Source organism: Sparassis crispa (genome assembly GCF_003851025.1).
Source record: "Sparassis crispa DNA, contig_000002F, whole genome shotgun sequence".
NCBI lineage: Eukaryota > Fungi > Basidiomycota > Agaricomycetes > Polyporales > Sparassidaceae > Sparassis > Sparassis crispa.
In genome coordinates this window covers 1-116531 of record NW_020939749.1, presented here as the reverse complement: position 1 = coordinate 116531, position 116531 = coordinate 1, and the positions used below count along the sequence as shown (strand labels likewise).

Here is a 116531-nt window from a genome sequence, read left to right as displayed (position 1 = left end):
CGGTAGAGCGTAATCGGGTACGATTGGTGCAAGAGTTGGTTGGAGTATGGGATCCTGGACAGGGAGGTTCCAAGGGGCATCTGGTCTTTCTCCTGGATAAGAGATAGGTATGCCACTGTCTGCGATGTGTGATAGTACGAGCCCTCCAACGTTATGGGGTAGGGCTGCTTCGTAGTCACCACTTGGGTGATCAATGTGTTGATCTGGTCTGATGAGTAAAGGTCGTCCGTTTAAAATGTGTACGTTCCTCTGTGCATCCCACTCTGCCTGAGATAAAAGGAGATCGATGTACTGCCTGGGAAGAGCAGTCGGTTTGATGTAGTTCAAAGCCAGCGTGGATAAATTCTTCTGTGTGGCCTATGTCTACATGTTGACTGCACACCATCCTCAACTAAGTGGGTTCGTTCGTCGTTGGCTAACAAGCCCGTAGAGTGTCTTCTATCTTCAAACTGATACACCTATTTGCTGATTGCTCGAGTGATTACCTCAGCCTCCTCGGCCTATTGGTCTCTCGGACAGACCTCTCTCCGAAGATGAGTGATCAGTCTATCCCTTCAGCTGCCTCGATTACAAAGTAATCTCAAACGGTGCTTTAGCAATCGAATCGGGTGTATCATTTAGTCTTCAAGGTTCGGTCCGGTCAGTAGTTCGTTGTTAGACTTTGGGAAGTCACAGAGAGTAATGAGATCTCGACCTAATGTTACGCGGCAGTGAAACACAAGCGTCAAGTCAAGTCGTCACGAGACAAGGTCTTAGTCTAAGACACAAGTCCGTTCAAGAGACACTTCTGGCAATGTCCTCGCACTGAAGGTCGATCAGAGTTTGTTCTTATGACTCGCAGTAGCTGTCTGCTACTAACGGTCAATCTCAGTCAAAGGCAAGTGAAAAACTGGTTTAATGGTAACCAGGTCGAGATGGGGACCCAGCTCGATGAGGTCGTCTACTTATACAAAAGGTATCCACAGTACGACACAGTAATACGAGATCGTTCATTGGCTAGATAAGATGAAACGATGTCTGGGCAAGGTAACAGCGAGGAAGTAATATGTATGGGAAAGCTGAGTAAGATCATGAGAGATAATCAGTACTAATGGGAATAACAAGTTGTGTGTCAGAATAAGGTAAAAATGAGGCATGCATGCACATCTTGCATGTGTGATAAGAAGAAGGTCCGGAGTTGGATCCGGTGTAATCCTAGACTAGGGGTTCTGGTTATCTGGATAGAGAATCAGAGGTTGTGCTCTGATGAGTCACGTGTTAGATCACGTGGTCTGGTAATGTAAAGGGAACAAAGAAAAGTAAAGGAAAAGACATGCCATAGTTAAGGAGCGTTGTAACAGGCTAAGGATGCAGCTGGTGTGAAGGGTAAACACCATAAGGCTAGCCCCAAACATGTGTCATCCGATGAGGATGTCATGCCTCCTCGCAAATTGATCTCAAGCCAGCACTGTTCATAAGGGAAAGAGTTCTCACTCGGCGCCACTGAAACGGTGTCGCAAAGAGTTCTCTTCCAGCAATAATATTGAGGTGATCGATGACAGCCCAGACAATATGCCACTAAAGGCTCAGCGTGGTACCAAATAGCTTGCTGCTGTGCCAACCTCTCATGATCATGCTGTTCATTGTACTGCTGCACCACGCAGTGGCAGATGTGATACTGATTGTTACAATGACTGAGGTACGAAGTAATCGTTCTAGTTGGACTCTGGATGTGACGAGAAATTGCCCCAAGAAGCTGTGAGAACAAAATTTCAATACAAAATTTGTATGGAACACCTAGAGTTAGGGTCCACTCTGGTAACAAAGTTACTTACTGCTCTGCTTACTTGTCTACAATTTGCATTCAGTCGGACTGTGAAATTTTTGTATTAAAAACCAGCGCGACTTGCCCCAACATTGCCCAATATAGCTGATAAGATCTTTATCTTATCTGTTCGCCCTCACTACTTACTCTTCTGACACTTTTCTTCACTTTATAGTCATCTGTAAATTTTCACTCTATACTTTATATAATAGTTTACATCATAATATAGCAGAGGCCCTCCGGGCAGACCTGACCACGAGAGCATGAATTGATGAGAATAATTGGCAACTGAAATTTCTTTAAAAGGGTGGTTAAAAGCACACCTGCAACTGAGTGCTACAACTTTGCTGTGATGACTGTATCCAGTTGAAATCCCAATAAGAAATCAAAAATTGTGATGAAACTCAAGACCTCTCAAACAACTTAATGGTGTGCATGCAGTCTCATATGCATAGGTCTTGTTCACTCTTCTGCTGTCAACCTGCAGTTGACAGCTTCTGGGCTTGCATGAAACTCTGAGACAATACTTAGGTGGAATGCCTGATAGTTGAGCAGTGAACACCCACCACTACAAGGTAATAGCCCATCTAGCAAGGTACTCAAGTATATGTACTGAGATAATGGATGTGCAAAAGTCTTTTGTGAACTTACTGTGGGCTCTGGAATGCATTGTGTCAACCAGGACTGAATAATTTCCATAACAGGAGACTCTAACATGGCTAAACTGGTTTCAAGACCTGTACCACTTCATGGTCAGGAATTCATGATCAGGAATACCAAGTCAAAGGAAATAAAGGAAAAACACCATATTGAAAGTTGAAAGTACCATCTAGAGGTCTCGGAAGCAAAGCCAAACATCGCTTACCATAAAAGGTGATTTTTACACAGTTAAACGGGAATACTGGTTACAAGACCTATACCACTTCGTGGCCAGGAATATTTTGCTTCTGCTATTTAGCTATTGAATTATCTTTGATCCTCTGAGTTTATACGCACTTCAGGCATGTAGTTACAGTATTCTAGTCACTGTTTGTATAATCAAAGCTTGGACGATATGATAGTAAAATAAAGCATAAAAAACTACACATATAATAGCCTGAAAACACATCTTTTACTAATAGCAAGACATTCCTACATACCCTTGGCACCATGGGACAACTAGTAATACTGGGATATAAATATCAATACCCTATTACTATAGGATATCCCATATAGTAATTTCATATAATGCCCTTGGACAGGCTCTTAGCTATAACACACTATAGATTATGTTAAAGCTAAGAGCTAGATCAGAAGGGTACTCTAAAGTGTTTATAAGTGCTACATGCCTTTGCATAATACTTACTACTGGACAAGCATGTGCAGGAATCTTGAGGAATGTCACATTCTCTCGTATTGAATGTCAATAAAACAAGTTTTGCACAATAAAGGCTGCTAGTCCTCTTCACCTCCTGCCAGGCTCTGATGAATAGGACATATCAGTAGCCTTGAATTTGATCAGGCTGCTGCCAGAAGATGAAGGGTATGATTATATTCTCTTTATCACTGATCACATTCACTCTGATGTGTGCATTCTGTCAAATTGCATGAACATCACTGCCTCAGAGCTCTCTGTATTATCCTTTAACTAGTGAGACTATGTCAATGGCATGTTATTCAACATCATCTCTGATCATAACAAATTGTTCACTTTCTGCATCTGGACCAAGGTGCATAAGCTCACTGGGTAAAAACTGAAGCTATCTACTTATCATTATCATATCAACAGTCTTAGTGAATATACAAACAAAACTGTTAATCAGGCTTTACGCTATCATATCCATTGAACCCAGTGTGACTGGGTTCTGTGTGCTATTTTACAAACACTTTGACATAATGAATTTGCTTAACAGATTTACTGATTTCTTTAATTTCTAACTTAAGACTTGAGTGATCTCCCTGCCTCATTATCCTGTCATATCAAATGCACTCTCTGACATCTTTTCAGAATCACTTGTGCACCTTGCTATCAACATAATGGTATCCATTGAGCTTGACATGGGTGAGGTATGAGATAATATGATGCAGGGCAAAATATGTTAGGTGCGCTTCACCAATGTCACATGTGGGCCCAATAATATTTTTACAGTGAGCAACAAGATTTGACTCTTTATCTTCCATCACTAAACTACCTTCAAAAAGAAGAGATTCTATCAGGCAGCAAAGTTCTCACAGTGAGACAGTCCCTTCACAGTGAGACAGTCCCTTCACAGTGACAGTTACATGCCCTGAAACTTCAAACTGTACTCTGCTGCTTCCTAACAGTCTCCACACTTTCTTCACCTTCCACGCATCTGAACTGAAGTGACATAAATATAATGATCCCCTCTTATTCTCCAGCAGCAAACTTAAACATCCAGGCCCTGTACTCTCTGCAGAAGATTTGAAAGAATGCACAGTCAACAAGATCCTCGACTCCTACTTGGCTGTAAATGGCAATTCCTTATTAGATGAGCTGAGTATGACTCCAAAGACAATTATTGGCTACTATGTCATGACTGCAAAGACTGCACAGCATTGGATGTTTAGTTGACTTAGAGTGGTAATGGTCTCACTCAATAGCTTTTTCTCACAGGGTTTTGATGCACCAATTTGCAGGCTGTTCCCTTGGTGCTACAAAGTACTTTCTCTTACTTTCCTTTTTATCTTATTCCTTGCTCACATTCATTCTCTTTACCTCACCCCATGCTCCTTCTTTAATTACACAGAGGATGTAAGGATGTAAGCCTGCTGCTTATGACACATGGTTACTCATCATATTGTACCTTATTTGTACTACATTGAAGCCACATTGACTTTATCCTGTGGATCTTTCATCATTATCTGCTCTCACTCTCTTATTATTTCTTATACCTAAATCTAGCCATCTCCTTCTACCTTGCTTATTTAATACATGCTCATCTAGTTCAGTTTAGTGTGATCCTCATCTCTGAGTTTTCACTGTCTGGTCACAACTCTGGGCAGTGTTTCAATTTGTCAGCTAATCTAACTCTAATTAAATAAAAATTAATGAGATATCACACTGTCTTTAGAAGTTGTACAACCACTATTAATAAGTTTTGTCACTGCTTTCTTTTCAGACAGATGTACTAAAGGTGGATAGAGTTCAAAATATGTGATCATATTACAAAATACACAACATTTAGAATCTTTCATGTGATGTCTAATTGGACACAGTATGAATATTTGCTAAACTTGAGAAGATTTAAGTATCTCAAAAATTAGTAAATTACTGTAGTTTAGCCCAGCTCAACAGAAATAACTATTAGCCTTGTGAATAGTGCAGATGCTAATAAATTTATACAAAGTATATTCAGAGCTAATTCCTCTTGAGTGCATAACTATGATTTTTAATTAACTACAATTTCTTCAGCATTCATGCTAAGATCATATCCAGTTACTTCATTTTTAAGATTAATTTACTTTAGCTTATTACTGATGCCATAAGTAGCTCATGTCAGAATTATTATTACAAGAGTGAAGTAATCTTATTTTATTTTCTGGTCTGTAGCAGCTTAATTTTTTCAAAAGTATGAGTCTTATACATACTATTTAAATTAATGTTCCCTTCTTATTTTCAGCACTCTGTGACAACTGTCTCATATTTTATTGTAATAAAATTCAAATAATAATCAAAGCTTTAGTACCCTGCTAATACTATACTATTTTGACCAACTGTTTACACACTGTGACATGTGACCCTCAGTTTGGCCAGTTCAACAGCTCAGAGATTACTAAGACTGGGAACAAATGTCTCTTACTATAAATAATAACACAAATAATTATACATCATTTAAATGAAGTAGCATTGACACTTAAAAGACAATAGAGTAAAGATTATTTTGTAGCAAGAAGCTAGACATCAAAACTGCTCTGAAGTCAATATAAGAGCAAAATCAATAAAAACTCCGAGTCACATTCAAGAAAAATTATAAGTTAGGTTTATCAGAAAATAGTAGGAGCTAGGCCCAATAGAAATAATATAATCCAGATGGACTGAAAAAGATGTCAGGCAAGCTCAATAGAAAAACTTTGAGTTAGGCTCAAAAGAGATGAATTATCTTAGTATAACACTCAAATACTCACAAAGTGAACAAATAAAATCTATGTATATTTAAATTTAATGAGTCTGGCTCATATAGTTATTAGCTCAATATAAACTTATAGTGAGTGCAGCTTTATATATATACGTCTCAGGGACATGATGTTTATTTTATGCTGATATATTTACCCAGGAGATCTACTACATTTTACAAAGATTGAGACTAGCTCAACATATTTATCTTGATAATATGATGTTTATTTTATGTGAATATATTTAGCCAAATTATATAATATATTTTATAAAATGAGTTAGTAATTATAGACTCCTATTGTCTATCTTAGGAGCTGGGCTCAATAAAAATATATAAGCTCAGCTCAACAGGAATATATAAGCTAAGCTTATCAGAAATATAGGAGTCAAGAAGCTTAGCTCTGATTACATGATTGGCTCATACAATCTAATAACTTGCTGAAAGTAGGCTTTACTCAAACTATCACAAACTGAACAAATAAAATTTACTCATATTTAAATTCAATGCTCATGCTGTTATTTTTATAAGTTTAGCTCATGCTGTTAATTTTAAAGAACTTATTTTCTCTTGTATTTGGTGTTTGATATTAGCCTCTACTAATACATTCTTTAGACATTGAAAATATATCCTAGACTCTTTTACAGTTTTTTGACCAAGCTCAAATTCGTATAAAGTAAATTTCTAATGCTAAACTCAAGCCTAATCATGTGGACCCCTGACTGACCAATGGTTGTCCGCCCAGACCGAGGATGGCCGTCGCCGTCCCTGCCGCATGGTGAGTGTAAACTGCCAGCCAACGTCACGCAAATGAGCATACACACTGCGCCCTTCCTCGAAGGAGACCGACGGAACGACCCGGTGCGGTCTGATGATGGCACTCGTTGCCTCCGCGCACTGTAGAGCTCTCCGTGTCTGGTCGGCAGGCTGCTTGTTGTTTGACGTTGGTTGACGGTTTGCGCTTGCCTTGCGGTTGTCCTCAAGAGGAGACGGATTCGCCGGAGGATACCTTGTGGCCCTATACTAAGGTGTGTCATCTTAGTTCTGGCTAACGGTTGGTATAGTTGGGACGTTGTGAGCGTAGGTGCTGGCTGGGCGGGGTGAGTACTTGTCTCTCTTGTCCGGGCTACACTTGTTCTGGCGACTGCGTCCACCGGTTCGGCGTTCTCTGGCGACACGATACTGCGGCCCCTTGCGTGTACTGGTTCTGGTTTATGGGCAGGTAAGTTGACGATGGCTGGTATCGACTGTGGCGGCGCCGCTTTGTGTAAAGGTGAGTCAACGATGGCCGGGTCAAATCTACTCTGGCGACACGGCTCTTGAGCGCCGACGCTCGAGTCTTCGGCAAATGGTCTGCGGCCATTCTTAGGCGACCGTTCACTGCGACCGTTCACTGCTTTTCTGCTCTTCTGTTAATAATCTTTAAAGTCTGGCTCGTTTACTACTTGTGCTTGGCTCTCTGGCGACTGTCATATGTCGGTGAGCGCTGTAGCATGATATAATATTTGCTTCATTTGATTTCTCTCAGAACGAACTCACGAGTCAGACGTAGGATGCGACGTCACAGCGATTAAACGATCTATTTCCACTGAGGTGAGCACTCCCTTCACTTCAGTTCGGCGAGTGTGCCGCGTTCCTCTGCTTTGACGATGTGTTAATTGAACGTAGACGCAACGACATTTTGCGCCTGAATGCCGTTGTCAATCGACTGCATTTTCATTTTATTTGGTGAGAGCTCTGTTGTCTTGAGTTGGGTGGCATGCTGTGCTCGTTCTCTTTCACACTGGTTAAAGATGAAACCGCGACAAGACCGCTACACGCAGTAAAGGTGGGTGTTTCTTTTCCCGAGGGCGGGCAGCGCTTGCGATGCAGGCGTCGTCCGGGCGCGGACCTTTACGTGGTCCTCGGGATAAGTACCTCGTTGCCTCCTGGCAGCGGGGGAAACCAACTCGCGCCGAACTCCAGGTATGATTTCTTTCTCATATCCGCTTACATGATTCCCCCTTGCCACTGCAGTAGGAGCACGAACGCATTTCTACAGCTACATTGGATGCCATCTTTGCGCCGCCAATACTGTTCGACGGCGTCGGACAAAGATGGTATTGGTAAGTCTCATTCGTTGTTGCCATCTTTTATTTCTGCCTGATTAATTACTCCTGAGAGTAGGTAATCAATGCCCCTCTGCTTCCCGAAGATCGTGATATTGGTTTTGACGTTCCCTTTCTCGAGGTCGACGACCTACTGGGCGATGCCATCTCGACCACTTTCGAATTTTGTTCTGGGGACTTGCGCTGTCGTGCTTGTTTGTGCTCTGCTTCGGAGCTAGTGGCAACATTTTACGGCGACGAATGAACTGGCTGGTTTACCGCGGCAACCCCTCCTCTTCTGCTTGTGACTGTCGTAACCACGGCAGTTCTCTTTCGGCTCGTTTCTTTGTCGCGTCACCAGCTCTGGACTCTCTGGCGACGGCCGACTGCACTGATTCCGCTCTTCTACGGTGAAACACTGGGGTTTCTAAGTCATCTTGTGTGGTGCGATTGTCTCTGGCAATGTTATCTCGAGTGCGACTTCGACGACTTCTATCGGTCAACGACGGTCTGGCAGCATGGTTTGGCCTTTCTCACTCTCGGAAGTCTTGTCTATGTTTTTATCCTTTTTTGTTTTCTCTGCTTTGTTTTCTTTTTTATATTAGTCTCGTCCGACAATCATGTTGTATGCCCCCTCCTGTACCCGAGGACGGGTGGCACCTGCTTTGTGGGTGCTATCCGGGCGCGGACCTCTACGTGGTCCTCGGGACGAGTACCTTGTCGCTTCGGCGCAGGGGAAACTAACTCGCGCCGAAGTCCAACATACATTCGTTCGTTTCATCCGCTGTCATTCACTGATCTACAATTGGTTTTGAAGCTAAAAAAACTCACATCTTAAGACGACTTCCTCACTATGCTAAGCTCGACGACTCTGGTTGCTGTCGACTTCTGCTGCTTCGTCTGGGCGGCACACCACTCTTCTGGTCGGGCTCGCTTGCGTCTTGAATGCTAGGACATGGCGCGTCTGTGGCGGCGACGTCTTTACCTATGGCCAACTCGGTACCATTCTGGCGGCACGACATCAAAATATATACGCTATGCTTCGGGCTCCATGTGCTGTCATTTCCGGGTTGCTATACTTGCCGGTTAAGAACTCGGGCGCGGCATGCTATCTTCTATGAGGTAACCACTGCTCAGGTTGGCTCTCACCCGCCACCCGCCAGGTACATGATATGTTATTGACAGCAATGAAAGCCCAAGGCCAGTGCTTGACGAAAGGAACGAAACTCCGTACCTCCTACTCAGCTCATCTTAGCCATATTCTACGTACTTCGAGCTGCGAATGGACATGCGGATGGCGATCGCTCTATGTTCAACGTGACGACGATCTTACGACTCTACATAATACTCTATACACTAACACTGTGAGTCGACTACGGTCACATACCTATCTCGCACTTCGTTCAGCGAGGAACTTTCTGCAATGCAAGTCAAATATTTCTTGGCGTGTTCATTCGATGCTTATTCCCTCGATGTGGTCCTTGTGCACTTGGGCTTGTACGGACCGCTCTTTACAGATGACTCCCCTCAGAGTTCGTACCCTGTTGTTCAACGTTAAATAGAACAGAGCTAGAAGCCGATGGAAGACGGCGGAAGTCGCTTGTTAGCCATATAGGCAGCAGCAGGACACAAGAGTTCGGTGCAGGTCCGCGAATGCTAATTGAAAGGCCTGAGCCTAAAACGAAAAAAATAGTTTAGTCGCACAACATGCGTTCTAAACTTGGGTTAGCCTGTATTTCCCGTATTCCTAATTGCGCCATACTTTGCAAGACCATCCCACGGAATCCGGGTATGCATGCGTCCCGCCCGCGAGAACCAGGCATTGGGTAACGTCGAAGCCGAGGCATTCTGAATTGGGAGCTGCAGATCCTTAGTTTGAACGTCTCGAACCCGAACCTACACAGCGGAGAGCGGCATTGTCCAGCATTGGTTCGCGACGCCGCGGCTTGGAGCAAGATTGACCCTGAAGCCTATTATCCTAAACATAGGAGAGAGGGTGTGAGGCCGTCCAGTGGCACTGCATTCTGATAGACTTGGCCGCGCATAAAGGGACAACCATAGGATCCTCGTTAGCTCAAAGCAGAAATTGAGCCCATGATGATTGACTTGGCGTGTAACCCGAGATCGCTTGCTCGCACCAATGTCACGAAAGGGCTGTAGAATTCTGGCCTGAGACTGGGAATTTTGCAGCTGACAGGTATCGTGGTTGTTAGAAGATATGTCCCAATAGGTGCAGAGGATCAGGATCGCACCACTCGTTAATGAACGATGCCGATGGTAACCATAGAACACCAAGAGGCACGGCGTTTCAACAGAAATCGAAAGAAAGGCACCTGCGGGATGGCTTTGGTGGCCTGTAGAAAGAGCTGATTCAACTGGCAGCCGGCTATACTCCCTCGGATCGGCATACCTTGGATAATAATAATATGCAGTAGAGGGCGGAAGTTGGACAATACGCCTCGCTAAATCACGGTAGTGATGTGATTGGGGTGCCAGAGAGCAGCAAGGAATTTTGGATGGAGAAGTATCCGACTTCGAGTAACATAGCCCATGGACATGACGAACGAATCCGCGAAAGAGCCGAAGAAGTGACTAAAGCGCTCGCATGACGATTACCATCCGCACGATTCGTCATGAACGGGCGTCCTTGAGCTAAGGTGCCGTTGTCGCTCGACTGTCGAAGGACACGCCACGCAGCATGGCCAACATCCCAGGGCTTCCCAGGGCCTCAGGAAGAAGGATTGTCCGAGCAGTACGTGAAGAAAAAGGAGATGACGTTTCATCGGGCCACGGAGTGTCATGCGTACAGCTTGACGTCTTCAGCTAAGATAAGTATCATCACAATGTCTTTGCAAACTTACCTGACGAACATTGTAAGCAGCAAGCCCGCATCAAAAAAATTCTTCCTGTTGCAGCTCAAACAACTTGCACAGCGGATCGGCTGGGTCAGTTGACATGATGAGCTGGCGCTTGTGTTACGTACGGGTTGTATACTCTTCGGAGGACAGAGAACATACTGTGGGTCATGAGAGCACCTCGAGAGGATTGATGCATTGATGAGTCCGATGAGACATATACGCCGCACTGACCTCGGAACGTCAACGTCATTGACATTCAGACGATGACGCACCATGGCCAGTGAAAATAGCAGCTGAAAGTCGGAAAGGGTTATACATGATCTCCGACCTGCGACTTCTTGCACAGCGGGCATACTGCATTCGGTTTCATCATGAGACTTCTCAACTTGCCCAAGACATTTCTGCAGTGCGCGTATATACTGCAACGTTCATGAGCCCACAAGGCGCTGTAACATAAACAACAGACCCGGCTGTGTTCAGGTCACTGCGGTCAGGTCATATCACCTGTGCGTCGTCGCTGATCTAATGCAGCACGTTCGATGGCGCTGCAGCATTCCTCCCACACGTGCAAAGCGAGCATCTGTAATGCTATGGATCTGCAAGGGGCTGCCAAGAATGACGTACCTCCGTGCGAAGCTCATTACGGCCTGTGGCTGGCAGAGAACGTCGCACCAAGGAACAGTGCGCAATAAATGCCGTAGGAGGCTTCGCTCGCACACGTGAGGACGAAGGTTGAAGGTTCCGAAGACACGCACACACGTGAGGACCCATTATAATACGAAGGTTTCGAAGACACGCACCTGCATCACCACGCGAAGCGCGCGTCGTCACAGGACAGTTCGTCCACCAGCTCCGATCGCGAGTCTACAGTCCAGACCATGCAGTACGAACGAGCTTCCACGCTTGAGCGAAACGCCATCCAATCCACATATCCAGTCCCACAGCGACGTCTGCTGGTCAGTGGAGCGGAGTAAGCGCGAATTGCGCTGTTCCAATAACGATGAAGGGAACGTAGGCCTCTCACGCACTTCAATGGTCGAGCCACCTTCGCGCAATCATCAAATCTCATGACCAGGGCCAGCCAGTGGAATAAGCAGGTCTCGCACCTAAAGTGGGGTCCAGCACACGAGGGGGGCCCTTTTTGCAGGCCACACTAACTGCATCGTCTACGAAACGACGATGTGTTTCGCTTCGCCGTGCGATTGGAGGGCGATAGGGCGATAACTCAACTTGCACCTGCAGCATCGGGCGTCCGGCGGATGGCATTCGCTGAGATTGCCTCGACCGCTCTGTTCTGCGCAGCGCACCCTTCTGCCGAGACTCCTCTATTCAATTTCATCACTTCGGGTGAGGATGAGTGGGGTATGATCTCTCACCGCGGCCAGTAAACGCCAAATCATGAGAAGCAGAGTCCAGTGGCGTTCCAGCGTGTCTCTTGTGCAGAAGATGAGAGGGACGCTAGAGCCCACCAGCCTTGTCATCGGCGCGTCTGGGATGCGAGATCGAGACTACTACACGCTAGAACACGCTCTGAAGGTACGATGTACTCACGATCGGTGCGGTGGTTAAATTTTGAAGCAGTCCTGAGTCGTGTTAAGGATATTGGGAAAGTCGGACGAATATGAATGCGAGTAGAGCGCATATAGTCAGGTACGGAGGCTGCCCGCCAGGGCCTGCGAGCGACAGTGAGGAGGGGGAGGGTGTGCTGCCGGAGGTACGGTGCAGACTTACCGTCGGGGCCGAGTTGTTGCACCATTCACTCTTAAATTCGGCCTGCCTCTGGAGATGAGCTGGTCGGCGATCCGGCGGTGACAGTCTCTGGGAGTACGTCTCTCGTCTTTTGGTCTTCCTCACGACACTGCTCAGTTAGCGACAAACCCATCCCGAACGCGTAGATCGCGAGACGTGTATCGCATTGCAAGCCGCGTCTTCGCAGGGTGCATATACGCCCCGGCTGGAATGAAATGACACATTCTGGCATGCGAGAGAATCAGACCGAGCAGAAACCGGCCTGGGAGCTGTACTATCACTTCTGACCTCACGTCTTCGCAGCCTCCACAGACTAAAGCGAAAGTTTCTGGCATGCGTGCGCTGAATCGACCAGGAATATATTCTGTGCGGGCACACGAATTCGATACTGTTCGGCAGAGACGAAGCGCGAGGTCAACCAGCTGACCAGCCCGTGTGCAGGCTGCAGGGCGCTCACCACAGCGATGCCAGATCGGCTGAGTGGTAGCGGACCTGAGAATATTGATATCCATGCGAGCCAGGGGACCGCTGCAGTGCGAGAAGCTTGAGCGATTCCTCCTTAGCACAGGTGTGTCGGAAGGCCTCTCAGTCAAGAACCTTCCTATGTGGGAACTGCTGCAGGCGACGATCTCATCCAATTCCAACCATCCGAAGACACTACAAACCGACTTACGAGAGTGCGGTGGCCAACGGAACTTCTCTTCGACAACCGTCTGCACTGTAAAATTGAAATGTTTCACAGCCAGGATGCGCCCCTTGGCAGTACTCTGGCGCCGCCTCAGCGCCGGAAACACGCCTCGGTGGGAGGGCTCGATTTTCTGAGGATAGCTTGCAAAAGCTGCAACGCTTCACAACCGGGGACCGGCTCCCTGAGAGTATTCTCGCGCCTCCTCAGCGCTGGAAACGCGTCTCTGCGAGAGAAAGACGCGCCGTAATCGCACTCGAGAAATGAATCATGATCAAATCTCAGATGCCACGGGTCGATGCACGACCGTCCGCGCAGGCTGCGAACAACGAACCCTCGGAATATCTTCCCATGTAAACCACGAGAAGGCGAAAACGCACGTCTCAGACGAACGACAAGCGCACGATGCAACGCGCGTTAAGTGAAGCGTGGCTTGGGAACAGCACACTGCAAGCCAAGAGTGAAATTTTCGTCAGCCACCAACGTTCAAGACGAGACTCAGGCTGGGAGGCGGTGAAGCCGTTCCTCCCTGCCACGGATGCCGAAGGGCATCTCGGATCCTACGTGGGGGCTGCAAGCGACGATCTCATCAAATACCAATCATCCAAAGACACAGCACATCGACTCACGAAAGCGCAGTACCCGACGGAGCGTCTCTTCGACAACCCGACAACCGTCTGCGCTGTAAAAACACTGACCCAGCTGTAAATTTGAGGACGCTCGGCGACTTGCACGCTTCTCAAGAGACCAAAGCTCGCAAAAATTGAAATGTTTCACATCCAGGACCCGCCTCCTGCCAGCATGCTCGCGCCTCCTCAGTGCTGGAAACGCGCCTCAGCGAGAGAGACGCGCCGTAATCGCAATCGAGAAATGAATTATGATTCTATCTCATGTATACCACGAGAGGGCGAAAACGCACATCTCAGTGGAACAAGGAGCACACGATGCAACACGCGTTAAGTGAGGCGTGGCCTGGGAAGAGCGCACAGCAAGCCAAGAGTGAAATCTGCCTCAGCGACGAACGGTCAAGACGAGACTCACGCCGATAGGCGGTGAAGCTGTTCCTCCCTACTATATACAGATATCGGAGGGCTTCTCAGTGAAGGGTCTTCCTACGGGGCGCCCGCGCCAAGCTGCGATCTCAACAAATACCAACCATCCGAAGAGACTACAAATCGACTCACGAAAGCGCGCAACTCGACGGAACTTCGTATTGGTCTGCGCTGTAAAACGCCGACCCGGCTATCAATTTGAGGACGCTCCAGAGCTGGCGCAGTCCTCTGAAGACCAAAATCGCAAAAATGAGATGTTTCACAACCACGATACGATATTCTCGCGCCCCCCGAGCGGAAACGCGCCGCTGCGAGAGAGACGCGCGGATATCGAGAAATGAATTGTGATCGAATCTCGGAAGCCGTGCGGGTCGATGCACGACGCTCGCACTTCGAGCGAACAACGAACCCTCACGTAACCCACGAGAAGGCGAAGGCAGAAATGCACATCTCAGATGAACGAGAAGCACACGATGCAACAGGCGTGTAGTGAAGCGCAGCCTGAGAAAAACAGAGCGAAAGTTTCATCAACCACGAACGTTCAATACGAGACTCACGCTAGGAGGCGGCTGATAAGAGTTGGTCACCCCTCAGCGCGACCGCGCGCCGTGCGAGAATATCACTGTCCATAGAACGTGTTATCCAGCACAGTGCGAGCTGGGACTCTCCAACGACCGAGCATACATCCATGCTCGAAATCTGCATCGTGCGTTAGCTGTTGAATTCCGTTGCGGCGGGGTGGCACCGCAGCCCGATCGAACGAATATTCTCCGCAAAGCCGCTGGACGATCGGACGGAAAGATGCAGGATGACCGCGGCGTACGAGAAAACGCCTCTGCATATATGCAAAGCCGTTTTCTCATGGGCCGCGATCAGCTGCATCGCGCAGCGCTCCGAAGTCGCACTTCCAGAGATATACATGTGAGGCGGGCTGCGTGGCTGCAACGTGCAGTGAGTTGCTGGATGCGGCGGTGCTGCTGATGGGCGCCGGGCGGGTGTCCGTGGGTGGCGTGTGATAATAGGCGTATAATGAATTGTCCACCCAATGGGATCGTTGCAGGAGCGCAATCGGCAGATGCGGCGGAGAGACGCGTATAATTTTTGAGGTAGCTGCTGCACCAGGTTGGAGGGAGGTGGAGCATGGGAGCTGCGTCATGGGACGGTGCACCCCGCAGCGTTGTTTTTGCTATGAGTCGCTGCTTGAGAAGCGCATACATCCGAGTGGACAGACGTCAGACCACTGCACAACAACAGTACGCAAGGGACTCACAAAATCGAGACATGTCTGAGGTAAACCGACGCGTGGCGAAGCTCGCATCAAGGCACGTCGAGTTAAACCGACGGGCGGCGAAGCTCAAGCTTCAAGCTCTGCGCGAGCCACCTTGTGAGCTGCACAGCCGATCGCCACCGTCACACGATGCGTCATGCGCGTGCACCGACAGCCTGCGGCGTGTCGGGTCTGCACGCGTCTGCGCGGTTATTGCTAGATGGAGGTGCAGAACTTCGAGCAGGTGCGCATCGATCTGGCTTCGACGACTGATCCGCATCGCGAAACCGGACACGGAGGTCGCTCGCCCGTCGGACCTTAATCCCGGAGGTCAAAGACGAGAAACCAGACGACCTGTCTGATTCGGTTAACGATGTCAGGTGTGCGATATCTGGACAACTCACGAAGCTGGATCAGGCTCGTCGCCCCACGCATCAACGACGGACACTATTCTGGATCGCCGGTGTTTCTGGACACGGTAGTTGGTCCAGCTGCAGGAGTACTGCTGTACATCACCTGTTGAAGCTGTACACTTGTGCACTTGTACGTACCAATTCCCGGGCCAGGGTTGAGACATAGATGCGCGCGAGACTGTCGGCGAGACGCCACGATGATTTGTGGTCGATGGACAGGCAGTGCCAGCGAAGAGTCGGGATGTCGGCGAGGGCCGAGCGCCGCTGAGATCCAGGCCCCACTATTGGCCAGGAATACGGCAAGTCCCGGATGCTCCTGCCGAGGTGGCGCGGCAACTGCATTTCTGGGGTACCAATTTGCCGCGGCCCCGGGTCGCGGCCGGGTGTTGTGGCTGCATCGTGGCTGCGATTTTTGGACGGAAAAAGAGCCAAAGTGGAACCCGCAAGCTGAAGTAAATTTTCGAGCACAGCTGGCGGTCGAGCGCGATGATGGAGTGTGGAGTCGGCTGAGAGAAGTGTGGGGTGTCCAAATTAAGCGTCGGGCGAGGAAAGGATATTCGACGAAAGCCTGTCACAAAAATGTCACAGATGACGCACTGCCACAAGAAAATGGGGTATCGAAATTGAGCAACCGACACTACGGCCGTCGCCCTGTCTGCGACGCTCCTTTCCCGACGTCCACCAAGCTCCCGACGACCGACTCGACCGCAAGCTCGACTGCCACAACGCAGGCCGCGTTTCGCTCCCGCCAAAGTTCGACCAAATCAATCGCGCACACCTATTTGGACAGGTCGTCGCGTTCTGCCGGCTTCGAACCCAGCGAGCCTCGAGCTAGCCGTCCTGGGCGATGTCCACCTTCTCTTCGCTGTCCTCCATCTCTGCTGCATCACCGCCCCCATCTCTCTATTCGCGTCTCCCGGGCGGGAAACAGGCGCAGGCACGCGGGTCGCGCGTTGAGAGCGCGTCTCGCGCGCGACACGCTCGCACGACCAGTAGCAGAGGGTCTTCGGAGGGTTGGCAGTCGCCCAAGTCGAGCTCGTCCAGCCTATGGTTCGCGCACGCTCTGCCGCGCTACGATGCGCGATTTGAAGGGTCAGATTCAAATCATGGCGAAACTCGAGATGTCCTTGAGTCCAAGTCCGTGACTAAAGTCCGAGCATTCGCACCATGCAACGAGGCTGCCCGGCTCTTCCGCGGCTCGGGTAAGCTGCAGGCTGCAGGAACCCAGGCCCATCAGGTCCACCACGCATCCTCCGGCTGGCTTCCCCCACGGGCCTCTCCTTCTCTTCCCCGTGACGGTGCAATCTCTGTTAATACCACCGCACCCTCTTCCTCTCGCCACCTTTACACCAACACTCTTCCCGCCTCCCCGCACCGACACCGTGCCCCCCGGAGAACATTTGGAAATAGTCAATACGCCTATCTTCCCCCATCGGCCTCTATCGCTTCCTTCGCCGTCTCTGAGCCTTCCCCAGCATCCTTTGAGCCTTCGACGCCGTCGCCGTCCCCACGCGTCCAACGGTCGCGTCCCCAAAGGTGAGATGTCGTATATTTCTTTTTCTTTTTTGAAGGCGCTGCTGCACGCCCGTCATGTGCTTTCAGCGTTCGTGATCGCATCCCCTTGTCTTGGTTATGACTTTCACAAGTAGCTCGGGTGAACCTTATCCTCGTCGAAGTTCATCTGTTCTGGACTTCGCAATTCGTGGCCGGTCTCTGACCCGGTCCACGTTGGGCCAGCACTGAATTGACACATTCACTCTCTTTGGCGCGCTTCTCAGCTTTCCCCTGTATAATCACTGTTCCCACTCACCTCTGATTTCATGACCCCTCTTCTACCCTTTATGAGCGTGCCCCCCCTAACTCCTCCTCCAGATCACCCTCCACGCCCCCACGTACTTTCCTCCTCAGTCGCGGCTTCGCTCCGACGTGCGGCCGCCCCACCCTCGCCATGTCCATGCAAATACACGCACCCTCCCCCGTCCTCTCCTCCTCCCGCGTCTTCTCACCAGCTCCACCAGCAAACCGCGGACGGTCGCCCTCGCGCCCCTCCAGCAGTCGACCAACGTCCCCTCAGGTTCTGCCAACACAACTGCCGGGTCTGCGACCGCCGATGCCGAGACCGCCGAGCCGTTCCGAACGCCTCCTGCGCGACACGCTCCGCCGTGCCGAAGAGCACGACCGCATGTTGAGCCCGCCGCTGCCTCCCCTGAGCCCAGGTCTCTACCCCGCCGGCCCCCTTGGTGTGGGCGCGCGGAGCCACCCCTCGACGCCCAGGAGCCAGCGCCATCGCCGCAGCACGTCCTCGAGCGACTCGTTCGACTATCCCGCGGAGCGGGCCGAGGAGGTGGATACGGACGACGGGGACGCGCGCGACTATCTGTGGCGCACGGCCTCTGCGAGCAGCGAGTCCTCGTGCAACCACGCGCAGCACGCGCAGGCGCAGTACGCCCACCAGCTGCATGGGCGGGCGCTCGTGCGTAACAGGAGCATGACGAGTGCGGACAGTCCCAAGAATGCGCATGCGATAAAGACCCGGGCCCAGGCAAGTCCGAAGCGTGTGCCCCTGCAGCGCTCGCTGACGTACGCGGCGCACGGCCCCCGCCAGCCCCAGATACAGCAGTCGCCCGTGTCCAAGCGGGCGTCGCTCGATGCGGAGCGTCCGCATTCACACCAGCACCAACATCAGTATGCGATGACCCCGCACGAGGCGGTGTTACGCAGCCGGCTAGAAGGCGTGCTGCGCGGTGCGAAGGAGCAAGAGCGCAGAACGCAGAGCGTTGAGCGACGGGACGGAGGTAGCGGTAGTGGAAGTGGGAGCGGGAACTCGATGGCGAGCAGCCGGAATTTGAGTGCGGAGGGCGACCTGTTCTTTGGGGCAGTCGAAGACGTGAGTGCCGCGCTGCCCCCAGCGGTTTGCGTGCGTGCTGACAAGGTCGTACAGTCGAGCGTCGCCTCGCTCGGCTCGGCGGACGCCAAGTACCCCAAGAATCGCACGGGCTTCTCCCCGCGCTCGCCACGCGTGGGCGGTGCGCTACCGCAGCCGTCGGTCTCGCCATCGTCGACGTCGGGCAGCCCGCGCACGCCACCGGACTCGCCGCCGTTCGACGCGCACACCGCTGCGGCGCTCTGTCGCGCGATGGATGGGTACGTGAGCTTCGCGAACATCGAGGGGCTCGGCGTGCCCGGGGGCGAGGAGGAGGACGAGGAGAGCGTGAAGGAGCACGGGCGGTGGTGGGGGTGGTTGACTATTCCCAAGCGGAGGGAGCGCAGTGATAGTGCGAGCAGCTTTGCGTCGGGATGAGCTTGCGTCTCATGTCCTGTCTGACTCGACTCGACGGCGCTCTGGATCGTCGTCCCCCGACTGGTTCTTCTCACTTCTCCCACCGTCCGTCGTTGCTGCTTGTTCGTCTCGACCTCGGATTCCTGCTCGTGCTCATTTGATCTTACTTACATGGTTCACCATTCGCACTTCTACCGGTACTCACGCATTGTCTCCTTCTCGCCGCATTCCACTCATTCCCTCCTTCATTGTTCGCATCTTCTCATCCTCGAATATCGCGATATCGGCCGGCCGACCCCAACCCACTTCCCGCCCGCACCCGTCCTCGCATGCGGGGCTGTGTCTGCGTCTGTGCGCAGTGCAATGCTATCTCCGAATGCCCGAACGAAGTGCGGACGCCCGTCCGTGTCCACTCGTTCATATCAATCCCACCACTGACCGTCTCACGACCCGCGCGATCAAGATCGTATTTACGCCTTTCCCCACGACCTCCACGCTCGAAAGGCAGGGGCTGCGTGCTCCGCCTTCGCCAGGCGGCTCGGTTCGCTTGTCTGCTGTCGCGTCTGTCCGCTTCTGGGAAGGCATGTATGCTTGTGCTAGTGCTGTACGACTGACTGACTGAGTTGACTTTGTAACGCATACGCTCGTACGGTACGATTTTCTCACGTTTGTTTATGATTTATGTGCGGCTCGACGATGGTCGTTGGTCGTTCTGCTTACCATGCTTGGATGGATGTGCGCTTCCGGTCGATGGTTACGATACGCGCTTGGTCTTGTTGCTTGCAATAGATCGCATCGTATACTGAATTTTCGAATTTCTGCGAGCAACTTCCTATGAATTCGAGCGCTGCGCAACTTCAGCGTGTCCCTGGGAAGATACGTTTTCGAGTGCGGAGCGGCACGTATCAGCCACTATCGCTCGAGCGACTAATCGAATAGCGATTACGGCCTTGTATGAGAACGACGAGAAGGCCTTTGCATAATCGTGCGGACCTGAGGCGGTTCTGCGGGCGGTGTTCTGTCCAAATACGAGATAGAGCCGGATCTCAGCCTCCTGGTTTGCACACGGTGCGTACTTCGTGTTCGGGGAACCCATGCAGGCCCTCAGGGAAGAGATTCGAGGTAGTAAGGTGCCCGATTCTCAGGCTTCCCGACGTGTTAACGCTGAAAATTTGTGTATTTGTATTCCTGTGCCTTGAGCTCGCGCGACTACCTCTCAGTGAGCAGCGTTTACATGATAGTGCGCGTTGGGGTTTCCTTCGTGGACGCCGGTGGTGAAGGCTGGGACGATCCAGCCACAGGCATCTTGAACGGCGGATGCCCGGACTTTATATTTCGCGCCCCCGAAGCTAGTGGTATTATTCGTATTGTGGGCGCTGACGAAGCGCGGCCTTATAAGCATGCAGCGCCACGATCGATAGCGCGAGTGCGCGGTGAGAGGACCTGGACGAAATGCGGTTAGTGCGTCCAGGTCTATCACCGTCAGGTTTTAATACGTACGTGTTGCGTGGAAGGCCCTACAAATCATCGTGATCTGCAGGATGCCGTGGAGATGAGCAAAATGCGCGATGGAGCAAGAACGATGATGAGTGGGTGACCACGGCTGCCATCTCGCAAACTTGAAGGCCTGTCAGGACTGGTAGCATACGATTGGGTGGGTTTTCAAGCCATGAGCTGCACCTGTGGATAAGGAGAAGAGGGTGATAGAGTGTGATGCAGTAAATGAATATACTTTTACGGCAACGACGATCATGGTATGCTCGCCGCACTGGATGATCTGCGGATGGGCCGATTCGCCAGAGTGCATCATTCGGAACCCGGATCGGTGAAGGAACCGTACGGAAAGTGACACAAATACAGTATCGGAAGTGAAAGGGCATGGCCAGATGACGAGCGCGGGTCCTATTACTGCAGCAAGCCGAAGAGGAGGCCATTAGACTGACACTGAGCAATAAAATTGAGCCTTTGCACTAGGCATCCTCTAGAAATGACCCTGCGCTAGAATACACCATACATCTCGGAGGTTCAGGTGCGATATGCGGCCACAGGACCCGTAATTTTTACATCGTATTGGGCACGCATGCCAGGTCGGGTGATCACTAAGGCTAACGGGAGTATCTCAGTGCCAATGATCAGGGACTCAGCGTGTACCAGGTGCGAATTCCTATGTAAAGGACTGAACCAACGCACCGGAGTCTGCGCAATCGACACAGAGGTCCGCAGTGCCGATGTGTCGTACTGGTATGTGTGATAAAATGGGCGAAGTGGGCGGCATGTTTCTCGGCTGGCCATTACTGCATTAGCCGCAGGAGCCAAAATGTGGCATAGAGAGGAACAATTGCTTCTCCTATCTACCTGAGGCTGTTAACGAGTCTGGTAAAGGGATAGGCTTCCATTTACGTGCTGAAAGTGGAGAAGAGATTTTCATGAGCGCAATATCTCATTTTGTAGCTTCCATCCGAAGAGTTAAATACGCACTACATGTTTAATTCTTCTTAGTCTTTCGTTGCGCATACAGATCATTGAGCTCCTCAATAGTCAAAAACCGAAGAGAATGCAGGAAATCCGGCTTTGGCGCGTCATTACTCCTTGACCGGACAGATCTCAAGAGCAGTCATTGTCGGAGAATCAGGACAAATGAAGACAGATAATCATCCCGTCAAACCGGGCTGCCTGAGACATCAGTAAAGTCCAGCAAAGGATAAAGGATGGGACACTAGACAAAGGTAAGCCTTTACAGCTCTTTTCGAAACTTGAACAATGATGCGGAGTCGCAAAATAGCTGTCCTGGCATAGTACTCACTAGATGATTCTCCTGGAAGTTGTTGACGTACCGTAGCCTTCATTATGGTGGCAATTAGAGAAGAGTCTGTTGTATGTTATTCACGAATGTTCGTCCTCTGTGTTCGGTGGGTGTATGGGTTCAAATGCGACGCATGCCTTTTTAGGCAATCTGTCTCCATCCCCAGCCACGTACCGTACAGACGGGATCATTACACAGCGGTCTAGAGGGCATAGATAGACACCAGTAGCCTGAGGGTATGTTACTGCAAGCGCTGTCAACGGAACTGCTGGAGATGATCCTGGGCTATCTCAGCGTGCCGAGCATGCTCACCTCTAAGCAGGAAAGTGATGATCGTGATACATTGCCTATCCAACTAACATAGAATCTCAGGTCAACCGCTTTTTCTACGGACTCATAGAGGATTCTGTTCGACTACAGTACAAAACCGAGCTGTACGCTGCTGGGATGATCAATGGCCCTCCAGGAAGAATGGCCATCGTTGAGAGGTTACAGAGATTGAAAGAGTACCAACGTGCCTGGCGAGCTCTCGATTTTTCCGCTGAAGTGACAATTCCCGAAGGTGTCAGCTTTCTCTCCATCTCTCCCAGCGCGCTTGCTCAGCCTGAGGCTTCCCGTAGCGGGATCGAGATAGTGCATCTCCCATCTCGCCTTAGGGGACTCGAAGAGAAGCGTTGGCAGTGTTTGATTCAGGACGAGAAGATTGACATGTCCACGGTCCTGATCGAGGTGGATATTGACCAGGACCTCCTAGTTTTGATTCAAGAGCTCGAGGACGAGCATGCGTCAGTATCCTTCATGATCACTGCACGACACACGCCCATTGGTCATTCACAGATTTCCGCCTACGAAAACGGCAAGGATCCAGTTTCGGTCTCTGGCTACAGGTGACCCACATCCATTAGCCCGTGTCTCGGCTCTGTCTCCTGTAGAAATGTTCTATGATCCTGATCACGCCTTGTCGCTTCAAGCTGACGTTCTGGCCTGGTTGGAACTGGAGGGCGATATCTATGAGGACGACGGGAGGTCTGTCCTGCGGTTGTGGAATTGGAAAACCGGAAACCTGATCTGGGTGAGCAGACTTCTCGTTCCCGTTGTATCTATACCTTTCGTGATACTGAGGACATAAATGGCTAGAAAATGTCTTCCGAATACTCTGCAAGATGCCCGCGCTCATTTGCATTCCTCAATTGCGATCATTTCCTGGTCTGCCTTGGTGATCAACTTGTTGTGTATTCTGTTGATGTCGACTGCGAAGAAATGACATGCGTTCCCAGCGGTGACGGGGACTACGTGTGCGCATTCAATCTACCGGAACGCTCCTCGAACGCACTTCGCGGGCTGACTATTGCGATGCAAGCCATCCCATTCTCCGAACAGCGCCAGCTCTCACCTGCACCTTTCCACGCCGACGCTTCTGAACGGTTATTTCTCATTACAATCATATTGCTCCCAACTGGCGTCGATGACGGAGACAGACATGATGTGTTCATACTCTTCGTGCCCTCCAGCACATTTCTCTCTAGCCTAGCCAAGGTAGAGGCGGGACGTGCACGACGCAATCTCCCTTGGGACGCATGGGGGCCGACGGGGTCGAGGATGATAGAGGTGCTTGCAGATGGCCTGCACCAAATCTTCCCGGCTCCGGATGACTGGCACCTTTTTGTCGACGACGTTTGCACCTCATCGGGTCTGAGGGGCTTGGTCACGTATGCCAGCTGGATCATCACTGAAGAGCAACCAATAATGCTGGAAGTGTATGACTTTACGCCCGGTGCAGTCAGGCAACTGACGCCTCTGACGTCTCTCCCGACTCGGACGATACGGCCGACTGAAACATCGACAACATACGTAACTGGCCCGTCCACGATCCGTAAACCGAGTAGTTTCGTCCGTGACGTTGTGACCTCCCTGCCGTATTGCCTCAGCAGGACGAGGATCTCATTATCCTCGGAGGAGAACCGCTTGGAGAAAGCTGTGCTAATGGCTGACGGTGTCATGGTTCAGGTATATCATTCTCTGCTCTGCCTTTGCTCGCATTCACATCATAATTCGGATCAGGACTCTGGACCACAATTCAGAGTGCTTACAATTTGAAGTGAGACGCAGCCATGCCTGTCAATGTCATTTAATGGGCTCTCTTTGTTTGCTTGCACGCTATCTCTCATCTGATGTTGGCCAGGTGCTGCCAACTGTCCCTTTCTTCAGAATACCTTGATTACTAGCTGGTCACCATATCGGTGATCCTGCTGTACGCCGATTCTTCGATGGCGTCGTCGCCACACTTTCTGTAGTAGCCTCCGCGACTTTGCGCATTGGTAGCTTAATACCATGGGCTGTACTATTGTGAGTCCCGCGATTACGTTGGAGCTAAAATTGTCGGGGTAGCCACTCAAAACTCATACCAGTGAACAGTATTCTAGATCATTTAGAGTCTACTCCTGCTGATAAGTAGGTTGTAGCGCCTAATAGATGGGTCGTTCTTCGCAGAGCATGCGGAGACAAACTCTACGAATGGTGGAGCGTATGTAGGAAGGGCAACATGACCGTCCCCTCGAGAGGTATGAGAGGCCTCGCTGCATGCTGCACCAGATGAAGAACCAAAGATGGGTCAAATTTCCTTGTGCTTGCTCGATTTCACTCCTGGAGCTGTCAAACCAACATTTCTGTGTCGACTTGGGAGAACACACCCGAGATGACATCGGCTGTTGTCTCGGGTGCCTGCTCAATTGTAGCGTTGTCATCACGCCGTACCGTTTCGTCGAGACCGACAGGATAAGCAACCATTATAACGGTCTTTAGTGAATGATGATCTCGTTTGATGGTCTGTCCTTAGCAATCACGTTCCTGCATAACGCAGGAAGTCTTCCGGTGCTGATTAATCGAGATACTGATCCTCCTTGTTCAGTATCCATTTAAGAGAGCATCCACTCACCGTGTACAGCGCATCTTAAGTATTCAAGTTTCACACGGCGAAAATCCTCGTTGTGTACGATGCATCAGAGATTAATGACGCACCCCAAAAATCGTATCGTATGGAAAGTACTTACCCATGTTACAACACCGTTGGACATAAGGAGAACGGACTCTTCCAGTCACGTAACCCCCTTTTCGGTACGGCAGGCTCGTTGTGATCTCTTCCCGGAAGCCGGTGTGAATCTGCTTGAATGTGCTTGGCTCGTTAACGACCGTAGTTGAGGTTGCAAACCGTCGCTTGGCAGAGACTTCGGATGATGATACGCGACGATAGCCTTCGACCCCAGCACGGGCATGAGCTTTACATTATACTTGTCAGTACCCATTCGACGGGACGAAGAAGCAGTCGTGATGAGCTCAAGTGTCTTTCCTGTGTTCCATTTTGTGACTGCGTATTTTAAGAAAAGTTTGTTTTTTGGTGGAAGCTGGAAGGGCACGGCTTCACTTGGTGAAGATGAGGGATACGATGTGGAGTGCGTCGCGAGACTATTGATCACAAGGAAATTCTCAGCGTCTGCGAACTCCAGTAGACGGAACACGCAGTGACTGCCGACACCGATACCGACAAGACATGGTCTTGTGACAGCTCCACGGTTAATTCATACGAAAAATCAAAGTTCTTACATGGTACTGTTTCAGTCTAGTAAGTCGCTGTCCTGTTAAAAGTCTTCCAGTGGGCTCGTCTATCAGGCCAGCAGCAAACAGCTCAATCTCGTACTGCAGGCGCGTGGAATCCTAGATGAAACCACACAAGTCGCGACGTACCTACCCAACGCGTTACATATTGTTAGAATTCAGTAACACGCAAAGACGAGAAGATCATATATATCTCGCCCGCTTGCATGTCAGGGTCTTGCGCACTGAGCTCCAACGAGACCAATATCAGCAACCCACCTGGCAACCCAAGACACTTTGAGGAAGTTGTAGGGAATGCAGAGCTCTGCATCCTGATTAGAAAAGAATATAGTGCGAGAAAACACCCTTACAGGTGCTTACATAGAACCGCAGGTTCAGCGTCGGAAAATGCCGAAATACTCAGCCACCGACGCGTTCTCAGCCAACATTCCCTTGCGACTCGAGGTTTAATTCTGTTGTTCACTGTCAACTGTATCTGTATTCACCCCCCGTCACTTCATCAGTAGAATTGTTGTCAGGCATTTACCATGGAGAATCCGCATGCTGAACGTCAAAACGTTCTTCTTCAACGCATCATCAAGAATGCTGTGAGTTTACTCGTACTTTCTGCGTCATGTAGTTGTGAGTATCGGATAAATTTTCAGGATAAGTGCACGGAAACCATCGTCGAGCTGAATCATTGTCTTGAGGTATGTCGACCAGACTTCTCTGTTACCTTGACTCATGTAGCACAGGAGATTACTCGCGCCAATGCGCACGTACAGATAGCAGCCGACCTCTTCACCAAGTACCGGAAGAACGTGCAATATAACCTCGAAGCGACCCCGTGCAGCTGATTGGTAATTTTGTCGCTCTATGCGGCTACTATTCCTTCCTTACAGTCATCATTCGATTTATCTCACAGGTCTGCCATGGACAGCTAGGAACAGTCGTACGCATTGCCTCAGTGCGTCCCCTGAAAATTCTCTTGTGATCGTTCTGACTGTCACCGACCAGTTTTCTCCCGACTTGTAACCTACATTTTTTTTCCGATCCGTCAGGCTAGTGCAGCAGCTGTTCTGAGGCTCGTTGTTTAGTGTTATGTCTACTTTCGTAGCAGGACTAGACTACGGATGTCTGGATATCGTCCGGACACTACGGTCGTGAGGGACACGATCAAAGTCGAGACGGACACAAGGATCTCTGATGATGCTCATGAGTGACTGAGGGAAATATATTGCTGAGTGTATGAATCTCTCTCAACCACCCTCTCAAACCCAACTATTGCGATGCGGTGACGCTAAATCTGACAGTTGTTCTGCGGTGCTTGGACTGGTACCATGATCAAATTGTGGGATACATAATTGGAGAATAGCGCAAGACAGCACAGTGTAATACAGGAGGCAGATGAATAACACAAACCCAGAAACGACAGCACACGGAGCCCGACAGCACAGCATATACATTTTGATGTCGTGCCGCCAGAGTTCGCCATAGGTGAAGACGTCGCCGCCACAGACGTGCCATGTTCTAGCATTCAAGACGCAAGCGAGCCAGACCAGAAGAGTGGTGTGCCGCCCAGACGAAGCAGCAGAAGTCGACAGCAACCAGAGTCGTCGAGCTTAGCATAGTGAGGAAGTCGTCTTAAGATGTGAGTTTTTTTAGCTTCAAAACCAATGGTAGATCAGTGAATGACAGCGGATGAAACGAACGAATGTATGTTGGACTTCGGCGCGAGTTAGTTTCCCCTGCGCCGAAGCGACAAGGTACTCGTCCCGAGGACCACGTAGAGGTCCGCGCCCGGATAGCACCCACAAAGCAGGTGCCACCCGTCCTCGGGTACAGGAGGGGACATACAACATGATTGTCAGACGAGACTTATATAGAAAAGAGGGGAAAAACATAGACAAGACTTCCGAGAGCGAGAAATGCCAAGCCATGCCGCCAGACAGCCGTTGACCGATAGAAGTCGTCGAAGTCGCACTCGAGATAACATTGCCAGAGACAATCGCACCACACAAGCTGACTTTCAGACCTCAGTGTTTCACCGTAGAAGAGCGGAATCAGTGCAGTCGGCCGTCGCCAGAGAGTCCAGAGCTGGTGACGCGACAAAGAAACGAGCCGAAAGAGAACTGCCGTGGTTACGACAGTCACAAGCAGAAGAGGAGGGGTTGCCGCGGTAAACTAGCCAGTTCATTCGTCGCCGTAAAATGTTGCCACTAGTTCCGAAGCAGAGCACAAACAAGCACGACAGCCCAAGTCGCCAGAATAAAATTCGAAAATGGTCGAATGGCATCGCCCAGTAGGTCGTCGAGCTCGAGAAAGGGAACATCAGAACCAATATCACGATCTTCGGGAAGCAGAGGGGCATTGATTACCTACTCTCAGGAGTAATTAATCAGGCAGAAATAAAAGATGGCAACAACAAATGAGACTTACCAATACCATCTTTGTCCGACGCCGTCGAACAGTATTGGCGGCACAAAGATGGCATCCAATGTAGCTGTAGAAATGCGTTCGTGCTCGTACTGCAGCGGCAAAGGGGAATCATGTAAGCGGATATGAGAAAGAAATCATACCTGGAGTTCGGCGCGAGTTGGTTTCCCCCGCTGCCAGGAGGCACCGAGGTACTTATCCCGAGGACCACGTAAAGGTCCGCGCCCGGACAATGCCTGCATCGCAAGCGCTGCCCGCCCTCGGGAAAAGAAACACCCACCTTTACTGGATATAGCGGTCTTGTCGCGATTCTACCTTTAACCAGGGTGAAAGCGAACGAGAATAGCATGTCACCCAACTCAGGACAAGAGAGCTCTCACCAAATAAAAAACATGCAGTCGACTGACAACGGCATTCAGGCGCAAAATGCTGTTGCGTCTACGTTCAATTAACACGTCGTCAAAGCAGACGAACGCGGCACACTCGCCGAACTGAAGTGAAGGGAGTGCTCACCACACAGTGAAATAGATCGTTTAATCGCTGTGACGTCGCATCGTCTGACTCGTGAATTCGTTCTGAGAGAAATCAAACGAAACAAATATTATATCATGCTACAGCGCTCACCGACATATGACAGTCACCAGTGAGCCAAGCACTAGTAGCAAAGGAGCCACATTTTGCAGATTATTGACGGACAAGCAGAAAAGCAATGAATAGTCGCCTAAGAATGGCCGCAGACCATTTGCCGAAGACTCGAGCGGGCGGCGCTCAAGAGCCGTGTCGCCAGAAAACGCCGAACAGGTGGACGCAGTCGCCAGAGCAAGTGTAGCCCAGACAAGAGAGACAAGTACTCACCGGGGCCAGCCAGCACTCACAGCGTCGCAGATATACCAACCGTTAGCCAGAACTAAGATAACACACCTTAATATAAAGCCACAAGGTATCCTCCGGCGAATCCGTCTCCTCTTGAGGACAACCGCAAGGCAAGCGCAAACCGTCAACCAACGTCGAGCAACAAGCAACCTGCCGACCGGACACGGAGAGCTCTACAGTGCGCGGAGGCAACAAGTGCCGTCATCGGACCGCACCGGGTCGTTCCGTCGGTCTCCTTCGAGGAAGGGCGCAGTGTGTATGCTCCTTGCGCGACGTTGGCTGGCAGTTTACACTCACCATGCGGCAGGGACGGCGACGGCCATCCTCGGTCTGGGCGGACGACCATTGGTCAGTGAACGAGATAACACAATGAAGAGCGCACCTTCATTTCGAGCCAGACATCCGTGATCAAAAGTAGACATCTGGAAGGCCGGAGAATGGTCAGCCAAAAGTAATGCATAGAACTAGAGGCAAACCACGATTCGGCGCGAGTTGGTTTCCCCCGCCACCCGGAGGCAACGGGGTACTTATCCCGAGGACCACGTAAAGGTCCGCGCCCGGACAGCAGCTGCATCGCAAGTGCTGCCCGTCCTCGGGACGCACCTGATGTGATTGAGGGTATTTCAACGCGCTTATCTGGCGACCCTGCACAACGACATTGTCAGTAAAAGTGCCGACAGAATGAACTTGCTGCAAATCTCACCTTCTCTTGCATTGATGACAACCGCACCGCAAGGCTAGCACAAACTGCAACCAACACCGAACGAAAAGCGACCTGCCGACCAGTCACAGAGAGCCATTGTTGTGTGCAGAGGGCAAAAAACGCCCGCATCATTGCACACCGGCTCTCCGTCGATCTCGCCCTTCAGAAGAGTTTACAGTGTCCAACCCCTCGCCGATGCCGACCCGTCGACAGCGAGCACTAGACTGCAGTCAACAAAACCCACGAAGCGATCACTGTTGACCAGTCACGGAAACCGTTGTGCATCGTCATCGATGCACTCCGGTACATCGTCGGTCTCACCCTTGGGGAGGCTTTACAGGATACGCTCGTCGCCGATTCTGATCAACAGCTTGTGCTCGCCTGCAGTCGACATAGAACGAAAGATGACCTGCCGACCACTCACAGGGTGCAGAGGGCAGAAAAATGCCCAGATCATTGCACACTGGTCTGTGATGATCTCGCCCTTCCGAAGGGTTTACAGGGTCCATGCGCTAATCGCCGATGTTGAGGAACAGCTTGTGCTAGCCTTGCAGACGGAATGGCGATAATCCACGGGCACCTACAAAGAGTCGTTAGTGTAAGTGCACGTCGGGGCCATCGACGGCCGTCCTGGAATGTAACAGTCAAACATTAGTCACAAACGAGAGAGAAATAAATCAAATGACGCACCTTGAATTTCGGGTGAGGCTTGAGGTTGGCGCGAGTTGGTTTCGCCCGTCGCACAGGGGCGACGGGGTACTCGTCCCGGGGACCACGAAGAGGTCCGCGCCAGCCCCCGGGGGGTTCGGTCCACGCGATTGTCGACAAGAGTCATGAACACAAAAGGAATAGAAAAAAAAGCGGGAGAATGGGAAATGGAAAGAAGAAGAACCAAGTCCCACAGAAGAGAACCGTCGTAAAGAGGCAAGTTTGTCGTCCGACGGAGGAAGTCGTCAGAGGGCATGAATGAAGCTAAGGCCCACCCAACCATCCACCCATCGCCAGAAAAAGACACAGTGTTGATGTGGCCACATTGGTGACCACCGTCGCCAGAACTGACATTCAGCCGGATCAACGACGAAGAGGTCGCGCCGTTGTGTTGCCATGCCAGGAGATACAGTTCGTCGACAAGGACGGGGCCCAGTCCAACTTACCAACGAGGTGCCGAGGAGGATGTTGGAGTGGCTACGACGTGGACGGGGGTAGGTTCGTTGAGCATATGTCGCGAACAACGACGTCGGAGAAGTCTTACCTTTGTTCAACCCTCCTTGAGGTCATACAACACCTTCAGCTTGAGCAAGGTGGTTTGAGGATGTGGAAGACGTTGAGGTTGAGGTTGACGATAGATGATGGAAGACAGAGGGAAAGAGCGATGGGAGAAAGCGCGGTAGACACCAGATTATATACCCAGAAGCCCAACTGTCCACGTGGAGGAGAGCAGAATGCAGAGGCGATGGGGGAAAGAGGGGAGGAACAACTTGGGGGTATTTATACGCTGGAAGCCAAACCGCAGCAGACCAACCCGTGAATTCGATCAAAGCGTAGATCTATTGCTGAGATCGGCCAGATGCATGAGTCAGAGCCCAAGCTGAGCAACAAGCAAAAGCGATGTACGACACGAGGCAAGACACAATGGGATTCGAAGCCAAATAGGGTTCGGTTCCCATCAGATGGCAACGCTTGCAATTGCTCCGTTTCCATAATTTGGGGCACAATGGTACTTCCATATAAGGATGAATCCAGCGACTTCCCTTGTTGACGACAACTTTATGGCAGGCCGCCACTCGGACCAGTATCCCCGAGCTGACGTAGTTGCTCTGGTTCACCTCCATGATATCTCTTAGGTGAACATGAGTAGACTTCTTCCGCGAAGTCCAGAAGACAAGTGGGATATTCGATGCGCTGAGTCCCAGGTTGATCGTTGGCGTTGAGTAACTTCTGGCTGAGAACGGAAGTGGCCCGCGGAACTCCGAGGGTGCCGCTACCGGCTACTACTCGGCGAATTGCTGTTCAGAACTTGAGCTTGACGCTTCAACGTTTCAACGTTGAATTATAATATCTAAGTACGTGCCATTCAGAACGACGGCGACTCCCTGGACACTACTGTTACTAGTTCTTCTCCGTTCGTAGTATAAGCAGCTATGCCTCCACTTGCTCTGCCGAACCAAGGACCTCTCCCGCTTCCCGCACCACCTTCCCAACCTCCTACTGACGATGACTATTTCAATGCATTTGATTATCGCAGACTAATAGAGCAGGGAAAATGTGCGTACCGGCCTGCTGCACTTCAGCTGATGACTGAAGCTACCAAAGTATCGCGCGATGCCCGTGTAACGTCAACTCACCTTGTTGAGGCGCGTCTCTAAGAGGAGAAGGTGTTGATGGTGCGCTCCACTGACGATCGGCATTCATTTCCTATATCTCCGTCCATGTAAGCTGAGGTGTGTACTGGTGCTCCTGAAGTGGCGCCTCCACGTGATCAAAGTCGAGATGAACACAAGGATCTCTGAGGATGCTTATGAGTGACTAAGGAAATATGTTGCTGATTGTATGAATCTTTCTCAACCACCCTCTCTCAACCCCAACGATTGCGATGCGGTGACGCTAAATCTAACAGTGTTTCTGCGGTACTTGCACTGGTACCATGATGAAATTGCGGGATGCATAACTGGATAGTAGCGCAAGACAGCACAGTGTAGTACAGGAGGTAGATGAAAAACAGATGGACATGGGGAGCGTGGTGTACCGAAGGAGCCAGTCCCGAATGACTGCCAGAAGCGATCGACTGATTCAGAGATCTGCACAATGTTTCCAGCACATAACAATGAGATAGAAACAACGTAGCATTTGCCTTCTGTCCCTGATTGCTGGACGTACGTTGAGGCTTGAATTCTATGCATCAGTAGAGCATGACCAGAGACAGTAGTAATCAAATGCCTTCAGCTGCACTGTTGTACGCAAGTCTGCCATCACCTGGGACATCCTGAACATGAAGCCTATAAAAGAAGAATCAACGTCGAAGAACGTTAGACATTATCTCGGTGAACCTGTGTTGAGGAATACGATCGTGTTTGTTTGTCGTGAATCCCGCTTCGACGACGGACGAAGGCCACATATCGACAGTTCGGTAGACGTTATTTGTGTGAGAATTCCACATCGCCGAAGAAAATGCTTGAGGCCCACAGGTGACCGTAATTATCCGCGAAGTCACTCTAGACCCACACCAGAGCCAGTAGATCCGTACGAGCAGAGGAAGCGGAAGGAGCACAAGCAGTGGAGGTCGTGCTGGAGTGGCCATATGAACCGCAAAAGACAATGTCGTCTGTGGCGACCCATGGAGTGTGATAGTCCACGCTCAGACTCCTTGACGACAAATATCCGGAAAATTGTGCTGGATATGCTGCTATCTCGGCCTTCGGAGCGAGGGATGAGCTCTAAACTCCGATGGTGGTGGATACACGTCGATAAGTTCTAGCCGTCCATAACATTGAACAAAGGAGATTCTCGCCCAGATTATACGCTTTGAGGTGGACCATATAATGACAGAAGCACTGTTCGAGTGAAGACAAGTATGAGAGTACGAAAGAACGGGCCGCGGCTCCTAGGCCACGAGTGGATTTGAAGTCCGTCCGATTGAGCGTGCGACAAACAGCCATGCACCTGTTGGCCACAATGAATACCAAACGTAAAATGCTGATACAGCGCAGTGTATCTGTCATAGATTCTGAAGACTCAAACATGAACTACTTACCGATTTCGACAAACACAATGACATCAACCCCGAATATCCAGCAGAGGCACGGTTATCAGTCATCCTCCTAGGCGCGTATCCATTTGTACTTGATGTATATCCAAAGATAATTGCACGCCACCAAAGATAGATCGAAACTAAGGATATCAACTGCAGGTGCTCGGTGGAAACTCAACGACATGGATCAACATTCAAACAAGGGCTTCTTGCCATCCAGGATATCCTACGTCGATCCTCTGTGGACCCCTTCAGCCCCAAATGTCGGAGGATCTGTTATAAGTAGCGATGGACGAAATGCTCACTGTTCCAACTGAAAACTTTCTGATCATTCCGTGCTTCAACTCATCCTCTCCTAGATGCTTCGAACAACGTTGTCGCAAAGTCTTGACCGAGCAGCGCGGTTTGTTTACACTAACCGCATCCTTCTTAACTGGTCCGCAAATGGTATCCCACGTTTGGACACATTCCCTAACGACAAGAACACTTGCAAACCGAGTCCTGAAGAATTCCGAGAACAATGGGAGACCTTCGTGGCTAGATTAATAGGAGAACGGGATTCAACGAGAATGCAGTGTGGCCTATGGTTAACGTGAGTTCTTCCTTCCGAGTAGTTGAAGATGATCGCAAACCTATTGTGGCCACTGCAGGACCGCAATCACCATCATGCAACTTTCCAGTGTTGCGAATGCTCCGATCTGTTGCATGTTTGGGGCACTCACCATCATCGCCTCTCTCTTCGCGTGTATATTCGGACATGAGTATCATGCTCGCATGTCCAAACTCAAGGACGCCCACCAAGGAATGCTATGGGTTCAGGTGAGCTCTATCGCGAGTTTATTACTGGATACACGTAGCATTAACGTTGTGCGTGGTGGACGGTCCGTGTAGGCTATCTCGCAAACTGCAGATACTTGGCCTAACACTGTCGCGTTGCTAGCGGCTCCTGCCGCATGGGTCAACTGGTCAGTTAGTTGTGACATCACTGAAGGGATCTAAAACTGAAGCCGTCTTACTGTGTATGCAGGGGGGCCATCTTCCTGATCAAGCTGGCACTCTCGACTGCGTGGCTCCTGATGAGCGGCGGCGAGCCGAGGGTGCTACAGAACCCGCCTACGGGTTATATTTGCCTGGCAGTAGTTGTGTTAGTGACATTGTGCGGGATTGCGCACTTCGCATGCGCTATGCGCGCGTTCCGACAGTTGGAAGCGCAAATGGCTGTCGACGGTTCCGTATAAGTGTTTGCAAGTCCTGGTTAATATCTTCGCATGTGATTGGGTTGTCTACGATAGTTGAGATCCTTTGTTATGCAAGAATAAATCAATCTTCTAGCGGATTGATCGGACGCACATAGCTCGAAGTCGTGGGCAAGCTGTCATTCGTCGATAGAGGACCTGCAACAAACCTGCCGCCTCAACTGTTAGCCTTCGTCAGTGTACAGTTCTGTGGGTGTATATCGCTTCCATCGCGGTAGCCAATCACCCGAGCGGCGGACTAGCCAAAACTACATTGACATGAATGGACGAAATGTCAGATCCGACAATGAGATCGGTGGTAATTACGCAAAATTAGCATTGGATGGACTCACCCTGCGAATGAGCACCACACTCTATCTGCTCAGTGACCTCCTAAACAGAATTTCCTTGTGTGTTCCATTTCCAGAAGGCTATCGCAGGAATATCTCAGATTAGATCGGAAGTCACCCCCCGAAAAAAGCATTCTCCTTCAAGTTTAGTGCACCAAACGATGTAGATACGTCAGACTGGTCGCACTTGCGTTGCGCGGCGCGCAATGACAGCCCCCGCGATGAAATTCTTGCCCATGAATCTTGATGCTGCGAATGAGAACACTGGTGAAGGTACCATCATTACGGTATGTTTCAAGCTGTCAACGTGCATGAAAAAAGAGAGCAGCTACTCAACAGCCAGTCCACCCCGAACGGTTAGGAAATACACAAATTCGTCAATTTCATGGGCTAAACCGGAGCCCTTCAGCGCTCAGCGCCTAGGAGCTGTAGTTTGAGTTTGATTCCGCGAAGGCGGATCAAGATGGGTGGTCGATCGTCCCAAACTTGGTCTTTGAGAAAGATCAATTAGAGAGAAAGTCAGAGAGAGGAGTTCAAGAAAGGCTGGGGAACAACATGAGCAAGCGGGTCCTCAGGAACTCCTGTGTTTGAGCTCGAGAGGTGATGAATGCACAGGCTATACGATAGCAGTAGGCCAAGAAATTTGGAAAACTTTAATAAAGGAGCCCCACAGGGCACACTTTTAAGAAGAGCGATTCACTTGCAACTAGGCTCACTTCTGTAAGTAGGTCTGACGAAGAGTTCTCGGACGCGTCGCGTCCGTCACGAGTGTCTGCTGACCTTCGCCGGGAAGGACGGCCCTTCTCTCCAAACAAGCATTATTCGCATAGCTGCACACCATGTACCACGCACTTAAAGACTATCGACAGAATCTTTTTTGAGACGTCGTCCCCTTGTGGTCTGTCCTCGTGAGTCTCATCTTTGCTATACACGCAGTCGCTCACATTAGATGTCCAGCTCAATGTCGGTATTAGAAATGAGTTACATCTTACTTGAGTTGTGACGACGCCGTGCGTCCATATTCCACTAATTATCGCTTGTAGCCCGATTCGACAGCGACTCATCCATTGTCGCAATCTCGACTTTAACAAATCGCTTCCAGAATCACGGCCTGAAAATATCCACTTCAATGGGGGCGTCAGGTATTGACCATCCTCGGCGAAAGCGTTCTTTCACATCCGTCGGCGTTCGCTTGTTCTGCGACGGTGATATTTCTAGGCTCTCCTGCTGGAGGTTTGGACTCTTAGGTGAGCGCTGTCACCTCCGTACCCCCCACGGAAGTAAATGCAGGAACCACATGGGTGCACCAGCTGTGTCCTTCCTTTACCGGGATCGGTGATCTTACTCTTTCGGGGTCGAAAAACGGACCCAGGGCTTCGAAGACAAGGTTCATTTGGGCGAGACGATTTTCCCAGTTGAGCGTCGCCAGTTGAGGGAGCGCCGAAGTCGTTGGCTACGACTTTTGAGGATGTTCGCCTCGGGGTTTGTGTGTACAGAGACTAAAGTGGACCCCAGATGGAGTGTTTTCAGACGAAGGGATAGATGACACAGATAATATTGGGGATGCAAACACGGAGGAAGAACCAATGCTGGACCATGGAGCACCTGAAACTGAAGAAATAGATGTCTCGGATTGCACTGGCGGTATGCTCACAGAGGACGACTTCGTAACGAATGATCGCTTGTTACAGTCGAAGTGGATGGCGGTGAATTCTCGCTTTGGCCCGAGCAAACGAAGACGAAGCGGTGGAAAGCTCGTGGTGTGCAGACAACATCATGCATCGGGAAAAACCTCCCAGCGCAATTGCGAAGAATTATATGATAATTGTGGATAATCCATGAGAATGAAAAAATTTGGAGTGCATTGTGAGGAAAGTCACTTAATTTCTCAACTTCAATGACATCAGGAAAAACCACCCAGCACAATTGTGAAGAAATGTATGATAATTGTGGATAATTCACAAGAACGAGAAAATTTGAAGTGCATTGTGCACTGAGGAAAGTCACTCAATATCTCGACTTCAATGATAATCTGATTTGAAAACCTCATAATTACATGTAAATTGTACGCTAATCAGAAACTCTACTGGGATCTTGGAAAACAGTTCCTCCAGAACACTCTTGAAGAGAGTCATCAGCTGAACCAGTGCTTACCATGATCACACAGCAAAAGCAGAAACAGCACCGGCTCGACACTCAGCAAAGATGGCTGTAAATGCAGCAGCCGGTTCGAAGCGATCCGAATGGCGTATTAGATGTTGCCGATGTGTCCAACTGAGCAGCATGGGTAAGAACGCGAGGCAGGTGAGAATGCGGGACAGCAGATGCAAGGTGTACAAAGACGTGAGGCGAGAGAGGTGGAGGAGGCAAGATGCAAGGGCAAGATGACATGTGGAGGCTGGACAGATGCAGTCAGCGAGGCAGGTAAGGTGGGGAGATGCCAGGCAAGGCAGGAGATATGAGCTGCGAGATAAGTGCGGGATATGGGGTATAGGTGATCAACCAGTGACGATGCAACTTGCAAGGGTGAGTTGAAGTCATCGCCCAGGAATTGCTAAGTCCAACGGCACGTGATGACGTTGATTGGACCAAACAAGAGCAAGCACTGGTTCACTGCAGCGTCCGTCTTCTCTGCTTCATATTCACGTCTTTGTTGACCCGCAACACTTATTCTATGGTACGTGCTTTCTCTGTCACCCCTCACGGATGCATTTAACAAAGCTGATATTGGCACGCAATGCTAGGCATAGTATTGTGTAGTAGCACAAGGGCAACACTCGAGGCGCGTCACTACGTTCTATGTGCCTCGCTGAAAGACTAACTCGGTTACTAGTAAAATGAAAATGCAGGGCATCTATGGATGCTCCGACTCCGGCCCCCCTCAACACATCAAATTTAGTCGGACGCTGGAGTCGACCCACACCACCCCATAAACCCCCGCAGCGGTTACCACCCCCTTGCGTACAATGACCCCGAGCCGTCATCTGCGCACGAACAATCCACACCAGGAATATATGACCTCGAAGCCGTTGACTATGACTACGCACACCCGCCCCCTGGCTCCCCTCCTGGTCCATCAGATCGTGCACTGCCAAATGAGTACGGCAATTCCAATGATCTCGTCTCTGCCGGTACAGATGATGCACGGAGAAGGGGCGGCTGGCTCAGGAGGTCCGCGGCTGCGATTTTGCCGAGCTATTATGTCGAGAAGTTCGAGCTTTCCCCGCATGCGCCCGCTGGTACGATCGGAGGGGGCACCTCCAACGACCGTGTCTTTGTGAACGTGACTGCGAAACCCTCACGGCCTCTTAGGATACGGGATGGTATGCTGGCGATTTTTCTCCCTTATTTGCCCAGGTGGTATGCAAGTGCCCTTTCGATGACTAACATATCTCTTTAAGTATTATACTTTGTACTGTCTAATAACATGCTCATTTTCCTACTGTATTATTGAGTAAATGAGGCCTGATTCGTTGTCACAACATGTATAATAGCAAGAATTGAAGAGAAAACCCTGTAACAAATGTGTGTAATGTTAAGAAATGTTGAGAATTAATAAGTGAAATCGGCAGGGGCCGTCTATTTCATGTAATTCTCAACAATCTTGATAATCGCTGGAACACGTAGAATCTCGACTATTCTTGACAATTAACATATAATTTTGACCAATTTGCGCGGGAGGTTTTCCCTGATGTGCTATGTGCAGTTCAGTAGATTGGCACTGAAGATTGTCTCCTAGGCTCTCAATTCGACAGCATTTACCCTCTACCTCAGCTACGGACTGCCATACACTTTCGTAACAGGCGGTTGAATACATGACATCGTTATAAAAGTGTTACATCAACTGAAGCTCGACGACATGACATCGCCGAGTACCAGGTGCTCTTCACGGGCTCATCGTAGTGCACAAAGCAGACACGGATCTGGACGTCGCTGGTGACCGTGAATAATTGCAGCCTTATAGAACATCAAGCAACCCACTTGATATACAGCCTTCAGAAACCACGACGCGTCCTCGGGGGTGGTAGGCCATCATATTTGCTCGTGCTCAGTACCAATCTCAAGGTCCGATACTAATTATCGATGAATTCCACCAACCTTGACATCCAGCAATCTCGAATATAACCTCACGTAGCACTAAGCTACTGCACACCGCTACTTCCCCACTGCTTCGTCTTCATTTGCCGCTGCCCAACACCAGATTTCATAACCATTTTCCTCGAATGCGAATGCCCCATCGTTCGGCATGAAGTCGTTCTCCATGACAGTATCCTCGGGAAGTGCCCAATATTCTGCAAATCCTCCGTCGTCCGGTGTGAAATCATCCTCTATGAATGTATCCCTTGCACTACTAGCGCCCTGTTCGTCATCAGACTCCCCATCGGCAGGCGGAGAGTCGGTCACGAGTATGCGCCTGATCTTGTGATAAGGGGTGCGCACAGCAGGCTGCAGACGCACGTCCTCAAACTCGTAGCCGAAGAGGAACTTTCTGAAATTCTTCAGTTGACGATACTCGATCGCGAAAATCGTCTCGGCCACTGAGGTGAACGTCGTCTTTAAAGTGCTGTGTCCGCTGCTCAAACCCGAAAGAGTGCCATCAGCAGCACCGGCGAAGGCGAGGGCGACTCCAGTGGCCGCTGTGACTACGTCTGTGACGGGAATGGTAGCGCTGACACTCGTTTCCACGTCCGAAGCTCTCCGCGTAGAGACTTGCGCATCCACGAAGAGCTTGATGCCAGTGGTAAGATACAGCTTCATGTTTCCCTGACGTTTGATCCAATCCCTAATCACCTTCCCCTCCAGCAGCCCAGGGAGAACATCCTCCGCGTTGCGCAGAACGACCGTGCGTGAGAGCGCAGAGTCGATGGTGGTACGTTCGCGCTCAGAGTTGTCGTACTTTGCGTGAAACAGCTTGGTAAGCGCGGAACGGAATTCAACCTTGGCAATGGACTCGAGTAGGCTGTGCACGGAGCGCTGGGACATTTCGTGGATCAGGCCGTCCGGGATGAATGGTGAGGGGTCTTCGGGGATATAGGATTCCCTGGGTAACAATGGATTGGCAACGATGCGGCCAATCTTGGCATCATCGGACGTGAGGCCTGACGGGAACAGGATAAAGGTAGGATGCATATTGCTTTGATATCACCTGCGTCAACTCACAATAGTGGATTTTGCTTGCCCATGAGAGCAGAAACGTACCTCTGGGAGATGATGATAATACTGCTTTGAGCTACGCGTACAGAGCAGAAATTCGCTTCTTCAGGACACAGTTCAAGTAGGCGATGGCAGAACTCGATGGAAGAAGCAGCCTCACCGTGCGCAAAGTTTGCTTCTGGCGCCGAGATCGTGCCGCTCATATTGGGGCGACCATGGCAGTGTTTCGCACATACGTGCGAACCTTCTCGAAAACGAGCTTACGGAGAAAACGAGGCTAGATACGATGGTAGCCGCCCAGTATGGATCCAGCGAAGATCGATAGCCATGATCACCACCCGTTTCTCAGCAGCTGTGAACAGCTCCACAGCGCACAGTCTAATCTCTAGAGCGTCGTGCGTCGCGGGGAGACGTCCGCCAGTTCGAAGCTCGTGTGCCCACGGTTAAGCGCTAATCCTTCGAGATAGGGCACCTCGCGGGCGCAGGAACATATTCTGCACGTCATCGCAGAGCTACTGCACCGCCGGCAGGAGCAAAGAGCTCTTGCCGTCATTGAACGCCTCCGCGAGCTGCACAGAATTCAAGCGGCAGGTTCGCGAACGTGGAAGCGGCGCGACGTGCATGAGCAAGGATAACGCAGGCAGATCCCTCGTCAGGTTCTTGGAACCCGGCGTGAACATGGCGCCCATGGGAGGGCGCGGACTAGGCGCGGACGAGGAGGCGCTGTATGCGCGTCGCAGGAGTGTTTGGGTGATGGGCGCCTGAGTCCTGCCAGCCGCGGGCACGTCGCTCAACGCGACCGACAAAAGTCCTTTATCGATATCACCATTAGAAGGACTGTTTGACGGCACGCCTGCAGGTGAGTCCATCTTCCCACTCAATTGATTTGAGGCCAAGCCGTGTATGCATATGGTCGTGTGCCTGCGTCAGTGTCTTATTTTCGCAATTTCCTTCAATGCCTCCCAAATGTTTGGTTTTTATCCGACCTGAAGCTACTCACTAGACTAGGGCTCTGATTGCTGATCGGTTTGCTCTTCAGTTACGTTGATCTTGGAACCATGTCGCAGGCGTTCGATCGATTCTATCATCGTGATCGTGAACAGTCCTTCCGCGATTGACACCCCTGACCTCTGAAGCGCTCGTATTGTGGTCGTTTTCTGTCGACGAGGAACCAGAGACAGGAATCCTTGATACAGGTGCACCGTCGTTCTCGTGTCTGGAACCCCTACAATTCTCTGAATATGCGATGCGACTCACTGATAAGTTTTTACGTTTCCCTCAGGGCCTCAGCAGGAATGGAATCTATCATCTCGATTTCTACTTGTCGTGAAAATTTAAACAGAACATCACAATTGTGGTGTTCTGCTCTAAAAACTTCTTCGCCTACAAATTCTATCTCGCAGAATTTCATTAATCAAAATACATCACTGCTTGACAAAGGTACGGAGACAAAGCATCTGTGTTCTACAGAGTTTGACCCAGTTGTTACCTTTCTTGCAGAGTGCTTTTGGTGTGAATCTCTTTTGCGTCACCAGAAATAAGATTGGTGCATCCACCGCAGTACCGTTAAAGCTTGTGCCTGTGGCGGTAGAAATCTCACACACCCGTCGATGTCGGCTCCGTTCGCCGCTGAATCGTATTTGCACAAAGGATCGACTGACAGATGTAGAGGGATAGGATGCAGAATCCGGGATCTGGTCAATCTGCTGGAGCATAAATGCAACCTCGCTTGTTGAAGTGTCCTAACTAATGTAGGTCATCAAAGTGTTGCCAATAAGGTAACTGATGTAGCTGCAGGAATTACGCCGCGGAGTCCTGGACAACCATGCGTGCTTCCAGCCGAAAGAAGGCGCACATCGCGCAAGCAAAGTGTGCGATCCCGTACAATGCAACAAACATGACCGTCGCTCGCGAACATTTACAGGTGAGCGGCTTGTCTGACACATCCGGCTCCTCGATACTCATTAGGGGCCACGTAGATGAGACCACCAACGAAAACAGAAAGATTCCCGCCCTGTGCACGTATGAGCGAGATAGGTATAGACAGCGTCCAGGGACTACTCGCCAATTCATCCATGCAGCCGGAGCCGCTAGCAGCGCGGTTGCATCAGACCGATCAGTTGTGGTTCGTGAAATGGTCTACCGTACAGGAGGTCAACATGAATCAACAGCGGGGATGCATTGACACTTGCCTGGAACCACAGCAGTCCACGCTGTGTGTCCTTTAACTTAAGCATGCGAGTGCGATATACATAGTTGAATATGTGGCTGAGGAGAGTGGCGACAACGGTGAGTTCCCCAAACATCGTGCATACTGGGACTTCCGTAACATGGGATAATTGCATGATGCTAATTGCGATCCTGACATCATTAGTACGGGCAATTCGTTGTTTTCAATTTATCGCGGAAGGATGGTACTAACGTTGACCACAGATTGCATAGAACTCCTGCAGAGTCCCACTCCTCCTTCAGTATATCGATGAATGTCACCCATTGGTGCGAGTTCTGACAAGGGTCGTTCGAATTGGGAAGAGCATCAAGATGCGGTATGTAACTCGGAGACCAGTTAAGAAGGATGGCATTTGCATACACCAATCGCACCACTGTGTCAAGAATCGGTGACAATGCCGGAAGCATCTCTGTGAGTACTTGTTAGGCCGGCTGAAGAAGACTGAGGAACTAATACCATCAACAATGCAGCATCGTTGTTTTTAAACAGTACAACATGACGCTCAGGTATCGTACTGTGCCAATATTTGAGTTGGATATCTGGCTACCAGGGCGCATTGCGCATAGTCAAGATGCAGCCAGCTGGTGCGCCCCTTTCACGAATCTGCTACGAAGTGGTACCCCATGCCCCGCAGTCGGCATGAGTTGCAGTCGAGTGATTGGATCAGTGGAGCGCCTCGACAGATATCCTCCTCTGGGGCGTCAGGTTGGAGCCTGGAGTACCAATTCAGAAGCTTATTTTTCTCGATGGATATGTGAACCACGGTTCAGATGATCCGATGCAATTTGTACCGTGCCTCTGAGAGGCACAAGACCGAAAATTGTGGTCTGCACGGTGGACAATGACCGACAATTAACTCCCACCTCAGCCGCACGAGCGTCAGTCCGAATAGACAATGGTGTCGAAGACATTGAATAGTATGTGTTTACGCGTATGAACAAGCACAGGTCTGTGGTTACATAGGCTGTGGAGAGGCTCCGTGCCGGCCGAACCACGCACGTTCACTGAACTGGAAAATCTACATGTGTACTCGCCATTCCGAGTTGAGCATCATGAAGGGCGCGAAACAGCCTTAGATATGGCCCAGGCCATCACCATGCTTGCATATCTGGAAAAGGCATATCCTATGTACACGATACCGGATATTATGCTTGGCAAGCGCCAGTTCCACGGAAGGACTATACCATCGCACTACTGGGTACGTGGCTAATGTGCGTTCAAAATCTATGAATATTAAAATCAAGTCCGAGCAATATAGACGGGGCTTCGGCTGCACAGCGGTTTCGCTCCAAAACATCCACCATACGCAGCGTTCCATCTCCCACAACTCGGACCCCACGAACAGCTAGAGCCTCGTCCGGCGCTTTCCCGTGATATCCACCAAGACGTTACACTTGCATACTGCCAGGTTCTGCTCAGGCGTCCTCTGCGGGCACAGTCGTCCTGAACTTGAATGTACTGACACGTCTTCTTTCTCGTAAGCCCAATAAGGTTGTCATCATTGCCCACATTCCTGGTGTTCCACGTGGCATCCAGCGATGATAATCGCATATTCGCGAAGGTGGGTAGTACGTGCTGCGTTTGGGAGCGAAATCCGCGCTAATGCGCTGTCTCTCGACAACAGTTTGGGTTGGCTGCGTGAAGTTAACAATATGGATATTGGGAGGTCTTACTACGACGGAGTCCAGGATAACGAGCTCGATGACGTGTGGAGACAGATCGAGTATATTGGTCTCACATTTGTCTAGATCTCCTGTCGCGCATGTCGAGAGGCACTTCAGCCCTATGCCATGCCGTTGCAGAAGCGGCAGAGCGTTAGAATGCGGGTTGGGGTGAGTGGTCTGTAATGCAGATACTTCATCCCAGTGAACAGCTGAATCAAGGAAGGTCTACAGTCGAACATCTTCAGTGTCTCGAGTCTGGGCAATTCATCATATGGCACGTCGTCGGGCGAGAAAATCGTTCGAGCCCCAAAAAGAGGAGATGCGAGAAAGGCTCAAAGCTGCGAGGGGGCACAAGCACTTCTGAGACAATGATGCAAGTGGGAATACTCGCTGTCTGCAAAATACCCGGCGAGCTGGGGGAGGACACGCACCAATTGAAGTACTCCGCGTGCGTGAGTGCCATGAATGGCGCTGTGGACGCAAGTCATGGCGCGATCATGCAGGCTGTACGCACAATGCAAGGGAAGTACGTGAACAAGCTGCACGAGATGGGGCTCTTCCCAGATGCGTGCAGAATAATCTCATGGCTGCCAAACTTGAGAAGGTGGGAATGGAGTAGAGAAACAATTTTCCGAGGCGTTGTCGATTACGAATCAGCATCCAAAGTGGAGACGAGTAAAGGTCAACCCTGGGTAAGCCGTCAAGTATTCAACCAGAATTGTACGTATTCCATCGTAGCTCAGACGTATATCGCAGAACGCCGTATCAACAGCCTACATGTAGATAAATTTCAGTCAATGTAACCACGCACAGCACTGCATTGTCTGCATACCGTTCTTTCACACTGCTTGGCCTTTGTCGGCTCCCAAAAACCAGATTTCATGACCTTTTCCCTCCACTGCATACACTCCTCCGATGTTCGGCCCGAAGTCGTCCACCGCGAGCGTAAGCAGGTTATCTACCTCTTCAAGCACTTCATTATCTTCCACCTTGAACCCGTTTCTAGCGACGTCCGTGAAATTTATCCCTTTACCCACAGACACTCCAATTTCTGACATTAATTCTTCCCCTGTGATCGCAACAGCGGCGCTTGCTGCCTCTCCTATTCTTCTGCCAGCTCTTCCTGCCTCGTCTTTGTCTACAGGCAAGGGGGTCACCGCACACTGGAACGTCCGCCCAGACCCGAGGCGACTACCCTCAAAGTCGTATCCTAAGAACCGCCGTCTGTAATTCTTCAGCTGGCGATACTCGACTGCGAAAATAGTCTCGCCCATTGCAGTGAACTTCGTCTTCGAAAATGCGTGTCCGCGGCGTGATCCTGCAATAGCGATATCACCAGCCCCGGTAGAGGGGAGGCTAGCTGGCGCGGCCGCCGCGATTATTTCCACGACCGGAATGGTAGCGGCGGCGCTCGCATCCATATCCGAACCCTCCCCGGTAGAGACGTAAGCGTCCACGAAGAGCTTGATGCCAGTGGGGAGATATAGCTTCGTGCTCCCTTGACGTGTGATCCAGGCCCTAATAGCTTCGTCCTTGAGCAATTCGGGGAGAACATTCTCGGCATTGCGGAGAACGACCGTGCGTGAGAGCGCAGAGTCGATGGTAGTATGTTCGCGCCCAGACTTGCTGTACTTTGCATGAAACAGCTTGCTGAGCGCGGAACGGAATTCCACCTTCTTAACGGACTCTAGTAGGCTATGTACGGATCGCTGGGACGTTTCGTGGACCAGGTCGTCCGGGATGAATGGTGAGGGATCTTCGGGAACATAGGACTCCCTGGGTAGCAATGGATTGGCAACGATGCGGCCAATCTTGGCATCCTCTGATTTAAGGCCCGACGGGAACAGGAAAAAGGTAGGAAGAGCCATGACAGGTTGGTCTCTAGGTACCTGAATCAGTTATGTTGTTAAGAGTCGGTATGTCCACGAGAGCAGAAACGTACCTGTCGAAAATGGGGGTAATATCACTTGAGCTGCACTGACACAAGGACATCCAACTTTCTGAGATTTATCTTGCTCAGAACACAGCAAGAATATCACCGAACTTGATGGGAGTGGCAGTTCGACAGATAGAAAGGCAGCATGACAGAGGAAAAGAAGTGTTGAACAAGGTGCAAAACCAGCGCACTTATACTTTTGGCGCCATGATATTATCGCTGACGTCAGGGCGAGCGACCTTCGAACTATAACATTCCATGCAAATAATGGGCAAACTTTTGTCAACATTGAGCTTGAAGGTAAAGTGAGGCCCCATGCATACTACCGGGATTTTGAGAGATTACCGAACGTGCAGGATGTTTGAGGTAACGACGTTGGGGCGTCTTGTAGTGCCAGGCTGTGCTGACGCCGTTACAGATATCGACATGTTTAGGCCTCATAGACGAGCGGTAAAGAGTCAAAGAACAGCTAGATATCCCACGAGCGGGGGCCGCAAGGGAGTAACTTTGACTGGCCCGGCCTGCGATCCTAGTGACTAAGCCCCTATCGCAGTCTAGGACCAGATGAAACAGGTTACCAGTGCGCGTAGGGACCGAGAGAGGTAATAACAGACAAAAAGCGGTGAGTGAAGAAGCTCGTTCGATTGGTCGAAGAGCTCAAAGATACTCAGCTCGCACAGCTTGGGATGACGAAACGATGAAGTTGACAGACTCGCCCAAGCAACCTCCAGTCCCAATCTGCGGATGAACTCTCCAAGAAGAGGGATAACGCAACGCCCGTTCGAGCGCATAAGCTTGGTGGGAGGTCCGGATGATGATGGCTTCGTGTAGCGAAGCGGTTCCGATGTGCAACTAGTTCAGGGACACCAGAAGGAAATTGGAAAGAGATAAGTACTCGTAGTGAGAAAATCGTACGTCATTGTTCGTGCAGAAAGTTAGGAAGGTGAGTGAATGGAGGATGAGAATTGACTGAAGATCTTCTCCAGAAGTTCATCCGAGAGGCAGCATTCTTGGCCCCACAAGCCGACACCAGGATTGAAGCTGGAAGAAGAAAGTGTTTGGCAACGCAACGTGTTTGGAAGACGGGAAAGTTATTTGTTCGCATGGCATACGGCATGTGCAGAAATGCCTCGAGGGCAACACACGATCGTGGGGTAGACTCCACACTAGGTCGCGTTATCGCGAGATTCTAGAAGTCGGCGGAAGAATATCCAGCATGGTCGTAGGCATTGAAGTTAAGCTGTACGGTGCTACCAAACTACGGTCAGCTCTCAGAAGAGAAATCGCGCGAGTATACTCAAAGGTCTGAGACATACATACATATTGCTTCTATCCGATTCACCGCCTTACTTCGTGGTGTTGATCCCATGGTGAGTGCATCAATCAACCCTCTCCAAAGATTTGAAAAGTCGCCTCACAAACCTAGTGCAGCAGACTTCACGCGAGTACTCACGTGTCAATATGCAATGTCACTGCCTTTTCGTTAAGATCAAAACTACTCACCGAGAGAGGGTGTGACCTCAAGGTCATTCTCCCGACCTCTAAAAATATGCTGGGATCCTTTTCCTCTTAACAAGACGCGATCGTACGAATATTCAAGCCGATGCCTAAGCCTGAAACAAGTACGTTGAGCTTGCGCATAAAAGGACGAACAAAAGGACGACGGGATGGATCGATATGGGCGCAGCTAGTTATGATGCACGCCGAGGAGGCGAGGCTGGTCGAGTCGTTAAGGCGTAGAATGATATACAGGAATGCTCTGAGGGTACGGCAGGTCCGAGGTGAGTGGCGCAGGATTAGGACGTGCAAGTGAACCGACGCGAGGACGAGACATGAGTGCCGCGAGAGATGGCCTTGCCAGACTCGACCCACCAGTGAACGGCCGTGTTGCGCGACGCACTGCCAGCAGAGACTCAGAGGGTGTCGCTGGAGCCAGATACAAGACGGGCAGAGGGCAGAACAGCGCACCTTTCAGCTTTGGAGATATCGGAAGGAGTGGAAACGCGCTATAGCCACGATCGTCTCTCCAGTGCGAAGTTCGACGGCTCCTCGTCGTCCTTCGCAGTCACTTCAAGACGGGGAGGGAAGGGTAGGATTGACTTGAACAGAGACTTGCGCCAGCGGCCGCAGTCTGCACATCGGTGAGATCGAGCACGTAGTTATAGGAATGAGTGCTCGTGCTAGCCGCAGTAGCTGTTTGGGAATTAGTACTTGAGGGTCAAGGGCTAGTAAGGGCGGGATAGTAACGCGAAGTGCATACGTAGACACATCATCAAACCCAAGGGCAAGAAATATGAGATACATTTCCGTGTATATGATCCATTTCAAGTGCTTTCACCTCTTAGCACGCGTGTACATGTCAGATCATGTGCCGTCGCTCCTTCGCCGCTCATAATGCATAAACTTTGGTGGATTTTAGTAGGAGCCCTGAGGCCCAAAGTCTCTGTCAGATCACTAGATCTTGGTATGAGTACCGAGGGTAAGAATTTAAATTTGTAGCAACCTTTCCTTTACAAGCTTATTGACAGCCATCTACTACAGTGTCGACCTGGGCGCTTGAAAATATATGTTTAGCGCTCCTACTCTCGCATCTTTCCGCAGTGCGCGCCCAAGGATAACTAAAGGTGAACTATTCGAGGTACGGTTCGTCCCATCGTTTCGTCCCCCCTTCATCTACAGGATGCCGCAACGCGGGATGCCTCTCGAGCTGGTCAGGGAAATACTCAAATATGTCCTCATCATTCCAGATGCGACGTTTTCTGCCTTCCGTACAGACATGACCTTCGTCTCTCGCGGATGCGCATCAACCGTCAATGTCCTATTGGTGTCCAGAGACTGGAAGGATCTCGTGCGATGGCTCTACGAGTCTATTATTCTGCGCACTTCGGCACAAGTGGATGCTCTCTATGAGACCTTGAGCAAAAACCCTACTCTTCGTGCGCACATCCGCAGACTCCGCGTGGAGGTCTTTTTCAGCGACCGCATCAACTCCATCATCGCCTGGGCTGGCGGCAACTTACACACGCTCTACTTGTCCGTGGACTCTCGTTATGCTGGTCGTAGTCGTGGCATTTATCCCCCACATCCGGCTCGCTCTGGCTTCATGAATTCTTTACAGGCCATCAATCCAAAGCGACTGCTGCTCGACCTCTTGGACCACATTAACATAGATGTAGACACTCAACATGCTGTTGTCGAGTCTATTTTACAATGGTCAAATCTTGTGAGACACTCCCTTGGATGCTCTTTGACACTGCTCATAGTGTACTACTAGGAGCGGGTTGATTTCAGTGATGCGCTCACAAGGATGTCCTCTCGAGTACTTGCACCTGTGATACGGGGTGCACCATCCCTTAGAATAATATCTATCGGCCCATCTTTCGCCGGGCAAGACGCATCCGAAGCTCTGAGTGCCATCACAGCGAAACACGATCTCCGAGTTGTGCTTTTACGAGCGAAGGCCGATTGCAAAGTCGGCGAAGATATCCTTAGTGCATTGCGTGATATTCTGTACTTCACCGATGGTGACAGGTAATGTCTGAAACCTCATGTATAATGTTGATCTGACAGAAAAACCTAGTACTGTCACTCTACGAAATCATGCCGGTGTGCGACCGTTAACTGGGCTCAATGTTCCAGATCTCCCAGACGAGATATGGTCACGAATTCTAGCGTTCGCAACACATGTGCATCACCCCGATGATCTAGAATTCACCGAGGACCTGCTATGGCAGTCCCTAGATGAACGCGTCAATGAAACAAGACGCAACATTATTCTCGTGTCCAAGAGGTTCTATGTGCGTTCTTTTTTTTCCAATCCAACATTATCCGCTTATCGTGTTGATGTAGAACCTCGGCGTGTCTTTCCTGTACTCCGTTCCCATTATACGGGATAGGTCGATCGCTGAAATGTTTGCCGAACACTTAGGGTTGAACCCCAACTTCGTGCCTCTTGTTCGTGTCCTGCGCACACGGTCCCTGTGGCGCGAACGCCCAGTGACGTTCTCCGAGCCGCTGAGTTCGGTCACTCATGTCATGTCGACTTTCCGCGTGTTTCCAGAGCTCGCGAACAATCTGAAGAGCGTCTCGCCTCTAGTATCGCTCTCACAGAGGCTGCAGGAAGACTGGCAGGACATCCTGGTACCTCCACGTAGCTTCGAGCGGTTTCCAAACCTGCGCACCCTGTCACTGAGCAGGGGCTGGACGAAGCTCACGCCCAACAACATACCATATGACGCCTTGCCTAGGCTCAAGACACTGAAGGTGATAGACTTTGATACTCCTCCTGACGGATCGTCTCTGATTGATCTGTTTACTGAGATGCGGTAAGTCCACGAGATCTCCACCGCTGCATGTATATGGCTTCTTAAGTCCTATTCCACTTAGGCTCCCAGAGCTGAAGGAGGTCCATGTCCACGGCTTCGAGGTTGAAAATGCGTGTCTCTTCCTGCAGCGTCACGGTGTAAAGCTTGAACGCCTTACGACCGAAGCGACGCACAAATTTGACACAGTCGAAGCGAATGTGCTCGATCTGTGTCCTAACATTGCGGAGCTCTACATCATCGATCTTGTTATCGTACGTAGTATCCATTCCGCATCTCATTCGGACAGTGACCGTTCAATTATTGAACAGCCCCCGCCGCTCAAGTTTCTGTCCAATGCGGCACAACACACCACGTTGAAGCGTATAGTACTTCCCTGCGCCGCCGTGTAGTACGCCATTCTTTGCTGATGACATGATATCCTCCAACACGATTGCCGCAGCCCACATAGAGACTTCACCAGCAGGGACTGGATAGACTTCTTCGACGCGCTCGATGTCTCCCCACTCGTTGCGCTCTCTGACATTTGTTTGCCACCGAAGTTTCGCTGGCCTCATGACGAGTGAGCATCCCCAGCATCTTCAGTGCTCAATCCAAGGTGTTTAATGTTTCCTTCTACCTTGGGACGATTATTTCAGAGCCGCATTGCGACATAACCCTCTCAGGAAGAATGCGGAGCGGTTACTGCAGCATGGAGTGGCATTCACGAACAGCGAAGGAAAGAAGAGATGGACCAGAGTCTGAACACTGGCATCGTGGTGCGTTCAGCACCGAGCCAGGAACTCTAGGCAGGCTGGAACATTCCTTGGATGTGAATCATACACTTGCCGTGCCGTGCTTCCTCCCTGCCACTTCTATTTCCTACGGTCGGTGTGTGCTTTGGTCTGCTTGATAGCATGAGCCTTGTAAGTTATCATCGATTCACCATATGTCGCTAGGTGACCGAATTTGTCTTTACTTCTCGGTATATGACCAAGATTTACTCTTATCTCTCATACTGGTCAGTCATACTATTTATTTGTTTTCGCCAGGCATGCAAATTGTAATTCATTTAGAGTATCTTTCTGGCAGTTTACGCATCTCTTTAAATGCTCGCAACATGTTGATTTAGAGTTGACCACCTCATCCGTGTAGATGCAAACATTTTTACTCAATGTTGAGTCGTTCTGGCACGAGCAACAGAACAGACGTATAAGGTTCTTTCGAACATACGTAGTCGTCATTGCTTACACATTTTATTCGGCCTGTATAACATGCACCAGCAAACGTAGCGCACAAACAACTAATCTGTAGGTACGTCAAAACATTTAACATATAATGATCTTCATCCCTACTCTGAGCGGCATCTGGATGATTCACACTTGTAGGTGATATATTCTAGAAAGCCTGAAAACATGAGCAGATAAGTGCCCAGGTAGAAACACCAAAGGAACTTAGACAAGGAGTTGGGCTACGGCGTACGGGAGGATTGAACGTGGAAGCACTGTTCACTGAAGGAGATGCCGAATAAATTCGTTATGCCACATCTTGATCCTGTTCTCAGCCAGACGATGCACATCTTCAGCGGTAAGTGGCTTCTCTTCTGACATGTAGAGGGAGTGTCGAGGCACGCACCGCGTTGGCGACATCTCCTAGCTGCTAAAATGATGGTACCTTCCGGCAAGGAGTTTCAGGCCTGCTGTTGCAGTTTGCCCCAATTGCGTCGTATCAGTTGAAGGTATGAGTTTCGCTTGAACTTGTGCTGCCATCAAGGACAAACGCTTGTTGAAAAGTCGCCTCGCAAACCTTGTGGAGCAGACTTCATGCGAGTATTCACGTGTCAATACGCAATGTTACTGCTTGCTGAAATCCTTTCCTCCTGACAAGACGCGATCGTAATATTCAAGCTGATGCCTAAGCCTGAAATAAGTACTTCGAGCTTGTGCATTCACAGTAAAAGAACGAACAAAAGTACGACGGAATGGATCGGTATTTGACGATATGGGCGCGGCAGGTTATGATGCACGCCGAGGAGGCGAGGCTCGTCGAGTCGTTAAGGCGCAGAGCGATGGGCAGGGATGCTCTAAGGGTACGGCGGGTCCGAGGTGAGCGGCACAGCGTTGGGACGTGCGAGTGAATCGACGTGAGGACGGGACATGAGTGCCATGAGAGATGGCACTGCCAGACTCGACCCGCCAGCGACCGGCCATCTTGTGCGACGTACTAGTACTGCCAGCGGAGACTTGGAGGGTGCCAGATGTGAGACGGGCAGAGCGCAGAATAGCATTCCTTTCAGGTTAGGAGAGATCGGAGGGCTTTCAGCACGAAACTCGACGGCTCCTCGTCTAAATACTTCGCAGTCGCTTCAAGATGGGAAGGGATGGGTAGGACTGACTTGAACAGACTTGCACCAGCGGCCGCTGTTTGCATATCGGTGTGATCGAACACGCAGTTATAACGTGTGCTCGTGCTGGCTGCAGTGGTTGGTTGGGAATCAGTGAGCGTCATGGAGCGACAAGAGCTAGTAACGGCGGATAAAGTGCATACCAACATCGACCGACGCGCACGCCAGAGTCTGTTCACCTCTACTCGAAAATTTGCCGCGCTGGCACGCTCCAAGCACAGCACTCTCGAAGTAGGAGGGTCGCAGCAGATGTCAAACGAGCGAGAGGTATAAGAGGCCTGAAGGATTCGCCCTCTCCAGAAAGCGCTCGCAGGGTATCGGAGGTGAGCCAACTGAGATACCTCGCGGGCGTGCACTGGCGGGCGGGTCGGGGCGAAGGCATCGCATGGGTTGATCGATGAGCGTGAGCGGGGATTGACGATATTAATCTCGAGCGGCGAGGTGCGAGGTGCGAGGAGTGCAAGATTGAAGTGGGTGGTGTGAGCACGATAGATCCATGCTCGGTGCTGGGATCGCGGTAAGTCCTACGTACTCTTCCTCTCGCCGCCCGCCGCAGTCCTCACCAGCACTCATTCCTACCAGGCCATCCGTCGTTCCTTCCCGCACCGTGCCAACATCACATCCCTCCCACCACGGCACCGTGACGTTCATCAAGATATCACACCCCGTGCTCTGTTCTTTATTTGCATCTGTTGTCCGAAAGCTTCATTCCTGACTACTGCATGTGCGCACGCCACCAAGATGATACGAAATGAATCATTTTCACTCGGTGTAGTAAGTAGTAAGCACCGAGTATCACAGAAGGGGTGTATATACTATGAAAGCATACACAACATACCATACAACAACAATCTACTAATAAATAACAATTTGAGGCGAAGTTCCGTCACGATCCCGCCAACCTGTGATTACCATGGTAGTCCCCTCGATAGAACCGGACACGTCTTGGGACATAACCTGCATCGTTCGCGGTGTGAAGCTCACAATTACCTCAGCTTCGCCGAAAGGTACGTGCGAGAACGGGAGAACGGGCATGACGGGTGAGGTTTCGATAGCAAGGTCCTGAGTTGGGGATGAGGAGATGGCGAGGAAGTCCAAAGAGCGTGAAGAGGACGATGAAGGGGGTGTTGAGCCGGTCAACGCTTGAGCACCGGCAGAGGATGCATGGGAGAATGGAATGTCCGGCAGGATGAGTGACGTTGTGACCACGAGATCCCGAGGGAGCGACGAGGAAGTGGCAGACAAACGCGAAGATGAGGACGAGTAGGAGAAGGAAGGCAAGGAGGAGGCCGACGAGGTGAGGGAGAAGGACAGCAAAGGGGAGGATGATGAGCACAAATATGCCGTGGGGGAAATCCGTATGACATATCCGCCGCCGCATGGACGGTGTCATTTGCTCACTTTGTACAAATGCCGACATCGAGTGGAGAGGAGCGTTGGCCATTGGAAAGGGACGACAGACATTTCCAGATTCAAGGTGTCGAGTAGTGAGCCATCGCATTGAGAAGATGGCCCCGCGATACGCATAGATGGAAAGGCGCCCTCAGGAGATGGGAAGGCACTTCGTCCGAACCTGGGTAAAGGAGTGACGTAGCTGGAGGTGAGTATAGCATCCCTGCTCAAATGTCAGGGCTTGTCATGCAGCTGTGGAAGATACACTCACTTGTACTCGGGCTCAGATCACTCCCTCCCCGTTGCAAACGGGCCCGCGAGCTCCTTCTTCGTAGTATCCTAGAGACAGGAAATTATGCCACTTTCGATGCAGGCACAACAGAAAGAATAACACAGAACTGACCTCGAAGAACTGCTTGTAATGATTTGCAATGCACGTCGCGAGCGTCCAGCGCGATACGGGGAGGTTTACTGAAACGAGGCGCTGGGCTTCGTAGGCCGGCCACTACAGACAATCAGCGGATCAGTCACATCACACTGTTACAAAAGGAATTAAAAATAAAATACCTGCACTATCAGCTGAATTTCAGTAAGTCCTACATTTGCCAGGATGAGATCGTCCGGTCTCTGGAGGGCGTTGTAGAGAAGCCATAAGGACACATGTTCCGCCCAGACATAATGGCGAAGGAGAGTTTGGCTCTGCCGGCAATGGATACACGGCACTCTGGCCGAAGTCGGGGTAAAAACCACAACTCGAGAGGGTGACATCGCTACGGAGATGTCAGCATATGCTGCGAGGAATACACGTATGACAAAGCACGCACCGATGAAGCCTGAAAGCGAACATGACTGCCAGCCAACGAGCCCTAGTTGTCCAATAATAAACTCGGTGTTCTCCATCGCTCATCGACAAACTATCGATGAACGAATAGGCGTCGATGAGTGCATCTGGGTGGGCCCATTTGATCACATCCCACGCATCCTTCCTATGCAAAGACCGCCTTAATCTTAGCCAGTAGTTCCTGGAAGTGAACCTCGGGGACGGGTCGCGCCTCTGCACTCTGTGCTTCTCCAGGTGTCGTAACGTACACTCTGCGGGTATGTAACGCAGTTAGGCGCGGAAACATATAAATCAATTGGTCCACCTTTTGCAGATCATCAAAGAGGCAGTCCGCTAGCCACAGTGTCTTTTCGTTCCGATAACCTTTCACCATTTTAATCAGCAATGGCAGGCATGACCATTCTGACCGTTTCCCTCGGAGGAGAACGCCGCCACACTGCGCTTGTCATCATGAATCGCTTGTATCGTGGCTCCATGAATCGGTTCGGCATTGAGTGCCGCGACAACGAGCCTATTGCTCTTGTGGTCACCGTTCAGACCCCTGCTAATATGTGAGTATATGAATCGGTGAGGTGATGGAAGACGCACATCAAGGTCAATGAATATGGAGTCAATCGAGAGTAGTAAGTGGACAGAGTGTAAATGGAATGTGGTAAGGACGCGTAAAGCCGCGGTACAATTCTGTTCGTCATGGCTGAGCCAAGGGATGCGTAGCAAGGATGATGAGTACGTGGAAGTTGGGGGGAAAGCTGAAGGCAGAACACCGCAGGGAGTGCCTCCTTTATACGCAGACGGTGTCGCCAGAGGACAAAGCGACTTCCCGTTTTGTCTAGATCGAAGCAATGGTCAAAAATTTCACGCAACGTTGAGATGCGCAGCACAGCACAATAGCGAGAGATCCAGATCTTCTTCTTCCCAACCAAACAAAGCGTCATGACTGATCTGACTTCACTCACCGGTGGCCGTACGGAAGACCTTATGGAGTTTAACATCTATTGCTGTATAGCAAGGATTCCTGGTTAGTTCTCGTTTGTTCGGCTAGACCGTTGGTGAGTCGAGAGTTATACAACCTGTATCTACGCCCACAGTGTGAGGCACTCTGAAAAGTAAAATTGTGTCACTCCGTACCAGTAGAACAGCTTCAGAGTGCATTGCGCTACAATCGCGTTGGCAGAGTGGCCTACTAGTGAAGAGGATTTTGTTTGGCTCTATTTTGTAACGGCTTGGTGGCGGTTGTATGAGGACCCACAAGAATAAACAAGAATATCCTGAGGAACGGCGACGAAGGATGGAGCAGATCTGCCTTCTCGGTGATTACACAAGGACCTAATGGCCCCTACGCTTTGACTACGCTCCTTCGGAACATCGGTTCACGCACGCATTTACATGCGCTGAGGTCGATTCGCAACGCTCCTCGCTCATTTGTATCGGCTTGAGCCTTGGTCGACGTCACTTTATGCAGGGAATCTTTACGCACGTCGACCGCAGGCACGCGACAACTCTACAGAGACAGTTGTCACCTTGAGAAGAACTGCATCGCGTACGACATCCAAAGTAGGTATGGTTTCACGCCCGTTAAACACGGCGACTTGGCCGGTCCCGAGGGAGCGACGCCTCCGCCCCCGCTGCGCTAGTCTGGCATCCTGCCGCAGTTCTGGATCGGAGGCGGGATAGAAACGAGGGACGCAGATGGGGCCGTGAGACAGCGATATGTGTGGGTCTGATGCCATGCAGCTGGCCGAAGGCTGCCCTCCGGTTCACAGTGCACAAGGAGAGTGCTGCTCAGGCCTGACCATGTGCCATCCAAAGCGCGGCAGCGATCGGCTGATAAGCAGGGTCATGGGCCATGAACGACACGTACAGCGAAATATCAGCACCGAGCGTGTAACGTAGAATTAGGAAACTGATGCAGAGCACCGTATTCGCCTTCATTTCATTCCGCCGTGCATCGACTCGGAACCATCCCATCCAGCCAGCGAGAAGAGAACTGCGCGACCACGGTCGCAGATTGAAGTCCCAGAACCCTCCGCGCCCATCTGTCCCACCACTCCGCTGAGTCTTCCCCGCGCCGTGCTCCGAGGAGCGAGGAGTCGTCCGATTCTGAATCACGGACGCAGAACGCAGAATGCAGAACGCACGCCTCGGGCCCTGAGACCGCTCGGTCTATCGTCCGCGCTGCATCTGCGCCTCCGTGTGGGGGTCGTCCAGCAGGTGGGCGGAGCCATGACGCCCTGACGGGAAAACGCGTGTGGAGTGCAGCTCTTGATAGCGGCTGACACCGCGAGAAGGCGTGAGGGTGAGTAAGAAGGCAGCTGTCGTTTGATATATAAGCTGCGACGTGAAGAGACGCGAGCATTCGGTCGCCCCGCCAGCACGAAATCGGCTTTCACGACGTAGAATACGGTAAACACCACGCAAGGCAAGATCGAGACGTGCGCATCAGAGTTGCCGTGGTTCCATCCGAGTCTGCCAAGGAAGCCTCCATATTCCCGCAGCGCAACGGGGAAGATTTTCAAATGGTCATCCGCGGTGAGATGCACTTGTGCTTCACGCAAGGAAGATTCCGTGCGAGCGTGGCGGGTTCGTGTCGCTCCTGTAGCAGTGGGCGTCAGATAAGAAGGGAGAAGCTAGTCGAACTGCGCCAAACGAATGGATGGCAGCAAAGAGAGGCAGAGCAGAGACCTTTCTCGCAGTGTGCAGAAGACCGAGCCAAACAAGCTTGTGGCCGTGGAAAAGCAGGTTGAGAGCGTAAGCGCCGCAGGAATCAGAAAGGTTTAACTGTAACACTGACGGCGCTAAATCGTCGCAACCGAGGGGACTCATCGATCCTGCCGCCGTTGGTGCATGTTGTTTTATTCTAGACAGCGGGGCTATAAGATCGGTGCGCACAGTGAGGTATTCAACCCTCGTACGACCAGAATCCGGAGGTGGTGGAGCTACATGTCGACGGGTCACACCTTCAAGCTTAGGATCCACCAGCTAGCATGTCCTAACTTCTTGTTAGATGAGTACTTGAGTACTCGTCTTCGAGAACGTTTGAACAAATGATCGAGAGGTAAAATGGAGACGGAGGAAACGAGGAAACGAGTAATATTAGCTGACTACGCTATATGACTAGCTCAGGTACGTAAGAGGCACCTCGTCAGCCACAACGAAAAGGATGTAAATACGGAGAAACATGGGATGGGTTTTAGGAAGAAGGGAGAAGGTGAGCAAGATGTAGTGGAAGGGATAGTTGAGGAGGAGAGAAGGTACGTCGTGTGTGGGGGTGAGTGCGCCGCTTATATTCTCCCCAAATACGGCCGGCTAGCCGAATGCCAATAGTGTGCCAAGTTTGCATGAGGCGGACACACAGGCGTCGGTGCGTGGACGTGGCAGGAGCACCCTGAGTGGGAGTGGGGGGTAGTATGCCCAAGAAATAGTGCGAGGTGTACAATGGCCAGACATCACTGTCGATAAACAGTGAACGCGCGACGAGTAGGATGTCCTCCATGAGTGAGGGTGTGGTTTCAGCTCCGAGTAAGAGCTTGGACGACTCCGTTATGACGTCGCGACGGGCATTTTCTCGCAGGGGTGCAAACATTGGGCATTCCACGAAGAGATGATGGGGTGTCTCGAGCGCATAGCAACCGAATTGGCACCACAATGACGAGTCGCCAAATCGCGCAAAGCGTGTGTATGCTGTATCCAATTGTCCGCAGCGCGCATAGAGCTGCACTAGAGCGGAATAAGCGGATGACGCGCGAGTGTACGGGTAGTCTGGCGGTGGGAGGTCATTGTAGAAAGGCAAGGCAAGCGTGCGCAAGGGAGTGAACGAGCGGTCATCGACCACAGCAGCGACGAGGGCGTGGGATAGATAAGTAGATGGGTCAGATTCAATATAGCCATCGGAGGAGGAGAAAAGAACGTAGTCATCCATGGTAAAGGTAGGAATGGGAGGTGTAGGTAAAGGAAGCTGGTGAGATTGAGAAGCGATCCGGTCAACAAAGGCATTCAAACGTGATGGAAGAGAGTCGGAGGAGGTGTGTGCAGGTGTGTAGTTGACTTGAACAGGGTGATGAGTGGGAGAGGTGAGGATGAGTTGTATCCACCGATAGAGAGAACGCGCGGGGAGCCGGGACCACTGATAAGAGGGGGGGGAGAGGATGTTGATATGGAGTCGTTGATGAGGCGTACAGAATTGAGATGATCTGTATATAAAGGGAGGAGGGAAGAAGGTGGAGAGGGAGACGGAGCGGAACAGGCAGAGAGGGAGGAAACGACTATCCCATAGACTTCGGCATGAAGAATGGATGCGGAGAGACCAAAGGAGGAGAGGGAACAGGCGAGAGAAGCAGTTGGGGTGGAGACAGCGAATGTTACCGATCGGAATTGACGAAAAAGAGCAGCTGCGGGTGTCATGGAGCCATCGGAGGCGCAAGTCGGCGAGGTGGAAGGGAATAGAGGAAGATGAGAGGAGTGAAGGAGAGTGAGGATAACTTGCTCTGCGAGGGTTCGACGCAGATCACGAGGCAATGCTAGTGTCCAATCACGAGTGACGCTAAGGTCACCAGTACTTCCATTGCTATCACGGGTGCTGCGGGAAACAGCACCAGAACTTCCTTGGCCGGCAACGAGGTATGGTAGTGAGAGAGACTGGAGCCAGCCGCTAACGGCGGGCCAGTCAGAAGCTGCTGCGGTGAAGCGTAGCATGTTGGATACGCTTGCAGTAGGGTGAAGAGACCATGAAGGCGGTGCGAGAGGGTCATTGGATGGGAACCAAGTCACAAGGTGGTGAAGATGAGTAAAACCTGCACGCTCAAGGTTAGTAATCATCTGCGGGGAAGGCATGGGGTGATCAGGGAGAGGTGGTAACGACCGAAGAAGGTGACACAGAGAAACATCCCCCGAAAATAAGTAAGAGAGATCGGTTTGACGGATGGAGAGACGGAGGGTAGATAATACTGTATGTGCAGTAATCCAAGATGGAGGAAGGTGGTGTGTCTGGCATGCATAGGATTCCTGGGAGATGGGGTGAAGAGGAAAGACACAGTGATTGATGGAGCAGGTCCAATCGGCGAGCGTGATATGGGCCATATCATGGAAGGCTGGGTTGTGGTGGTTGAGATCACGCCAAAGCCCGGATACCACGGCACAATCATTGAGTCGATTTATAGAGGGAAAGTCAAAGCCGTATACGTAATGCTGAATTGGGAGAGAAAGAAGGATTGCGTTAAAGCGAAAGGGAAACGAAAAATATTGGTGAACTCGAAGGGCAAGAAGATGGTCGAGTTCCATCGCATGTGAACGGGAAATAGGCTGGAAAGCGAGATGAGGACGTAGGCGGGAAATAAGGCATTGGGCAAAAATGCGGCGGAGCACTGTAAGCGGAAGGCGAAGGGAGAGGTTAGGCAGATCGAAGGATAAGATAATATCACGGAGCTTCTCAAACTGATGCTGCGGATTGTTAATAGAGACACGAAGGAATTCAATATGGGAAGTGGTCACCTGCACGTCATGCCAGATGAGAGTGCTAGAAGCGGGATCATCCGGAGAGATAGAGGGCATACGCATCAATGGGGGAGCATTCAAAATATTAAGCAGAATGAGAAGAGACTTAACCCAATTAGTAAACCAACCGTACGCTGCTTGAAAGCGCTCCATGAAGAGGCAAGAACGTTCAAGGGATCCCTGAGTAGTGGTGATAATCGCAGAGTCATCCATCGCCTCCACCATGTTTACTGGGAGCGTTAAACGATCATCCGGAAGATAAGGCCGGTGAGCAAGCTGTTGAAGAGAGGCAATGAGGAGACCATCTCCGTGTTGTGCAAAAATGTCTTTAAGCCAGTGATTACCGAGACTTGTCATAAGAGTGGACTTCATCGGGGAGATTGGGCCCCCTTGCTTGGTGACGTCAGAAATTATGAGGGGCTCTGTAAATCCATGTGCTGTCTTGACCTGGTAAGGCACATCAGATTGGGCGGAGATGTCGAATTGAATGAGGGTGATGGGGAGTCCATAAGCAGTCACAGCATCATAGAAACCCTGTGGCTCAAGATGATCGAAGCCTTTCTGTTGATCCCGGCAAAGAATGTACAGCGGTGTATGCATGCGATTCAACCAAGCCTCGAGTTGAGCTAAAAATGAAGTAAGATCACGACCTTGGATGCCCGGCTGAGTGGCGACCTGACCGGGAGGGAGAATGTGGTGTTTAGCCAGATAAGGTCCGAGGAGGAGGTTGAGCCAGGTGAAGGGCATGTTGAGGAGAAGGTTACTGCAGCAAACTTCGCGATAATTGGAGAGCATTGTGCGAGGACCACGCTTGTAAATGGTGGAGAGTGTGCAGGGCTTGACTGTATCCGGAAAATGTGAGTGGGAGATTTCGAAATTGAGAAGGTCGAGAACAAGCTGAAGAGAGAAATCATGTAAGGCTTTAACCCACCATTTCTCCCAACCATCTGGACCAGGTGCGGGCCGGGGTTTGCCATGTCGAAGTAGTAATCGTAAATCATCCAGGGACATGGGCTGCGGCCAGTGGAAGGGGTCATGGCTGGTTTGTGTGCGGATTTGAACAATGGAAGGAGTGGTCAACCAGGGTTTTGGCATAGGAGGGCGGTCTTGCTGTGCAAACAGGGTGGTGAAATAAGCACGTGTATGAGATTTAATCTCATCAGGGCCAGTGATAAAGTTAGTAGGGTCATGTTCAGATGCCAGGGCAAGCGGGGGGCCGAAGGAGTCATAAGAGGAGTGGTAGAGCTTCTTGCATGACCCGCCAAGAAGAACAGCATTAATCTGACCTTTCGCAGCTTGGGTTGCTCGTCGTTGCAATTCTTTATGCTCTTCGCGATAACGCAGTTTATTCAGCGTGCATCGGGTGGCTATCAGGAATTCAAGGAAGGAGGGGTGAGAGTGCATGGGAGAAAAGGCGTGAATATAGGATGCGACCCAAGGTGCCCGCAAAGCCAGGATGGGAACATTATTGGTACGTGCTGCAAAAATGAGGCGATTAATACGACGGATCTCAGTTACAATTAGTCGTATAGAGGGGCTTGAAGGTTTAGATATGGGACAGTGGGATTGTCGGGGCAGTTCAAAGGCTTCTTCTGCTGCACGTTGGAAAATGAGTGTGAGTGCGTTATATCGAGTGTTGAAGGATGTATCATCGGTGACTTGGGAGGAGTGGAGAGAGTCGTTTTGAACCAGGGAGTCAACTGCATTTGCAAAGGTGGCAAAACGGTGCGTCTCATGTCACCGAGGGTAGTAGAAACGTTTCGGCTGATCAAATGGCGGGGGTTCACAAAAACGCACTGAAGTTGCGTGGGGAAGAGGCGGGGTTAGAATAAGAGAAGCCCAAATGGCCCGGTGATCTGTAGCAGGGATAAAAGTGTCAGCAATTTCGATGGTTCCCATGAGGATTTCCTGTGTAGAATAGGCTACATGATCAATGATGGATCAGCCAACATGGCTGGAGAAAGTATAGTTAGTGTTAGCATCAGCGTCACCTTGAAGAGTCCATAGATCAATCGCCTGGGCCGTATGTAGGAAATCTGTGTAGTGGCGCTGGGCGGCTGAGATAGAGGGAGTAGAGAAAAGTGTCTCCGTCATTGAGACAGAGGCATTGCAATCGCCTATAACACACCAAGAGTACCGCACCTGATTGCAGAGTTCCGATATGGCAGGCCAGAAGGAGGAAAGTTGCTGTTCATTTTTGCCAGGGTCCCACGGAGCATACAGCCCGATGATTCAGTGAGGGAACCCATGCCCATCCTCGGTGAGAATGATAGCATCAAGGATGACTGCACGACCGTGAAGTTGTGGGGGAGTTGGGATATGCTGTGTGTGAATGGAGCGTTTGATACCAAGAATAACCCCCCACTTTCTGGAACGTCCAGTGGACAGCGGAAGACCTGGTTCCTCAAAAGTATTGTATCCATTGACACGAATACGAGAAGCTTGAGGTTGAGGTAACTTGGTTTCGTTAATGATCCACGCATGAGGCTGCCGTAAAGTAATGGCATTAGCTATGGCGGCCATTTTAGAGACATTAGCCAGCCCGTTCGCGTTAATAGCATAAGCTTGAAAAGTATTAGAGGCATGTACCGTAGGAAGGAGAAGAGAGATAAGAAACATCAAAAGAAGCAAATGAGTAGGTGAAAAGGTGAAGGGAAAGTGAGCCGTTGACATGAAAGAAGTTAAGTAGGACATAAACTGGGTGCAAGAGTGAAGAAGGGATCCACTATGCACTTCCGTACTTTGCCTGCTTCGCTCCCCTGTACACTGCATTTGTCATTCACTAGGGAATGATGTAACGAGGTCAGGAAAACAGTGAGGTTTTTCAGGAGGAGACACTGCGTGGCTTACCATTTCTGTCTGCATTCCGTCAGGCTGAGGGCCAGGTGGGGATGGAGTCATGCGAGGCCTCGGTTGATAACGCTGCTGCTCATCGGAATCGATTTCAGGGCGTAGGTGGCCAGATGACGATTGGGACAAGGACTGAGCGGTAGAGTGTTCTGCAGCAGGGGTTGGCAGTAATCGGAGAGTGGTGTCAATGTGCGAAGCGAGCGCCTGTAATCCTCGGCGAAGGTGAGCTGCTCGGTCATTTAACTCGTGGGTTTCCTCATCAATGGAGTGGATGCGAGACTGTATATACTGATGTGCATTGGGTTCGGGCGCCAGAATGAGCTTATCCTCGAGTTGCGCCCGACGGTCATGCAAGCGACCCAGCTGATTCTCAACGGAGGAAAGCTGGGCCGAGGTAGAGACAGAGGACGCTACCATGGAAACTGCTGACATGACGTGATTGCCCTGTGAGCGTAGCTCCATTATCATGGCATGCTGCTGCTTTACCACATCAGAGAAGGTATGCACAGTCTCTAACCCTTGTTGGCACAGTGCATCAATTTGTGCCTGAATACTGCGCTGGTCGGGAGAGGTGGAGGGAGAGGAGTGAGACAAGAATGCTGGATTGAGAGGAACATCGGCACTGTTGAGGAGATAGAGAAGGATAGGCTGAGAGATGGAGATAAAATGAGGTATGGAAGTGTCAGAGAAGAATTTGAAGGGATCCGAAACCAGGCGGGAAGTCGTCGCCCAGTCTTTAAGGACAACAGTGTAGACCTCGCCCTCCAGCACCATCCTGCTGTACGCGATAGCATCATTGCCATAACGGCGGTGAATGTAGGTGTTAAGGCGCCCTTCGATGCCTTGAAATTCTCCGCAGCCCGCAACAGCCACTTGCAGACTGTAGATAGGAGGTATGAACTGAGATTGGACGACAGGGTAGGTGCGCCGGTCAAACATGGGAGGCTGTTGACGGAGTTGAGCAACATGAGTGGGATCAAGTATATCGAAGGTAATGCGGAAGGATCCAGCAGAAGGCTTGCTGAGGAAGCACCCCTGAAAAGTCATACCGTGGTCGTTCATCCATTTTTCCAGCCTGGGCTGCATGGTGCGGGCATGCTGTTCACTGTCCATGATGAACATCACACGCCGCGACTGATCTGTGCCACTTCCAGTTCTCCAACCTGCGCGCAATCCACTGCGGCCATCGAACACCTTGCGGACCTGCTCAAGTATGTCAGGTCGCAGTTCAGGGGTTAGATCAGGGTGCAAGGAAATGAAGACATAATCAACGGAATTTCGGGGGTCACCGGGGTGAACCTGGAAGGGCGGAAGATGCTGAGTGGGATTAGTGTTGTTGAAGTCTGACACGAGTTGGGAGAATTGTGTGTGCGCGGACTGCACGGATGAGTGGTCCAGTTCGGCTATAATCAATTCCACACCTGTTATGACTGCGTCATCTGAATCAGTTTGCAGGGATGGAGAGCCTGCACGAGAATAGGGGATATTGGGACGAGAAGGTAAAGGGAGCGAGAACGAAGACATGAGGGATAGGGGCTATAGTGGGACCGAGACAGGCGGTTCGAGAGAGTATTTGCTGGAGTTACTAAGGATGAAGAGTAGCGATGCAGGAGTTACTAAGGACGAAGAGTAGCGAGTTTTTAAATGCAACAACGGTGATGGTGGTGGTGGTGGTGGTGGTGGTGGAGGAAACGCGGTGCCAGTGGATGCGTGCATGTGGACCTTTGACTCCTCGAGCTTTCATCCAAGCTGCTCTGCGTCGAGTGCTCCAAACGATTCGGGCGTTGTCCATTATTTCCGCCGTTTCCAGGTAAATACTCCAGCGAGACGACTTATAAGTTGCTTGCTAACAGACACTATCAAATCCGAGGAGATCTGAGTCAAGAATGCTGATGCACTGATGTCTTAATTATTGCCTCCGACTCCCCATTGGTTGTATCGGCCTTTGGCCATAAGGTAATGACGCGAGGGAAACTCCCTGAGACTGGAGGCCTAAGGATTGATGAACGCTTTGAGGAGTTGCATTGGCGAGAGCGCTTCAAAGATAAGTGCATGGCGGTCAACTTCAAATATGCTTGTCGACATGGATTGGATCATGAGCGCCAGTAGATTCATGTTAATTGAAAGCTCATAGCATGAGACTTTATCCCATTCACGATGCATCAGGAAAAAATGGCTTGACTACATGGCCCGACGTAGCCTAGGTAGCAGTGGTAGCCCGGTAGACAAGTCCCCGGTTATATTGTACCGGTAGATGCTGCAGCACCTCTATAGTGCCCTGTAGCCCAGTAGGCATCCTATGTAGCTATAAGTAATCCATTGTAATTGGCGGTAAAGTGGTAGCCCCTGGCCAAATTTCATAGCTAGAAGCTGAATAGCCATCGAATCACACCAATAGACACAGTGCAAGAAATATATTCAGAATATATTAGCTATATTACACTAAACCGAAGTGCTGAAGCAGGGAAGCACCAGCAGATCAGAGCAGCGGGAAACAACAAACAGTGCCTGGCCGTTCATGTGTCGGCTGCCTGCACAAACGAGGAGGTCGGGGTTAGCGATGATGACGCACACCGTGATAGGGTGATAGAATGGCATGGGCATCGGGAATGCCATGTCGTGCGCCCGCCTGTGCTCGAACGCATTCGCGTCCATGCGCCCGGTGCGAACGCGTTCCGCATCACACTGCCGTCGCCATGTGAGCTTCTCCATGTGCGCACGCACTGGTCGATGTAACGTTTTACATACCGTGCACACTCGTTGGCGTACCGACTGCCCATGAGCTGATGCGAGTGCCACACGAGATCGATGTCGAGCATTGGCACGAAAAACGACATCAGCGATGAGCTCATTAGGTCCAAGAATCTGTAAAGTAAAGCCGGACCCGAGGCATCAGCATGTCGGTTTCACTCGCAGTAGAGTGGGCAGTACACACGCATGATAGCGGGCCATAGCATGCATGAGAACGAGCTCGTCCTCCTTGTCGTTGAAGTAGCCCAGCTCGGTCCACCCAAATGCATACATCTTGTCAATGAACGAGCCTTGCCGAACAACCTGCTCGCAGGCCCGTGTCAGTCATGAGTCCGCAACAGGTGAGGGTGGAGAACATACTGCGCCAACCAAATCGATGTAATGATACTGTATGTTGCTTATTACGGCATCTTGTTTTTGAATTTGGCAGACGGAGGGGCGAAGGGCGAGGGGAGTGCAAAGCGGTGGTGTAAGGGTGGGACCGTTGACCTCGTGCAGCCACGTGGTGTCTCCTCGCAGTCCGCGTGTCAGCTCCTCACGTGAATGAGAAGGCTGGAGGATGGAGGGGCGAAGGGCGAGGGGAGTGCGAGGTCGTTGACCTTGCGCAGCCATGCAGTGTCACCTGGCTGTCCGCGTGTCGGCTCCCCATGTGAATGAGGAGGGCGGAGGAAGATGGGGGACCAAGGTGCGAGGAGAGTGTGGGAGTGCAGGGCCGGAGTGGCATCGTCGCACTGCGGTAGCCGGTGCAACGACAAGGAGGCTGCAAAGAGTTAGCACTGTATTGTAGGGATATGAAAAATCTTTCTTTAACTCACCTGGGGGTGCCCTTCGACCTCCGAAAACAAACATGCTGCCGAACATTTGCATTCGACGACATGGGGGAGCGCGAACTGGAGGTTGGAGGTGTTTCCAAAAGTCTGCATCATGCATCGTGAGTACCACCAGTACAGAAATATTTAGGACATCTGCATGCGAATGATAGGAAGGCAGAAATGGCATAGATAAACTGAGAGGACGAGTAGCAGTGAGATGCGACACTGCAGCGAACTGAATTTGATGAGAGACACACCAGTGAGAGGCCAAGAGACAAGAAGAAAGACAGTGATGCCAACAGAGGATGCGCAAGAGATGGGATGACCCACAAATTTTACCAAGTTTCACGAAGCACGTGATCGATGGTGCCATAGTTCGTAACAACTGCCCGATGCTTCCCGCCCTTCCCGACCTGCTCTGGAACTACAGTGAAGTGCGAGGTGAAGTAGGTTGCTATTGGTTCTGTAACTATATAGCTAGCAGACAAACACAGAAAATATGCCAACACTACATTCCATAGTTCATTTACTGTCTAAAGTTCACAGTGCTCCCAAGCCACTGAAGAGCCAGCTTAGCCAAGAAATCCCTTTGCAGATGCCCACATTTACGCTTGTATGCACCGGGAATTGGGCACGTTTGAGATCTCAATGCACGGTAGCATATGAACCAACACAATTTTTAAGATGCTTTTAAGCTCCGCTTGATAGGCATAACCTCTCTATGGTGCTATGGAAATGTGAGTGGTGGCTACACAGCCCTACAGAGGTGTACATTGACCGATGCATGGCTACATGCCCTACACGTGTCTACATAATCATGGCGGCAGCTACCTCACTTGGGGCTTTTTCCTGATGTGTGTGCCATTCCCTTGTTACTGCTTTGACGTATATCCCCGCTTCTCTTTATATCATGCCAAGCACTAGACTTCAAGCTTCAAGCTTCAAGCTTCAGTAGCGGTGCACATCTCTGCTCAACGCCGGAGAACTACAGGTTACCCGTTCCTATATCACTTCACAATTCTCGACCATTGAGGCTTAAAGCGTGGCGCAGGGCCACTTCGGCTATTTTATGCATCCCGCTTTGCCATTGTCTCCCGATGCTGTGCTTTTCTGCACGAAGTGGCGCAGGCGGCGAGGTATACGAGCACCGGGTATGCAGCTGCCCTCATCTTCTCTCATAGTTTGCTTCGATGCATCTCCATCTTGCTGAATACTTTCTCCACAGTAAGTAGACTTATGTGCCCATCTCCTGCATTCCATGCAGCACTCTGACAATGCTCATCTTGCTTGTTTCAGATACGGTGAATAAGGATGTCCCAAGAACTCGCCGTGCAAGCTCTCATCCTCACTGAAGGACAGTCTGAAGTGCAGCTAATCCAGACGGGCAGTAAGCCAGGTCAGTATCTGTTTTCTTAGAGGGCGAGCTCACCCTCTGGTACCACTGCAGGGTTGCCCCAACTCCATGAGTCACAATCCACTGTCATGTACGACATGCTCTACCTCCCCAATGCCAAGGATTGCACAGTTCTGGTCATCAGTGGGATAGACTGGACAGCGGACAAACAGCGTCCGCGACTATTTTTGGGAAATGTAGCCTCTAGGTTCAAGAGCATCATCAAGCTGCAGCTTATTGACTGCAAATTCCAAGGGCCCGGAGGACAGGAGGCATTCGTTCGCTCTTTCCCTAAGCTTCAGACATTCAGCAAACCTTGCGAGGACACCTTTGAAGCCGTTGCCTCGGAGGAAAACTCGGCGCATTAGAAGATGGATGTGGCCTTGGCCCGAGGGTGGTGGATGTGGAGGATCGATGTTTCTGTTGGCCGTACTGATTGAAATGTCTGAATATAACACAAATTTAATTGTGCACGTCTACGTCCCCTTTGACAGCTTCTACGGCCTTTATTCAGAAGAGTATAGATTCGAGCCTCACCGCGCCACATTCTCTGTTCATAGACCATACTGCGGTTCAACTTACAATTAGATATCTGCTGCCACCGATCTCTAACCACACTTGTCCTCATCTGTATGCTCCTCTAGTCCTCTATGACTATCTTACTCGGCGTTACATGTCGGTATCGTATTCTTGCAGTCTGTGATGGGACGTATAGCACGGTGACGGTCCACGAGCTGTGAATGCACTTCAATGGGAGACTTGCCCGTGTCCGTACACATCCATTTACCATGCCTGATACACAGTGGGCTTGCGATTCCAGAAGGCGTTGGTGATGATAACTGAGCGCTGAGCATGAGCACGGACCAGAAGATCTCAATCTAAAGCAAGCTTTGGGCCTTGCTCTTCCTCGCAAGATTATTCTCTACACCTACCGATCCACAGCGTCGCCCTGCTCTCTCCAAATACGATGCCATGATACTACTCCTGCGTGTATGAATACCGCATCCTTCAGCTGGATGCCTGCTATCATCTGTCCTTCAGTTTCTGAGTGTACTCGAGGCGCTAATGTACTCCTCCGCCATACCGGAGTCAGCATCACTTTATCAGTCCGAGTCCGCCTGTATTCCGGTAAGTACACTCTCATTACACTCAGAGCACCCCTCATCAAAATTTATAATATATGTTTCACGCAGGCCATACGATGCCCCTACTCGGACTCGGTGGCAGAGAACTTGAACTGCACGACCGCTTGTATTGCTCGCTGAAGCACGGTTACAGGTGCTGCTCTCTGCGCGATTTATTTTCAATTTATTACACTTATGGCTCTCCAGACTCGGACACCTCAACTCCGCGCGATTCTATGCCAATGAAGCTGAGGTCGGCAATGCTGTCCGAGAGAGTGGTTTTCTCCGTGAAGAGATCTTCATCAGTGCATTCGTTGCCTCACCTCTTGATTCATATGTCCCTGCTACTTTCTAACCCGTGCTTGTCCTATATAGCGATAAAGGTCATGTCCGATGAACATGGCTATGCCAACATGCTGAAGGCAGTCGACAACTCACTCAAGTGGTTCAGCTCTGGTGCACATCCAATTCTCTATGCATAGCATGAATTCACTTATACCGTGTCCTGCAGATTCCCTGGATCTGTTCTTAAGCTTGACCACAGCCCTCTTTCTGAAACAATAAAGCTGCCCTGTATGATTTCGAGATCTCACCGGGAGACATGGCGAAGCTCGATGCACTCAACCGGGGCGAGGCGGGTGCTATCAGCTGGAACCCGGTTGATGGACCATGATTGTCTGTGCTGCCACGACTGGAGGATACCGTGGATTCTGGAGCTGTATTAGTGTCGTTGGGGCGTACAGCATACCTGCGCGAGCTTCCTGTGCAGGAGCAAATATATTCTGCGGGCCCCGCATACATTCTCTCCAGTAAGGTATAACCTACACCGCTGTTTGGGCCAAAGCTCGGGTAGATAGTCTATTTCTGAGATCAGAAGACAGTTTACAAAAAGATCAGATTGGCATCATATGGACATTTTTGGGACATTACGAGCGGGATATCTGCCGGATAACTCACTGCTCTCAGCCTGATATCCTCTGTTCACACTCCTGCTGAGCTTTGCCCTCCATGAAGACTTCGATGGGATTTACCCCAAAATCTGCCTGGCGGCGTCAACCGTGGGAATCACTGGAACGCCACGTCTTTTCCCGGCATAGTCTGATGTTGTCAAAGTCCGCTTCTCTCTTTGACTCCAAACCTCCAACTTCTCTTTCATCCTGGTCGCGCCCCATGTTCCAGCGCAGTCCTTGTTCTGTTCTACTGCCCATTGCACATTTTTAAGCTCAAGTGCCTTCCTTCTGCAGTGTTTTCTCTGCTGGACTTCTTGGTCTCTGGCAAGTTCGGCTGTGGCCCACTGCATCCGTCTGGCCTTGGCTGTAGTGCCAGCTCCTGCACCAATGTCATCTCTGCCCAACTGTGCAAGTACCCTGTACAAGGTGCCTTTCAGTGCGTACCCCACCTCTGTGCCCTGCTGACTACCCCATGAAGGGTGCCTATCGCCGAGGTGTGCACTTCTACTCTTCCTCGAGTTTAGCACACTTGCTCACTAGGTGATGGGATCACCATCTCACAGAATTTGATGGGCCTCGGAGAGTGCTCCACAGTGTGGCATGGTGAATGCCCATGCTGCACCGTACACAAGCATAGTACTGTAGTAGCTCCTGTTACGCGGCAGCGAAACACGAGCATCTAGTTGAGTCGTCACGAGACAAGGTCTTAGTCTAAGACATAAGTCCGTTCAAGTGACACTTCTGGCGATGTCCTCGCACTGAAGGTCGATCAGAGTTCGTTCTTATGACTCGTAGTAGCTGTCTGCTACTGACGGTCGATCTCAGTCAAAGGCAAGTGAAAAACTGGTTTAATGGTAACCAGGTCGAGATGGGGATCCAGCTCGATGAGGTCGTCTACTTATACAAAAAGTATCCGCAGTACTACGCAGTAATACGGGATCGTTCATTGGCTAGATAAGGTGAAACGATGTCTGGGCAAAGTAACAGCGAGGAAGTAATATGTGTGAGAAAGCTGAGTAAGATCATGAGATATAATTAGTACTAATGGGAATTACGAGTCGTGTATCAGAACGAGGTAAAGATGCGGCATACATGCACGTCTTGCATGTTATGATAAGAAGAAGGTCCGGAGTTGGATCCGGTGTAACCCTAGACTAGGGGTTCTGGACATCTGAGTAGAGAATTGGAGGTTACACTCCGATGAGTCATGTGTTAGATCACGTGGTCTGGTAAAGTAAGGGGAACGAAGAAAGGAAAAAGAAAAGACGCGCCATAACGGAGGGAGCATTGTAACAGCTCCTACAATAGTGTCCTGGAGTGTCCTGTAGCATACAGAAAACTAATATATTTGTTATTTACACCCTTATCTGCAATATAACAAGCCGCGAACAGCTATTATGGAAACAAATGACAATGAGGAGCATGCCCTGCATGTTCCCGAGCTCAGCAGGAGATCACTTGGTGAGGTCTCACAGCTCTCGCTCTCCCCGGAGTCTCCCGGGATATGATGATTTCTATCTGGGTGATATCCGTGCCAGATCCGGAAAGAGTCAAGGGATCATCATGTGATATATGGACCCGGATCTCAGCCTGGACTCTGGCCGAAATGGCGGTGTAGCCAGCCTTGAACTGTCTGTAAGTGACTATGTACACCGCCATTTCGGCCAGAGTCCAGGCTGAGATCCGGGTCCATATATCACATGATGATCCCTTGACTCTTTCCGGATCTGGCACGGATATCACCCAGATAGAAATCATCATATCCCGGGAGACTCCGGGGAGAGCGAGAGCTGTGAGACCTCACCAAGTGATCTCCTGCTGAGCTCGGGAACATGCAGGGCATGCTCCTCATTGTCATTTGTTTCCATAATAGCTGTTCGCGGCTTGTTATATTGCAGATAAGGGTGTAAATAACAAATATATTAGTTTTCTGTATGCTACAGGACACTCCAGGACACTATTGTAGGAGCTGTTACAATGCTCCCTCCGTTATGGCGCGTCTTTTCTTTTTCCTTTCTTCGTTCCCCTTACTTTACCAGACCACGTGATCTAACACATGACTCATCGGAGTGTAACCTCCAATTCTCTACTCAGATGTCCAGAACCCCTAGTCTAGGGTTACACCGGATCCAACTCCGGACCTTCTTCTTATCATAACATGCAAGACGTGCATGTATGCCGCATCTTTACCTCGTTCTGATACACGACTCGTAATTCCCATTAGTACTAATTATATCTCATGATCTTACTCAGCTTTCTCACACATATTACTTCCTCGCTGTTACTTTGCCCAGACATCGTTTCACCTTATCTAGCCAATGAACGATCCCGTATTACTGCGTAGTACTGCGGATACTTTTTGTATAAGTAGACGACCTCATCGAGCTGGATCCCCATCTCGACCTGGTTACCATTAAACCAGTTTTTCACTTGCCTTTGACTGAGATCGACCGTCAGTAGCAGACAGCTACTACGAGTCATAAGAACGAACTCTGATCGACCTTCAGTGCGAGGACATCGCCAGAAGTGTCACTTGAACGGACTTGTGTGTTAGACTAAGACCTTGTCTCGTGACGACTCGACTAGATGCTCGTGTTTCGCTGCCGCGTAACATTAGGTCGAGATCTTATTACTCTCTGTGACTTCCCAAAAGTCTAACAATGAACTACCGACTGGACTGAACCTTAAAGACTAAACGATACACCCGATTCGATTGCTAAAGCACCGTTTGAGATTACTCTGTAATCGAGGTAGCTGAAGGGATAGACTGATCACTTATCTTCGGAGAGGGGTCTGTCCGAGAGACCAATAGGCCAAGGAGGCTGAGGTAATCACTCGAGCAATCAGCAAATAGGTGTATCAGTTTGAAGACAGAAGACACTCTACGGGCTTGTTAGCCGATAACGAACGAACCCACTTAGTTAAGGACGGTGTGCAGTCTACATGTAGATGTAGGTCACACGGGAGAATTTATCCACACTGGATTTGAACTTTATCAACCCGACTGCTCCTCCCAAGCAATACATCGATTTCCTCCCATCTCAGGCAGAGTGGGACGCGCAGAGGAATGTACACGTTTTAAATGGATGACCCTTATTCATCAGACCAGACCAGCACATCGATCACCCAGGTGATGACTACGAAGCAAATCTACCCCATAACGTTAGAGAGCTTGTACTGCTACATATCGCAGACAGCGCTATACCGATCTCTTATTGAGGAGAAAGACCAGATGCCCCTTGGAACCCCCCTGCCCAGGATCCCATACCACAATCGACTCTTGCACCAATCGTAACCATTGACATTCCACCAGTGGCTACAATTACCATGGATGAAGGTCGTCACCATGTTAGCCAAAAGGAACTTGGTTTTAGGAAACCTGAGATCTTCAACGGTTCAGACCGTTCGAAGCTCAGGGAATTTATAAACCAATGCAAGAATTACATGGCTGGAAATAGCCGTGTCTATCAAGAGGACAATCAGAAGATTGCATTCGTGCTGTCGCACATGCAAGGAGGGACAGCAGGATCATGGGCACAGAGCTTCATAGAAACGGAACTCACCAATGACGACTTCCTTTCTTATAGGAGTTGGAAAGAGTTCATTATGAGTGTGAACAAAGCATTTGGCGATGAAAATATTGAAGAAACTGCTCGTACCTTGCTACATAACATCAAGCAAGGGACTCGTACCGCGAATGATTACATTGCCGAATTCCGATCGCTTGAATCCAAGGCGAAATTAGAAGATGCCGGAAATATTGAGTATTTCAAATGGGGACTTAACGACCCACTCCGACAAAAGATATATGGGATGGAAAGCATGCCCAAGACACTTGACAAGTGGTACGAATATGCCTCGCAGTTTGATAACCAATGGAGATCTGCTCAGATCTTCAAGCGAGGAGCCACTACGACGACACGAGGAAAGGGCCGATCTGTCCATCGTCCCTACTACTCGACTTCTGCAAAGGATCCAAATGCGATGGATGTTGATTGTATCAATATCTCACGCTTGTCCCCGGACGAGTGACAAAAGAGAATGAAAGAAGGATTATGTTTCCTATGCGAACAGAAGGGCCATATAGCCAACGACAGACAATTTCACCCCTAATCTGGAAGTTTCACCCGTGCTAGAACAATACAGCCCGGGTTGGACACAGACACGATTACATGGATCAAGAAAATGCGAGAAGATCTCGCACAGAAGAAGGAGATACCGAAGGAAGAAACCAGAGAGGAACAGATTGCCTATGTGCGAAACGTCTTCAACAACATGACTGATGAAGAATGAACCCAGTTGGGTTTTTGAAACGACGGCCACTAGTAATGCATGGACCGTCGTATCTTACTGTATCTCCCCTCGTTATTTGTAACACTAGCGGAAATTCAATCACTGTGAATATTTCATTGGGAGAGAAGGAAGATGTTGCAACAGAAGCCTTGATCGATTCCGGTGCGGCCGAAACATTCATGCATATTCGATTTGCGGAAGAAAATGATTTCCTTAAATGGAAATTACTGAAACCGATTAAAGTCGTAAATGCAGACGGCACACCGAATCAGATGGGTACCATTACCCACTGTACCTGGAAGATGATGAAGATTGGAGGAAGGAAGACACTTACTCGCTTTCTCTTAACCGGTATTGGCAAAGAGAATATACTTCTCGGCATGCCGTGGCTTAAACGCCTTAATCCGATGATTAATTGGGAAACCGGTGACTTTTGGTTTGGCAAGGATGCCAAATGGCCGCCGAAAGCCACCGTTGAAGATGTACCAGACGGAGAAGTTTCAATTTTCAAGGAAGATGACCTCCCGGAGTTAATCACCACCGAAACTTCTCTGACCTCATTTGGACATTCAGAATCTATCAGAGAAATCATAGCCGATAACATTGAGCGTGGCGAGTTACCCGCAGTATGGAATGATACCGAATCAGATGAACCACCATTAGAACCCTCTATGGATCAATTGGATGACGACGATCTAGTTATTTCCTATATCACAGGAGAACCAGTTATTGGAATATTTGAACCCATCAAGAAGGAGTCACCTTTAACGAATGAAGAGACTGGAATCACGGTCTTCACTATAAGAAGAGGCCCCACCATCGGAAGAATTACACACAGTACTCGATCCCCATTATTCTGTAATGCACAGAACACAGTTTTTTATAAACCATCTGGTAAATCACAGGAATTGGCACAACAAGCACACAAGGAAGCATCAGCTGTAGACAAACCCAAAACTGTTGAAGAGTTGGTCCCCAACTACCTCCACGATTTGAAGTCAGTCTTTGAAAAAAAAGCAGCCGAATGCTTCCCAGAAACCAGGCCCTGGGACCATGCCATTGACTTGAAACCTGATTTTATTCCACGAGACTGTAAAGTCTATTCGTTATCGCTCAAGGAACAAGGAGCGATGGATGACTTCTTGGAAGAAAATCTGCAAAAAGGATACATTCAACCATCGAAATCCTCCATGGCCTTGCCATTCTTCTTTGTTGGAAAGAAAGATGGAGCACTGCATCTCTGTCAGAACTACCGATACTTAAATGAAGGAACGGTGAAAAATGCCTACCCCCTTCTGCTCATTTCTGAGCTCATGGATCAACTCAAAGGTGCATCAATCTTTACGAAAATGGATTTACGCTCCGGATATAACAATGTCAGAGTCAAAGATGGTGACCAATGGAAGGGCGCGTTTAAGACAAATCGCGGACTTTTCGAACCTATGGTCATGTTCTTTGGACTCTGCAACTCCCCGGCGACTTTCCAAATGATGATGAACGCACTCTTCGAGGACATGATCGATAAAGGATGGATAGTCATTTACATGGATGATATCCTCATCTTCTTGAACAATTTGGAAGAACATCACATTCGAACACGACGTGTACTCTAATAACTCAAAGACAACGACCTATTCCTTAAACTGGAAAAGTGTTTCTTTGACATTAAGGAAGTCAAATTCCTAGGCATGATCATTCGAGAAAACTACATCGGCATGGACCCTATCAAACTTAAAGGAATTGCAGAATGGCCTGAACCAAGCACGGTAAAAGGTGTTCACTCTTTCCTCAGATTTGGAAACTTTTATCGGAAATTCATTGTCAACTTCTCGGATATTGCTAAACCATTGACGAACCTTACGCGTACCGCTGCTGGATCTCCACCTTTTGAATGGACAACAGAATGTCAGACAGCTTTTGATACATTGAAACAACGATTCAGTACTGCCCCAGTGTTGTTGCTGCCCAACAAAGCAAAACCCTTCATTGTTGAATCTGATGCTTCCAAGTTTGCTACGGGTGCAGTTTTATGACAAGCTGATATCAATGAAGAACTCCATCCTTGTGCCTACATTTCACAGATGCTCAACCCAGCTGAACGAAACTACGAAATCTACGACCACGAACTTCTCGGAATCATTCGAGCCCTTACCGAATGGTGCCATTATCTAGAAGGATCCCCTCATCCCGTCGAAGTTTGCAGTGATCACAAGAACCTCACGTACTTCCGTACAGCCCAGAAGTTAAACCCCAGAAGTTAAACTGCCGACAAGCACGATGGAGTCTTAAATTATCACAATACGATCTTCACCTCATTCACGTCCCTGGCACTCAGATGATCCAATCTGATGCGCTATCTTGTCGTAACGGACTCAATGACAGTGAAAGTGACAATGAAGATCGCATCCTTCTACCCGACGCACTATTTGTGCGATCCATTTCCCCGATACTATTTGACGAAATCAGAAATCATGCAGCAAAGGACCTCATTGTTCATGAAGCTCTTGAAGCGATCATGCACAAAGGGCCATTCCCAATGAAGTCCTCACTCTCCGACTGGGAAGTTCACGATGGTGTCATCCTTTACAAAGGAAAGATTTATGTCCCACCATCTGAACCTCTTCATCGTGACCTTGTTCGACTACATCACGACTCCCCTGCCATGAGCCACTCTGGAAAGTTCAATACTCTTGAACTCCTACGTCGTGAATTTTGGTGGCCCGGCATGTATGCATTTGTCAACAATTACGTTGAAGGCTGTGCCGCCTGTCAACAGATGAAACCGAATACTCACCCAACTCGTATTCCTTTGGAACCAATCCCCGCAGACCCACACGCATTACCATTTTCCTATTGCACCACAGATTTTATCACTGACCTCCCCGTTTCCAACGGCTTTGATTCAATCATGGTCGTAGTAGACCATGACCTTACGAAGGGGGTGATTCTTACGCCCTGCCTCAAAACGATCACAGCTGAAGGAACAGCCAAGATTTTTCATGACAAAGTTTACTCGCGATTCAGATTACCTAACCGAATCATCTCAGATAGAGGACCTCAATACGCATCCAAGGTTTTCCAAGAGTTAAATCGACTACTCCAGATTAGATCATCAATGAGCACAGCTTATCACCCTCAGACGGACGGAGAAACAGAATGAGTCAACCAGGAGCTGGAAATCTATCTTCGACTCTATTGCGGAAACAACCCTGAAACATGGGCTGATCGCCTGCCAGACCTCGAGTTTTGTCATAACACGAGGGAACACTCGGCACGGAAGATGAGCCCATTCCATATCATGATGGGATATGAACCACGTGGACTCTCTTCTGTATTCCCAAAGACGAACATTCCATCGGTTGAATCCAGACTTGACATGTTGCAGAAGATAAGACTAGAAGCACTAGCCATGCATGAGTTAGCCAGACAACGGATGGCGAACCGAGTCAGACAAGGATCGCTGAAGTTCACACTAGGACAGAAGGTCTGACTAGACTCGAGGAACCTGAAGGTCAACTATGCCTCGCGCAAGATAGCTCCCAAGCATGAGGGGCCATTTGAAATCATTGAAGTCATCGGATCAGCCAACTATTGCCTCAGACTCCCAAAGACCTGGCGAGTTCATTCTGTGTTCCACACCGCCCTTCTATCTCCTTATCGCAAAAATGACATACATGGTCCGAACTACGTGAACCCACCACCTGATGTCATGGATGATGAAGAAGAGTATGAAGTCAAAGCAATCCTGAATCACAAGGCATATTGAGGTCACCTGAGGTACTTAGTCAAGTGGAAGGAATATTCGTCAGCAGAAAACTCGTGGGAACCTGCCCACAATTTACAGAATGCAAAGCAGACCCTCAACGCATATAAAAGGATGAGGGGAATCGAGTAGAGGATGAGGAAACTGGAATGACTACCACGACGGCCTTCCTAGTTATCTTCCTAATCGTCCTCCACTGCACAACCCTCACTTTCCTTTGGATCATCCACCGAATCCTTATCAGACAACTCGTCGAACACACGCTCTTCACACGAGACAACCCACATGCTAACAGCTGGGGTGATCAGAACGATGCCTGGAACTGACCAGGCAGTTCTTATCTCCATGGGAATGCTCTTTATCGCCCAATGGATTTTCATCTATTTGATTGTTACCCACATCCACGATATTCTATTTCACATCACAGATAACCGCAATCCCCTTAATGACTGAAAGGTATAAAGGGAGGAGAAAACAATGTATCACCAATGCCCACTTCTGCTATAGATGACCTTGTTCACAACATACTTGCTGAAGTCGTTTCTACGATTATGAGTACCCCTGCATCACCTACACTTGTCAATGGAATACCCTCCCGAACACAGACACCCTTCATCCACGCTTCATTGCCTTCACCTTCGATCGAACTCAGTCACGCATCGGACGAACAAGAATTTGCTACACGTCTGATCTCGGCCATCCATACCCCCGTCGACTTCACAGATATTCTCATCGCCCTACGAAATCGCCCGCAAGATCGACAAGCGGTGGTTTCTATGCAACGAGCATTAGAAATGGTCGAGTGGATGCAGACGGCCAGACAAGAGCTCATTGCAGCAGAGGAGAGGACGAGTAGAGCCCGAACCAGAGTCGACCAAGTCTGGTCTCTGATGTGCAGTACAGTCAGTCGTACAGCACAGGAGATCTGGAGGGAGCATGAGGACGAAGACATCGGGCACATCCTCGGATACACCACTGATGGGAGACCCGCATCCACTCCTCGTTCATCACCAGAACCAATTCCTGTTCGACCTCACCCCCCTCGTTCACACGTACCTACAGGTCAATCCCTATTATCGCAACCCTCCTTCTCACACACATCGACTTCTTCGCATCGTAGTCATCCCTATCGTGATGGACGTACATATGAACAAGGACCACGAACTGGCCGAAGGATGTGCTACAGATGTGGAAGTGATCATTATGTCCGGGACTGTCCCTGACGACGATAAAGACTACAAATATTTGTGGGACAAGAAACGTTAGATGGGAGCTGATGTTACAATGCTCCCTCCATTATGGCATGTCTTTTCTTTTTCCTTTCTTCGTTCCCCTTACTTTACCAGACCACGTGATCCAACACGTGACTCATCAGAGCGTAACCTCCGATTCTCTACCCAGATGTCCAGAACCCCTAGTCTAGGGTTACACCGGATCCAACTCCGGACCTTCTTCTTATCATAACATGCAAGACGTGCATGTATGCCGCATCTTTACCTCGTTCTGATACACGACTCGTAATTCCCATTAGTACTAATTATATCTCATGATCTTACTCAGCTTTCTCACACATATTACTTCCTCGCTGTTACTTTGCCCAGACATCGTTTCACCTTATCTAGCCAATGAACGATCCCGTATTACTGCGTAGTACTGCGGATACTTTTTGTATAAGTAGACGACCTCATCGAGCTGGATCCCCATCTCGACCTGGTTACCATTAAACCAGTTTTTCACTTGCCTTTGACTGAGATCGACCGTCAGTAGCAGACAGCTACTACGAGTCATAAGAACGAACTCTGATCGACCTTCAGTGCGAGGACATCGCCAGAAGTGTCACTTGAACGGACTTATGTCTTAGACTAAGACCTTGTCTCGTGACGACTCAACTAGATGCTCGTGTTTCGCTGCCGCGTAACAGGAGCTACTACAGTACTATGCTTGTGTACGGTGCAGCATGGGCATTCACCATGCCACACTGTGGAGCACTCTCCGAGGCCCATCAAATTCTGTGAGATGGTGATCCCATCACCTAGTGAGCAAGTGTGCTAAACTCGAGGAAGAGTAGAAGTGCACACCTCGGCGATAGGCACCCTTCATGGGGTAGTCAGCAGGGCACAGAGGTGGGGTACGCACTGAAAGGCACCTTGTACAGGGTACTTGCACAGTTGGGCAGAGATGACATTGGTGCAGGAGCTGGCACTACAGCCAAGGCCAGACGGATGCAGTGGGCCACAGCCGAACTTGCCAGAGACCAAGAAGTCCAGCAGAGAAAACACTGCAGAAGGAAGGCACTTGAGCTTAAAAATGTGCAATGGGCAGTGGAACAGAACAAGGACTGCGCTGGAACATGGGGCGCGACCAGGATGAAAGAGAAGTTGGAGGTTTGGAGTCAAAGAGAGAAGCGGACTTTGACAACATCAGACCATGCCGGGAAAAGACGTGGCGTTCCAGTGATTCCCACGGTTGACGCCGCCAGGCAGATTTTGGGGTAAATCCCATCGAAGTCTTCATGAAGGGCAAAGCTCAGCAGGAGTGTGAACAGAGGATATCAGGCTGAGAGCAGTGAGTTATCCGGCAGATATCTCGCTCATAATGTCCCAAAAATGTCCATATGATGCCAATCTGATCTTTTTGTAAACTGTCTTCTGATCTCAGAAATAGACTATCTACCCGAGCTTTGGCCCAAACAGCGGTGTAGCCTGTGACAGCTAATTGCAAAACGATAGGCCATTTGGACCCGCGTCATCGCAGTGTGGCTTGTTTGTACTTACCCCCAAATATAGTAATTTTTCTGCAGCCGAGTGTCACGTCACTTCTGTAGCACCAGGCAGTCGATGATTCTGCGCCATTCTGTCGACTGTTGTACTGCACACACAGTATACCGTTTTCAATTCTCTGCCATATGGGCGACCTATACTACCGCGAACATGTCCCGGGCAACAATGCGGGACATGGCACTCCTCCTAGTCACCAGCGAGGCCGACGTGGAGGGACTGGTGTTGCGGCTTTCCTACTTGGCGCGGGACCAATGCCGCCATCGCGTCCGGAAGATATTGCTGTTACTCAGCTTTATGCTAATCTGGACAGGCAACAGCAGGCACCTCCAGCTGTTCTTGAGCAGTCAGTTCCTCCCGACGCACACTATTACTATCCTCCCCTGGTGGCTGCAGTTGTGGAGCCTCTGGCAGAAGGCAAGTCCTATATTTACACCAGAACTATATCACCTACTGATACTTGTCCTATCCAGTGGAGAAGTTTGAGGTGTCTCTCCAGCTCAACACCAGAGATCTGGAGAAGGCAGTTTGTCCTGCAATCGTGAAGTTCCCTGTTGACATCTCCCCCACGGCCTTTCTCTTGGAGGTTTGCTGCACAATGGCCATCGACCACGCAGATCACCTTGGGTGGAAGCTCAATACCGATCGTCGCAGTGATGAACATATCCAACTCGAAAGTGCCGATGACGTGGATATCGCTATCAAGCACACGATCGAGCGACGAGCAAAGGCAGTCAGCCGAAATATTGTCCTAGAGGTTGTGAACAAGGTGAGTGATGGGATATCTACAATCTCACACTCTGACACAGCCTATAGGACTACAAGCCTGGTGCGACAACGATGAAAAAGGCTGATGCCGCACCTGTAACCAAGTCAACAGAGTTGGCTTACAGGGAAGAAATGCAACTGGTCAAGGAGAAGCTCCATTGTGCGAGGTGCCGTAATGAGAACAAGTGGTGCTACGTCGATCCAACTGACCCGAAAGACCATGTCCCTCTCGACATCAAGCACCTCACATTGTGGGCCAGAATAATAGTAAGTTTTTGCTTGTTTGAAATTTGTTAACATTCAGTTGATACATTCCTTAGCATGACGGCAAAGCAGAACGGGACTGTATTGATCCTCCGAACTGTCTCAACCTGGACAAGTTGCGCACTCATCGGATGCACTCGACACGTCAAGCGAAGGTTGCAGATGGCTCGGCACTCCCTCCCATCCATCTCCATTTAGGTTCTCTCCTCTGCGACATTTCGTCAAACCATCATGCACATCACAAGCATCACCACCGCAGTCCAAGCTCATTGGAATCTGAGTGCTCCAAGTCCGAGTCTGATGACAAGGCAACTTCTGTGGTAGTGCCGATTCAGGACATATTGGCAGAGCTGGAGAAGATGCAGCCCGCAGCCAAGTACCCCCAGTTCTATGATGCTTGGGCAGCGAAGGGTGTTCTCTACAGTGGGAGTGCACTTTACTTTGATGTCAAGTGGTATGTGCGTGAGGTGAGAATGCCGGAGGGATTGGTGCGACCTTTCTTAGGTCAGGTGAAGAGTATGGTGGAGCCCAAGAAGTCGAAGAAGCATTCCAGGCATGGTAAGAAGAGGGTACATGTCGCAGCCAATACTGATGCCGACAGTGATGACAAAAATTGTCCTGTTCACATTTAGACTAACCCAATGAATGTATTACTCACCTAACTTCTACTGTACATATTTTACACTAATCCCCACTCAATCCTATGTTTCTTCTTAGTATTGTAGTTACTCTTTAACATTTACTGTATATAGTTTACATCAATCTCCACTCAGACCTACACCGATACAATAGATACTGCTAATCAATCCTCTATAAATTGTTCTATGCAAGATAGCCACTGTCATAGTACCATCCAGCAATATTCTGAGGTGTCATAGCAGTGAAAACCGTCTCCCATAGCATTGCATATGAATCACAGGTATCTTCACCTGTAAGTTCGCCGAGAACGTAGTCACGATTCTGCCTATACATGCTTTCATCGCAGAGAAGCCCTCCTCAATTGGATTCAGATCTGGAGAGTACGGAGGAAGGTAAACAAGCTGCATCCCTTTGCAACAACACTAAGACTCATATCTCGGAGTAGGTTGATATCGAGGCATACCGTGCTTCCACCAGTTCTCGTAAGCCATCAAAGTGATGAGTGCTCGCATTATCCATAACAAGGACTGAATTTGATTGCGGATAGGGGTTCATATTGTCAAGTAATGTGTCAACATATCGTTGGAACTCAACCCCAGTCCAGGAGCGTGTCAGGATGTCTAGATGTAGCACACCATCAAGGGAGATAGCAGGGAGTATAGAATATCTGTTCCTCTTGTTTATTAGAAAGAGTCCATGAGTTAACTCAACCATAAAGTATGCACTGTTGACCTCGCACAAAGTAATCATGACGGTATGCACGATCACCACGTGGAGCCCACCCCTTAGTTCGCTTGGCCATGTGGCGATTGCATGCAGATTCATCAACGAATACCAGGGTCTCTGGGAGATAATGTTCACCTATCTCCACCATATACGCACTCCGTCGGTCCTCATCACGTTCCAAGCCCACACGAGTAAGCTATAGATTATGGGTAGTAATAGACATGGTGAGCACTAGACAAGGCACTCACCACCTTCTGAGTAAAGTCGCGACGGTACAGAGAACGAGATATTGTCGACTTGTGCACTGTCACACTGTAAACTTTCTGTAAATTTTGCCGCAGCTCCGAAAGATACATGTCTGGTGTGCGCTCAATCAGAGACTCCAGAAACTACAAGGAAACTACATGTCAATCAAGGGCATAATAGCTCGTCTGAACTCACGTACAGCTACCTCCAATGACGTTAGTTCGCGTGGTCTGCCAGCTTGAGTCGGGTTTCGTGCAACTTCACCAGTGCTGTGCCAGAGCTGCAGGATGTGCCGTATTGTGTGTTCACTGATGCCAGTGACCCTTGCAATATCAGAGTTTTTCATATGCACAGACATAACAGCTACAAGAGCTTTCTGATCTCGAGAAATATGGCGACGGTTCCCCATGTTTGAGCACTCACAGCCAAAGCGTGCGGATTCTGGACGTAGCGCTGTGACACTCGGCTAGGGAAATTCTACTATATTTGGGGTAAGTACAAACAAGCCACGCCGCGATGACGTGGGTCCAAATGGCCTATCGTTTTGCAACCAGCTGTCAACGCTCTCACGCGGAACGGCAAAAGGCACAGCAAAGCTTAGTCTGCCCTTCCATTCCGGTCTGCTCTATGCGTGCTTGTGTACTCGTTGGTGCGCCGATCTTGATCAGAATATTCTACTGTCATCCAAGTACAATTCGTCAGCCGTCTCCTGAATTCGACATCGCATCCTCGAACGAGCGAAACCTGTGCGCGGTGCGATCATCAACATGAGTGGAACGCTTAACAGCCTATCTCGAATGGCTAGAAAATATTCGGCCAGTTTTACGAAGCCTTCAGAAAGCCAATTATGGCGGCGCTCAGGGACCGTAGGTCGATTTTGATTCCGCGAAGATGCATGAAGGTGGGTGGTCGATCGCTGATCGTCGAAAAGTTGTTCCCGCGATAGATCGATCAAAAAGCCAAGCAGTTGGAACGAATTTTCAAGAAGTCCAGTGAAGTAGCTTGAGCCCTAGAGGTAACAAGGGCACACCATACGATAGAAGTGAGCGCAGAAATTTGCAAGAATGGAATAGAGGAGCCCCACGGTGAACAACTAGGCCAAAAATGAGCGACTCACCTGCAAGTATGTTCACTCCGAGATTGAAATGACTCTTGAGCTCACGAGTCAGTTGCGAATCCTGTGGAATACCACATCAATATACCGTACGGCTACCGTGCAACATTTCTCCCCCACGCCTTCCGCTCCACTGGACATTGGCAACGAGGAACTCGAGCCAGAAAATTGATGTTGGGCTAGAAAGGCCATTGAATGTGTCGTGGGGACGTCTGCCCGCTCGAAGCTCGCAATGGGGAAAGTCTTCGACCTGCAGCCATTGCATTGGCTCAACCAACGGCAAGCTCACATTGCCTGCAAACTCCTGTGCAAGCTGTGAGAAGACCCAAAATCCTGAGACGAGTATTTGAGCCCCGTGAGCGGTGCAGCGAGCACAAGGACGGAAGGCATAGGCGGTGACTCCACGGGGGTCCTTGCTGCTCATGAACTCTGCATATATGATAGAGGACAATCAGGGGAGTATGCGAAGAAACAAATCATCGGGAACGAGCGAAACATCACTCAGGATTTCTTCTACCCCACTTATTTGGTAACAAGTCGATGTGGCGACCGTCGTCAGGCATGTAGACGCCTGTCGAGGTTGCTAATAACGTCCGAGATATTGTCTGCCTCGCGATGACGAAGATCTATGCGGGGAAGAGCAACACGACGATGAGAGCCGACATTGTGATGAACAAGGGGTTATAGTCTCAGTATTATCAGGTACTCAACGGTGTGCTACGAAGTTGTACGTGTAGGACAATCCCGGAGTCCGTAGAACGTGGTGTCAACAGCCTAAAGGTAGATAGATTTCAGCCTGAACGTAAACACACGCAGTACTGCATTGTCCACACACCATTACTTCACACTGCTTGGCCTTTGTCGGCTCCCAGAAACCAGACTTCATGACCATTTCCCTCCACTGCAAACACTCCAGCGTTCGGCAAGAAGTCGTCAACCATGAGGATATGCAGGTATTGTGTGGCCACGCACGTTCCCACCCTTTTCGCCTCTATTCGTCTTATTGCTCTTTCCGACCCGGGAGGAACGGCAGGCCGGAGGCGAACACCCTCGAAGCCATATCCAAAGACGAGCCTTCTGTAATTCTTCAGCTGGCGATACTCGACTGCGAATATGGTCTCGCCCGTTGCAGTGAACTTCGTCTTCGAAACTGCATGTCCGCACCTTGATCCTGCGATAGTAATATCACCAGTCCCGGAAAAGAGGAGGCTAGCTGGCGCGGCCCCCGCGGCTATTTCCGTGACGGAAAGGTAGCGGCGACGCGCGCATCCATATCCGAACCCTCCCCGGTGGAGACGTGAGCGTCCACGAAGAGCTTGATGCCAGTGATGAGATACAGCTTCATGCTCCCTTGAATTCTGATCCAGGCCCTAATAGCTTCGTCCTTGAGCAGCTCGGGGAGAACATTCTCGGCATTGCGAGGAACGACTGTGCGTAAGAGCGCAGTCGATGGTAGTATGTTCGCGCCCAGACTTGCTGTACTTTGCATGAAACAGCTTGGTGAGCGCGGAACGGAATTCCACCTTCGTAACGGAGTCTAGTAGGCTATGTACGGATCGCTGGGACGTTTCGTGGACCAGGTCATCCGGGATGAATGGTGAGGAGTCTTCTGGAACATAGGACTCCCTGGGTAGCAACGGATTGGTAACGATGCGGCCAATCCTGGCATCCTTCGACGTAAGGCCCAACGGGAACAGGATAAAGGTCAGGCTCCTGCCCATCCGGCCTTGGGAGGTAGGGGCCCATCCCAGAGCTCAGGCTTATAGGTCTGTGTAGTCAATTAGTACCATAGAAACATGATGCTTTTTCGTTACCTAGTCCATCCAGGAGCAATGCACGGCCGAACGTTCAAGTTCAACGATGTCCACACCCTTTGTGAGTGTTGCACAACATGCAGAGGGTCCCGGGGCTTGGACAGTGCATGCAGGGTGCATGATGATAGTATTAATAATCCGGTACTATGGAGACCGTAGGAAGGAGGTTGCATGGAGCTGGCGGCAGACGATGATGAACGTGGGCACGCGAGGTTAAACAAGAAAGAAATGTGACTCTAGAGGAACCTTGTGAGATGAGGACGAGATAGATTCAATGGATGATCGAGCGCAGAAGACAAAAGGAATCTGATACTGACAACTCAAGGCTAGATCACCGCTCGTCATTGTCGTCATAGGTAAATGGCGCCGTTGCATCCTGGAGCGTGTCACCGTAAACGAAACAAATAGGCGGACCTCCGCAGTACTGTGCAACGGTGCCCACCCACTACAGTAACCCTCCCAGAGCGTGTGCTTGAAAATAGAGCTGAGACCTTTGCAAGACAAACAGTATTGGACAGTCGCGACTTTCTTGCCCTGACTGAATGGCGTGGCTTGGATACCGCAGGCCGATCCTGTAATCCTGAGCATGAGCCACCTTCTGAACATGCACGGATTGTCAGTGGTGTCAGTCCTGGCTGTACACTTGAACACAACGAGGATAGCGAGGTGGATATGTTCGACGGTGATACGACAGAAGGAATGATCGCCGAACGATCTCAAGCATGAAGTGAACAGATTGTCGATCGAAATGCAGAGCGCTTGCTGTGGGCCCTTACACATCCATCCATCGTGCCTGCACGAAATGCAGGGTTCACAATTCCAGGTGGGCGATGGTGATGACTGATCATACGCACGCACCGGAAGTTCTGAGTCGACGGCATGCTTCGTACGCTTTTCCCTCCCAAAATTATTCACTGCGCTTACCGACCTACTTCGTCTCCCCGCTCTCTCACCTGCTCTCCCAATCCGATGACATGATACCGCTCCGGCATGTATAAATACCCCATCCTCGAGCTGGATAAGCCTCCTCTCACTTCCCTTCAGTTTATGAGTGTGATCCTCCTCCCCCATGTCGCTCAGCATCACTTCATCCGTCTGCCTCTCTTCCGGTGAGCACGTTCTCATCGCACCCAAAGCCCCCCTCACCGAACTTCATGATGTATGTTTCGTGCAGGCCATAAGATGCCCCTACTTGGCCTCGGCGTCTTCCAGGCAGAGAACTGCGTGACCGCTTGTGTCGCTGCACTGAAGCTCGGCTACAGGTACAGTTCTCTTCACGACTTATTTGCAATTCATTACATTAATGGCTCTCCAGACACATCGACTCCGCGCGGTACTATGCGAACGAAGCGGAGGTCGGCAACGCCATCCGGGAGAGCGGTGTCCCGCGCGAGGAGATCTTCATTAGTGCGTTCGTTGCCTCGCCTCCTGATTGATATGTCCCTGCTACTTTCTGACCCGTGCTTGTCCTATATAGCGACGAAGGTCATGTCCGATGAACATGGCTATGCCAACACGCTGAAGGCAGTCGACAACTCACTCAAGCGGTTCAGCTTCGGTGCGCGTCCAATTCTCTGCATGTAGTATAAACTTACACAGCTGTGTCCTGCAGATTGTCTCGATCTCTTCCTAATTCACAGCCCGCTTTCTGGAACAGAAAAACGTCTTGAAACGTGGCGCGCGCTCTTGGATGCAAAGAAGGCGGGAAAGCTGAGGACGGTCGGCGTCTCGAATTAGTAGGAGTTCTTTCACATAAACCTCGAATTGTGCCGGTGCACTTTACTCAGAGCATTTGCCGTTTGTAGTAATGTGCAGCACCTCGAGGAGATCCGCGAAGTGGGCCTCGAAACGCCCGCTGTCAACCAGATCGAGGTACATCTTGGCTCACTGTAGACTCTGTTATGTGGCTAACTCCTCAATTTAGCTTCACCCCTTCTGCCAGCAGAAGCCGATCGTGGACTACTGCAACGCGCACAACATTTTCGTGCAGGCATACTGCCCTCTCATCCGCGGTAAGAACTTCGACAACCCGGTGCTTATTGAGGTCTCCAAGAAGGTGCGCACTTGCTATTGCTCCGTTCTTGTGGGTTTCGAGGATTGCTGATATCCTGGGTCATTCTCCGCATGTAGTACAACAAGGATATCGCGCAAATCCTTGTCCGGTGGTCTCTCCAGCGCGGGTATGCCACGGTTTTATCGCTGCAGTCTCTATATTTTCTTGATGCATCCTTCGCCACACAGATTCAGCCCACTCCCCAAGTCTTCACAGCCCACACGTGTCCAGTCGAACGCCGAACTCTATGACTTCGAGATCTCACCCGAAGACATGGCAAAGCTCGACGCGCTCGACCGGGGAAAGGCAGGCGCAATCAGCTGGAACCCGGTCGACGGGCCGTGATTATCTGTGCTGCCCGAACAGGGGGATACCATGTGGGACTGTGTCGGTGTCGTTAGGGTGTACGGCGCACCTGCGCAAGTATTCTGTAGCTCGCACAGAAGGAAATATATTCCATGTGACCCACATACACCCTATCTGGTAAGGAATAACGCAAGCTTTTGCTTACAGAGGTGTCGACGCAGGCTGGGCCTGTACAAAGGCGTTGGCTGCGCTACCACAGCCTAGTTCCATGTGCTCGCGCTCAACTCTGATGAGCGCGAAATGGCAAAAGGTTAGACACAATTTCTCACCTCATTCTGCCCCTCCATTCCAGCCTGCACGACGCGCGTTTTCGTGTACTCGTTGGCGCGCCGATTGAGCAAAATACTCTACGTACACGCCGGACTGTCTCCTGTTGGCATGCTGTCGTCCAAGTGCAACACGAAGTCGTCTGCTGAATGGTCATAGGGACCACGAATGAGCGAACCTGTGCGCCGTATGATCATCAGCATCAGCGGAATGCTTAACAGCTCCCCACATAGTATGTTATCAGCTGGGTACATACTCTATCGTGAATGCTGAGCACGATTGATCATTCGTCCGCCAAGACGGCGTCCGATGGGTCGTTAAGCCCTCTCGACGTACAGGCAGAATCTCCATAGCAGTGAATAGTGTGAACAGCGAAGTCGCCTTCACCTCGAAGCACGGTACTTAGATTGCGGGAACGAAGGAAGGAAATGCAGCGGAAGCAACTTCTCTTGACGGGACGCTTGTGGCACTCACCCGTGAGTTCTGCATCGTAGATTCATCCAAAATCTCCATTGCGCGGAGCACTGACTCGGAACCATTGTAGTGCCGATCTACCAAGGCAAAGCATATACGCTCGTCCCTCTCGGGTGGACGCTGTCAAACGACCTCGCTCCTAGTGAAGAAAGCGCTTCCACAAGTGCTGCCGTCAGCGCCAAGCAGATATCTTTACCCATCATCTTCTGCAAGGTTCCCCTAGGCGCCGAACTCGACAGAAAGCAGAAGCTCGCATGCCGACCGATTCAGTAGATTCACCTTGCACCAGGAACACATGCGTTTGTGTACTCGTTGGCGTCCGGTCCGATTGAGCGAAGTGCTCCACTCAGGCTGTGCGGTCTCCTATTAGGTCAAAATCTAGATACATGTTGTCCTGAATCTATCACCGGGGCTAGAAAGGAGTGAACCTGAGCAGTGCGATCGTCAACATAAGCTGAACACTAAATAACTCACTCAACGTCATAGCGCAGTTACTTTCGACCATCCGGGTTGCGGCTACTGAGTAGCCATGCTCTGTTGTGGACGCTGGTTTGGTTACGAATGCACTGGCTGCCACCGGGAGTTCGCAAACCCCTTAAGCCACAACTTGGATGTCAAGGGCATGATGAGGTCCTCAGGCGAGGGCATCCGAAGGATCTCGTAGATCCACAGCTATCGGGAGTGACCCATCCACTATTCGACCTGGCGGTCCCTCCTGTCCGGCCCATCATGTTCGTGTACCGGCCGATCTCCTGAGATTCATCTTGCGCCACGAACTGCTGGACTCGCCGGTGTCATATTGCAGAGCCTGTGACACCGAGATGCGCTCGCGCTGCTCGCGGTGTCGCGAAATTGAGGCATCCAGGTTGCGATCGACCTTAGACAGCAGCTGCAGATGAGAGAGCATCTACGTATCGGGAGCTCGCCCCTAGCGCGCAGCCGCGAAGGAGAATGACGAAAGTACCTCGACAAACGCGGTCGTCCGCGCACCCAAGAGATCTCTTTCCCGGTCGTCTTCGACGATGTTTTCCCAGGCATCGCTCTCACAAAACATCAGAGGCAATCTCTCTGCAGGTCGACCGACAGCAAGCGGATGCTGGCGTCCTGAACAATCCCGTCAGATTCACCTTGAGCCGCAAACGGCTGGACACGCCGGTGTCGCATCGCAGTCTGAAACGCCGAGAAATTCACCGATGTACTGGGATTGCTCCCGTCGAAGGGCAATGGCACAAGTTACCGACGAAGCCTAGAAAAATTTGTTCCTTCCACGCACCGAATGCGAACAATCCGCTCTTGAAGGCCAAATGTAATGCGCCAGAATGCCTTCGTGCTCGAGACTTCAGTTGCCAGAAATAATGGCATGTTCAAGGCATTGGACCACAACGGATGGTTCCTGCAAACCACCCCGACAATCAGTCTGAGATCCAAAGGCAGACAGTGCAAGACTGCGGTACTGAATAAGATGGAGCTTGACACACAGTAAGATATGTACGGGCACCAGCGCGCGCTGACGTCCTTGGCATGGGTGCATCGAAGTTATTGTCGATCCAGCTTAAGACAATAACGAGATACGCACTGGACATACTTTATACTTCTAAGCCGCGTCCAACGAATACCAGTATGTATCCCGATTTGCACCGGAGACGTCGACATCTTCGTCTGATTCAGGGTGAAGACGATAGTGCCTGTGCTAATGCCGATCTCTCAGCGTCAATCATCGTGTATATCGTTAAGCCACTCACTCCAATGCAAGGAAGATCGGCGGAGAGATTCGGAACCTGGAGAACGCGCAGAACCGATAGAGTGTAGCGAGAAATGGACGGGATGGGCGGCGCATCGCGATACGATTCTGGTATACTGTGTTAGAAAACCTGGGGTACGTGGTGAGGCGAAAAAGTAGATGAACAGGACATCCACGGGCAGATAGAACCGGACGAACGTACCTGGAGAAGTGGGCACGCTCCAACACAAGCTTCAGTGAGTGTTAGGCTATCGTTGCGTACCTCGTCCGTCTGTCCACGTCATATCCGCCTGTCCCGCGAAGATACATTCTCCATTCTCCATTCATTTCGCTGCCACCTACATTACTTCCAGCGATGCTCCGGTGCCGTCATCTCAAATGGCCACTGTAGGCCTTCGACGAAGAGGCGGGTCGAATCGTGCCGCGTCCGGTACATAGTCTGAATAGAGGCAGATGCAAAGAACACCGGTGGTCAAAGAAATCAAATCGGTCGATAAGGACGAGGGAAGACACGAGAACTCACCAAATTTAGACTGACGACCATACGTATGAGCAGTTAGTAGCTCGTAACCATGGGACAGAGTGAGACGCGAGTCGATTGTGTTGAAATTATTGGCCTCTGCGAGGAGTACTATCCGGAAGTTGTAAAACAAGAACGTCGAGCGTTGAGAACCAGATTGCCCTGCAGGAGACTTTTGCTGTGCATCTCATCGGACCTGCAACAACACATTCCTCGATCGCCGCTAAATGGCGACCACCAGCAAGGAATATCTAGTCTACGAGTGCGAACGTCAGATCAGGGACGATGACAGCACTCACAGACTTGAGAGTGTGAGGACTATTATTCCATCAGGCATCGCCCATTTGACAGCTGAGCGCTCGAATTTGACCACGGTGTTGTTCGTACATCCGCGGAGACTCCCTTCAGTAGCATGGGAGGGAAATTTGAAGGAAACAGACGGTATACCTAAAGTCCCGCATTTCAACCCAGAGATGAGATCAGCATTCACAACCTCGGAGATATGATGATACCGCAGCGCGAAGGAAGTACTGAGTTCCTAAGTTGACGCGGATTTGACGTGTGAAGAACGCTCCACGTGAACGTCTTGCGAAAATCAGATACCGCGGGCGGTTTGACGCAAAGACATCGTGGTTCGTTGACCGGAGCCCTGGGGTTCTGCTCTGGTTGGGGGGGAGAGCTTTGAGAACGCCGCGGTCATAACACGGAGTTGACGGGTAACTGACGCCGAAAATCGACCGGAACTCCTGGTCAGCGTCGACAAAAACACGTTCAAATGCACGCAATAGGAAAGACGACGTCCGCTGCAGTGGACATGGCGAGGGTGTGTAAGATAAGGCAATCCGGTGACAGGATTGTCGCTCAGGCGGCTTTGAGCACGTTACACGGTCGCTCTCCCCTGGACAACTTACTCAGCAAGCGTGCACGTAGCTCGAATCCTGAATGGCAATGAGTCTTCACTTACCGAATGCTCTCAGCGCGGTGTATGGAGCCTACCTAACGAGTGCGAGTCAGGATCAATAATCCACTGGGATAGCATTACGAACCATGGTCGGGTTACCGGCATGCCGATGCATGTGAACACCTCCGCCAATACAAACAGCGACACAAAAATTTCTGGACAGTTGGGTGCGCAGCAAGAAAACTGATACAGGTTCTGCGCAGCCTCGCGGCGCTGACGGTTGACCGAGCTCGTCACACGGCGCGTCTACGAACGCGTCGTCTTCTAGCATCGGGCGCAGTAGTAGCTACTAGCCAGCTGTTTTCACTAGGAAGAAGAGAGGTACTCGCCGGGCTCATGGTTGTGAACTCCAACGTTGATAGGCGCCTGGTTCGGCCGCGAGCGACTCCATAGAAGAGCTACTCGAGTCAACTTGGACTGGCCGGCTGGTGTGCGCGTCACGACTTTGGGGGTTTATGCAACAGACTGCGCACGAACTGAGACAGAGCGCGTGCGCCGTCGAATCACCGCACATGCGAAATAAGTGCATATTGGACTGCATGCCCGACAAGACGGCGGCCATACGGAGTTGGGGTCCACAGACGTGGAACGCGTTAGAAATCCAGGGTGCAAAGATCCGGATCTGTTGTGGGCGCACCGCAGATCATCGACATTCCAAAAGGAAAGTTCTGTGAGCATTCCAGGCCCGGTGGATGTGTGAGCGAATTATTCGAATATCTATATGCAGAGATTATACGATACAGGAGCACTACGTTGGCAGCAACAGTAACAGAGGGGACGCGTACATAATACAGGACTAAGTAACTATGTACGGTACGTCACACGGGCGATTATAGGTAAGTGGGAGGCTGTGTAGAATGCGGTTACTGTGGGCTGGATACGGATGCGGTGTGCGGTGCTGTAGGGTTGTGTCAGGTAGACGTAATAGCAGATGTGGCCGGGGGAAAGTGGATAGGGTACCCGAATATCGAGTGAGGAGAGCAGAGGAGAGTAAGCGAGCGAGCGATGGCGAGGGGGAGGATTGCGGGCTATGTGGACAGAATATTTTATAGATTATATTTTGCAATATGACGCATTATGGTCAGAGAGGCAAGCAGTTCTGGCGGGGGCAGTCAGCGGTGGGAATCATGAGTGAGGTGCACAGCGCGCGACCACTCACCTCCGATAAGATGTGGATACGATTCTTCTACGGTGAGTACGCAACCCGACGACGACTGATATTGCGGCTCGCCGGCGGGCTTGAGACTGTAGGAAGCGACATGATAGCCGCTAGAGTTCACACACTGCAAAAGGGGGGGTCGTCGAATTCAGAGAGGTGTGCGACACAGAAGGGGAGCGCGTGCGTACTGTCCACTCGTCATCTGCGTCCGAGCGCCACTTCCAGCGGTATTCCTGCCCGTCGGATGCAACAAACTTACGCTGCTTCGAGCTGCGAGGAAGCCCGTCAACAACGCGCCTGGCCGAGAGGCAGATGGACACGTACCTGCCCAATGGCGACAGCTTAGTGAGGTAGTCGCTCATGTTCACGGCCTCCTTCTCGCCGACCTTGATGGTTCCGAGAGCGTGTCCGGCACCGAAATCGAGGCAAGCAAGAGGGACAAGAAGGCCCCCGCGATTGACACCGCGGGAGGTCATATCGTACACCATATACGCGGTGTGGGTGTCGGAACGCAGGGTACAGCGGACGGTGAGGCTGATGCGTTTGTAGAGGTCGACGAACTCGGAGCCAGCGAGATCGCCAGACTGGTCCTCGAGGAAATAGGGGACACCGTAGACGGTAGCCATCGTAGTTGGATAGCGAGGACTGCAGGGGACGAGGTATGTGTAGGGAAGGGTGAGTTTATCTGGCCAGAGCTGTGCGAGGCGGTATTATATAAAGAACGTAAAGGCGAGCGGTGGAGAGTGAGCGGAAACAAAGGAGGGGCAGGGAGTCGAATGGTCCGAAGCTGAGAGGAATAGAATTATAGGACCGGGAGGGGGCGTATTGTACGGTGGTATTTATTCTTGAGGAGGGCGGCAGCACTAGCCTGAAGAGGGTTGGTCCCCAGGAAAGGCGATATCAGTCTTCTCGGCACTTCCCGCCGCTCAGGCGCCGCCCCCCGACGTTCGGGTATATATGGTAATTCAAGTACATCATACCTGCTTCAGAAACACGCACGCGCCTCGCGCCCACCCATTGTTGTCAATATTTTTGTTCCTCACCCCGAGACCGGAAGAATTTTACGCAGCCGCTGTCGAGAGGTCCGCAGGGTCGGAAATTTGGGAAATTTACTGCAGGTACGACGGTGACGGCCCGCTGGCCATGGCCGCATCGATAACCGCGGTGGATTCCTTTCTGCGGCAATCGATGAGATCGGGCTTAGGTTCTCCGGCCAGCGTCTCCGGTCGAAATCACCGGTTGGTGCTCGTGGGCTCACGACGACGACGCCCAGCGACGCTCTCGTCCTGCTGACTCTGAAACACGCAGTCTCCTCCAACGCTTTCCACCTCGCACTTGGCTACGACGGCGCGTCCAAATACGCAACCTAGACACGACTCTCGGCTGCGACTCTCTCCCTGAGCGGGTCCCTTCTTACCGCGCTCGGACGCTGTAGACAGGACTAGAAGGCCTAGCATCCCAATCCATTCCCCCTCGCTTGACGTTCTTTCGAGACCGTTTATTCTAGACGACATCAATACCCGGAGAGTTCAAGGCCGCCGTGCATCTGCACGGCTTCTGCGCGGCGGACGGGTAACACAACGCGTCTCGCCCTGGGCGAAGCAGACAGGACCAATAATATATTTCGGTTTCCCTCCGTGAAACTCGCCTTCCCAGCGTCATCACGATAAGCGCCCCCCGATGCTCCAAGGGCATCTCCCGAACGACATCAGGAACATGTTAACCATCCTGGCCATTGCAACTCGCAACTCGCATGACATAACACCTACATTTTAGTAGGCATCGATGCCCGCAACCTGCTAAGAATTTGTGCAACTTACAAGCGCATGCGCATAATACAACGGCTGAGCACCGAGGCATTTGTCAGGTTACATGTACAGCCTCGCAACTACGGCGGGAAGAAGGGGGCGAATACGCAGCGGTGCGACGAGAAGTGGAAGGGAAAACAATATACTAGCTGCCGATACCTCGGGTACTGAACCGCCCCACAATACCACAGTGACTCAACACAAGAACAATGACGCCTAGTACGGTGCGCGTACGAAGCGTGAGCCTGGTCTACCCGTAGAGTAGCCTGCTGACAAGAACCTCCTCAAAGAACCAAGATAGCAATTGTGGCCCGGTACTCTAGCGAGTGGAGATAGTAGAGATTCTTGAGTCACACGACATCCGAAAGAGCGACAAGTATGGTTGAGCCTTGTGGCACGACATTGTTGGACACAGATACACAAGGATACAAGGACACCCCGCAGGCCGCCGCACTGATTGGCGCAGCCAGCTGGCTTCACGGGCCTGAGGACACAGCATGACGAACCGGTCGCTACCGTGCTCGGAAGAACGACCTTGACGCTCCGTCAGCGAACGAGGAAGAAAGGCGCCAGTGTGTCTTGTGGATCACAAATATGGTCAGCCTGCCAGGAATCCATGAAGCAGGCGTAGAGATAACGTCACAACGTACAGCATAGGCCAAGCTCCCCGAGGTCAATTACGACCCCAACGCGCCCCTGGTCGTTCTCTCCGAGCATTGTCCTTCCACCTCCGCCGATCCCTCTCGCGCTCCCTCTCGCGTTCTTTCTCCCCATACTCCTCCGATGTCTCTCTCACCTTAGGCGGTGTCCTCTCCCCTCTTTCCATCCCTCCGCGCCGATCCCTCTCGAAGTCTCCTCGCGGTGACCGCGACCGCTCCCGGTCTCCATATCGGCGGTCAGAGTCACGGTCTTCGTCGTCACTGGCTCTGTCTCGGTGCCTATGCGCACGCTCCGCTCTTCGCTGCTCCTTTCGTGCTCGCTTCTCCTCCTTACGCTCTGCTTTGCGTCGCTTATGCTCCTCTCTCTCGGGGTCGACTGCTGGCGTAGAGCCTACCTTCGGTGTGACGCCAATGGCGTTCGCACCGGTCCCTGGGGCACTGCTCGGCCCCGTTGCAGACGATCCTTTCGTCGTGCCAAAGCCCCTACAAAACGTTCGTCAGCATCTTCGCCATCAAAGTCACGTACGAGAGTAGAGATTCGATGATACGAAATGGTCATGAAGCAGTGTGCGAACATACAATGCCTCTGAAAGGGCTTCCGCCTCCTGTTCCTTGATTTTGCGAATCTCCTCGTCGCGCTGCGCCTGCGTCTGCTTCACCTCGCGGTTGTACCAGTGGATGTCTTTGTTCTTCTGCCATCGCCCTGTGGGCGCGTTGATACTGTGTCCGAGGTAATTCTATGCGAAGTTACATAGTGATAAAATCACGGAATACGACAGTCGCAGAGGCCTTCATCAGCTGGGGCGAGTAGGCGGATAGTGAGGCAACGCACTTCTCTGTCCTTGTCCGCCGAGACGTCGGCCCACTTAAACTCGGCCTGCCCTCCACGAGTCCCACCGCGCACTGGCTCGAACATATTGGTCTGTAAATTCGAAGCTGAGGGATTAGAAAGGCACGTCGAGGGCGGTGGCGTTGAGGAACGGGGAGCATGCGTAGCTGCAGCCAACACTGCTGAACAAATTCATACTCCGCCGTGATGGATCCAAATTAGGTAGGCGACTAAGAACGATGGCCACCGCGCTAGAACACCATGATCGACTCCCCTGAATACTGGACAAAAATACGGCGCCCTGGTGTTTGATCAAACCTGCAATTTGGCTCCTCCTCGTCACCACTGCGTTCTAGTAGCCTGGTTGCCATAGTGTTACGGGTATCTATGCACCCTTGCTCACGAACCCACCGTTTTCGTATCCGCGGACGCGTGGCCGCCGCCTGCAATGGGATAATTCTATTGGGAAACCCTCAGAAACCCGGAAACCCCAAGAAACCCCGGGTTTCTGAGGCTGCTCGGAGAAACCCCTCAATTTGGAAACTTGTGGGGTTTCCCTCTCCGGAGGAAGTTTCGGACTCCGGCCGGACGCCCTCCTGGGGCGGCCATGTTGGCATCATCGTTTGTGCGGGAAGGCAGGGCAGACTCACTCCTCAGCTTCTCATGGCAGTTGACAAAAGATCGAGAGACCTTGCCTGCATGCACTCTGCATATTCTTAAAGTAAATTTTTGCAAGAATGGGAGAGGGAGAGGGAAAATTGGCACCCGCCGTAAGCCTTGTCAGTCCCGCCCGACACGTCCTGTTCACGTACATAGAGTGTACCGAGCTCCTGTGTGATCGGTAAGCCCCGAATCAACTTACAATTTCGCAGCGAGGCCTCTGCTACGGGGAGGCCGCACTTTACTCACTTTCAGAAAGAGACTGCAAGCGCGGCTCCCCATCAAAACCGGCCGGCTGTCAACGGTCTCCCTTGCACAGAAACCAGGTTGCTGAGCAACTTAAGGGGGTTTCTGGGGTTTCCGGGTTTCTGGGGGTTTCTCAATAGAATTATCCCCTGCAATGTGTACATTTTCAGTAAGTGCACTGGCCCATCTTGACGCTGACGTAGGGGTGACTGTACTGACAGCCCGACAAAGGGCCGCCCCATAAGCTATGGTATGTAATAATCCTTGTGAATTTGAGATGTAGCGGAAAGCGAGGAGCTAGACCCGATCCGCAGGAGCCTTCGCTGCGACTTACTCTCCGGGAGTGCAGTAGGTGCAAGACGGGCCGACCCGTCGTTACAACCATGAACACAGGTGTAGATTTGTATGACTGCGTGATCCCTTTGAGTGGGCGTTAAGTGCTCAAATAGAACATTGCAGTATAAGTGATTGCAGAGGTGACGACGGCTGAGAGAGAAGACATGCTTATGCATTGTGATGTTTCCACTTCAGTATACCGGGAATGCTACAAGATTGTCCACGGATATTAGCAACCTCTGGATACACGCGAAAGACAGCATACAGAGCTTCTTGTATTAGACGTTTGAGCGGACGCGATTGACAACAAACGCGGCAAATGAACGACACGGTCAGATCAATGGGGCAACATAACTAGCAGGTCTATACTACGGAATAGAATTGAAGATAATGCTCTCTTACATCCAGTGCAGTCCGACTGTCACTCCAAGGGTCATTCAGTCGGCAGGACCGAGGGGAGGGAGCAGTACAAGTTTAACGGGTGCTTCCAAGAAGGTGGTAGGAGAGTCCTAGGCTCCCTGAGTCAGAGTAAAGATACTGGTTAGAGGAATATCTTCCGCTTCGAGCTGTGCCTCTTGGCCCGAAGAAATACGCCTTCAGACACAAATCTGGGTAGTCTTTGGCTGCAGCTGAGGTAACGGACATCAGACCCTTGGAAGGAGCGCACCGACGTCAAGAACCATAGGGAATGAATTACGGGCAGCGGCCGCTCGTGTGACGCAGCGTTGCTTGCGTGTGTTAGGCTGGACCTTGTGAAAACGCATCAGCCAAATAAAGATGTGGCTGAGATCGTTGCGGGATCTTCTCATTTTACGAAATTTATCTTCTTTGCGCGTCGGACCCACCGACGCTGCACGCTACTCGTGTCTTGTAGGCTACAAAGTGGCAAAATCCCTATGTTTCCACTTGATCTTCCTCTACCGGGCGAGATATTGCTTATTACCGACGAACTCGCCTCGCCTGCCGACTTCCTCCTGCACCGCAGCCTCTTTGCACATCTAAAGAAGAGCAAGGATGCGAAATGTATCATCCTTTCTGTCGCCCAGGATTCCGCTCGATGGAAATCTATTGCAGGACAAATAGTGAGTCGCATATTCCGCTTTCAAAATAGTAGATCAGTTATTCAACTATGACAGAGTCCCAGTTTTGCACGCAGCCTCGCGGCCCAATCCGTTGTATTCCTCGATGCAATGCAAGGAATCGCATCTCCTCCTCCTTATGACAGTTCTGCGATAGAATACGTGAAATCTCTGCTAGACAAACTGCGTTCCACCCTGTCCAATTATGACGAAGCTCTCCATGTCGAAACCCTTGTCATTCTAGACGATATAGTAACCCTTGAATGGATCGGTCTACCCGTCCTGGAACTCATACGATTTTCGCGCATGCTGTGCGCTTTATCGAGAAAGGTGTCAATCCATGCCAGCTGCCTAATATAGTGTTAGGCTAATAAGGATCCCCTGGACAGATGAATTTCGCTCTGATACTGCGATATCATACAGTGACTCCAGGCGAACCCGACGAGCTTCTCCGACATCTCCTCCAACTATGCACTTACCGCGTGGACGTGTTCCCGCTTTCGAGCGGACGGAGCGGCGCTGTGAGCGGTCAGGTAAAATCTTCCTTGGAATCTCAATGACTTTTCAACGCTCTTAATTGTAAATCTATGTCCTCAGATTGCGTTGCATGCTGGGCCTGCTGTTTCGAACCCGCGCTTTAGCCTAGTCCCAAGGAGTGCAGCGATCCACTATCGGTTGATTGACACTGGGTCCGTTTTCTTTGATCGAGGCACCGGAGCTGGAGTTTTATAACTTGTCGGTGCTCGGCAACTTCGTCCGCATTTCGACCGAATGTCGGTTGGTAGCTTCTATGGCCCTTCTGCCTAAGGCAAGTCAACCAGCAATAGTCCAAGCTGAAGCTGACACAGCTATGTAGTCCACGATACACGGACCATCCATGACTGTCCTGTCAGATTATTTGGCATGTGTATGTTCGAGGCTTTCTGCGGAAAGTAGGTGGTGTCGCCGATGAAGATCTTCACTGTAACAGGCGCAGGCACGATGGCGTAGGCGGGGTACTTAGAATCTGAGATCGCCTGAGCTTCGTGGGATGGTCCCGGCGCGCCGCGCAGTATCGCTTGCGTAGCCCGGTTTCGAGTCTTCGACCTTCCCCAGGGCTGTCGTCTTGGTGGTTTTGATCACTTCTGTTATGTAGTTTTTCTTAGTTGATGTTTCCTGTATGTACCAGGGGCTCTCCGTACAAGGCGGGGAATAGTACATAGACGATTAACGGATGTGACGCCCATGCCGCGCTAGTAGACAGTTGTATCCACTTCATGTTTATTCAGACCGCCCACCGTCTATCCTAGCATCTCTCCTGCTTGCTGTGTGGGTGTTCCCTGTTCAGAATTTTCTTCGGCGAGGTTCAGGCCTTTAAATAAGTTCAGGCAGGCTTCGGAATTCGTGCGCAGTGGCCCGATTGGGGCTGCATAACTCGTGCCGCCGCCCCTGCCTGCCTGCCCTTGGCATTTCGTCGAGTGCTCTGCCTCCTAGGTCGTTGAACGACAAGTATTGCTGTTGCATATGAGAGGTAGAGAGAGTCTGCGGCTGGGTCCTCCAATTGTCCGGTGCGCTTTTCATCGCGTCTTTTGCTCTGAATCGTGACTGACTTTCATTGTCCGCCTCCCGACAATTTCACAATGGCCCATCCTCTATCTACCACCGCCACGTACGTGCCACTTTCTAGAGCCACACGACACACAAAGTATCGGTATGCTGTCTGTCCCCGCCAACCGCACTCTCCCACGGCGAGTCGACAGCCTGGTGGCCTCGAAGGGACCATACTTTGTTGAGGTCGAGGAGGAACTGCGCGATATCAAGCGAGTCAATTCGCAGGGCCAGGAAGAGGATCTGAAACTCGCACTAAGTCGTACGATATGCAGGGTAGAGGAACTCGTACGCATTCAACCTTCTTAGTTCGTTAATAATCTCGTCTGACAGTGGCCTTGCGTCTGGCGCATCGATCGCCAACTTTGTAGATGGCATTGCTCAAGGAAGCATTCAAAACGCAGACAGAGATGCAGACAGAGCTCACGCTAACTAAGTCGAACCTCCAGCTGGCCCTTGCGAACAACGAGATGCTTGAAGATGCCCTCAAGCGTGATGCTTCTGGCAGTGCGCGCGATATCGGCTGGCGCCGCTGGAGCGCCAAGGAGCAGAAAGAGCGCGAGGCAGAGGAGGAACGCCGCCGAAGTGTTGATAGCGCTGGTTCCGTCGACGTCGCCCATTCACAAAAGTCGCCCATCCCGCCACACGCCCATTCACCCGCAATCAAGTCACCCCTTCCCCGCTCTGCGTCCGTCTTTTCTCCGATTACCTCTGACAGCCGCTTCTTCAAGTTTCGTTTTGGCAGCGGCAGTGCGACCTCAGCGACGTTTCCGGCGTCCCCGCACATCAACGGTGCCAGCACGAGCGTTAGTGTGAGTGCAACCGGCAGTCCATCTCCGAATGTCGCGGCACAGACGCACACATCGCACCTTACATCCGCCTCCCTCCCCTCACTCGTGCCATCGTACGAGCGAGATAAAGAGTTCGAAGATCTCACCGAGCAGCTCAAGCGGGAGCGTGAGGCGCGGAAGAAGGCAGCGGCTGCCAAGGATACGCTTGAGGCAGAAATCGAGTCTCTCTCGCAGGCCCTGTTCGAAGAGGTTCGTCTTAGGATTTTGTCCCAAAGACTGACCGTTTATCCCTTTCGTTGCCCAGGCAAATAAGATGGTGGCGACGGAGCGGAGGAAGCTTGCCGAGACGGAAGATGAGTTGCGCGAGGCGTGTGCGGAACGTGAGGCCCTGCGGAGTGCACTGCGTCTCGTAGAGCGCCAGTGCGGCAGCCTGAGCGCAGACCCCAGGATGTCCAGCCAGTCAGCACCGCTCCCCCGCACGCACAGCCGCGCCCGTTCCTCCTCATCCGCAATCGCGATCAAGTCTCTACCTTCCTCTGAGCCTTCCTCCCCCGACTCAGAATTAACGCCGGACTCTGCACAGAATGCGACGTCGGCCGGTACCGTCGTCGCGACGTCCTATCCACCGCGCCCGCCGCCACTCAACCTCGTCGAACCCGACTCGCCGCTCTTTGCTCCACCAACGCCTGAGGTAATGCCGTTGACTGCCAGTCCGGACGCACTGGGCATCCACCAACCAGCAAGCTCCCTCAACGTCCCGCACTCGCCCTCTGTAGGCCCCACGCGGACGCCGTCACCGGCGCCGTCCCTTCCGGGACGATTTATCTTGTCCCCAGGCGTCCCCGTGGACTACCTGGTGACGGAGGAGTCCCCGTGGGCGGACGTCGAGTCGAAATCACCACAGCCGGCGAGTTAGCCGCGTAGGACTTCAGGTGATCTCTTTTGGCTTTTCGTAGATGGACCTGATGCTCTCGAACCAATGCCGCTACCTGTTTCCCTCGCCCACAGCTTATCTATTCGCATCCGTTCTGTTGACCATCTGTCGCGTCATTACATTAGTCTTGCATGCTCTTGACCAGCTCTTGGTATGTACAAACGCACGGTGTTCGTTCAATGCATGTATTTCATTATATACACCCGACATAGTAGCATATCATACCTTACTGCGCCAAAGGCGAGCGCCATAAGAGGCCCCCGCAGAGAAAAGGCGCAGAGACATCATGGAAGAGCCTATCTTGGAGAAGAGACACCGTAAACGCAAGGGATCAGCGACAAGGCACGGAAAAAGAAAAGCTACAAAGAGTTAACAAGGGTAACAAGTAAAAAAACACACGCTTAGATGTCCAAGACGCGGTAGGTTCAAATGCCATCCGGTCAGAACAGGTGTTTGGGAAGCCGAACCGCGGGCGTACAGCCTTATATTGACCAGTACGCACCACGGGGCTCGAGCACGCCAGGCAGTCCTCATGCAGCTTCCGACATGGTGACATCGGCCAAAACAGACTCGTCGCCAGCCGGGTCAGCATGGGCATCATCCGGCTCTTCCTCCGCCTCAGCGTCTGCAGCAGGCGCCTCTTCGCCCTTCGCGTCCGCATCCGCATCCGCATCGACCTCCATAGCGAGTTCATGGCCCTCCTTGGGCTCCTCACTCTGGACCTTCCCGTTCGTCGCCTCGGGTTTGTTCTGCGGGCTCGCACTCGCACCGTTCGCTGAGGTCTTGGGCTCGCCGTTCGTCTTGTTCGCGTTGACGATATCCTGCCACTTGTCGACGAGCGCTTTGGCGCGATCCCTGAACTTGAACTCGCTATCGCGGGGAACCTTCTCCTCGGAGAGCGCGTGTAAATGCCGCATCACCTTGCCAATTTTCGAGAACTGCGGCGCGAGTCAGCTTATACCATGTCTGATGCGGAAGAAGTAGGGTGGCGTGATCATGTGAAAGGGCGCCGCGGGAAACTTTGTGCGTGAGCGCATGCGCGGCGCCAGCGCGGCGCAAGCACGACAGAAGGGAAGCGGGTAAAGACTTACGGAGAGGCAGTGGATAGTCATGTTCTCGTAATTCTCAATAGTCGCGAACAGCTGGTCTAAAGGGGGCATCTCCTGGAGGGGCGAAGGTACAAATCAAAGTATGGACGATGGCGATACGATAGGGCGTACCTCCTCCTTGGGCACGACCTTGCCCAAGAATGCCTTTTGTAGCTTGTGTCTCCACTCCCGAACTTTCATGGCCTCTGGGTCGTTGCTCTGAGCGGCTAGAATCACGGATTATCAGGTCCAGGGATCCAACAAATGCGAACTTAGTCGGAGAAAGCTCACATTCGCCCTCCTCTTCGCCCTGATTTTCTCGCTTCGCCTTTTTTGCGGGTGGCGGCGAGGTCTGCTTGCTTGGGCCGGCATCCTCTTCCTCAGGCTCCGCGCCCTCATCCTCGGACTCGACCATAGCCTTGGATTTGACGCCATTCCTCCTGCCCTTACCGCCTGCCGCCTTCTTCTTGGGGGCGGGCTCTGCCGATTCCTTCTTTGGTTTGCTCTTCGCCCTGCTTGTCTTAGCAGGGGCGGGCTCCGAGTCGCGCTTGCGCTTGCGAGACTTCTTTCTGGGCTCTCCTTCGTCCATGTCTTCGTCTTCCTCGCTAGCGTCGAGCTGGTCGACCTCAGCGTTCGCCTCCGCCTCGGCGGCCTCGGCACGGAGGGCCTCGCGCTCCTCCTCCCACTTGGTGGGATCGAGGGCGATGCGATAGCCCTGGAGGAGGTCGCCAGAGCGTTTGTAGGGTTCGTTGATGTACGCCTGGATCTCGTGCGGTTGGAGCTTGGAGATATCTTTGGGAACCATCCAAGCGCTGAGGGTAAAATCGGTGTGAGCGGGTGCGCGAAGGGGAGAGCAAGGGGACACGTACTAATCGCCGGCAGGGAAGAAGCGGACGCAGTACCAGTTTCCCTTTTTCGACTTGGCATTGGGACGCTCGTTGGAGACGTTTTGGGGGACGCTCTCTGGATCCACGATCTACGCGTGCACGAGCAAAAGTAACGCAGATACGTGCAGGATATGAGGATCAAAACGCGGCGCGAGGCAGAGATCACGCACCATGCCTGGCCAGGGTGGGTAGCCGCGCACCTTTGCGAGGACGACATCGCGGAGCTCGTACGAGTTGTCCTTCGGCGGCTGTGTCTTTGCGTTCTTTTTGCTCATTATCGACGCGTAAGAGCGAAAGAAGGGCGGCAGCGGTGGTGGGCGCGGGACGTTGGCGAGAGAGTGGTCGCGGTTGATGGTCAACAGCAAACCTTCAACCCCTCGCTCGGCATATCCCGGCCCTCTCATCCGGCTCAGCTCACAAGGCCCGTGCGCCCCATTTTCCTCCAACAACATTTATTTCTCTCCCTACAGACATGCCCACCCCTCCCGGTCCACATCAGACCTGCTCAGGCCACCAGCCAGCAGCCACCAGAGCGACCTTAGCGATGCGCGCCATCGTTTCAACCCTCCGAGAGTAGCCCTGGGCCGCTGTCGTCGGAGTCGTGCGGAGTAGAGCCACTTCACCGGTACGGAGACCCTTGAGCAGATCGGCACCGCGTCCCAGGCGACTTCGAGCGCAACGCACATGCACTGCAACACCGTCAACAAGGCATACAGAACGTAAGAGGAACAACAACTCACCAGTTCTGACGAACAAACCCTCCGCGTGGAGACAGAAACGCTCACAGATAAGAGGCGATAACGCGGCCTAGCCTGCTCTATAACGTACAACACCGTCCTCCACGTTTAGAAGCACAGTGCATCCCCCGGTGGATGAGCCGAAGTCGCCGTCGCATCACTGGCACATTCGTGAAGAGGAGCTATGCGAGACATGAAGAGTTTGGCGGTCGAAAGGGAGACGCACGATCCAGAGGAATCACGACACACAAGACGCGTTTATTCGGAAATCGGCAGACACAGAGCTGTAATGGGGGAAATGTCCCGCGATAAGCAATGCACTCGAAAAGTTCAACGAGGTAGATAGAATGGCACCAGCTACTTGGAAGAGGGAAAGCAAGGCACGACAGTTGTGAGTCCATACTATTGTCCTAGGTCACGATTCCACCAGGATTATGCATGCGCCGATGCACGAGGCCAAGGGAAAAAGACATTATCAAGCAGCGAGAGCACCGTCTGAGAGTACGCCAGAAAACCGAGTGCAGGCGTAGGAGTTTATTTATCGAAGCGTCAACGAGCTCTGTCCTTTAAAAAGCAACGACGATAGTTAGACAAGGAGGAAAGACGGTAACACCACGTACCGATACCCCATTCCAACTAAGTGCACGAATACAGCGTTAGTGAGGGCTACATCAGAATAACAAATAGAACTGACCAGGCAGACGTCCTCAACGTTCAAACAGACGTGTCCCTGACGACAATCAGGAGTTATCCTTCCTCAGCAGCGGCACGAGCATAATCTCCAGCCCAATCTCTAGCCCAGGATTGATACGTTCCCTGACTTGCGATTTAATGACTTTCTCTACTCACGGCATAAAATGGAGAGGTCAGCATACCCACGATTCGCATCGGCTTGACCGTTCTGTCGCCGGATCTCCGTTGCACATTTAACCTGGCTGCCCGATTATGGTGGATAGCTGTCCTACGGAGAGAAAATAATCAGTTAGACGCATGAAAATTCCGATACCTAGAGGTAGCTCGACAGCTCTACATACAAAGAGTGAGCGGAACGACTTGGGTATAGGGTGCGGCAACCAGTTTTCGCACTAAAGCGGCCGAGGTATGGGGCCGTCTGACAAGCGATAAGCAAACCGAGAAGAAAGCATAGGTTTTCCTTGAAGTTTGCGTTCAAGGAAGAGAGGACGAGGAGGACAAGCGTGGCAGCAGCTGCAGGCGGACGTGGTGGTAGCTGGGGAAGATTCGTTGGTGCCGGCGCCTGTGATCTTGGTTCAACGCATGCACCCACTTCGTGGCATCTTCCTCATCTATATTCCATGGAAGACTACTGTAGCACTTGTCCCGACATATAACAGCGCTGAAAATATCTCGCCGAAACCGCGATCACTCGAGTTGAAAGGGGCGGTGAGTATACTTCCGATTCAACCGAAATTCTTACAGTATTCCCGCACAGCTACAAAATGCTCCTCATGAGCCGTGCCTTCGTGCTGATGTAAATCGAGAGGTGAGTGCTATTGCTTTTGGCGCATATTGATTCTTACAGACCTCAGCGATGCCCCCTCCCGAAGAGCCTGCGAATGGATCTACTCCTTGCAATAGCGAGATGCTTAAGAACAATTTTATCGAGCTTCTGTCTATACGTGCGTATTTCTCTGCAGCTCGGAAACGGGTGGAAATAGTGTCGATACAACCGGGAATCTGCCTACCGAATCTCATGCAGCGTATGTCCACCGTGACGACGAGAAAGCGTGCACAGACGGCCAATAAGATGACAATTCCCAAGACAGGTGTGCCCACTGCATTGTGATTCAACACTCGTGTGGTTGCACTTACCATCTCGTGACATATCATCTCCCAGATTTCCCTCTGCTACCTCTGTCCCCGGTGAATACAAGGTCTTGGCAGCCTGCACGACGGTCGATGTAACACGTTACTGTGCCATCCTCACCAGGTGCTGGTGCGTTATAAATCTCTGGCCGATACCTGAGACACGGGTCTACACGTCGGCAGATTCCACCCTCTTATACCGCTCCGGCTGAACTCCGACCTCCCGACCGGACGTAGCGGTCCTCGTCCTCTGGCAACACGCATCTTGGGTCATAACTTTCAGCGTTGTTGGTTCGCCGGCGGCAATCCTTGAAGCAAGAGATTTTGCGGACGCGTGTGATTAATGCTTATCCTTTTCGATGTCATGAACGAATAGTCAGTACCAAGAAACAGTCCGACGGGAGATGGTTGTACGTTCTCGCATCAGCGCCAAACAATCTCTTGGTGGGTCTCGGGCGAACGATTACTGTGAGTGGGTTTGGGATGCGGCCGTGGTCGCTCAGATCTATGGAGCGAGAGTTGAGTGCATTAACTTGTACAGAAAGTGTTCAATGGCTGACATTGTCAAGGAGGGGACATGCAAGCCTAACCTCGGGTTCCCGGTGATGGGCTCCGGTCTTGGTTTGCGAGGAGTTCTAGCGCGTTCGATGATGTCTGGGATTTTGTAAGGTGCGGTAAAGTCGTATCGTTCAAACGATGGACGGACGTCATGGTCTCGTTCTTCGTTCACCTCACTCCGCACCCGTGCCTGAACTATATATACTCCCAGCCAATGAGTGCGACGACGCAGTAATCGCCAACATCGTGGACGAGGTCATCCCCACGTTGACGCCTATCCTTCAAGCATGCAGCGGAACGGAAATTCTCCTCGCAATTCGTCCAGGATCAGCTCGCTAAACGGGTACACGGAGAAAGCTCGTCTCCCTCGTTCCGAAGCGTAACGCCGACACCTTCAAGGTTCGAGTTCTGATTCCACCCTCGAGAGTCGAGATGCAAAACTAAGAACGTCCGAGTCGGTTCCATCTGTATACTTGCGTAGATCACGAGGATTCGGGCCGATCCCATGTTCTTTCAGCGACAACGTGTAAATGGCTTTGATATTTTCTTGTAACTACTGGAAGGACACCGACTGATGTGGTGCATCAATTTGCAGTTGGCAGCTGCGTCGCATCTTCCCCGATCGAGGACCAACATCCCCGCTAGATCGTTACCGATATCGTCTGCAACGCCGTCCGAGTCAATTAATCGAAGTATCCTCACCCTTGGCCCAGATCCGCGAGGAATTGGCGGCGGCCGTATGCCTGACGGCCCCGATTTTGCGGCTCCTGGCAGACACGCTACTATGCCCTACACATTGCTCCCCACGATTTGTCAAATGCCGCAGAGACAGATATCGTCGAACAGAGGTGTGTTTCCGGATGCACTTACGACTGCGCGTTGAATTTCGATCCAGGATCATGCACGTTTTGAAGATCGCAAGCTTTCCTTCTGCCCGTCTCGGCTAGACCTATATGACCTATATGACACCCGGCATGTCCACGGGGAGCGAATCTCACTGAATGCCATCGGTGGCCAGCATTAGCTCTTCGCTACGATCGGGTACCGCGCCAATAAAGCCCGCCGATGGCCCACCGCGTACGGAGCGTACCGCAGGCAGGGACGCGGCATGCGCCCGCGTTCCTGCTCTCCCGTGTCAGCGCTGCTCCTAGCCCTAGCGCAGGACCACGCTTGTCTGCATCACCGACAGGCGGTAAGGATCGTCAGTTCTGCTGGTGTTTGAGCCGAGCGAGTCAGTCGAGTCTCGAACGCTCGTCGACATCTGTATTTTCTTTTTTACGGGACTGTTTCCTTGGCCTCTTACAGTCGTGATGCTAGCCGATATGTTCGGGGCTGTTTAACCCTTCCCTTAGTAAACTAGACATGTCTCATATCAGGTACCGGCAACCTTCGACGCAGGCGGAGGTGGAGAAGATGTTGACACGGATAGATAAGAATTTGTAGGCCGATCCACTGAGCAAAAATGTATTCAGCATAGAGTGTACGAGAGCAAGGGAAAATATGTGGTTGAACAGATACGCTGCATGCAGGTAGAGTAAGTGAAGACAAGCATGAGATACCCAATGAAGTTCGTGTTAATAAAATTCGTGGAAAATAGACTTGGAGTCCAGCCAGAGGAAACTAATTCACATCCGGAACAGCAATGAATTAATGACCCTCAGTCAGTGGAAACATCGAATCTGGCTTAGAGAGACTCACAGAAGTTACTTGGGTACAGCTCGAAGCCTGTGTTACCATCAAACCAATCCCTTGCAACTGCTCGACTTCACCTCGCCATGCGACTCGCAAGCCGTGACAGAGGTGACCAAGGACTAGGACTAGTCTTTCGTCAGCTTTATCACGGCTTTCAATCTGCACATGCATCCTTCGAAAACCCGCGAGTCTGCAGGACAGAAGCACATCTGCATTTCGAAATCTGCCATGGACCTGGGTGTTGTAGATCCGCTGATGCTGCATGACTGGCAATCAACACTCTGTTGGGCCAGGACATACCCATGCACCTTGTCCTTTTCTGCCCTGTTGATGATGGTAGCCATGAAATACTCGCTGCTGACATTGCTGTCCTCCTTGTAAAGGGTGAGTTTGAAAAAATGTGCTAAAGTTCTTTGACAAACAACACATCGCAGTCGTAGCCGAATGATGATGCATTCGGCTACGACTGCGATGTGTTGTTTATCGAAGAACAGTACATTTTCCGCAGACGGCAGGGATGTTCCTTCCAAGTCTCCGAACTCACCTCTTACAAGGAGGACAGCAATTTCAGCCACAAGTACTGTATTTCAACTGGGGGTGGAAGGGCCAGTGGAGAAGGAAGAATGAGAGGGAGGGACTCGTCGTATGTTGAACATTCAATTGATCTGCGGTGAGGCAGCCTGGACCGCAGCATGTATACCGATGAGTAGCGTGAACTTGCCCGCTCATCGGTATGACTGCCATGCCAGTGACTGTGGCGGTCAGTATGTCCTAAAGTGTGCTGGCAGGCGCTTACCGTGACGCTTATGCGCCTTTATGCGCTCATTAATTGCCAGCGTTAGGCCCGTCTTTCTCTCCCTCCTCATCGTCCCCAGTCTAGCTCAGAAGAAAGCTCGAGATCAGTTTAGGGGAGCCGCCAGCACGGTTGACAATTAGCCGACTCGCTCGCCTTCGACTTCAACATTTGTTCTCAAATATCTCTCCCCTCTATAGCTTCAAACGTGACAACATCCGATAGCCAGAAGTCGCGGCTTCGAGATGACACCATATTCGAGAGGGATGCAGCGGGCGGGTAAGTGGTGCGCGTAGCATTGGGCCCACGGTCAATAAGTTACCTTCGTTCCCGATTTCCTCCCCCCTCTGTCACTCCAAACGCGACTGCGTCCGTTAGGGAGGATGACGCTTTACTCGAGAGCCCAGCAGCGTGTAGGACGAAAATCCGGGAAAGTTGTAGGGTGCGCGACAGTGGTGAGCAGAAACACGTCCGAAACTGCTGCATCCGCCAGTCGACCGGCTTGACGCGACCTAGGGCCCGTAAAAATCATCTCTATGTTTTATTGCTAGCATTGATCTTATGGTTTAGGGTGACTTTCCTCCTCGCTGGATTCCGGTTGACGTGGTGTGTCATCGGTGCATTTCTGCACCCTCATTCTGCCTTCGCTGTCTACGATAAATGACTGTCCCCCGGACCTCGCATATCCACGTCCATAGTCAACGGCTGCCAGCACCTTGCAGCCCCTTCCTTCTGCCTCCGCATCCTGCGGATCATCGACACAACAAACAGATGAGTAGCGAAAAGACCCTTTCCAGTTTATGATACAGATCTCGTCGTTGCCACCGCGGCCGAATTTGCAGCGCCAACATTGTCCACTTTCCACGCGCCTTCCAAGGGCCATCAACAACAAGTGCCAGTCCCTGCAGCCTCCGCATGCACTTCTAGGCTGTATTTGTGGTTGACAGCTGGCAAGGACGCCCAGGACTTGTCCTGAACTCTCGCTGCCCATGCCGGCATACCGCTGCGACGTGCTCGAGAGGTATGCAGGTAAGCCAATCCAAGTCTTTTTTTGTCACGCTCTAACGGCAAAAACCACTCGCAGACTGTACATCTCACGACACAAGACTCTCGCAACGTAACGTCCCGTTTAGTTGCATTATCCTGGCATTCTGGGGTTCGAGGACACCGAGAACTTGCTTGTGCTGAGATACTCTTCGTGTATCTGAGCGCGAACAGGTTCTTGGTGTCGCGCGTATGGGAGGTAGTGTCTGAGATCCCGCTGTTAGTTCGCGCTACATACATACCTCTTGGCGGGTAACAGTGCTCTGCATTGAGATTCCATGCTCAAATTCTCCGCTTCTCGGCGACAGAATACGGACATGGACGATCGTACTCGCAGCAAGGACACAACAAGGAAATCACCAAGCACAGAGGTCGAGCGTTCGTGAATAATATTCGATAGGCTCCTCTCTAATACCACTATCATAGCTTTGGGGGCATGAAACAAAGTCGGGCCATCCACCGTGGGAGATACTTACTCGCGACTGGATTGCCACAGCCTTTGCCTAGTGCCCCATCTTTGCTGGATGTTATTGATATCTCAGGCAGCCGTGTCTAAGGGCATATCCATCTGTGCTCCGACATGACTGCTCCCGAGATTCCGGATCGTTGGATGATGGCACTCCACAGCCCGGTTTCCTGCATTCTCTCTGGGTTTTTGTCGCTGAGCGGCTGCATTATTTCTGTGCGCAATGAATGAGCAAGCACCTCTATATTTGCGGTGCGTATTCGACGAATCGAGATAAGATATCGCGTTCATGAACATCTCTTCACCACTTTCAGCACGCTGACGGAAACCTGCCAGTTCTAGGCGCGTCAACCATCCCCGGGGGGATAGGAAAGTGAGCGGTCCTCTCTATGCCACCGCATTCGTGTTTCTCTTGGTTGCTGTGGCGATGTCCAGCCAAGAAACGCGCGCCGCCGGTTTACCGCATGCTAGTTTGACAGATCTACACTGCAGACCTCTGGGCCGGCCGCTCTCTTTGGCTTGCTGCAGGAATCGGACACAGCGCTCACACGATTATTCCATCACCGATCCGGACTGCAAGACGCGATGGTGTATGGGCCCGGCCACATCTGTGCCCGATACTTGTGAAAATCTCGCCACCCCCTTCCCTTTCCGACCCTGCGCGTCCGTATCACCATTCGCCGTCCCTCGTCGATGCGATTATTCCTGCGCCGATCCCAATTCCGCGCGACGTGTGTACTGACCCGCCGTCTATCTATCTTACATCGCCTTCGGTCGCCCTCCGGCTGTTTCCCGTATGCCGCAGCACGGCAAGTCCAGTCAAGTTTGCGAAGAACCCGCACGTCCGTCGCTCGTTCCAAGGCCTGTTTCGCGCAGCCTGGCGGCAGACGCTTCAATTCGTTCGCTCCGCGCAGTTCGTGCGTCGTCCTGACACAGTGATAGACTCGGACCTTGAGATAAACCGCATGTCGTCCAGGCTCGATCGTGGCGCTGCAGGCTGATAAGGCCGCCTACGAATGCGAACACCGTTTTTATTCATAGCTTCTGGGGCGTGAAATAAGGTCCGGGCGTTCGCCGTTCGAGAGACCGGCCTTGACGATCGGGCAAGGAGACCTCGAGGGCAGCGCGCCGCACACTAAGGGGTGGAACGATGGGGCGCAGCGCGAGCGTCCACGAACAAAAGCACACAGGAATACGGGAATAGTACGATGATGCAAATACACATTTTCGAAACGCGCTTGCCACCTTCAAGGGATCTGTCTTCCTGAGCAGGAAGTGCTCGGTGTACCGGTACCGCGAGGCCGAGCTCTGGGTGTGTGGTATACGATGTCTCGAGTGCTGCTGCTCGCGGGAGCGCGTCAGGTCCGCACGGTTCTCGTTCTCATAGTCGCCATCCCAAGAGAACAACACGTCTTCCCAGGAACAGGCTGGCTACAGCCCCGATCCGGGAAAAGGCCGTACTGGTCACGATGCGATCTAGAGTTGACGTGGGATCGACTATTCTTGTGCGTCTTCAGGCCTGTCTGCGTTCTGTCACGACTGACGTCTCCCAGTGGACACTTGGCAGCTCCCTCCTGAGAAGCCGGCACACACGCAGGCACCGGAGCAGTCAGATCTCTCAGGACGTCCTCATCGACGTGCGAACCTCTCGTCGCCCAGAGCGGGGGGCCTGATGTCATCGCCGGGTGCATCGCACGCCAGCTCTCAGTCTCAGGCTTTTGTCCTCATCTGGGTGGTGCGTTGCCGCTTCTTCATGCCGGACGTGTCTCCTACGATGTGAAACCCTCGGCCCCACGAGGCTACCGACGGATGTTCGCATCGGGTGAACACAATCTCCCAGTACTTGGAGATGCCTGGGAGACGAGCACCGCGCGTTCACAGCGCTGGGAGCCTTCGCGCCCTGCCGCTCTCGGCGGGCAAATCCCCCGCCCCCCATTCGCCCATCCCATTTCGCGCGCATTCCACCGGTGCCCGTGTCCGTCACTCACGAGGGAGGGTATATGAACCCCCACCGTCGCACCATCCCGGCCAAGTTCGACCCCACGACACGATGCCGCCGCGCCAGCCCGCACCGAAGCCGCCGCACAAGATGGAGTTCGCGACGAACAGCCTGCGGAACACGACGCTCGCCGCGGGGGACGACGTGCTCTACTACGAGATCGTGACGCGGTACTGGCACCCGAACGTGACGCGCGTGGTCAAGCACGACTTCGAGGCGCGCACGCTCGTGCCCGTCGCGGAGATCGAGGACTTGTTCCAGAGGGAGCCGCGCGTGCGCTTCATTGGGCCGGACGGCGCCGAGGGCGAGTGGGTGGACGCGGGGCAGCTCGTGGCGTTTGACGAGCAGCAGTGCGTCGTCTTCGGTGTTGTGCTGTGTTGTGTGTGGCTGATGGGTTCTTGCTGCAGTGGGGGGACGTTCACGATCGGGGAGGGCGCGGAGTATCGGTGGAGAGTGCACAAGGGAAGCCTCCAGGTGAGTTGGACGTGCATGGCCGGTGTGCGGGTGCTCACGCGCACGTCGCACAGCTTGTACGGGCGGACGACCCCGAGAAGACGTTCGCCGACTTTCACCCGCCCAAGCGGCATTTCGGGGTCTGGCGGATGTCCCACCGGGCGTTCTTTGAGATCAAGCCCGAGTCGGAGGTCATGCACGCGCTCGAGAAATTCATCGGTGAGCGCCGTGCGTCGTCGCGATTCGCTTGGACTCTGACGAGGGCTTTGGCGCAGTGACCTACCTGCTCGTCGAGCGGAGGCGGCGGGATGCGCGCATCGGGCTCAAGCTCAGGCTGGGCAGGAGACGGGTGCCCAAGCCCGTGCACTGACTGCGTCTTCCATCTGTACCGTAAAATATTCCCTGCAGCGATTCTTGTATTTATTCCCGAGCAACCTAGATCAGTAGACTCTCCTTTACAAAATACGATAAGATTGCGAATAGTCTCCACGGTGGGACGGCTCACCGATCGCGTCATCGTTCCCTCTGATCACACACTGTGCTCGTACCATGTACCACCCACTACAAATCCACGCTCTCCTCGAGTGACCTCTTCCCCGCCGTCCGCCATGTCCGCCAACTTCTCCAGCATCCCCATCCTCGACTACGCCCTCCTCTCCAGCCCAGACACCCGGGGCACCTTCGTCGCCCAGCTGCGGCACGCCCTCATCAACGTCGGCTTCCTCTACCTCTCCCACGCGCCCGTCGACCCCGCCGACGTCGCCGCCGTGGCCGCGTACGCCCCCCGCCTCTTCGACCTCCCGCAGGCGGCCAAGGACCGCGTGCGCATGGCGCGCTCGCCCCACTTCTTCGGGTACTCCCGCCTCGGCGCGGAGCTCACCAAGGGGCGCGCGGACCAGCGCGAGCAGTTCGACTTTGGGACCGCGTGCGACGCGCGCCCCTGGCGCGCGGGCGACCCGGAGTACCTCCGCCTCTGGGGGCCGTCCCAGGTGCGTCCCCCCTTAACCCTCTCCGAGCTCCCTCCTTGACCCACTTTCGAGCAGTGGCCGGACGAGGCGCTCCTCCCCGGGTTCAGAGCCACCTTCCTGCGCTACCTCGCGCAGCTCGAGGCGCTCAGCGCCGCCTTCACGCGCCTGCTCGCCGAGGCGCTCGGGCACGCGCCCGGCGCGCTCGACGCGTTCTTCGAGGACGCGGCGCACATGCAGCACCGCGCCAAGGTCGTCAAGTACCCCGCGCGCGCGCCGGGGGCGGGGGGCGAGCCCGACCAGGGGGTCGGGCCGCACTTTGACTCGGGCTTCCTCACCTTCGTGCGTCGCGTCCCGTGTTGTGGAAGGGGTGTGTGTGGGCTGATGCATGATGGGCGGGGGTGCAGCTGCTGCAGGCGACGGAGCACCCCGGGCTGCAGGTGCAGAACCTCGCGGGGGAGTGGGTGGACGCCCCGCCGCTCCCGGGCACGTTCGTCGTCAACATCGGGAAAGGTGCGCCCGCCGCCGCCGCCCTCCCCCGCCATTCATTCTAATTTAATTTGATTTAATGTACGCGGGCGCTCAGGGCTGGAGGTGGCGACGCGCGGCGCGGCGCGCGCGACCTCGCACCGCGTGCGCTCCCCGCCCCCCGGGTCGACCGCGCGCTACTCCGTCCCGTTCTTCCAGAACATCGCGCAGGGCATCTTGGTCCGCGAGCATCTCTTGGAGCGTGCGTCCCCCTCCTTCCCCTTCCCCTTCCCCTTCCCCTCGTTGCGTTCGGTTCGGTTTGGGGCGCTGATGTTGCGTGCGTGC

At 51.5% G+C, this 116531-nt stretch overlaps 36 protein-coding genes across 36 annotated transcripts; 19 read left to right on the top strand and 17 right to left on the bottom strand.

The window, feature by feature from the left end:
* Positions 1-11688: 11688 nt before the first annotated feature.
* Positions 11689-12261, bottom strand: SCP_0300360 (hypothetical protein; the record flags this gene model as incomplete). Its single annotated transcript, XM_027755433.1, has 4 exons — positions 11689-11814; positions 11890-11906; positions 11968-12172; positions 12238-12261. The coding sequence occupies 4 exons, from the start codon at positions 12259-12261 to the stop codon at positions 11689-11691; spliced, it is 372 nt and encodes a 123-aa protein (XP_027611234.1).
* A 3508-nt stretch (positions 12262-15769) lies between these two features.
* SCP_0300350 (hypothetical protein) lies at positions 15770-16191 on the bottom strand (the record flags this gene model as incomplete). The annotated part of the gene is made up of 3 exons (XM_027755432.1): positions 15770-15968; positions 16019-16105; positions 16166-16191. The coding sequence occupies 3 exons, from the start codon at positions 16189-16191 to the stop codon at positions 15770-15772; spliced, it is 312 nt and encodes a 103-aa protein (XP_027611233.1).
* A 683-nt stretch (positions 16192-16874) lies between these two features.
* On the top strand, positions 16875-19328 carry SCP_0300340 (hypothetical protein; the record flags this gene model as incomplete). Its single annotated transcript, XM_027755431.1, has 4 exons — positions 16875-17563; positions 17900-18569; positions 18633-18914; positions 18969-19328. 4 exons carry the CDS (start codon positions 16875-16877, stop codon positions 19326-19328), a joined length of 2001 nt encoding a protein of 666 aa, XP_027611232.1.
* A 3253-nt stretch (positions 19329-22581) lies between these two features.
* SCP_0300330 (hypothetical protein) lies at positions 22582-24207 on the top strand (the record flags this gene model as incomplete). The annotated part of the gene is made up of 4 exons (XM_027755430.1): positions 22582-22895; positions 22948-23182; positions 23248-24117; positions 24172-24207. 4 exons carry the CDS (start codon positions 22582-22584, stop codon positions 24205-24207), a joined length of 1455 nt encoding a protein of 484 aa, XP_027611231.1.
* Positions 24208-26249: 2042 nt separating this feature from the next.
* Positions 26250-26558, top strand: SCP_0300320 (DASH complex subunit dad4; the record flags this gene model as incomplete). The annotated part of the gene is made up of 3 exons (XM_027755429.1): positions 26250-26309; positions 26367-26411; positions 26457-26558. 3 exons carry the CDS (start codon positions 26250-26252, stop codon positions 26556-26558), a joined length of 207 nt encoding a protein of 68 aa, XP_027611230.1.
* A 7472-nt stretch (positions 26559-34030) lies between these two features.
* SCP_0300310 (hypothetical protein) lies at positions 34031-34699 on the top strand (the record flags this gene model as incomplete). Its single annotated transcript, XM_027755428.1, has 4 exons — positions 34031-34053; positions 34112-34280; positions 34353-34426; positions 34489-34699. 4 exons carry the CDS (start codon positions 34031-34033, stop codon positions 34697-34699), a joined length of 477 nt encoding a protein of 158 aa, XP_027611229.1.
* Positions 34700-39201: 4502 nt separating this feature from the next.
* SCP_0300300 (hypothetical protein) lies at positions 39202-40029 on the bottom strand (the record flags this gene model as incomplete). The annotated part of the gene is made up of 1 exon (XM_027755427.1): positions 39202-40029. One exon carries the CDS (start codon positions 40027-40029, stop codon positions 39202-39204), a length of 828 nt encoding a protein of 275 aa, XP_027611228.1.
* A 683-nt stretch (positions 40030-40712) lies between these two features.
* SCP_0300290 (hypothetical protein) lies at positions 40713-41069 on the bottom strand (the record flags this gene model as incomplete). The annotated part of the gene is made up of 1 exon (XM_027755426.1): positions 40713-41069. One exon carries the CDS (start codon positions 41067-41069, stop codon positions 40713-40715), a length of 357 nt encoding a protein of 118 aa, XP_027611227.1.
* A 956-nt stretch (positions 41070-42025) lies between these two features.
* SCP_0300280 (hypothetical protein) lies at positions 42026-42428 on the top strand (the record flags this gene model as incomplete). The annotated part of the gene is made up of 2 exons (XM_027755425.1): positions 42026-42124; positions 42180-42428. 2 exons carry the CDS (start codon positions 42026-42028, stop codon positions 42426-42428), a joined length of 348 nt encoding a protein of 115 aa, XP_027611226.1.
* A 1080-nt stretch (positions 42429-43508) lies between these two features.
* On the top strand, positions 43509-43877 carry SCP_0300270 (hypothetical protein; the record flags this gene model as incomplete). The annotated part of the gene is made up of 2 exons (XM_027755424.1): positions 43509-43628; positions 43689-43877. The coding sequence occupies 2 exons, from the start codon at positions 43509-43511 to the stop codon at positions 43875-43877; spliced, it is 309 nt and encodes a 102-aa protein (XP_027611225.1).
* A 1056-nt stretch (positions 43878-44933) lies between these two features.
* Positions 44934-45962, bottom strand: SCP_0300260 (hypothetical protein; the record flags this gene model as incomplete). Its single annotated transcript, XM_027755423.1, has 1 exon — positions 44934-45962. One exon carries the CDS (start codon positions 45960-45962, stop codon positions 44934-44936), a length of 1029 nt encoding a protein of 342 aa, XP_027611224.1.
* A 2748-nt stretch (positions 45963-48710) lies between these two features.
* On the top strand, positions 48711-51096 carry SCP_0300250 (hypothetical protein; the record flags this gene model as incomplete). The annotated part of the gene is made up of 8 exons (XM_027755422.1): positions 48711-49253; positions 49305-49561; positions 49611-49827; positions 49880-50355; positions 50417-50606; positions 50664-50743; positions 50795-50914; positions 50991-51096. 8 exons carry the CDS (start codon positions 48711-48713, stop codon positions 51094-51096), a joined length of 1989 nt encoding a protein of 662 aa, XP_027611223.1.
* A 2630-nt stretch (positions 51097-53726) lies between these two features.
* On the bottom strand, positions 53727-54179 carry SCP_0300240 (hypothetical protein; the record flags this gene model as incomplete). Its single annotated transcript, XM_027755421.1, has 1 exon — positions 53727-54179. One exon carries the CDS (start codon positions 54177-54179, stop codon positions 53727-53729), a length of 453 nt encoding a protein of 150 aa, XP_027611222.1.
* Positions 54180-54415: 236 nt separating this feature from the next.
* Positions 54416-55027, bottom strand: SCP_0300230 (hypothetical protein; the record flags this gene model as incomplete). Its single annotated transcript, XM_027755420.1, has 4 exons — positions 54416-54466; positions 54531-54632; positions 54695-54897; positions 54952-55027. 4 exons carry the CDS (start codon positions 55025-55027, stop codon positions 54416-54418), a joined length of 432 nt encoding a protein of 143 aa, XP_027611221.1.
* A 3131-nt stretch (positions 55028-58158) lies between these two features.
* Positions 58159-58887, bottom strand: SCP_0300220 (hypothetical protein; the record flags this gene model as incomplete). The annotated part of the gene is made up of 1 exon (XM_027755419.1): positions 58159-58887. One exon carries the CDS (start codon positions 58885-58887, stop codon positions 58159-58161), a length of 729 nt encoding a protein of 242 aa, XP_027611220.1.
* Positions 58888-58961: 74 nt separating this feature from the next.
* On the bottom strand, positions 58962-61862 carry SCP_0300210 (hypothetical protein; the record flags this gene model as incomplete). Its single annotated transcript, XM_027755418.1, has 1 exon — positions 58962-61862. One exon carries the CDS (start codon positions 61860-61862, stop codon positions 58962-58964), a length of 2901 nt encoding a protein of 966 aa, XP_027611219.1.
* Positions 61863-62690: 828 nt separating this feature from the next.
* SCP_0300200 (hypothetical protein) lies at positions 62691-64832 on the bottom strand (the record flags this gene model as incomplete). Its single annotated transcript, XM_027755417.1, has 3 exons — positions 62691-63022; positions 63157-63217; positions 63309-64832. 3 exons carry the CDS (start codon positions 64830-64832, stop codon positions 62691-62693), a joined length of 1917 nt encoding a protein of 638 aa, XP_027611218.1.
* A 918-nt stretch (positions 64833-65750) lies between these two features.
* On the bottom strand, positions 65751-66332 carry SCP_0300190 (hypothetical protein; the record flags this gene model as incomplete). Its single annotated transcript, XM_027755416.1, has 3 exons — positions 65751-65993; positions 66053-66173; positions 66244-66332. 3 exons carry the CDS (start codon positions 66330-66332, stop codon positions 65751-65753), a joined length of 453 nt encoding a protein of 150 aa, XP_027611217.1.
* Positions 66333-66586: 254 nt separating this feature from the next.
* SCP_0300180 (hypothetical protein) lies at positions 66587-66926 on the bottom strand (the record flags this gene model as incomplete). Its single annotated transcript, XM_027755415.1, has 2 exons — positions 66587-66819; positions 66875-66926. The coding sequence occupies 2 exons, from the start codon at positions 66924-66926 to the stop codon at positions 66587-66589; spliced, it is 285 nt and encodes a 94-aa protein (XP_027611216.1).
* A 1256-nt stretch (positions 66927-68182) lies between these two features.
* Positions 68183-68632, top strand: SCP_0300170 (hypothetical protein; the record flags this gene model as incomplete). The annotated part of the gene is made up of 2 exons (XM_027755414.1): positions 68183-68267; positions 68319-68632. 2 exons carry the CDS (start codon positions 68183-68185, stop codon positions 68630-68632), a joined length of 399 nt encoding a protein of 132 aa, XP_027611215.1.
* Positions 68633-69465: 833 nt separating this feature from the next.
* SCP_0300160 (hypothetical protein) lies at positions 69466-69870 on the top strand (the record flags this gene model as incomplete). Its single annotated transcript, XM_027755413.1, has 3 exons — positions 69466-69542; positions 69596-69693; positions 69764-69870. The coding sequence occupies 3 exons, from the start codon at positions 69466-69468 to the stop codon at positions 69868-69870; spliced, it is 282 nt and encodes a 93-aa protein (XP_027611214.1).
* Positions 69871-73665: 3795 nt separating this feature from the next.
* On the top strand, positions 73666-74370 carry SCP_0300150 (hypothetical protein; the record flags this gene model as incomplete). Its single annotated transcript, XM_027755412.1, has 1 exon — positions 73666-74370. One exon carries the CDS (start codon positions 73666-73668, stop codon positions 74368-74370), a length of 705 nt encoding a protein of 234 aa, XP_027611213.1.
* A 641-nt stretch (positions 74371-75011) lies between these two features.
* On the top strand, positions 75012-76244 carry SCP_0300140 (hypothetical protein; the record flags this gene model as incomplete). The annotated part of the gene is made up of 1 exon (XM_027755411.1): positions 75012-76244. One exon carries the CDS (start codon positions 75012-75014, stop codon positions 76242-76244), a length of 1233 nt encoding a protein of 410 aa, XP_027611212.1.
* Positions 76245-78882: 2638 nt separating this feature from the next.
* Positions 78883-79660, top strand: SCP_0300130 (hypothetical protein; the record flags this gene model as incomplete). The annotated part of the gene is made up of 2 exons (XM_027755410.1): positions 78883-79456; positions 79515-79660. 2 exons carry the CDS (start codon positions 78883-78885, stop codon positions 79658-79660), a joined length of 720 nt encoding a protein of 239 aa, XP_027611211.1.
* Positions 79661-81324: 1664 nt separating this feature from the next.
* SCP_0300120 (hypothetical protein) lies at positions 81325-82835 on the top strand (the record flags this gene model as incomplete). Its single annotated transcript, XM_027755409.1, has 4 exons — positions 81325-81592; positions 81645-81940; positions 81988-82206; positions 82260-82835. The coding sequence occupies 4 exons, from the start codon at positions 81325-81327 to the stop codon at positions 82833-82835; spliced, it is 1359 nt and encodes a 452-aa protein (XP_027611210.1).
* A 3324-nt stretch (positions 82836-86159) lies between these two features.
* SCP_0300110 (hypothetical protein) lies at positions 86160-86417 on the bottom strand (the record flags this gene model as incomplete). Its single annotated transcript, XM_027755408.1, has 1 exon — positions 86160-86417. One exon carries the CDS (start codon positions 86415-86417, stop codon positions 86160-86162), a length of 258 nt encoding a protein of 85 aa, XP_027611209.1.
* A 1394-nt stretch (positions 86418-87811) lies between these two features.
* SCP_0300100 (Uncharacterized oxidoreductase) lies at positions 87812-89140 on the top strand (the record flags this gene model as incomplete). Its single annotated transcript, XM_027755407.1, has 9 exons — positions 87812-87851; positions 87917-88004; positions 88058-88149; positions 88220-88300; positions 88355-88478; positions 88548-88614; positions 88667-88798; positions 88873-88922; positions 88984-89140. 9 exons carry the CDS (start codon positions 87812-87814, stop codon positions 89138-89140), a joined length of 831 nt encoding a protein of 276 aa, XP_027611208.1.
* Positions 89141-94170: 5030 nt separating this feature from the next.
* On the bottom strand, positions 94171-94909 carry SCP_0300090 (hypothetical protein; the record flags this gene model as incomplete). Its single annotated transcript, XM_027755406.1, has 4 exons — positions 94171-94223; positions 94284-94407; positions 94472-94553; positions 94608-94909. The coding sequence occupies 4 exons, from the start codon at positions 94907-94909 to the stop codon at positions 94171-94173; spliced, it is 561 nt and encodes a 186-aa protein (XP_027611207.1).
* Positions 94910-96764: 1855 nt separating this feature from the next.
* SCP_0300080 (hypothetical protein) lies at positions 96765-97666 on the bottom strand (the record flags this gene model as incomplete). The annotated part of the gene is made up of 3 exons (XM_027755405.1): positions 96765-97233; positions 97330-97487; positions 97583-97666. 3 exons carry the CDS (start codon positions 97664-97666, stop codon positions 96765-96767), a joined length of 711 nt encoding a protein of 236 aa, XP_027611206.1.
* A 2051-nt stretch (positions 97667-99717) lies between these two features.
* On the top strand, positions 99718-100632 carry SCP_0300070 (hypothetical protein; the record flags this gene model as incomplete). Its single annotated transcript, XM_027755404.1, has 4 exons — positions 99718-99903; positions 99958-100230; positions 100290-100433; positions 100498-100632. 4 exons carry the CDS (start codon positions 99718-99720, stop codon positions 100630-100632), a joined length of 738 nt encoding a protein of 245 aa, XP_027611205.1.
* Positions 100633-101592: 960 nt separating this feature from the next.
* Positions 101593-103194, top strand: SCP_0300060 (predicted protein; the record flags this gene model as incomplete). Its single annotated transcript, XM_027755403.1, has 3 exons — positions 101593-101775; positions 101859-102527; positions 102583-103194. The coding sequence occupies 3 exons, from the start codon at positions 101593-101595 to the stop codon at positions 103192-103194; spliced, it is 1464 nt and encodes a 487-aa protein (XP_027611204.1).
* A 548-nt stretch (positions 103195-103742) lies between these two features.
* On the bottom strand, positions 103743-105591 carry SCP_0300050 (predicted protein; the record flags this gene model as incomplete). Its single annotated transcript, XM_027755402.1, has 6 exons — positions 103743-104150; positions 104304-104375; positions 104433-104527; positions 104592-105112; positions 105170-105276; positions 105358-105591. 6 exons carry the CDS (start codon positions 105589-105591, stop codon positions 103743-103745), a joined length of 1437 nt encoding a protein of 478 aa, XP_027611203.1.
* A 91-nt stretch (positions 105592-105682) lies between these two features.
* SCP_0300040 (hypothetical protein) lies at positions 105683-106812 on the bottom strand (the record flags this gene model as incomplete). Its single annotated transcript, XM_027755401.1, has 2 exons — positions 105683-105876; positions 106800-106812. The coding sequence occupies 2 exons, from the start codon at positions 106810-106812 to the stop codon at positions 105683-105685; spliced, it is 207 nt and encodes a 68-aa protein (XP_027611202.1).
* Positions 106813-108152: 1340 nt separating this feature from the next.
* Positions 108153-108416, top strand: SCP_0300030 (hypothetical protein; the record flags this gene model as incomplete). The annotated part of the gene is made up of 2 exons (XM_027755400.1): positions 108153-108266; positions 108318-108416. The coding sequence occupies 2 exons, from the start codon at positions 108153-108155 to the stop codon at positions 108414-108416; spliced, it is 213 nt and encodes a 70-aa protein (XP_027611201.1).
* A 5935-nt stretch (positions 108417-114351) lies between these two features.
* SCP_0300020 (hypothetical protein) lies at positions 114352-115123 on the top strand (the record flags this gene model as incomplete). The annotated part of the gene is made up of 4 exons (XM_027755399.1): positions 114352-114650; positions 114708-114774; positions 114828-114972; positions 115029-115123. 4 exons carry the CDS (start codon positions 114352-114354, stop codon positions 115121-115123), a joined length of 606 nt encoding a protein of 201 aa, XP_027611200.1.
* Positions 115124-115361: 238 nt separating this feature from the next.
* SCP_0300010 (hypothetical protein) lies at positions 115362-116523 on the top strand (the record flags this gene model as incomplete). Its single annotated transcript, XM_027755398.1, has 4 exons — positions 115362-115742; positions 115797-116060; positions 116126-116231; positions 116305-116523. Coding segments are annotated over 4 exons (970 nt in total), but the record flags the coding sequence as incomplete, so codon positions are not given.
* Positions 116524-116531: the final 8 nt, after the last annotated feature.